This window comes from Pseudophryne corroboree, unplaced genomic scaffold (assembly GCF_028390025.1).
Source record: "Pseudophryne corroboree isolate aPseCor3 unplaced genomic scaffold, aPseCor3.hap2 scaffold_475, whole genome shotgun sequence".
NCBI lineage: Eukaryota > Metazoa > Chordata > Amphibia > Anura > Myobatrachidae > Pseudophryne > Pseudophryne corroboree.
In genome coordinates this window covers 116905-245933 of record NW_026970087.1, presented here as the reverse complement: position 1 = coordinate 245933, position 129029 = coordinate 116905, and the positions used below count along the sequence as shown (strand labels likewise).

Below are 129029 nucleotides of genomic sequence, written 5' to 3'. Positions count from 1 at the left end.
CTTTAAAATTTTCATTCTAGTGTCCTTCGTTTGGGAGAAAAATGCAAAGGTACAATACAGCTTTTCCTTGCCGATATCTCTCTTTTGCAAAGAGATAGGCATTGGAAAATTCAGGGCTATAACGTGTAGATGAAGCACTAACAGGAGGCTTTAAAATTTTCATTCTAGTGTCTTTCGTTTGGGAGAAAAATGCAAAGGTACAATACAGCTTTTCCTTGCCAATATCTCTCTTTTGCAAAGAGCTAGGCATTGGAAAATTCAGGGCTATAACGTGTAGATGAAGCACTAATAGGAGGCTTTAAAATTTTCATTCTAGTGTCCTTCGTTTGGGAGAAAAATGCAAAGGTACAATACAGCTTTTCCTTGCCGATATCTCTCTTTTGCAAAGAGATAGGCATTGGAAAATTCAGGGCTATAACGTGTAGATGAAGCACTAACAGGAGGCTTTAAAATTTTCATTCTAGTGTCTTTCGTTTGGGAGAAAAATGCAAAGGTACAATACAGCTTTTCCTTGCCGATATCTCTCTTTTGCAAAGAGCTAGGCATTGGAAAATTCAGGGCTATAACGTGTAGATGAAGCACTAACAGGAGGCTTTAAAATTTTCATTCTAGTGTCTTTCGTTTGGGAGAAAAATGCAAAGGTACAATACAGCTTTTCCTTGCCGATATCTCTCTTTTGCAAAGAGATAGGCATTGGAAAATTCAGGGCTATAACGTGTAGATGAAGCACTAACAGAAGGCTTTAACATTTTCATTCTAGTGTCTTTCGTTTGGGAGAAAAATGCAAAGGTACAATACAGCTTTTCCTTGCCGATATCTCTCTTTTGCAAAGAGATAGGCATTGGAAAATGCAGGGCTATAACGTGTAGATGAAGCACTAACAGGAGGCTTTACAATTTTCATTCTAGTGTCTTTCGTTTGGGAGAAAAATGCAAAAGTACAATGCAACTTTTCCTTGCCGATATCTCTCTTTTGCAAAGAGATAGGCATTGGAAAATGCAGGGCTATAACGTGTAGATGAAGCACTAACAGGAGGCTTTAAAATTTTCATTCTAGTGTCTTTCGTTTGGGAGAAAAATGCAAAGGTACAATACAGCATTTCCTTGCCGATATCTCTCTTTTGCAAAGAGATAGGCATTGGAAAATTCAGGGCTATTACGTGTAGATGAAGCACTAACAGGAGGCTTTAAAATTTTCATTCTAGTGTCCTTCGTTTGGGAGAAAAATGCAAAGGTACAATACAGCTTTTCCTTGCCGATATCTCTCTTTTGCAAAGAGATAGGCATTGGAAAATTCAGGGCTATAACGTGTAGATGAAGCACTAACAGGAGGCTTTAAAATTTTCATTCTAGTGTCTTTCGTTTGGGAGAAAAATGCAAAGGTACAATACAGCTTTTCCTTGTCGATATCTCTCTTTTGCAAAGAGCTAGGCATTGGAAAATTCAGGGCTATAACGTGTAGATGAAGCACTAACAGGAGGCTTTAAAATTTTCATTCTAGTGTCTTTCGTTTGGGAGAAAAATGCAAAGGTACAATACAGCTTTTCCTTGCCGATATCTCTCTTTTGCAAAGAGATAGGCATTGGAAAATTCAGGGCTATAACGTGTAGATGAAGCACTAACAGTAGGCTTTAACATTTTCATTCTAGTGTCTTTCGTTTGGGAGAAAAATGCAAAGGTACAATACAGCTTTTCCTTGCCGATATCTCTCTTTTGCAAAGAAATAGGCATTGGAAAATGCAGGGCTATAACGTGTAGATGAAGCACTAACAGGAGGCTTTACAATTTTCATTCTAGTGTCTTTCGTTTGGGAGAAAAATGCAAAAGTACAATGCAACTTTTCCTTGCCGATATCTCTCTTTTGCAAAGAGATAGGCATTGGAAAATGCAGGGCTATAACGTGTAGATGAAGCACTAACAGGAGGCTTTAAAATTTTCATTCTAGTGTCTTTCGTTTGGGAGAAAAATGCAAAGGTACAATACAGCATTTCCTTGCCGATATCTCTCTTTTGCAAAGAGATAGGCATTGGAAAATTCAGGGCTATTACGTGTAGATGAAGCACTAACAGGAGGCTTTAAAATTTTCATTCTAGTGTCCTTCGTTTGGGAGAAAAATGCAAAGGTACAATACAGCTTTTCCTTGCCGATATCTCTCTTTTGCAAAGAGATAGGCATTGGAAAATTCAGGGCTATAACGTGTAGATGAAGCACTAACAGGAGGCTTTAAAATTTTCATTCTAGTGTCTTTCGTTTGGGAGAAAAATGCAAAGGTACAATACAGCTTTTCCTTGTCGATATCTCTCTTTTGCAAAGAGCTAGGCATTGGAAAATTCAGGGCTATAACGTGTAGATGAAGCACTAACAGTAGGATTTAAAATTTTCATTCTAGTGTCTTTCGTTTGGGAGAAAAATGCAAAGGTACAATACAGCTTTTCCTTGCCGATATCTCTCTTTTGCAAAGAGATAGGCATTGGAAAATTCAGGGCTATAACGTGTAGATGAAGCACTAACAGGAGGCTTTAAAATTTTCATTCTAGTGTCTTTCGTTTGGGAGAAAAATGCAAAGGTACAATACAGTTTTTCCTTGCCGATATCTCTCTTTTGCAAAGAGATAGGCATTGGAAAATTCAGGGCTATAACGTGTAGATGAAGCACTAATAGGAGGCTTTAAAATTTTCATTCTAGTGTCCTTCGTTTGGGAGAAAAATGCAAAGGTACAATACAGCTTTTCCTTGCCGATATCTCTCTTTTGCAAAGAGATAGGCATTGGAAAATTCAGGGCTATAACGTGTAGATGAAGCACTAACAGGAGGCTTTAAAATTTTCATTCTAGTGTCTTTCGTTTGGGAGAAAAATGCAAAGGTACAATACAGCTTTTCCTTGCCGATATCTCTCTTTTGCAAAGAGCTAGGCATTGGAAAATTCAGGGCTATAACGTGTAGATGAAGCACTAACAGTAGGCTTTAACATTTTCATTCTAGTGTCTTTCGTTTGGGAGAAAAATGCAAAGGCACAATACAGCTTTTCCTTGCCGATATCTCTCTTTTGCAAAGAGATAGGCATTGGAAAATTCAGGGCTATAACGTGTAGATGAAGCACTAACAGGAGGCTTTAAAATTTTCATTCTAGTGTCTTTCGTTTGGGAGAAAAATGCAAAAGTACAATGCAGCTTTTCCTTGCCGATATCTCTCTTTTGCAAAGAGATAGGCATTGGAAAATGCAGGGCTATAACGTGTAGATGAAGCACTAACAGGAGGCTTTAAAATTTTCATTCTAGTGTCTTTCGTTTGGGAGAAAAATGCAAAAGTACAATACACTTTTCCTTGCCGATATCTCTCTTTTGCAAAGAGATAGGCATTGGAAAATTCAGGGCTATAACGTGTAGATGAAGCACTAACAGGAGGCTTTAAAATTTTCATTCTAGTGTCTTTCGTTTGGGAGAAAAATGCAAAGGTACAATACAGCTTTTCCTTGCCAATATCTCTCTTTTGCAAAGAGCTAGGCATTGGAAAATTCAGGGCAATAACGTGTAGATGAAGCACTAACAGGAGGCTTTAAAATTTTCATTCTAGTGTCTTTCGTTTGGGAGAAAAATGCAAAAGTACAATGCAGCTTTTCCTTGCCGATATCTCTCTTTTGCAAAGAGATAGGCATTGGAAAATGCAGGGCTATAACGTGTAGATGAAGCACTAACAGGAGGCTTTAAAATTTTCATTCTAGTGTCTTTCGTTTGGGAGAAAAATGCAAAGGTACAATACAGCATTTCCTTGCCGATATCTCTCTTTTGCAAAGAGATAGGCATTGGAAAATTCAGGGCTATAACGTGTAGATGAAGCACTAACAGGAGGCTTTAAAATTTTCATTCTAGTGTCTTTCGTTTGGGAGAAAAATGCAAAGGTACAATACAGCTTTTCCTTGCCGATATCTCTCTTTTGCAAAGAGCTAGGCATTGGAAAATTCAGGGCTATACCGCGTACATGAAGCACTAACAGGAGGCTTTTAAATTTTCATTCTAGTGTCTTTCGTTTGGGAGAAAAATGCAAAGGTACAATACAGCTTTTCCTTGCCAATATCTCTCTTTTGCAAAGAGCTAGGCATTGGAAAATTCAGGGCTATAACGTGTAGATGAAGCACTAACAGGAGGCTTTAAAATTTTCATTCTAGTGTCTTTCGTTTGAGAGAAAAATGCAAAAGTACTATGCAGCTTTTCCTTGCCGATATCTCTCTTTTGCAAAGAGATAGGCATTGGAAAATTCAGGGCTATAACGTGTAGATGAAGCACTAATAGGAGGCTTTAAAATTTTCATTCTAGTGTCTTTCGTTTGGGAGAAAAAAACAAAGGTACAATACAGCTTTTCCTTGCCGATATCTCTCTTTTGCAAAGAGATAGGCATTGGAAAATTCAGGGCTATAACGTGTAGATGAAGCACTAACAGGAGGCTTTAAAATTTTCATTCTAGTGTCTTTCGTTCGGGAGAAAAATGCAAAGGTACAATACAGCTTTTCCTTGCCGATATCTCTCTTTTGCAAAGAGCTAGGCATTGGAAAATTCAGGGCTATAACGTGTAGATGAAGCACTAACAGTAGGCTTTAAAATTTTCATTCTAGTGTCTTTCGTTTGGGAGAAAAATGCAAAGGTACAATACAGCTTTTCCTTGCCGATATCTCTCTTTTGCAAAGAAATAGGCATTGGAAAATTCAGGGCTATAACGTGTAGATGAAGCACTAACAGGAGGCTTTAAAATTTTCATTCTAGTGTCCTTCGTTTGGGAGAAAAATGCAAAGGTACAATACAGCTTTTCCTTGCCGATATCTCTCTTTTGCAAAGAGATAGGCATTGGAAAATTCAGGGCTATATCGTGTAGATGAAGCACTAACAGGAGGCTTTAAAATTTTCATTCTAGTGTCTTTCGTTTGGGAGAAAAATGCAAAGGTACAATACAGCTTTTCCTTGCCAATATCTCTCTTTTGCAAAGAGCTAGGCATTGGAAAATTCAGGGCTATAACGTGTAGATGAAGCACTAACAGGAGGCTTTAAAATTTTCATTCTAGTGTCTTTCGTTTGAGAGAAAAATGCAAAAGTACAATGCAGCTTTTCCTTGCCGATATCTCTCTTTTGCAAAGAGATAGGCATTGGAAAATTCAGGGCTATAACGTGTAGATGAAGCACTAATAGGAGGCTTTAAAATTTTCATTCTAGTGTCTTTCGTTTGGGAGAAAAAAACAAAGGTACAATACAGCTTTTCCTTGCCGATATCTCTCTTTTGCAAAGAGATAGGCATTGGAAAATTCAGGGCTATAACGTGTAGATGAAGCACTAACAGGAGGCTTTAAAATTTTCATTCTAGTGTCTTTCGTTTGGGAGAAAAATGCAAAGGTACAATACAGCTTTTCCTTGCCGATATCTCTCTTTTGCAAAGAGCTAGGCATTGGAAAATTCAGGGCTATAACGTGTAGATGAAGCACTAACAGTAGGCTTTAAAATTTTCATTCTAGTGTCTTTCGTTTGGGAGAAAAATGCAAAGGTACAATACAGCTTTTCCTTGCCGATATCTCTCTTTTGCAAAGAAATAGGCATTGGAAAATTCAGGGCTATAACGTGTAGATGAAGCACTAACAGGAGGCTTTAAAATTTTCATTCTAGTGTCCTTCGTTTGGGAGAAAAATGCAAAGGTACAATACAGCTTTTCCTTGCCGATATCTCTCTTTTGCAAAGAGATAGGCATTGGAAAATTCAGGGCTATATCGTGTAGATGAAGCACTAACAGGAGGCTTTAAAATTTTCATTCTAGTGTCTTTCGTTTGGGAGAAAAATGCAAAGGTACAATACAGCTTTTCCTTGCCAATATCTCTCTTTTGCAAAGAGCTAGGCATTGGAAAATTCAGGGCTATAACGTGTAGATGAAGCACTAACAGGAGGCTTTAAAATTTTCATTCTAGTGTCTTTCGTTTGGGAGAAAAATGCAAAAGTACAATGCAGCTTTTCCTTGCCGATATCTCTCTTTTGCAAAGAGATAGGCATTGGAAAATGCAGGGCTATAACGTGTAGATGAAGCACTAACAGGAGGCTTTAAAATTTTCATTCTAGTGTCTTTCGTTTGGGAGAAAAATGCAAAGGTACAATACAGCATTTCCTTGCCGATATCTCTCTTTTGCAAAGAGATAGGCATTGGAAAATTCAGGGCTATAACGTGTAGATGAAGCACTAACAGGAGGCTTTAAAATTTTCCTTCTAGTGTACTTCGTTTGGGAGAAAAATGCAAAGGTACAATACAGCTTTTCCTTGCCGATATCTCTCTTTTGCAAAGAGATAGGCATTGGAAAATTCAGGGCTATAACGTGTAGATGAAGCACTAATAGGAGGCTTTAAAATTTTCATTCTAGTGTCCTTCGTTTGGGAGAAAAATGCAAAGGTACAATACAGCTTTTCCTTGCCGATATCTCTCTTTTGCAAAGAGATAGGCATTGGAAAATTCAGGGCTATAACGTGTAGATGAAGCACTAACAGGAGGCTTTAAAATTTTCATTCTAGTGTCTTTCGTTTGGGAGAAAAATGCAAAGGTACAATACAGCTTTTCCTTGCCGATATCTCTCTTTTGCAAAGAGCTAGGCATTGGAAAATTCAGGGCTATAACGTGTAGATGAAGCACTAACAGGAGGCTTTAAAATTTTCATTCTAGTGTCTTTCGTTTGGGAGAAAAATGCAAAAGTACAATGCAGCTTTTCCTTGCCGATATCTCTCTTTTGCAAAGAGATAGGCATTGGAAAATTCAGGGCTATAACGTGTAGATGAAGCACTAATAGGAGGCTTTAAAATTTTCATTCTAGTGTCTTTCATTTGGGAGAAAAAAGCAAAGGTACAATACAGCTTTTCCTTGCCGATATCTCTCTTTTGCAAAGAGATAGGCATTGGAAAATGCAGGGCTATAACGTGTAGATGAAGCACTAACAGGAGGCTTTAAAATTTTCATTCTAGTGTCTTTCGTTTGGGAGAAAAATGCAAAGGTACAATACAGCATTTCCTTGCCGATATCTCTCTTTTGCAAAGAGATAGGCATTGGAAAATTCAGGGCTATAACGTGTAGATGAAGCACTAACAGGAGGCTTTAAAATTTTCATTCTAGTGTCTTTCGTTTGGGAGAAAAATGCAAAGGTACAATACAGCTTTTCCTTGCCGATATCTCTCTTTTGCAAAGAGATAGGCATTGGAAAATTCAGGGCTATAACGTGTAGATGAAGCACTAACAGGAGGCTTTAACATTTTCATTCTAGTGTACTTCGTTTGGGAGAAAAATGCAAAGGTACAATACAGCTTTTCCTTGCCGATATCTCTCTTTTGCAAAGAGATAGGCATTGGAAAATTCAGGGCTATAACGTGTAGATGAAGCACTAACAGGAGGCTTTAAAATTTTCATTCTAGTGTCTTTCGTTTGGGAGAAAAATGCAAAGGTACAATACAGTTTTTCCTTGCCGATATCTCTCTTTTGCAAAGAGATAGGCATTGGAAAATTCAGGGCTATAACGTGTAGATGAAGCACTAACAGGAGGCTTTAAAATTTTCATTCTAGTGCCTTTCGTTTGGGAGAAAAATGCAAAGGTACAATACAGCTTTTCCTTGCCAATATCTCTCTTTTGCAAAGAGCTAGGCATTGGAAAATTCAGGGCAATAACGTGTAGATGAAGCACTAACAGGAGGCTTTAAAATTTTCATTCTAGTGTCTTTCGTTTGGGAGAAAAATGCAAAAGTACAATGCAGCTTTTCCTTGCCGATATCTCTCTTTTGCAAAGAGATAGGCATTGGAAAATGCAGGGCTATAACGTGTAGATGAAGCACTAACAGGAGGCTTTAAAATTTTCATTCTAGTGTCTTTCGTTTGGGAGAAAAATGCAAAGGTACAATACAGCATTTCCTTGCCGATATCTCTCTTTTGCAAAGAGATAGGCATTGGAAAATTCAGGGCTATAACGTGTAGATGAAGCACTAACAGGAGGCTTTAACATTTTCATTCTAGTGTCTTTCGTTTGGGAGAAAAATGCAAAGGTACAATACAGCTTTTCCTTGCCGATATCTCTCTTTTGCAAAGAGCTAGGCATTGGAAAATTCAGGGCTATACCGCGTACATGAAGCACTAACAGGAGGCTTTTAAATTTTCATTCTAGTGTCTTTCGTTTGGGAGAAAAATGCAAAGGTACAATACAGCTTTTCCTTGCCAATATCTCTCTTTTGCAAAGAGCTAGGCATTGGAAAATTCAGGGCTATAACGTGTAGATGAAGCACTAACAGGAGGCTTTAAAATTTTCATTCTAGTGTCTTTCGTTTGGGAGAAAAATGCAAAAGTACAATGCAGCTTTTCCTTGCCGATATCTCTCTTTTGCAAAGAGATAGGCATTGGAAAATTCAGGGCTATAACGTGTAGATGAAGCACTAATAGGAGGCTTTAAAATTTTCATTCTAGTGTCTTTCGTTTGGGAGAAAAAAACAAAGGTACAATACAGCTTTTCCTTGCCGATATCTCTCTTTTGCAAAGAGATAGGCATTGGAAAATTCAGGGCTATAACGTGTAGATGAAGCACTAACAGGAGGCTTTAAAATTTTCATTCTAGTGTCTTTCGTTTGGGAGAAAAATGCAAAGGTACAATACAGCTTTTCCTTGCCGATATCTCTCTTTTGCAAAGAGCTAGGCATTGGAAAATTCAGGGCTATAACGTGTAGATGAAGCACTAACAGTAGGCTTTAAAATTTTCATTCTAGTGTCTTTCGTTTGGGAGAAAAATGCAAAGGTACAATACAGCTTTTCCTTGCCGATATCTCTCTTTTGCAAAGAAATAGGCATTGGAAAATTCAGGGCTATAACGTGTAGATGAAGCACTAACAGGAGGCTTTAAAATTTTCATTCTAGTGTCCTTCGTTTGGGAGAAAAATGCAAAGGTACAATACAGCTTTTCCTTGCCGATATCTCTCTTTTGCAAAGAGATAGGCATTGGAAAATTCAGGGCTATATCGTGTAGATGAAGCACTAACAGGAGGCTTTAAAATTTTCATTCTAGTGTCTTTCGTTTGGGAGAAAAATGCAAAGGTACAATACAGCTTTTCCTTGCCAATATCTCTCTTTTGCAAAGAGCTAGGCATTGGAAAATTCAGGGCTATAACGTGTAGATGAAGCACTAACAGGAGGCTTTAAAATTTTCATTCTAGTGTACTTCGTTTGGGAGAAAAATGCAAAGGTACAATACAGCTTTTCCTTGCCGATATCTCTCTTTTGCAAAGAGATAGGCATTGGAAAATTCAGGGCTATAACGTGTAGATGAAGCACTAATAGGAGGCTTTAAAATTTTCATTCTAGTGTCCTTCGTTTGGGAGAAAAATGCAAAGGTACAATACAGCTTTTCCTTGCCGATATCTCTCTTTTGCAAAGAGATAGGCATTGGAAAATTCAGGGCTATAACGTGTAGATGAAGCACTAACAGGAGGCTTTAAAATTTTCATTCTAGTGTCTTTCGTTTGGGAGAAAAATGCAAAGGTACAATACAGCTTTTCCTTGCCGATATCTCTCTTTTGCAAAGAGCTAGGCATTGGAAAATTCAGGGCTATAACGTGTAGATGAAGCACTAACAGGAGGCTTTAAAATTTTCATTCTAGTGTCTTTCGTTTGGGAGAAAAATGCAAAGGTACAATACAGCTTTTCCTTGCCGATATCTCTCTTTTGCAAAGAGATAGGCATTGGAAAATTCAGGGCTATAACGTGTAGATGAAGCACTAACAGTAGGCTTTAACATTTTCATTCTAGTGTCTTTCGTTTGGGAGAAAAATGCAAAGGTACAATACAGCTTTTCCTTGCCGATATCTCTCTTTTGCAAAGAGATAGGCATTGGAAAATGCAGGGCTATAACGTGTAGATGAAGCACTAACAGGAGGCTTTACAATTTTCATTCTAGTGTCTTTCGTTTATGAGAAAAATGCAAAAGTACAATGCAACTTTTCCTTGCCGATATCTCTCTTTTGCAAAGAGATAGGCATTGGAAAATGCAGGGCTATAACGTGTAGATGAAGCACTAACAGGAGGCTTTAAAATTTTCATTCTAGTGTCTTTCGTTTGGGAGAAAAATGCAAAGGTACAATACAGCATTTCCTTGCCGATATCTCTCTTTTGCAAAGAGATAGGCATTGGAAAATTCAGGGCTATTACGTGTAGATGAAGCACTAACAGGAGGCTTTAAAATTTTCATTCTAGTGTCCTTCGTTTGGGAGAAAAATGCAAAGGTACAATACAGCTTTTCCTTGCCGATATCTCTCTTTTGCAAAGAGATAGGCATTGGAAAATTCAGGGCTATAACGTGTAGATGAAGCACTAACAGGAGGCTTTAAAATTTTCATTCTAGTGTCTTTCGTTTGGGAGAAAAATGCAAAGGTACAATACAGCTTTTCCTTGTCGATATCTCTCTTTTGCAAAGAGCTAGGCATTGGAAAATTCAGGGCTATAACGTGTAGATGAAGCACTAACAGGAGGCTTTAAAATTTTCATTCTAGTGTCTTTCGTTTGGGAGAAAAATGCAAAGGTACAATACAGCTTTTCCTTGCCGATATCTCTCTTTTGCAAAGAGATAGGCATTGGAAAATTCAGGGCTATAACGTGTAGATGAAGCACTAACAGTAGGCTTTAACATTTTCATTCTAGTGTCTTTCGTTTGGGAGAAAAATGCAAAGGTACAATACAGCTTTTCCTTGCCGATATCTCTCTTTTGCAAAGAGATAGGCATTGGAAAATGCAGGGCTATAACGTGTAGATGAAGCACTAACAGGAGGCTTTACAATTTTCATTCTAGTGTCTTTCGTTTGGGAGAAAAATGCAAAAGTACAATGCAACTTTTCCTTGCCGATATCTCTCTTTTGCAAAGAGATAGGCATTGGAAAATGCAGGGCTATAACGTGTAGATGAAGCACTAACAGGAGGCTTTAAAATTTTCATTCTAGTGTCTTTCGTTTGGGAGAAAAATGCAAAGGTACAATACAGCATTTCCTTGCCGATATCTCTCTTTTGCAAAGAGATAGGCATTGGAAAATTCAGGGCTATTACGTGTAGATGAAGCACTAACAGGAGGCTTTAAAATTTTCATTCTAGTGTCCTTCGTTTGGGAGAAAAATGCAAAGGTACAATACAGCTTTTCCTTGCCGATATCTCTCTTTTGCAAAGAGATAGGCATTGGAAAATTCAGGGCTATAACGTGTAGATGAAGCACTAACAGGAGGCTTTAAAATTTTCATTCTAGTGTCTTTCGTTTGGGAGAAAAATGCAAAGGTACAATACAGCTTTTCCTTGTCGATATCTCTCTTTTGCAAAGAGCTAGGCATTGGAAAATTCAGGGCTATAACGTGTAGATGAAGCACTAACAGTAGGATTTAAAATTTTCATTCTAGTGTCTTTCGTTTGGGAGAAAAATGCAAAGGTACAATACAGCTTTTCCTTGCCGATATCTCTCTTTTGCAAAGAGATAGGCATTGGAAAATTCAGGGCTATAACGTGTAGATGAAGCATTAACAGGAGGCTTTAAAATTTTCATTCTAGTGTCTTTCGTTTGGGAGAAAAATGCAAAGGTACAATACAGTTTTTCCTTGCCGATATCTCTCTTTTGCAAAGAGATAGGCATTGGAAAATTCAGGGCTATAACGTGTAGATGAAGCACTAATAGGAGGCTTTAAAATTTTCATTCTAGTGTCCTTCGTTTGGGAGAAAAATGCAAAGGTACAATACAGCTTTTCCTTGCCGATATCTCTCTTTTGCAAAGAGATAGGCATTGGAAAATTCAGGGCTATAACGTGTAGATGAAGCACTAACAGGAGGCTTTAAAATTTTCATTCTAGTGTCTTTCGTTTGGGAGAAAAATGCAAAAGTACAATGCAGCTTTTCCTTGCCGATATCTCTCTTTTGCAAAGAGATAGGCATTGGAAAATGCAGGGCTATAACGTGTAGATGAAGCACTAACAGGAGGCTTTAAAATTTTCATTCTAGTGTCTTTCGTTTGGGAGAAAAATGCAAAAGTACAATACACTTTTCCTTGCCGATATCTCTCTTTTGCAAAGAGATAGGCATTGGAAAATTCAGGGCTATAACGTGTAGATGAAGCACTAATAGGAGGCTTTAACATTTTCATTCTAGTATCCTTCGTTTGGGAGAAAAATGCAAAGGTACAATACATCTTTTCCTTGCCGATATCTCTCTTTTGAAAAGAGATAGGCATTGGAAAATTCAGGGCTATAACCTGTAGATGAAGCACTAACAGGAGGCTTTAAAATTTTCATTCTAGTGTCTTTCGTTTGGGAGAAAAATGCAAAGGTACAATACAGCTTTTCCTTGCCGATATCTCTCTTTTGCAAAGAGCTAGGCATTGGAAAATTCAGGGCTATAACGTGTAGATGAAGCACTAACAGTAGGCTTTAAAATTTTCATTCTAGTGTCTTTCGTTTGGGAGAAAAATGCAAAGGTACAATACAGCTTTTCCTTGCCGATATCTCTCTTTTGCAAAGAGCTAGGCATTGGAAAATTCAGGGCTATAACGTGCAGATGAAGCACTAACAGTAGGATTTAAAATTTTCATTCTAGTATCTTTCGTTTGGGAGAAAAATGCAAAGGTACAATACAGCTTTTCCTTGCCGATATCTCTCTTTTGCAAAGAGATAGGCATTGGAAAATTCAGGGCTATAACGTGTAGATGAAGCACTAACAGGAGGCTTTAAAATTTTCATTTTAGTGTCTTTCGTTTGGGAGAAAAATGCAAAGTTACAATACAGTTTTTCCTTGCCGATATCTCTCTTTTGCAAAGAGATAGGCATTGGAAAATTCAGGGCTATAACGTGTAGATGAAGCACTAATAGGAGGCTTTAAAATTTTCATTCTAGTGTCCTTCGTTTGGGAGAAAAATGCAAAGGTACAATACAGCTTTTCCTTGCTGATATCTCTCTTTTGCAAAGAGATAGGCATTGGAAAATTCAGGGCTATAACGTGTAGATGAAGCACTAACAGGAGGCTTTAAAATTTTCATTCTAGTGTCTTTCGTTTGGGAGAAAAATGCAAAGGTACAATGCAGCTTTTCCTTGCCGATATCTCTCTTTTGCAAAGAGCTAGGCATTGGAAAATTCAGGGCTATAACGTGTAGATGAAGCACTAACAGTAGGCTTTAACATTTTCATTCTAGTGTCTTTCGTTTGGGAGAAAAATGCAAAGGTACAATACAGCATTTCCTTGCCGATATCTCTCTTTTGCAAAGAGCTAGGCATTGGAAAATTCAGGGCTATAACGTGTAGATGAAGCACTAACAGTAGGCTTTAAAATTTTCATTCTAGTGTCTTTCGTTTGGGAGAAAAATGCAAAGGTACAATACAGCTTTTCCTTGCCGATATCTCTCTTTTGCAAAGAGCTAGGCATTGGAAAATTCAGGGCTATAACGTGCAGATGAAGCACTAACAGTAGGATTTAAAATTTTCATTCTAGTATCTTTCGTTTGGGAGAAAAATGCAAAGGTACAATACAGCTTTTCCTTGCCGATATCTCTCTTTTGCAAAGAGATAGGCATTGGAAAATTCAGGGCTATAACGTGTAGATGAAGCACTAACAGGAGGCTTTAAAATTTTCATTTTAGTGTCTTTCGTTTGGGAGAAAAATGCAAAGTTACAATACAGTTTTTCCTTGCCGATATCTCTCTTTTGCAAAGAGATAGGCATTGGAAAATTCAGGGCTATAACGTGTAGATGAAGCACTAATAGGAGGCTTTAAAATTTTCATTCTAGTGTCCTTCGTTTGGGAGAAAAATGCAAAGGTACAATACAGCTTTTCCTTGCTGATATCTCTCTTTTGCAAAGAGATAGGCATTGGAAAATTCAGGGCTATAACGTGTAGATGAAGCACTAACAGGAGGCTTTAAAATTTTCATTCTAGTGTCTTTCGTTTGGGAGAAAAATGCAAAGGTACAATGCAGCTTTTCCTTGCCGATATCTCTCTTTTGCAAAGAGCTAGGCATTGGAAAATTCAGGGCTATAACGTGTAGATGAAGCACTAACAGTAGGCTTTAACATTTTCATTCTAGTGTCTTTCGTTTGGGAGAAAAATGCAAAGGTACAATACAGCATTTCCTTGCCGATATCTCTCTTTTGCAAAGAGCTAGGCATTGGAAAATTCAGGGCTATAACGTGTAGATGAAGCACTAACAGTAGGCTTTAAAATTTTCATTCTAGTGTCTTTCGTTTGGGAGAAAAATGCAAAGGTACAATACAGCTTTTCCTTGCCGATATCTCTCTTTTGCAAAGAGATAGGCATTGGAAAATTCAGGGCTATAACGTGTAGATGAAGCACTAACAGGAGGCTTTAAATTTTTCATTCTAGTGTCCTTCGTTTGGGAGAAAAATGCAAAGGTACAATACAGCTTTTCCTTGCCGATATCTCTCTTTTGCAAAGAGATAGGCATTGGAAAATTCAGGGCTATAACGTGTAGATGAAGCACTAACAGGAGGCTTTAAAATTTTCATTCTAGTGTCTTTCGTTTGGGAGAAAAATGCAAAAGTGCAATGCAGCTTTTCCTTGCCGATATCTCTCTTTTGCAAAGAGATAGGCATTGGAAAATGCAGGGCTATAACGTGTAGATGAAGCACTAACAGGAGGCTTTAACATTTTCATTCTAGTGTACTTCGTTTGGGAGAAAAATGCAAAGGTACAATACAGCTTTTCCTTGCCGATATCTCTCTTTTGCAAAGAGATAGGCATTGGAAAATTCATGGCTATAACGTGTAGATGAAGCACTAATAGGAGGTTATAAAATTTTCATTCTAGTGTCCTTCGTTTGGGAGAAAAATGCAAAGGTACAATACAGCTTTTCCTTGCCGATATCTCTCTTTTGCAAAGAGATAGGCATTGGAAAATTCAGGGCTATAACGTGTATATGAAGCACTAACAGGAGGCTTTAAAATTTTCATTCTAGTGTCTTTCGTTTGGGAGAAAAATGCAAAGGTACAATACAGCTTTTCCTTGCCGATATCTCTCTTTTGCAAAGAGCTAGGCATTGGAAAATTCAGGGCTATAACGTGTAGATGAAGCACTAACAGGAGGCTTTAAAATTTTCATTCTAGTGTCTTTCGTTTGGGAGAAAAATGCAAAGGTACAATACAGCTTTTCCTTGCCGATATCTCTCTTTTGCAAAGAGATAGGCATTGGAAAATTCAGGGCTATAACGTGTATATGAAGCACTAACAGGAGGCTTTAAAATTTTCATTCTAGTGTCTTTCGTTTGGGAGAAAAATGCAAAGGTACAATACAGCTTTTCCTTGCCGATATCTCTCTTTTGCAAAGAGATAGGCATTGGAAAATTCAGGGCTATAACGTGTAGATGAAGCACTAACAGTAGACTTTAAAATTTTCATTCTAGTGTCTTTCGTTTGGGAGAAAAATGCAAAGGTACAATACAGCTTTTCCTTGCCAATATCTCTCTTTTGCAAAGAGCTAGGCATTGGAAAATTCAGGGCTATAACGTGTAGATGAAGCACTAACAGGAGGCTTTAAAATTTTCATTCTAGTGTCTTTCGTTCGGGAGAAAAATGCAAAGGTACAATACAGTTTTTCCTTGCCGATATCTCTCTTTTGCAAAGAGATAGGCATTGGAAAATTCAGGGCTATAACGTGTAGATGAAGCACTAACAGGAGGCTTTAAAATTTTCATTCTAGTGTCCTTCGTTTGGGAGAAAAATGCAAAGGTACAATACAGCTTTTCCTTGCCAATATCTCTCTTTTGCAAAGAGCTAGGCATTGGAAAATTCAGGGCTATAACGTGTAGATGAAGCACTAACAGGAGGCTTTAAAATTTTCATTCTAGTGTCTTTCGTTTGGGAGAAAAATGCAAAGGTACAATACAGCATTTCCTTGCCGATATCTCTCTTTTGCAAAGAGATAGGCATTGGAAAATTCAGGGCTATTACGTGTAGATGAAGCACTAAAAGGAGGCTTTAAAATTTTCATTCTAGTGTCTTTCGTTTGGGAGAAAAATGTAAAAGTACAATGCAGCTTTTCCTTGCCGATATCTCTCTTTTGCAAAGAGATAGGCATTGGAAAATTCAGGGCTATAACGTGTAGATGAAGCACTAACAGGAGGCTTTAAAATTTTCATTCTAGTGTCTTTCGTTTGGGAGAAAAATGTAAAAGTACAATGCAGCTTTTCCTTGCCGATATCTCTCTTTTGCAAAGAGATAGGCATTGGAAAATTCAGGGCTATAACGTGTATATGAAGCACTAACAGGAGGCTTTAAAATTTTCATTCTAGTGTCTTTCGTTTGGGAGAAAAATGCAAAGGTACAATACAGCTTTTCTTTGCCGATATCTCTCTTTTGCTAAGAGATAGGCATTGGAAAATTCAGGGCTATAACGTGTAGATGAAGCACTAAAAGGAGGCTTTAAAATTTTCATTCTAGTGTCCTTCGTTTGGGAGAAAAATGCAAAGGTACAATACAGCTTTTCCTTGCCGATATCTCTCTTTTGCAAAGAGATAGGCATTGGAAAATTCAGGGCTATAACGTGTAGATGAAGCACTAATAGGAGGCTTTAAAATTGTCATTCTAGTGTCCTTCGTTTGGGAGAAAAATGCAAAGGTACAATACAGCTTTTCCTTGCCGATATCTCTCTTTTGCAAAGAGATAGGCATTGGAAAATTCAGGGCTATAATGTGTAGATGAAGCACTAACAGGAGGCTTTAAAATTTTCATTCTAGTGTCTTTCGTTTGGGAGAAAAATGCAAAGGTACAATACAGCTTTTCCTTGCCGATATCTCTCTTTTGCAAAGAGATAGGCATTTGAAAATTCAGGGCTATAACGTGTAGATGAAGCACTAACAGGAGGCTTTAAAATTTTCATTCTAGTGTCCTTCGTTTGGGAGAAAAATGCAAAGGTACAATACAGCTTTTCCTTGCCGATATCTCTCTTTTGCAAAGAGATAGGCATTGGAAAATTCAGGGCTATAACGTGTAGATGAAGCACTAATAGGAGGCTTTAAAATTTTCATTCTAGTGTCCTTCGTTTGGGAGAAACATGCAAAGGTACAATACAGCTTTTCCTTGCCGATATCTCTCTTTTGCAAAGAGATAGGCATTGGAAAATTCAGGGCTATAACGTGTAGATGAAGCACTAACAGGAGGCTTTAAAATTTTCATTCTAGTGTCTTTCGTTTGGGAGAAAAATGCAAAGGTACAATACAGCTTTTCCTTGCCGATATCTCTCTTTTGCAAAGAGCTAGGCATTGGAAAATTCAGGGCTATAACGTGTAGATGAAGCACTAATAGGAGGCTTTAAAATTTTCATTCTAGTGTCTTTCGTTTGGGAGAAAAATGCAAAAGTACAATGCTGCTTTTCCTTGCCGATATCTCTCTTTTGCAAAGAGATAGGCATTGGCAAATTCAGGGCTATAACGTGTAGATGAAGCACTAACAGGAGGCTTTAAAATTTTCATTCTAGTGTCCTTCGTTTGGGAGAAAAATGCAAAGGTACATTACAGCTTTTCCTTGCCAATATCTCTCTTTTGCAAAGAGCTAGGCATTGGAAAATTCAGGGCTATAACGTGTAGATGAAGCACTAACAGGAGGCTTTAAAATTTTCATTCTAGTGTCTTTCGTTTGGGAGAAAAATGCAAAGGTACAATACAGCTTTTCCTTGCCGATATCTCTCTTTTGCAAAGAGATAGGCATTGGAAAATTCAGGGCTATAACGTGTAGATGAAGCACTAACAGGAGGCTTTAAAATTTTCATTCTAGTGTCCTTCGTTTGGGAGAAAAATGCAAAGGTACAATACAGCTTTTCCTTGCCGATATCTCTCTTTTGCAAAGAGATAGGCATTGGACAATTCAGGGCTATAACGTGTAGATGAAGCACTAACAGGAGGCTTTAAAATTTTCATTCTAGTGTCTTTCGTTTGGGAGAAAAATGCAAAGGTACAATACAGCTTTTCCTTGCCGATATCTCTCTTTTGCAAAGAGCTAGGCATTGGAAAATTCAGGGCTATAACGTGTAGATGAAGCACTAACAGGAGGCTTTAAAATTTTCATTCTAGTGTCTTTCGTTTGGGAGAAAAATGCAAAGGTACAATACAGCTTTTCCTTGCCAATATCTCTCTTTTGCAAAGAGCTAGGCATTGGAAAATTCAGGGCTATAACGTGTAGATGAAGCACTAACAGGAGGCTTTAAAATTTTCATTCTAGTGTCTTTCGTTTGGGAGAAAAATGCAAAGGTACAATACAGCTTTTCCTTGCCAATATCTCTCTTTTGCAAAGAGCTAGGCATTGGAAAATTCAGGGCTATAACGTGTAGATGAAGCACTAACAGGAGGCTTTAAAATTTTCATTCTAGTGTCTTTCGTTTGGGAGAAAAATGCAAAGGTACAATACAGTTTTTCCTTGCCGATATCTCTCTTTTGCAAAGAGCTAGGCATTGGAAAATTCAGGGCTATAACGTGTAGATGAAGCACTAACAGGAGGCTTTAAAATTTTCATTCTAGTGTCTTTCGTTTGGGAGAAAAATGCAAAGGTACAATACAGTTTTTCCTTGCCGATATCTCTCTTTTGCAAAGAGATAGGCATTGGAAAATTCAGGGCTATAACGTGTAGATGAAGCACTAACAGGAGGCTTTAAAATTTTCATTCTAGTGTCCTTCGTTTGGGAGAAAAATGCAAAGGTACAATACAGCTTTTCCTTGCCAATATCTCTCTTTTGCAAAGAGCTAGGCATTGGACAATTCAGGGCTATAACGTGTAGATGAAGCACTAACAGGAGGCTTTAAAATTTTCATTCTAGTGTCTTTCGTTTGGGAGAAAAATGCAAAGGTACAATACAGCTTTTCCTTGCCGATATCTCTCTTTTGCAAAGAGCTAGGCATTGGAAAATTCAGGGCTATAACGTGTAGATGAAGCACTAACAGGAGGCTTTAAAATTTTCATTCTAGTGTCTTTCGTTTGGGAGAAAAATGCAAAGGTACAATACAGCTTTTCCTTGCCAATATCTCTCTTTTGCAAAGAGCTAGGCATTGGAAAATTCAGGGCTATAACGTGTAGATGAAGCACTAACAGGAGGCTTTAAAATTTTCATTCTAGTGTCTTTCGTTTGGGAGAAAAATGCAAAGGTACAATACAGCTTTTCCTTGCCAATATCTCTCTTTTGCAAAGAGCTAGGCATTGGAAAATTCAGGGCTATAACGTGTAGATGAAGCACTAACAGGAGGCTTTAAAATTTTCATTCTAGTGTCTTTCGTTTGGGAGAAAAATGCAAAGGTACAATACAGTTTTTCCTTGCCGATATCTCTCTTTTGCAAAGAGATAGGCATTGGAAAATTCAGGGCTATAACGTGTAGATGAAGCACTAACAGGAGGCTTTAAAATTTTCATTCTAGTGTCCTTCGTTTAGGAGAAAAATGCAAAGGTACAATACAGCTTTTCCTTGCCAATATCTCTCTTTTGCAAAGAGCTAGGCATTGGAAAATTCAGGGCTATACCGTGTAGATGAAGCACTAACAGGAGGCTTTTACATTTTCATTCTAGTGTCCTTCGTTTGGGAGAAAAATGCAAAGGTACAATACAGCTTTTCCTTGCCGATATCTCTCTTTTGCAAAGAGATAGGCATTGGAAAATTCAGGGCTATAACGTGTAGATGAAGCACTAACAGGAGGCTTTAAAATTTTCATTCTAGTGTCTTTCGTTTGGGAGAAAAATGCAAAGGTACAATACAGCTTTTCCTTGCCGATATCTCTCTTTTGCAAAGAGATAGGCATTTGAAAATTCAGGGCTATAACGTATAGATGAAGCACTAACAGGAGGCTTTAAAATTTTCATTCTAGTGTCCTTCGTTTGGGAGAAAAATGCAAAGGTACAATACAGCTTTTCCTTGCCGATATCTCTCTTTTGCAAAGAGATAGGCATTGGAAAATTCAGGGCTATAACGTGTAGATGAAGCACTAATAGGAGGCTTTAAAATTTTCATTCTAGTGTCCTTCGTTTGGGAGAAAAATGCAAAGGTACAATACAGCTTTTCCTTGCCGATATCTCTCTTTTGCAAAGAGATAGGCATTGGAAAATTCAGGGCTATAACGTGTAGATGAAGCACTAACAGGAGGCTTTAACATTTTCATTCTAGTGTCTTTCGTTTGGGAGAAAAATGCAAAGGTACAATACAGCTTTTCCTTGCCGATATCTCTCTTTTGCAAAGAGCTAGGCATTGGAAAATTCAGGGCTATAACGTGTAGATGAAGCACTAACAGGAGGCTTTAAATTTTTCATTCTAGTGTCCTTCGTTTGGGAGAAAAATGCAAAGGTACAATACAGCTTTTCCTTGCCGATATCTCTCTTTTGCAAAGAGATAGGCATTGGAAAATTCAGGGCTATAACGTGTAGATGAAGCACTAACAGGAGGCTTTAAAATTTTCATTCTAGTGTCTTTCGTTTGGGAGAAAAATGCAAAGGTACAATACAGCTTTTCCTTGCCGATATCTCTCTTTTGCAAAGAGATAGGCATTGGAAAATTCAGGGCTATAACGTGTAGATGAAGCACTAACAGGAGGCTTTAAATTTTTCATTCTAGTGTCCTTCGTTTGGGAGAAAAATGCAAAGGTACAATACAGCTTTTCCTTGCCGATATCTCTCTTTTGCAAAGAGATAGGCATTGGAAAATTCAGGGCTATAACGTGTAGATGAAGCACTAACAGGAGGCTTTAAAATTTTCATTCTAGTGTCTTTCGTTTGGGAGAAAAATGCAAAAGTACAATGCAGCTTTTCCTTGCCGATATCTCTCTTTTGCAAAGAGATAGGCATTGGAAAATGCAGGGCTATAACGTGTAGATGAAGCACTAACAGGAGGCTTTAACATTTTCATTCTAGTGTACTTCGTTTGGGAGAAAAATGCAAAGGTACAATACAGCTTTTCCTTGCCGATATCTCTCTTTTGCAAAGAGATAGGCATTGGAAAATTCAGGGCTATAACGTGTAGATGAAGCACTAATAGGAGGTTATAAAATTTTCATTCTAGTGTCCTTCGTTTGGGAGAAAAATGCAAAGGTACAATACAGCTTTTCCTTGCCGATATCTCTCTTTTGCAAAGAGATAGGCATTGGAAAATTCAGGGCTATAACGTGTAGATGAAGCACTAACAGGAGGCTTTAAAATTTTCATTCTAGTGTCTTTCGTTTGGGAGAAAAATGCAAAGGTACAATACAGCTTTTCCTTGCCGATATCTCTCTTTTGCAAAGAGCTAGGCATTGGAAAATTCAGGGCTATAACGTGTAGATGAAGCACTAACAGGAGGCTTTAAAATTTTCATTCTAGTGTCTTTCGTTTGGGAGAAAAATGCAAAGGTACAATACAGCTTTTCCTTGCCGATATCTCTCTTTTGCAAAGAGATAGGCATTGGAAAATTCAGGGCTATAACGTGTATATGAAGCACTAACAGGAGGCTTTAAAATTTTCATTCTAGTGTCTTTCGTTTGGGAGAAAAATGCAAAAGTACAATGCAGCTTTTCCTTGCCGATATCTCTCTTTTGCAAAGAGATAGGCATTGGAAAATGCAGGGCTATAACGTGTAGATGAAGCACTAACAGGAGGCTTTAACATTTTCATTCTAGTGTACTTCGTTTGGGAGAAAAATGCAAAGGTACAATACAGCTTTTCCTTGCCGATATCTCTCTTTTGCAAAGAGATAGGCATTGGAAAATTCAGGGCTATAACGTGTAGATGAAGCACTAATAGGAGGTTATAAAATTTTCATTCTAGTGTCCTTCGTTTGGGAGAAAAATGCAAAGGTACAATACAGCTTTTCCTTGCCGATATCTCTCTTTTGCAAAGAGATAGGCATTGGAAAATTAAGGGCTATTACGTGTAGATGAAGCACTAACAGGAGGCTTTAAAATTTTCATTCTAGTGTCTTTCGTTTGGGAGAAAAATGCAAAGGTACAATACAGCTTTTCCTTGCCGATATCTCTCTTTTGCAAAGAGCTAGGCATTGGAAAATTCAGGGCTATAACGTGTAGATGAAGCACTAACAGGAGGCTTTAAAATTTTCATTCTAGTGTCTTTCGTTTGGGAGAAAAATGCAAAGGTACAATACAGCTTTTCCTTGCCGATATCTCTCTTTTGCAAAGAGATAGGCATTGGAAAATTCAGGGCTATAACGTGTATATGAAGCACTAACAGGAGGCTTTAAAATTTTCATTCTAGTGTCTTTCGTTTGGGAGAAAAATGCAAAGGTACAATACAGCTTTTCCTTGCCGATATCTCTCTTTTGCAAAGAGATAGGCATTGGAAAATTCAGGGCTATAACGTGTAGATGAAGCACTAACAGTAGACTTTAAAATTTTCATTCTAGTGTCTTTCGTTTGGGAGAAAAATGCAAAGGTACAATACAGCTTTTCCTTGCCAATATCTCTCTTTTGCAAAGAGCTAGGCATTGGAAAATTCAGGGCTATAACGTGTAGATGAAGCACTAACAGGAGGCTTTAAAATTTTCATTCTAGTGTCTTTCGTTCGGGAGAAAAATGCAAAGGTACAATACAGTTTTTCCTTGCCGATATCTCTCTTTTGCAAAGAGATAGGCATTGGAAAATTCAGGGCTATAACGTGTAGATGAAGCACTAACAGGAGGCTTTAAAATTTTCATTCTAGTGTCCTTCGTTTGGGAGAAAAATGCAAAGGTACAATACAGCTTTTCCTTGCCAATATCTCTCTTTTGCAAAGAGCTAGGCATTGGAAAATTCAGGGCTATAACGTGTAGATGAAGCACTAACAGGAGGCTTTAAAATTTTCATTCTAGTGTCTTTCGTTTGGGAGAAAAATGCAAAGGTACAATACAGCATTTCCTTGCCGATATCTCTCTTTTGCAAAGAGATAGGCATTGGAAAATTCAGGGCTATTACGTGTAGATGAAGCACTAAAAGGAGGCTTTAAAATTTTCATTCTAGTGTCTTTCGTTTGGGAGAAAAATGTAAAAGTACAATGCAGCTTTTCCTTGCCGATATCTCTCTTTTGCAAAGAGATAGGCATTGGAAAATTCAGGGCTATAACGTGTAGATGAAGCACTAACAGGAGGCTTTAAAATTTTCATTCTAGTGTCTTTCGTTTGGGAGAAAAATGTAAAAGTACAATGCAGCTTTTCCTTGCCGATATCTCTCTTTTGCAAAGAGATAGGCATTGGAAAATTCAGGGCTATAACGTGTATATGAAGCACTAACAGGAGGCTTTAAAATTTTCATTCTAGTGTCTTTCGTTTGGGAGAAAAATGCAAAGGTACAATACAGCTTTTCCTTGCCGATATCTCTCTTTTGCTAAGAGATAGGCATTGGAAAATTCAGGGCTATAACGTGTAGATGAAGCACTAAAAGGAGGCTTTAAAATTTTCATTCTAGTGTCCTTCGTTTGGGAGAAAAATGCAAAGGTACAATACAGCTTTTCCTTGCCGATATCTCTCTTTTGCAAAGAGATAGGCATTGGAAAATTCAGGGCTATAACGTGTAGATGAAGCACTAATAGGAGGCTTTAAAATTTTCATTCTAGTGTCCTTCGTTTGGGAGAAAAATGCAAAGGTACAATACAGCTTTTCCTTGCCGATATCTCTCTTTTGCAAAGAGATAGGCATTGGAAAATTCAGGGCTATAACGTGTAGATGAAGCACTAACAGGAGGCTTTAAAATTTTCATTCTAGTGTCTTTCGTTTGGGAGAAAAATGCAAAGGTACAATACAGCTTTTCCTTGCCGATATCTCTCTTTTGCAAAGAGATAGGCATTGGAAAATTCAGGGCTATAACGTGTAGATGAAGCACTAACAGGAGGCTTTAAATTTTTCATTCTAGTGTCCTTCGTTTGGGAGAAAAATGCAAAGGTACAATACAGCTTTTCCTTGCCGATATCTCTCTTTTGCAAAGAGATAGGCATTGGAAAATTCAGGGCTATAACGTGTAGATGAAGCACTAACAGGAGGCTTTAAAATTTTCATTCTAGTGTCTTTCGTTTGGGAGAAAAATGCAAAAGTACAATGCAGCTTTTCCTTGCCGATATCTCTCTTTTGCAAAGAGATAGGCATTGGAAAATGCAGGGCTATAACGTGTAGATGAAGCACTAACAGGAGGCTTTAACATTTTCATTCTAGTGTACTTCGTTTGGGAGAAAAATGCAAAGGTACAATACAGCTTTTCCTTGCCGATATCTCTCTTTTGCAAAGAGATAGGCATTGGAAAATTCAGGGCTATAACGTGTAGATGAAGCACTAATAGGAGGTTATAAAATTTTCATTCTAGTGTCCTTCGTTTGGGAGAAAAATGCAAAGGTACAATACAGCTTTTCCTTGCCGATATCTCTCTTTTGCAAAGAGATAGGCATTGGAAAATTCAGGGCTATTACGTGTAGATGAAGCACTAACAGGAGGCTTTAAAATTTTCATTCTAGTGTCTTTCGTTTGGGAGAAAAATGCAAAGGTACAATACAGCTTTTCCTTGCCGATATCTCTCTTTTGCAAAGAGCTAGGCATTGGAAAATTCAGGGCTATAACGTGTAGATGAAGCACTAACAGGAGGCTTTAAAATTTTCATTCTAGTGTCTTTCGTTTGGGAGAAAAATGCAAAGGTACAATACAGCTTTTCCTTGCCGATATCTCTCTTTTGCAAAGAGATAGGCATTGGAAAATTCAGGGCTATAACGTGTATATGAAGCACTAACAGGAGGCTTTAAAATTTTCATTCTAGTGTCTTTCGTTTGGGAGAAAAATGCAAAGGTACAATACAGCTTTTCCTTGCCGATATCTCTCTTTTGCAAAGAGATAGGCATTGGAAAATTCAGGGCTATAACGTGTAGATGAAGCACTAACAGTAGACTTTAAAATTTTCATTCTAGTGTCTTTCGTTTGGGAGAAAAATGCAAAGGTACAATACAGCTTTTCCTTGCCAATATCTCTCTTTTGCAAAGAGCTAGGCATTGGAAAATTCAGGGCTATAATGTGTAGATGAAGCACTAACAGGAGGCTTTAAAATTTTCATTCTAGTGTCTTTCGTTCGGGAGAAAAATGCAAAGGTACAATACAGTTTTTCCTTGCCGATATCTCTCTTTTGCAAAGAGATAGGCATTGGAAAATTCAGGGCTATAACGTGTAGATGAAGCACTAACAGGAGGCTTTAAAATTTTCATTCTAGTGTCCTTCGTTTGGGAGAAAAATGCAAAGGTACAATACAGCTTTTCCTTGCCAATATCTCTCTTTTGCAAAGAGCTAGGCATTGGAAAATTCAGGGCTATAACGTGTAGATGAAGCACTAACAGGAGGCTTTAAAATTTTCATTCTAGTGTCTTTCGTTTGGGAGAAAAATGCAAAGGTACAATACAGCATTTCCTTGCCGATATCTCTCTTTTGCAAAGAGATAGGCATTGGAAAATTCAGGGCTATTACGTGTAGATGAAGCACTAAAAGGAGGCTTTAAAATTTTCATTCTAGTGTCTTTCGTTTGGGAGAAAAATGTAAAAGTACAATGCAGCTTTTCCTTGCCGATATCTCTCTTTTGCAAAGAGATAGGCATTGGAAAATTCAGGGCTATAACGTGTAGATGAAGCACTAACAGGAGGCTTTAAAATTTTCATTCTAGTGTCTTTCGTTTGGGAGAAAAATGTAAAAGTACAATGCAGCTTTTCCTTGCCGATATCTCTCTTTTGCAAAGAGATAGGCATTGGAAAATTCAGGGCTATAACGTGTATATGAAGCACTAACAGGAGGCTTTAAAATTTTCATTCTAGTGTCTTTCGTTTGGGAGAAAAATGCAAAGGTACAATACAGCTTTTCCTTGCCGATATCTCTCTTTTGCTAAGAGATAGGCATTGGAAAATTCAGGGCTATAACGTGTAGATGAAGCACTAAAAGGAGGCTTTAAAATTTTCATTCTAGTGTCCTTCGTTTGGGAGAAAAATGCAAAGGTACAATACAGCTTTTCCTTGCCGATATCTCTCTTTTGCAAAGAGATAGGCATTGGAAAATTCAGGGCTATAACGTGTAGATGAAGCACTAATAGGAGGCTTTAAAATTTTCATTCTAGTGTCCTTCGTTTGGGAGAAAAATGCAAAGGTACAATACAGCTTTTCCTTGCCGATATCTCTCTTTTGCAAAGAGATAGGCATTGGAAAATTCAGGGCTATAACGTGTAGATGAAGCACTAACAGGAGGCTTTAAAATTTTCATTCTAGTGTCTTTCGTTTGGGAGAAAAATGCAAAGGTACAATACAGCTTTTCCTTGCCGATATCTCTCTTTTGCAAAGAGATAGGCATTGGAAAATTCAGGGCTATAACGTGTAGATGAAGCACTAATAGGAGGTTATAAAATTTTCATTCTAGTGTCCTTCGTTTGGGAGAAAAATGCAAAGGTACAATACAGCTTTTCCTTGCCGATATCTCTCTTTTGCAAAGAGATAGGCATTGGAAAATTCAGGGCTATAACGTGTAGATGAAGCACTAACAGGAGGCTTTAAAATTTTCATTCTAGTGTCTTTCGTTTGGGAGAAAAATGCAAAGGTACAATACAGCTTTTCCTTGCCGATATCTCTCTTTTGCAAAGAGCTAGGCATTGGAAAATTCAGGGCTATAACGTGTAGATGAAGCACTAACAGGAGGCTTTAAAATTTTCATTCTAGTGTCTTTCGTTTGGGAGAAAAATGCAAAGGTACAATACAGCTTTTCCTTGCCGATATCTCTCTTTTGCAAAGAGATAGGCATTGGAAAATTCAGGGCTATAACGTGTATATGAAGCACTAACAGGAGGCTTTAAAATTTTCATTCTAGTGTCTTTCGTTTGGGAGAAAAATGCAAAGGTACAATACAGCTTTTCCTTGCCGATATCTCTCTTTTGCAAAGAGATAGGCATTGGAAAATTCAGGGCTATAACGTGTAGATGAAGCACTAACAGTAGACTTTAAAATTTTCATTCTAGTGTCTTTCGTTTGGGAGAAAAATGCAAAGGTACAATACAGCTTTTCCTTGCCAATATCTCTCTTTTGCAAAGAGCTAGGCATTGGAAAATTCAGGGCTATAACGTGTCGATGAAGCACTAACAGGAGGCTTTAAAATTTTCATTCTAGTGTCTTTCGTTCGGGAGAAAAATGCAAAGGTACAATACAGTTTTTCCTTGCCGATATCTCTCTTTTGCAAAGAGATAGGCATTGGAAAATTCAGGGCTATAACGTGTAGATGAAGCACTAACAGGAGGCTTTAAAATTTTCATTCTAGTGTCCTTCGTTTGGGAGAAAAATGCAAAGGTACAATACAGCTTTTCCTTGCCAATATCTCTCTTTTGCAAAGAGCTAGGCATTGGAAAATTCAGGGCTATAACGTGTAGATGAAGCACTAACAGGAGGCTTTAAAATTTTCATTCTAGTGTCTTTCGTTTGGGAGAAAAATGCAAAGGTACAATACAGCATTTCCTTGCCGATATCTCTCTTTTGCAAAGAGATAGGCATTGGAAAATTCAGGGCTATTACGTGTAGATGAAGCACTAAAAGGAGGCTTTAAAATTTTCATTCTAGTGTCTTTCGTTTGGGAGAAAAATGTAAAAGTACAATGCAGCTTTTCCTTGCCGATATCTCTCTTTTGCAAAGAGATAGGCATTGGAAAATTCAGGGCTATAACGTGTAGATGAAGCACTAACAGGAGGCTTTAAAATTTTCATTCTAGTGTCTTTCGTTTGGGAGAAAAATGTAAAAGTACAATGCAGCTTTTCCTTGCCGATATCTCTCTTTTGCAAAGAGATAGGCATTGGAAAATTCAGGGCTATAACGTGTATATGAAGCACTAACAGGAGGCTTTAAAATTTTCATTCTAGTGTCTTTCGTTTGGGAGAAAAATGCAAAGGTACAATACAGCTTTTCCTTGCCGATATCTCTCTTTTGCTAAGAGATAGGCATTGGAAAATTCAGGGCTATAACGTGTAGATGAAGCACTAAAAGGAGGCTTTAAAATTTTCATTCTAGTGTCCTTCGTTTGGGAGAAAAATGCAAAGGTACAATACAGCTTTTCCTTGCCGATATCTCTCTTTTGCAAAGAGATAGGCATTGGAAAATTCAGGGCTATAACGTGTAGATGAAGCACTAATAGGAGGCTTTAAAATTTTCATTCTAGTGTCCTTCGTTTGGGAGAAAAATGCAAAGGTACAATACAGCTTTTCCTTGCCGATATCTCTCTTTTGCAAAGAGATAGGCATTGGAAAATTCAGGGCTATAACGTGTAGATGAAGCACTAACAGGAGGCTTTAAAATTTTCATTCTAGTGTCTTTCGTTTGGGAGAAAAATGCAAAGGTACAATACAGCTTTTCCTTGCCGATATCTCTCTTTTGCAAAGAGCTAGGCATTGGAAAATTCAGGGCTATAACGTGTAGATGAAGCACTAACAGGAGGCTTTAAAATTTTCATTCTAGTGTCTCTCGTTTGGGAGAAAAATGCAAAGGTACAATACAGCATTTCCTTGCCGATATCTCTCTTTTGCAAAGAGATAGGCATTGGAAAATTCAGGGCTATTACGTGTAGATGAAGCACTAAAAGGAGGCTTTAAAATTTTCATTCTAGTGTCTTTCGTTTGGGAGAAAAATGTAAAAGTACAATGCAGCTTTTCCTTGCCGATATCTCTCTTTTGCAAAGAGATAGGCATTGGAAAATTCAGGGCTATAACGTGTAGATGAAGCACTAATAGGAGGCTTTAAAATTTTCATTCTAGTGTCCTTCGTTTGGGAGAAAAATGCAAAGGTACAATACAGTTTTTCCTTGCCGATATCTCTCTTTTGCAAAGAGATAGGCATTGGAAAATTCAGGGCTATAACGTGTAGATGAAGCACTAACAGGAGGCTTTAAAATTTTCATTCTAGTGTCTTTCGTTTGGGAGAAAAATGCAAAGGTACAATACAGCTTTTCCTTGCCGATATCTCTCTTTTGCAAAGAGATAGGCATTTGAAAATTCAGGGCTATAACGTGTAGATGAAGCACTAACAGGAGGCTTTAAAATTTTCATTCTAGTGTCCTTCGTTTGGGAGAAAAATGCAAAGGTACAATACAGCTTTTCCTTGCCGATATCTCTCTTTTGCAAAGAGATAGGCATTGGAAAATTCAGGGCTATAACGTGTAGATGAAGCACTAATAGGAGGCTTTAAAATTTTCATTCTAGTGTCCTTCGTTTGGGAGAAACATGCAAAGGTACAATACAGCTTTTCCTTGCCGATATCTCTCTTTTGCAAAGAGATAGGCATTGGAAAATTCAGGGCTATAACGTGTAGATGAAGCACTAACAGGAGGCTTTAAAATTTTCATTCTAGTGTCTTTCGTTTGGGAGAAAAATGCAAAGGTACAATACAGCTTTTCCTTGCCGATATCTCTCTTTTGCAAAGAGCTAGGCATTGGAAAATTCAGGGCTATAACGTGTAGATGAAGCACTAATAGGAGGCTTTAAAATTTTCATTCTAGTGTCTTTCGTTTGGGAGAAAAATGCAAAAGAACAATGCTGCTTTTCCTTGCCGATATCTCTCTTTTGCAAAGAGATAGGCATTGGAAAATTCAGGGCCATAACGTGTAGATAAAGCACTAACAGGAGGCTTTAAAATTTTCATTCTAGTGTCCTTCGTTTGGGAGAAAAATGCAAAGGTACATTACAGCTTTTCCTTGCCAATATCTCTCTTTTGCAAAGAGCTAGGCATTGGAAAATTCAGGGCTATAACGTGTAGATGAAGCACCAACAGGAGGCTTTAAAATTTTCATTCTAGTGTCTTTCGTTTGGGAGAAAAATGCAAAGGTACAATACAGCATTTCCTTGCCGATATCTCTCTTTTGCAAAGAGATAGGCATTGGAAAATTCAGGGCTATTACGTGTAGATGAAGCACTAAAAGGAGGCTTTAAAATTTTCATTCTAGTGTCTTTCGTTTGGGAGAAAAATGTAAAAGTACAATGCAGCTTTTCCTTGCCGATATCTCTCTTTTGCAAAGAGATAGGCATGAGAAAATTCAGGGCTATAAAGTGTATATGAAGCACTAACAGGAGGCTTTAAAATTTTCATTCTAGTGTCTTTCGTTTGGGAGAAAAATGCAAAGGTACAATACAGCTTTTCCTTGCCGATATCTCTCTTTTGCTAAGAGATAGGCATTGGAAAATTCAGGGCTATAACGTGTAGATGAAGCACTAACAGGAGGCTTTAAAATTTTCATTCTAGTGTCCTTCGTTTGGGAGAAAAATGCAAAGGTACAATACAGCTTTTCCTTGCCGATATCTCTCTTTTGCAAAGAGATAGGCATTGGAAAATTCAGGGCTATAACGTGTAGATGAAGCACTAATAGGAGGCTTTAAAATTTTCATTCTAGTGTCCTTCGTTTGGGAGAAAAATGCAAAGGTACAATACAGCTTTTCCTTGCCGATATCTCTCTTTTGCAAAGAGATAGGCATTGGAAAATTCAGGGCTATAACGTGTAGATGAAGCACTAACAGGAGGCTTTAAAATTTTCATTCTAGTGTCTTTCGTTTGGGAGAAAAATGCAAAGGTACAATACAGCTTTTCCTTGCCGATATCTCTCTTTTGCAAAGAGCTAGGCATTGGAAAATTCAGGGCTATAACGTGTAGATGAAGCACTAACAGGAGGCTTTAAAATTTTCATTCTAGTGTCTTTCGTTTGGGAGAAAAATGCAAAGGTACAATACAGTTTTTCCTTGCCGATATCTCTCTTTTGCAAAGAGATAGGCATTGGAAAATTCAGGGCTATAACGTGTAGATGAAGCACTAACAGGAGGCTTTAAAATTTTCATTCTAGTGTCCTTCGTTTGGGAGAAAAATGCAAAGGTACAATACAGCTTTTCCTTGCCAATATCTCTCTTTTGCAAAGAGCTAGGCATTGGAAAATTCAGGGCTATAACGTGTAGATGAAGCACTAACAGGAGGCTTTAAAATTTTCATTCTAGTGTCTTTCGTTTGGGAGAAAAATGCAAAGGTACAATACAGCATTTCCTTGCCGATATCTCTCTTTTGCAAAGAGATAGGCATTGGAAAATTCAGGGCTATTACGTGTAGATGAAGCACTAAAAGGAGGCTTTAAAATTTTCATTCTAGTGTCTTTCGTTTGGGAGAAAAATGTAAAAGTACAATGCAGCTTTTCCTTGCCGATATCTCTCTTTTGCAAAGAGATAGGCATTGGAAAATTCAGGGCTATAACGTGTAGATGAAGCACTAACAGGAGGCTTTAAAATTTTCATTCTAGTGTCTTTCGTTTGGGAGAAAAATGTAAAAGTACAATGCAGCTTTTCCTTGCCGATATCTCTCTTTTGCAAAGAGATAGGCATTGGAAAATTCAGGGCTATAACGTGTATATGAAGCACTAACAGGAGGCTTTAAAATTTTCATTCTAGTGTCTTTCGTTTGGGAGAAAAATGCAAAGGTACAATACAGCTTTTCCTTGCCGATATCTCTCTTTTGCTAAGAGATAGGCATTGGAAAATTCAGGGCTATAACGTGTAGATGAAGCACTAAAAGGAGGCTTTAAAATTTTCATTCTAGTGTCCTTCGTTTGGGAGAAAAATGCAAAGGTACAATACAGCTTTTCCTTGCCGATATCTCTCTTTTGCAAAGAGATAGGCATTGGAAAATTCAGGGCTATAACGTGTAGATGAAGCACTAACAGGAGGCTTTAAAATTTTCATTCTAGTGTCTTTCGTTTGGGAGAAAAATGCAAAGGTACAATACAGCATTTCCTTGCCGATATCTCTCTTTTGCAAAGAGATAGGCATTGGAAAATTCAGGGGTATTACGTGTAGATGAAGCACTAAAAGGAGGCTTTAAAATTTTCATTCTAGTGTCTTTCGTTTGGGAGAAAAATGTAAAAGTACAATGCAGCTTTTCCTTGCCGATATCTCTCTTTTGCAAAGAGATAGGCATTGGAAAATTCAGGGCTATAACGTGTAGATGAAGCACTAACAGGAGGCTTTAAAATTTTCATTCTAGTGTCTTTCGTTTGGGAGAAAAATGTAAAAGTACAATGCAGCTTTTCCTTGCCGATATCTCTCTTTTGCAAAGAGATAGGCATTGGAAAATTCAGGGCTATAACGTGTATATGAAGCACTAACAGGAGGCTTTAAAATTTTCATTCTAGTGTCTTTCGTTTGGGAGAAAAATGCAAAGGTACAATACAGCTTTTCCTTGCCGATATCTCTCTTTTGCAAAGAGATAGGCATTGGAAAATTCAGGGCTATAACGTGTAGATGAAGCACTAACAGGAGGCTTTAAAATTTTCATTCTAGTGTCTTTCGTTTGGGAGAAAAATGCAAAGGTACAATACAGCTTTTCCTTGCCGATATCTCTCTTTTGCAAAGAGCTAGGCATTTGAAAATTCAGGGCTATAACGTGTAGATGAAGCACTAACAGTAGACTTTAAAATTTTCATTCTAGTGTCTTTCGTTTGGGAGAAAAATGCAAAGGTACAATACAGCTTTTCCTTGCCGATATCTCTCTTTTGCTAAGAGATAGGCATTGGAAAATTCAGGGCTATAACGTGTAGATGAAGCACTAAAAGGAGGCTTTAAAATTTTCATTCTAGTGTCCTTCGTTTGGGAGAAAAATGCAAAGGTACAATACAGCTTTTCCTTGCCGATATCTCTCTTTTGCAAAGAGATAGGCATTGGAAAATTCAGGGCTATTACGTGTAGATGAAGCACTAAAAGGAGGCTTTAAAATTTTCATTCTAGTGTCTTTCGTTTGGGAGAAAAATGTAAAAGTACAATGCAGCTTTTCCTTGCCGATATCTCTCTTTTGCAAAGAGATAGGCATTGGAAAATTCAGGGCTATAACGTGTAGATGAAGCACTAACAGGAGGCTTTAAAATTTTCATTCTAGTGTCTTTCGTTTGGGAGAAAAATGTAAAAGTACAATGCAGCTTTTCCTTGCCGATATCTCTCTTTTGCAAAGAGATAGGCATTGGAAAATTCAGGGCTATAACGTGTATATGAAGCACTAACAGGAGGCTTTAAAATTTTCATTCTAGTGTCTTTCGTTTGGGAGAAAAATGCAAAGGTACAATACAGCTTTTCCTTGCCGATATCTCTCTTTTGCTAAGAGATAGGCATTGGAAAATTCAGGGCTATAACGTGTAGATGAAGCACTAAAAGGAGGCTTTAAAATTTTCATTCTAGTGTCCTTCGTTTGGGAGAAAAATGCAAAGGTACAATACAGCTTTTCCTTGCCGATATCTCTCTTTTGCAAAGAGATAGGCATTGGAAAATTCAGGGCTATAACGTGTAGATGAAGCACTAATAGGAGGCTTTAAAATTTTCATTCTAGTGTCCTTCGTTTGGGAGAAAAATGCAAAGGTACAATACAGCTTTTCCTTGCCAATATCTCTCTTTTGCAAAGAGCTAGGCATTGGAAAATTCAGGGCTATAACGTGTAGATGAAGCACTAACAGGAGGCTTTAAAATTTTCATTCTAGTGTCTTTCGTTTGGGAGAAAAATGCAAAGGTACAATACAGTTTTCCTTGCCGATATCTCTCTTTTGCAAAGAGATAGGCATTGGAAAATTCAGGGCTATAACGTGTAGATGAAGCACTAACAGGAGGCTTTAAAATTTTCATTCGTGTCTTTCGTTTGGGAGAAAAATGCAAAGGTACAATACAGCTTTTCCTTGCCGATATCTCTCTTTTGCAAAGAGATAGGCATTTGAAAATTCAGGGCTATAACGTGTAGATGAAGCACTAACAGAAGGCTTTAAAATTTTCATTCTAGTGTCCTTCGTTTGGGAGAAAAATGCAAAGGTACAATACAGCTTTTCCTTGCCGATATCTCTCTTTTGCAAAGAGATAGGCATTGGAAAATTCAGGGCTATAACGTGTAGATGAAGCACTAATAGGAGGCTTTAAAATTTTCATTCTAGTGTCCTTCGTTTGGGAGAAACATGCAAAGGTACAATACAGCTTTTCCTTGCCGATATCTCTCTTTTGCAAAGAGATAGGCATTGGAAAATTCAGGGCTATAACGTGTAGATGAAGCACTAACAGGAGGCTTTAACATTTTCATTCTAGTGTCTTTCGTTTGGGAGAAAAATGCAAAGGTACAATACAGCTTTTCCTTGCCGATATCTCTCTTTTGCAAAGAGCTAGGCATTGGAAAATACAGGGCTATAACGTGTAGATGAAGCACTAATAGGAGGCTTTAAAATTTTCATTCTAGTGTCTTTCGTTTGGGAGAAAAATGCAAAAGTACAATGCTGCTTTTCCTTGCCGATATCTCTCTTTTGCAAAGAGATAGGCATTGGAAAATTCAGGGCTATTACGTGTAGATGAAGCACTAACAGGAGGCTTTAAAATTTTCATTCTAGTGTCCTTCGTTTGGGAGAAAAATGCAAAGGTACAATACAGCTTTTCCTTGCCAATATCTCTCTTTTGCAAAGAGCTAGGCATTGGAAAATTCAGGGCTATAACGTGTAGATGAAGCACTAACAGGAGGCTTTAAAATTTTCATTCTAGTGTCTTTCGTTTGGGAGAAAAATGCAAAGGTACAATACAGCATTTCCTTGCCGATATCTCTCTTTTGCAAAGAGATAGGCATTGGAAAATTCAGGGCTATTACGTGTAGATGAAGCACTAAAAGGAGGCTTTAAAATTTTCATTCTAGTGTCTTTCGTTTGGGAGAAAAATGTAAAAGTACAATGCAGCTTTTCCTTGCCGATATCTCTCTTTTGCAAAGAGATAGGCATTGGAAAATTCAGGGCTATAACGTGTAGATGAAGCACTAACAGGAGGCTTTAAAATTTTCATTCTAGTGTCTTTCGTTTGGGAGAAAAATGTAAAAGTACAATGCAGCTTTTCCTTGCCGATATCTCTCTTTTGCAAAGAGATAGGCATGAGAAAATTCAGGGCTATAACGTGTATATGAAGCACTAACAGGAGGCTTTAAAATTTTCATTCTAGTGTCTTTCGTTTGGGAGAAAAATGCAAAGGTACAATACAGCTTTTCCTTGCCGATATCTCTCTTTTGCTAAGAGATAGGCATTGGAAAATTCAGGGCTATAACGTGTAGATGAAGCACTAACAGGAGGCTTTAAAATTTTCATTCTAGTGTCCTTCGTTTGGGAGAAAAATGCAAAGGTACAATACAGCTTTTCCTTGCCGATATCTCTCTTTTGCAAAGAGATAGGCATTGGAAAATTCAGGGCTATAACGTGTAGATGAAGCACTAATAGGAGGCTTTAAAATTTTCATTCTAGTGTCCTTCGTTTGGGAGAAAAATGCAAAGGTACAATACAGCTTTTCCTTGCCGATATCTCTCTTTTGCAAAGAGATAGGCATTGGAAAATTCAGGGCTATAACGTGTAGATGAAGCACTAACAGGAGGCTTTAAAATTTTCATTCTAGTGTCTTTCGTTTGGGAGAAAAATGCAAAGGTACAATACAGCTTTTCCTTGCCGATATCTCTCTTTTGCAAAGAGCTAGGCATTGGAAAATTCAGGGCTATAACGTGTAGATGAAGCACTAACAGTAGACTTTAAAATTTTCATTCTAGTGTCTTTCGTTTGGGAGAAAAATGCAAAGGTACAATACAGCTTTTCCTTGCCAATATCTCTCTTTTGCAAAGAGCTAGGCATTGGAAAATTCAGGGCTATAACGTGTAGATGAAGCACTAACAGGAGGCTTTAAAATTTTCATTCTAGTGTCTTTCGTTTGGGAGAAAAATGCAAAGGTACAATACAGTTTTTCCTTGCCGATATCTCTCTTTTGCAAAGAGATAGGCATTGGAAAATTCAGGGCTATAACGTTTAGATGAAGCACTAACAGGAGGCTTTAAAATTTTCATTCTAGTGTCTTTCGTTTGGGAGAAAAATGCAAAGGTACAATACAGCTTTTCCTTGCCGATATCTCTCTTTTGCAAAGAGATAGGCATTTGAAAATTCAGGGCTATAACGTGTAGATGAAGCACTAACAGGAGGCTTTAAAATTTTCATTCTAGTGTCCTTCGTTTGGGAGAAAAATGCAAAGGTACATTACAGCTTTTCCTTGCCGATATCTCTCTTTTGCAAAGAGATAGGCATTGGAAAATTCAGGGCTATAACGTGTAGATGAAGCACTAACAGGAGGCTTTAAAATTTTCATTCTAGTGTCTTTCGTTTGGGAGAAAAATGCAAAGGTACAATACAGCTTTTCCTTGCCAATATCTCTCTTTTGCAAAGAGCTAGGCATTGGAAAATTCAGGGCTATAACGTGTAGATGAAGCACTAACAGGAGGCGAACATCCCCAAAGGGGAGTTCCTAAGATTAAAGAGGAACTGTTCGGATGAGGCAACCTACCGACACAAAAGTGAGGAGGTAGCGGCCCGTCTCAAGGAACGAGGCTACAGCAATAGATCCATTAAAAAGGCACGGAACTCCCTTTTGAAAACAACTAGGAATTCCCTCATCTTCCAAGAAAAGAAAGTGAAGGATCAAGATGACCTGAGATTTGTGGGAGACTTCTGTCAGGAGTGGAGACAACTTAAAGAAGGTATACAAAAACACTGGCATGTTCTGTTGTCTGACTCAGACCTAGCAACTAGCCTGGGAGACAAGGTCTCGATGAGCTGGAGAAGGTCACCCAACCTAAAGGACTATTGGGTACAAAGTCATTACCAACGACTCCCTTCCGTCTCTCCTTCAGTAAGAGGCACATACCCTTGTGGGACCTGCAGGGCCTGTGACTATATGAAGCCAACACAAGAAATCACAGACAAATTTGGTAACCAACACAGGATCTCCGATTACTTCAACTGCAAAACAACCAATGTGGTGTATTGCCTACAGTGCCTGTGTGGCAAAAGATATGTGGGAATAACCACACGGATGTTTAAACAACGGATTTTGGAACATGCAGGAACAATCCGAAACGTGGATAGGGATATGCAGAACTTCCGACAAATAACCACGGTGGCCAGACATTTTCATCTCCACCATAATGACAACACCCATCGAATGCAAGCTTTTGGCCTGGAAAAGGTCAAACTTGGAATCAGAGGGGGCGATGTAATGCAGGAACTACTCAAAAAGGAGAGCCAGTGGACCTACCTATTGGGAAGTTTAGCTCCATCAGGTCTCAACGAACACATAAACTATACGGTGTTCCTATGATGATTATTTACATGTGATATTGAGACACGCCATTTAGATCTCGATGGCGCCAATGTATGCGCTCTCTCTCTTTCTCTCTTTCCCCTTTCTTAACTCAACCTTTCCTTAGGCTCCAACAAATTCGTGCTACCCCGGCCTGCAAGACCTATTTTCATTACATGCTGTGTATCAGGCCACTTTTCATTAGATGTATCAACATAATAATTGCAATAGCAAATTAAATCACCAGTATATTTCAACAATATACAACTATTACCCCAATTTTTAACCTACTCCCCCCTTGGTGTCCTCCTTGACTCACCGTCCTTTCCCTTTCCTCCCCACTTTTCACCAGTTCTATTATTATCATTATTTTTATTTCTATAATTCTTACACATTCTGTACTCACTAGTATTCTTATTATTTGAATATACACACTCTTTAGACCGTTTTGAACAACAACTAGGTACACTTTTTGACATTACCTATCAAGGTAACATCTTTATCACCCACAAACATTTGTTTTGTGTTTTCTCACATGTGCACTTTTAATTTTGTGTTTAATGTCACTTTTTTCAATTTTGTCACTTTTATTCACATATTTTTCATCTCTGATACCACAACCATCAGGTCACAATTACATCTGCTCGATGATTTTTCGAGCAGACCTACACATAGAACCTAAATTAATCACCTGCAGTCAATTTCTACACAATCAGGTTTCATAACATTCACAATACAGAGCACCAACACTAATGATACACAACAACCAAACAAGCCTCCCCTGCACTGTAGTCACCCATTTCCCATTATTTAACCCTTTTTTTCCCCATTCTGTCATCCCTTCCCCCTCCCCTTCCAATTTTCCCTTCCCTCAATTACACCCCCCTTTTCTCCTCCCCCTTTTGTTTTCACTTCCCTCCCCCCCCCCCTCCCCCTTTCCCCCCTCTTTTTCCCCCCTCCCCCCCCCCCTCCCTTTTCCTCCCCCCCCCCTCCCCCGCTTTTTTCCCCCTGGTCCCTCCATACCCATTTCCCCCCCCCCCCCCCTCCCAAACCCCCGCCCCCCCCACCCCCCTTTTATAAAAAAAAAAAAAATTTATATTTATATTTATCTTTATAATCTCTAATCCTTAATTTTCATGTTTCATTTTTAATTTCTAATTTTATATTTATATTTATTCTTATTTTTACATTCTTTATATTTATTTTTATTTTACAGTTATATTTATTGTCTTATCTATACCTATCTCATACCCATTTACATTTATCATTATTATTACTATTATTTTCAAATTTATACTCATTTTTATTCTTATTTATTATTTTTTATTATTATCATTATTACTTTTATTTATTTTGCATTTTTCTCTCCTCCGTATTTCCCCAAATTTCAACTTCGTATTCATCAGTGCATAATTTTACTCTATACGGACTTTGGCGGGAAAGCCTAAACTTTAAGGTTATATTATCAAAGATGAATATTCGGCGAGGATAATGCACAATATTTCCATCTCCAGAACAAGATTTGTTCCTCTAAATAGAGTTTTATTTATTTATTATTTATCATAACCGTCTATTAATTAGTAAATTACAGTCACTTTTATCTTACTTATGACGATTGGGTCACCAACCTCTGTCACTGGCATATTTTGATTAACAGGTCGGTCATGTTTATATCTATTTTCATTATTTTTTATTATTATTTCCTATTATCCCTATTATGATTATTACTTTTATTTTGATATCACTATTATTATTAGTATTATCACAGGAGATATTTCCTCTTACTAATCAATTAATTTCTGCATTAAGAATGTCATAGCTTAAATCTCCTGAAACATATTGTCGATTCTAATTATGTTAAATGTATGTTTAGAAAACGCACATTGTCTTTAATCTTATTTTTCTGTTGGATTTTCAGCTTATATAACTGTGATTTGATTAACCATTATCCTCCATAAAAAAATTCTGTTTATTAATTAAACCGTTATTCGATATTTTTGATCTAACACACCATACGCTTTGAACATTACTTTAATTGATTCCATTGTGATCCACATATATTAACTTTCATTTATGGAGGTTTAATAGAATAAGCACTGCCTGGTGGATAGAATTGTTTAACAAAAATTATGCCATAATTAGTGGTCTACGTATATTAACTATTACTTATGGAGCTTCAATAGAATAAGCACAGCCAGGTGGATGGAAGCGCTGAACAAACCTATGCCATAATTAGGCAATTAAGAACTCAGGAAAGGGATTGGTTGATGATCCCCTTTTTAAATGCACCATCTGAACACCACCATAGGCTGCCAGGTGAGCAAGCCCAGGTGGTGAAACGTACGTCCAACTAACGGCCTCACGCACGGACTCCTCACTGCAGGAGGAGCCGTGACCAACAGCAGTCATTCAGAACGGCTGAGCGGCAATGATCCATCGAGTTCGGGGAGATCGCGAGTGGTAATGTACAATAACCTACGGGTCAGACTCACTCACCCGACACTCCCCACACACTCTCTCTCTTCCTGTCAACTTTCACTTTCACGGACAGACACCCGGTCTCCGGTGGCGCATCCGGACCCTGCAAGGCAAGTGGCAACAGGGTCCGCCTAACACCACATACGGCTTCTCAGGCTGCCGTCCGCTGCCTTTCTTTCCACGGCACAACCCACGATCCCACTCTCATCTGTCCTCCGCTCCAATGATGAGGTCAGACAGCAGATGGGATCAGTGAACTGGAGTGCCGACTATCCTTTGCCCTCAGAGTTACAGTCTCACACTTGACCAGTTACCTGCAGGTAATTTTGATAAAATAACAAGTACCAACGCATACAAAAACATGGCAATAAACAAGGCGCAATTATTGGGGATATAAACACCTGTGATTTTGTTTTAACTTGTGCCTATTAAGATAATATCAATTGTTACCTAGCAACAGCAATGTTTTTTATTAGGAGCAGGTCTGTTTTGTGCAATCTCATTGCACAATAAATGTTGTTAAATGATGCAGTGTTATTAACACAATTGTGATTTAGTCTATTACTGTGGGCCTTTTTATTTCATTTTCGGACTCTGGCTCAGACCCAAGTGGCGCATTTAGGACCCTGCAAGGCTCATAAGCATCAGGGCCCATCTAACACCACGTTGGGGTCTCTAGCCAGTGTGCCAGTTCTATCTTTTTTCTGTGACACAGTCGACGGTCCTACTCTCATCTTTCCTCCGCTCATGAATGAGGTTAGACAGCAGATGGGACTAGCAGACTAGAGTGTCACTATCTAATTTTCTACTATCCATGCCAGCATAATCTTGTTTTTTCTTTATTTGCATTTGTTACATACCTGACAAACAACACTAATGTGTCAGTTTTTCATTCAAGATACAAATGAATCATTTTGGAGACAGAATGTTGCAGTAAAACCCAATTGTAACTATGTATTCTCTAACAGACATGGATATTATTTTCTCTTTAACATGGAAGAGATGTTAAAACACAGATTTACTCTGTGAAATATGGGGAGAAGCTGATCTCATATACACAGCAGTATTTTTCTGCAAGGTGTAATTAATTATATCACCAATATCATCTCTGCTGCTCACAGGATATTTTTGATAGATTACTATCATTTTTTGTCATTAATTTCTGTGATTACTGCTGTTCATTGGATAAGTTTGATAGATTACTATCATTTTTCTTATCATCCATTGTTGAGCAAAATATACAAATAATTTTAAGATGATGATATTTGCTCTTTTTTGAATTATTCATATTTTTACCACTGTTTAAAAGGGGAATAAGTAATTGATACGTCTAATATACCCCTGTTATTTTATTTTAGTTGAGTATTGGATAAATAAAAGCTAAGTTTTAATTATAGACAGTTTTCATCTTTTTCACATCATTAATCATCAAAAGAGTGCTCCAAATATAGGAATTTCTTCTATTTGGTAAGATGTGGGCTCTTCCACACCCACCAAATCATTCTGTATCTGGTACACTATTCCTGGGAGCACCTCCAACGTCAGAATAGTTGCCCACTTGGGCTTGATATATTTTTTCTGTTTAGTTGGTTGTTTGAGATTTAGTCATTCAATTATAACCAGTCTGGTGCAGGGTAAACCAAGTTTTGCCACAAAAGTCAATACTGACAAAGGCTAATAATCATTCATCTAGAACGTTTCCTAGAAAAACTTTAAAAAGTCAATAATCTGGAGAATTTTTGTAAGAAACACATTGGTACTTTCCCATGATGAGTGAGTGCTTCAGGATTTCTTGCACTTACATGGGCTATTAACCAAAAGGTTGGTGGTTCAATCCCACCCAGGGATGTAATTGACCTTGTCATCAGATTTTGGTGATCTTTAAGTAGACAAGTCAAAATTTCAAACCCCCTCTTATGGTGTAGGGTACCTGGCCTTCTCTGACGTAATCAGAGTTAGATTTAATTAAGTGATTTTATAAAAAACAGCTAGGAAGCACAATTTAGCAGTGGGTTGCAGAGAAAAAAATAACATTTTAAACCTACCGGTAATTTTTTTTTCTCGTAGTCCGTAGAGGATGATGGGGACTCCGTAAGGACCATGGGGGATAGACGGGCTCCGCAGCAGACATGGGCACTTTAAGAAAGACTTTAGATCTGGGTGTGCACTGGCTCCTCCCTCTATGCCCCTCCTCCATACCTCAGTTAGAGAAACTGTGCCCAGAGGAGACGGACAGTACGAGGAAAGGATTTTTGTTAATCCAAGGTCAAGATTCATACCAGCCACACCAATCACACCGTATAACTTGTGATATACTACCCAGTTAACAGTATGAATCAAATCTAACTCTGATTACATCAGAGAAGGCCAGGTACCCTACACCATAGCAGGGGTTTTCGAAATTTTGACTTGTCTACTTAAAGATCAACAAAATCTGATAATAAGTTCAATTACATCCCTGGGTGGGATTGAACCACCAACCTTTTGGTTAATAGCCGTATACACTAACTGATTGCGCCACAGCGAAACTTTGCAAAAGTACATACTGACAAAGGCTAATAAGCATTCATCTAGAACGTTTCCTATAAAAACTTTAAATAGTCAATAATCTGGAGAGTTTTTGTAAGATGTTTCTTCCATCAACCAATGAAGAAACACATTGGTACTTTCCCATGATGAGTGAGTGCTTCAGGATCTCTTGCACTTACATGTGCAGCAGAGTACTGTAATGGAAGCATGCTGGGTCCATAACCCAGAGGTAGGCAGATTGAAACTATCCTCTGCTATATGACTTGTCTACTTAAATATTACCAAAATTTGATCACAAGGTCAATTACGTCCCTGGATGGGATTGAACCACCAACCTTTTGATTAATAGCTGAACACACTAACCGATTGCGCCACAGAGACACTTTGCAAAAAGTACATACTGACAAAGACTAATAAGCATTCATCTAGAACGTTTCCTAGAAAAACTTTAAAAAGTCAATAACCTGGAGAGTTTTTGTAAGATGTTTCTTCCAGCAACCAATGAAGAAACACATTGGTACTTTCCCATGATGAGTGAGTGCTTCAGGATCTCTTGCACTTACATGTGCAGCAGAGTACTGCAATGGAAGCATGCTGGGCCCATAACCCAGAGGTAGGCAGATTGATACTATCCTTTGCTATATGCATTTTTTTTGTTCATTAAAGTAATCCAAAACTGGGATTGATATTTTAGCTTTTATTTTTACTTAAAGTACAATAACTTTTACCATTTTAATTTGTTTTAATAGTATATTGACAGTGTTGTTTTCTTTCAAAAATCCAATTAATTTTCTTTACCCGATTATTAAAATGGTAAGTGACAAAAACAAACTACATTGTCACCAGAAGAGCAATACAAAATGTACAAGTGATATATTAAAATCATCTTTCCAGCTTGAATTTCAATGATGCATTGGGGCAACGATTTTGTGAGAAACATCTTCACCCTTAAATAAAGATTTTCTTAATTCCTTACCTGTGTGCTAATTAGATATCACCTTGTTTTCACATTAAACAGACTTCCACATGAGAAAGCAGCAAGGATGCAGTGGCGTTAATGTTTCCTGGTGTCAACCTGTATTATTTCAGTAGATATTGAAATGAGGATGCATCTTGCTGCCTTTCCAATGAAGCAAGTTTAATTTAGTAATAGGTGAAAAACCATCCCTACAAATATGTTAATCAGATACTTGGCTTTGTGGACACTTTTCAGAGAACAAATTAGTTAGCATAAAAATAAAGCCAGAAAATGAAGAGCTGTTTAATCACTCAATTGGATTTTTCTGCCAGCATATTTCTTTTTCTCTGCAACCCACTGCTAAATTGTGCTTCCTAGCTGTTTTTTTTATAAAATCACTGATTCAAATCTAACTCTGATTACATCAGAGTAGGCCAGGTACCCTACACCATAAGAAGGGGGTTTGAAATTTTGACTTGTCTACTTAAAGATCACCAAAATCTGATAACAAGGTCAATTACATCGCTGGGTGGGATTGAACCACCAACCCTTTGATTAATAACCAAACACACTAACCGATTGCGCCACAGAGACACTTTACAAACATACATACTGACAAAGGCTAATAAGCATTCATCTAGAACGTTTCCTAGAAAAACTTTAAAAAGTCAATAATCTGGAGAGTTTTTGTAAGATGTTTCTTCCATCAACCAACGAAGAAACACATTGGTACTTTCCCATGATGAGTGAGTGCTTCAGGATCTCTTGCACTTACATGTGCAGCAGAGTACTGCAATGGAAACATGCTGGGCCCATAACCCAGAGGTAGGCAGATTGAAACTATCCTCTGCTATATGCATTTTTTTTTGTTAATTAAAGTAATCCAAAACTGGGATTGATATTTTTGCTCTTTTATTTTTACTTAAAGTACAATAACTTTTACCATTTTAATTTGTTTTAATAGTATATTGACAGTATTGTTTTCTTTCAAAAATCCACTTCATTTTCTTTACCCTATTATTAAAATGGTAATTGACAAAAACAAACTACATTGTCACCAGAAGAGCAATACAAAATGTACAAGTGATATATTAAAATCATCTTTCCAGCTTGAATTTCAATGATGCATTGGGGCAACGATTTTGTGAGAAACACCTTCACCCTTAAATAAAGATTTTCTTAATTCCTTACCTGTGTGCTAATTAGATATCACCTTGTTTTCACATTAAACAGACTTCCACATGCGAAAGCAGCAAGGATGCAGTGGCGTTAATGTTTCCTGGTGTCAACCTGTATTATTTCAGTAGACATTGAAATGAGGATGCATCTTGCTGCCTTTCCAATGAAGCAAGTTTAATTCAGTAATAGGTGAAAAACCATTCCTACAAAGGTGTTAATCAGAGACTTGGCTTTGTGGACACTTTTCAGAGAGCAAATTTGTTAGCATAAACATAAAATCAGAAAATGAAGAGCTGTTTAAACAGCTACTGCCTGAGGGTCTCTTGACCTGGTGCAATACCTCTGTAGCTTTTTGTTGAGGCGGGACGCCATCATGTCTATCTGGAACAGTCCCCACCGACTTGCAATCTGTGCGAAGACTTCCTGATGGAGTCCCCACTCTCCTGGATGTAGGTCGTGTCTGCTGAGGAAGTCTGCTTCCCAGTTGTCCACTCCCGGAATGAACACTGCTGACAGTGCGCTTACATGATTCTCCACCCAGCGAAGAATTCTGGTGGCTTCCGCCATCGCCACTCTGCTCCTTGTGCCGCCTTGGCGGTTTACATGAACTACTGCGGTGACGTTGTCTGACTGGATCAGAACTGGTTGGTCGCGAAGTAAGGTCTCCGCTTGACATAGGGCGTTGTATATGGCCCTTAGCTCCAGGATGTTGATGTGAAGACAAGTCTCCTGACTTGACCAAAGACCTTGGAAATTTCTTCCCTGTGTGGCTGCTCCCCAACCTCGGAGGCTCGCGTTCGTGGTCACCAGGATCCAGTCCTGAATGCCGAACCTGCGGCCCTCTAGAAGGTGAGCACTCTGCAGCCACCACAGGAGAGATACCCTGGCCCTGGGGGACAGGGTGATCAACTGATGAATCTGTAGATGTGACCCGGACCACTTGTCCAGTAGGTCCCATTGCAAGATCCTCGCATGGAACCTGCCGAAGGGAATGGCCTCGTATGATGCCACCATCATTCCCAGGACTCGAGTGCAGTGATGCACTGACACCTGTTTTGGTTTCAATAGGTTCCTGACCAGAGTCATGAGTTCCTGGGCCTTTTCTATCGGAAGATAAACCCTTTTCTGGTCCGTATCCAGAATAATGCCCAAGCAAAGTCAGACGAGTCGTAGGAACCAACTGCGACTTCGGGATATTGAGAATCCAGCCGTTTTGCTGTAACACCTTCAATGAAAGTTATACGCTGTTCAGCAACTGCTCTCTTGATCTCGCTTTTATGAGGAGATCGTTCAAGTACGGGATAATTGTGACACCTTGCTTTCGCAGGAGCACCATAATTTCTGTCATTACCTTGGTGAAAATTCTCGGAGAAAATTCTGGAGAGACCAAACGGCAACGTCTGAAATTGGTAATGACAATACTGTACCGCAAATCTTAGGTACGCCTGATGAGGTGGATAAATGAGTACATGAAGGTATGCATCCTTTATGCCCAGAGATATCATAAAATCCCCCCCTTCTAGGCTGGCGATGACCGCTCTTAGCGATTCCATCTTGAACTTGAACCTTTTCAAGTATAGGTTCAGGGATTTTAAATTTAATATGGGTCTGACCAAACCGTCCGGTTTTGGGACTACAAACAGGGTCGAATAATTTCCCTTTCCTTGTTGAAGCAGGGGAACCTTGACCACCACCTGTTGAAGATACAATTTGTGAATTGCATTTAACACTATCTCCCTTTCCTGGGGAGAAGATGGTAGGGCCGATTTGAAAAACCGGCGAGGAGGCACCTCTTCGAATTTCAGCTTGCAACCCTGAGAAACAATTTCTATTGCCTAGGGATCCACCTGCGAATGAACCCAGATGTGGCTGAAAACTCGAAGACGTGCCCCCAACTGGGCGGACTCCTTTAGCGGAGCCCCAGCGTCATGCGGTGGATTTTGTAGAGGCCGGGGAGGACTTCTGTTCCTGGGAACTAGCTGTGTTGTGCAGCTTCTTCCCTCTGCCCTTACCTCTGGCAAGAAAGGACGCACCTCGTACTTTCTTGTTTCTCTGTGATCGAAAGGACTGCATTTGATAATGTGGTGCTTTCTTAGGCTGTGAGGGAATATAAGGCAAAAAATTTGATTTACCAGCTGTAGCTGTGGAGACAAGGTCCGAGAGACCTTCCCCAAACAATTCCTCACCCCTGTAAGGTAAAACCTCCATATGCCTTTTTGAGTCGGCATCACCTGTCCATTGCCGGGTCCATAGGACTCGTCTAGCAGAAATCGACATAGCGTTTATTCTAGAACCCAGTAGACTAATGTCACTTTGAGCATCTCTCATATATAGGACAGCATCTTTTATATGCCCTATGGTCAATAACATAGCATCCTTATCTAGGGTCTCAATCTCTGCTGATAAGGTATCTGTCCATGCTGCCACCGCGCTACAACCTCGGCCGACGCAATTGCCGGTCTGAGTAAGGTACCAGAATGTGTGTAAATGGACTTTAGGGTAACCTCCTGCTTGCGGTCAGCAGGGTCCCTGATGGTAGCCGTATCCTGGGATGGCAGCGCTACCTTTTTGGATAAGCGTGTCAATGCTTTATCCACCCTAGGGGAGGATTCCCACCGTATCCTGTCCATTGGCGGGAAAGGATACGCCATAAGAATCCTTTTGGGAATCTGCAGCTTTTTGTCTGGAGATTCCCAAGCTTTTTCACATAATTCGTTCAACTCATGTGAGGGGGGAAAGGTTATCTCAGGTTTCTTTCCCTTATACATGTGTACCCTCGTGTCAGGGACAGGGGACTCTGTGATGTGCAAAACATCTTTTATTGCAATAATCATATATCGAATACATTTAGCCAATTTTGGTTGTAACTTTGCATCATCGTAGTCGACACTGGAGTCAGAATCCGTGTCGGTATCTGTGTCAACTATTTGGGATAGTGGGCGCTTTTGAGACCCCGAAGGTCCCTGCGACATAGGGACAGGCATGGGTTGACTCCCTGACTGTTCCCTAGCTTCAGCTTTGTCTAATCTCTTGTGTAATAAGTTTACATTAGCACTTAAAACATTCCACATATCCATCCAGTCAGGTGTCGGCGTTGTCGATGGAGACACCACATTAATTTGCTCCTGCTCCTCTCTAGGAGAGCCTTCTACCTCAGACATGTCGACACACGTGTACCGACACACCATACACTCAGGGAATCCTCTTATCTGAGGACAGTTCCCCAACAAGGCCCTTTGGAGAGACAGAGAGAGAAAGTATGCCAGCACACACCCCAGCGCTATATGACCCAGGAAAAAAACACAATCATTTTATGTTTACCCAGTAGCGCTGTATTTCCATATATATATGCGCCTAATTATGTGCCCTCTCTTCTTTAAGACCCTCTTTCTACCGTGGTATAAGCAGGGGAGAGTCCATGGAGCTTCCCCTCAGCGGTGCTGTGGAGAAAATGGCGCTGGTGAGTGCTGAGGGAGAAGCCCCACCCCCTCAGCGACGGGCTTCTGTCCCGCTCAAATATAGTAAAAAAATGGCGGGGGCTCTTATATATATATACAGTGCCTAGCTGCATATATATTTATTTTGCCAAAGAGAGGTCTATATTGCTGCCCAGGGCGTCCCCCCTGCGCCCTTCACCCTTACACTGACTGCCGTGTGTGAGGTGTATGGGAGCAATGGAGCACAGCTTTACTGCTGTGCGTTACCTCAGTGAAGATCATGAAGTCTTCCGCCGCCTCTGAAGTCTTCTTTTCTTCTCATACTCACCCGGCTTCTATCTTCCGGCTCTGCGAGGGGGACGGCGGCACGGCTCTGGGACGGACGGCGAGGGTGAGACCTGCGTACCGATCCCTCTGGAGCTAATGCTGTACAGTAGCCTAAGAAGCAGAGCCTATCAACTCACAGAAGTAGGTGTGCATCTCTCCCCTCCGCCCCTCGATGCAGGGAGTCTGTTGCCAGCAGGCTCCCTGAAAATAAAAAAATCTAACAAATATACTTTCTGTCAGGAAACTCAGGAGAGCTTCCTGAAAAGCACCCAGTCTCCTCTGGGCACAGTAGTAAACTGAGGTCTGGAGGAGGGGCATAGAGGGAGGAGCCAGTGCACACCCAGATCTAAAGTCTTTCTTAAAGTGCCCATGTCTCCTGCGGAGCCCGTCTATCCCCCATGGTCCTTACGGAGTCCCCAGCATCCTCTAGGACGTAAGAGAAAAATTATGCTGGCAGAAAAATCCAATTGAGTGATTAAACAGCTCCAGAGCTGCTCTGTAAGGCAAGTAAAAGGGTGTGGGCCCTGCAGCACTACCTGTAGTTTGCATTGTGCATTGGAAGCCTAGTTTGCTGTCTGTTTCCACTTCTTTTTTCTTGAGCCCCTCCCGTCTATACCCTTGTGCACTATCCTGACTTCTCCTCCCGTCTGCTTACTTTGTGCCTTCCAATGCACAATGCAAACTACAGGTAGTGCTGCAGGGCCCACACCCTTTTACTTGCCTTACAGAGCAGCTCTTGAGCTGTTACAGTGCCCAGCTGCTGCAAGAAATCAGCGTGAATGCTTCAGGGGCTGGGGCATGGCCAACATGAGCCCCACACCGAAGGAGGGTGGGGGTGTTTAATGCGAACTAGGGGTCTCGCACAATGCGAACTACAGGTAGTGCTGCAGGGCCCACACCCTTTTACTTGCATTACAGAGCAGCTCTGGAGCTGTTACAGTGCCCAGCTGCTGCAAGAAATCAGCTTGAATCCTTCAGGGGCTGGGGCATAGCCAACATGAGCCCCACACCGACGGAGGGTGGAGGTGTTTAATGCGAACTAGGGGTCATCCAAGTGCCGCAAAAGGCCGCCATGCCCTGCACGCCCCTTTTCTCTTTTCATATGCAGACGAGGGTTGAAGCCAACTTTGACCCACTGCTTGGATGACATCGCCATATGCAAATCCATCTGCTGCAGGCCTTCCCCCAGGAATGCTTGCACTAGTTGTTGCATTTGGTTTGTTGTTTGGGGGTGCTTCAGTATTAGGCAGCCTTCTGCCCTCCCATGTTCATCTGAAAATATGTGTTCTCCCTGCAGTTGTTGTCCCCAGATGAGAGTTCCCTTGTGCTGCCTCAGTTGAATCTCCTTTACTTGACAGAGATGTGCCTGAGCAGCGGCCCTCCCCAGCCCTATCCCAAATCATACTTATTTTGCATAGGAGATACCATGGTCATGAAGACTGTTCTCCCAGGGTGCGGTTCATTCATTGCATTCTGGGTATGCTGACCCCTGTGATTTCCCCAAATGTGGGAAACTCGACTGCATTATTTAATGCGAACTAGGGGTCATCCAAGCACCGCAAAAGGCCGCCATGCCCTGCATACCCCTTTTCTCTTTTCATAAGCAGACGAGGTTTGAAGCCAACCTTGACCCACTGCTTGGATGACATCACTTGCTGCCTTTCCAATGAAGCAAGTTTAATTTAATAATAGGTGAAAAACCATCCCTACAAAGGTGATAATCAGATACTTGGCTTTGTGGACACTTTTCAGAGCACAAATTTGTTAGCATAAAAATAAAGCCAGAAAATGAAGAGCTGTTTAATCACTCAATTGGATTTTTCTGCCAGCATATTTCTTTTTCTCTGCAACCCACTGCTAAATTGTGCTTTGTGGCTGTTTTTTTTATAAAATCACTTAATCAAATCTAACTCTGATTACATCAGAGAAGGCCAGGTACCCTACACCATAAGAGGTGGTTTGAAATTTTTACTTGTCTACTTAAAGATCACCAAAATCTGATAACAAGGTCAATTACGTCCCTAGGTGGGATTGAACCACCAACCTTTTGGTTAACAACTGAACACGCTAACTGTTTGTGCCTCAGAGACACTTTGCGAAAGTACATACTGACAAAGGCTAATAAGCATTCATCTAGAACGTTTCCTAGAAAAACTTTAAAAAGTCAATAATCTGGAGAGTTTTTGTAAGATGTTTCTTCCATCAACCAATGAAGAAACACATTGGTACTTTCCCATGATGAGTGAGTGCTTCAGGATCTCTTGCACTTACATGTGCAGCAGAGTACTGTAATGGAAGCATGCTGGGTCCATAACCCAGAGGTAGGCAGATTGAAACTATCCTCTGCTATATGCATTGTTTTTTGTTAATTAAAGTAATCCAAAACTGGGATTGATATTTTTGCTCTTTTATTTTTACTTAAAGTACAATAACTTTTACCATTTTAATTTGTTTTAATAGTATATTGACAGTATTGTTTTCTTTCAAAAATCCACTTAATTTTCTTTACCCTATTATTAAAATGGTAATTGACAAAAACAAACTACATTGTCACCAGAAGAGCAGTACAAAATATACAAGTGATATATTAAAATCATCTTTCCAGCTTTAATTTCAATGATGCCTTGGTGCAACAATTTTGTGAGAAACATCTTCACCCATAAAGAAAGATTTTCTTAATTCCTTACCTGTGTGCTGATTAGATATCACCTTGTTTTCACATTAAACAGACTTCCCCTTGAGGAAGCAGCAAGGATGCAGTGACGTTTATGTTTCCTGGTGTCAACCTGTATTATTTCAGTAGACATTGAAATGAGGATGCATCTTGCTGCCTTTCCAATGAAGCAAGTTTAATTCAGTAATAGGTGAAAAACCATTCCTACTAAAGGTGTTAATCAGAGACTTGGCTTTGTGGACACTTTTCAGAGAGCAAATTTGTTAGCATAAACATAAAATCAGAAAATGAAGAGCTGTTTAATCACTCAATTGGACTTTTCTGCCAGCATAATTTTTTTTCTCTGCAACCCACTGCTAAATTGTGCTTCCTAGCTGTTTTTTATAAAATCACTTAATCAAATCTAACTCTGATTACATCAGAGAAGGCCGGGTACCCTACACCATAAGAGGGGGTTTGAAATTTTGACTTGTCTACTTAAAGATCACCAAAATCTGATAACAAGGTCAATTACGTCCCTGGGTGGGATTGAATCACCAACCTTTAGGTTAATAGCCATACACACTAACTGATTGCGCCATAGCGACACTTTGCGAAAGTACATACTGACAAAGGCTAATAAGCATTCATCTAGAACGTTTCCTAGAAAAACTTTAAAAAGTCAATAATCTGGAGAATTTTTGTAAGAAACACATTGGTACTTTCCCATGATGAGTGAGTGCTTCAGGATCTCTTGCACTTACATGGGCTATTAACCAAAAGGTTCCCACCCAGTGATGTAATTGACCTTGTGATCAGATTTTGGTGATCTTTAAGTAGACAAGTCAAAATTTCAAACCCCCTCTTATGGTGTAGGGTACCTGGCCTTCTCTGACGTAATCAGAGTTAGATTTAATTAAGGTGCGCAAGGGCATAGAAGGGAGCGGTTTAAGAAAAGAGAAGTGGAAACAGACAGCAAACTAGGCTGGAGAGAGACCTGAGACAAAGAGATCTGAATTATACGAGAGCCGACCAGGGGAAACACAAATTATGCAGTCAAGTTTCCCACATTTGGGGAAATCGCAGGAGCAGCACACCCAGAGTGCAATGGGTGAGCCTTGCCCTGGGAGAAGCACCTTCATGATCATAGTATCTCACCTGGCAGGTAAGTAGGAGTTGGGCTAGTGCTGGGGAGGGTCGCTGCTCGGGTACGCCCCTGTCAAGTGAAGGAGATCCAACTGAGGCAGCACAAGGGAACTCTCGAAAGAAGAACAAGGCTAGAGGAAGATCTGAGACAAAGAAATCTGACTTTTACCAGAGCTGACCAGAGGAAAGCACAAACACAGTCCCCCACTACCACCAGGAAACATTAACGCCACTGCATCCTTGCTGCTTTCTCATGTGGTAGTCTATTTAATGTGAAAACAAGGTGATATCTAATTAGCACACAGAAAAGAAAATTAAGTGAATTTTTGAAAGAAAACAATACTGTCAATATACTATTAAAACAAATTAAAATGGTAAAAGTTATTGTACTTTAAGTAAAAATAAAAGAGCAAAAATGTCAATCCCAGTTTTGGATTACTTTAATTAACAAAAAAAATGCATATAGCAGAGGATAGTTTCAATCTGCCTACCTCTGGGTTATGGACCCAGCATGCTTCCATTACAGTACTCTGCTGCACATGTATGTGCAAGAGATCCTGAAGCACTCACTCATCATGGGAAAGTACCAATGTGTTTCTTCATTGGTTGATGGAAGAAACATCTTACAAAAACTCTCCACATTATTGACTTTTTAAAATGTTTCTAGGAAACGTTCTAGATGAATGCTTATTAGCCTTTTTCAGTATATGCTTTTGCAAAGTGTCGCTGTGGCGCAATCAGTTAGTGTTTATGGTTATTAACCAAAACGTTGGTGGTTCAATCCCACCCAGGGACGTAATTGACCTTGTTATCAGATTTTGGTGATCTTTAAGTAGACAAGTCAAAATTTCAAACCCCCTGTTATGGTGTAGGGTACCTGGCCTTCTCTGATGTAATCAGAGTTAGATTTGATTCAGTGATTTTATAAAAACAGCTAGGAAGCACAATTTAGCAGTGGGTTGCAGAGAAAAAGAAATATGCTGGCAAAAAAATCCAATTGAGTGATTAAACAGCTCTTCATTTTCTGGCTTTATTTTTATGCTAACAAATTTGTTCTCTGAAAAGTGTCCACAAAGCCAAGTCTCTGATTAACACCTTTGTAGGGATGGTTTTTCACCTATTACTAAATTAAACTTGCTTCATTGGAAAGGCAGCAAGATGCATCCTCATTTCAATGTCTACTGAAATAATACAGGTTGACACCAGGAAACATTAACGCCACTGCATCCTTGCTGCTTTCGCATGTGGAAGTCTGTTTAATGTGAAAACAAGGTGATATCTAATTAGCACACAGGTAAGGAATTAAGAAAATCTTTATTTAAGGGTGAAGGTGTTTCTCACAAAATCGTTGCCCCAATGCATCATTGAAATTCAAGCTGGAAAGATGATTTTAATATGTCACTTGTACATTTTGTATTGCTCTTCTGGTGACAATGTCGTTTGTTTTTGTCAATTACCATTTTAATAATAGGGTAAAGAAAATTAAGTGGATTTTTGAAAGAAAACAATACTGTCAATATACTATTAAAACAAATTAAAATGGTAAAAGTTATTGTACTTTAAGTAAAAATAAAAGAGCAAAAATATCAATCCCAGTTTTGGATTACTTTAATTAACAAAAAAAAATGCATATAGCAGAGGATAGTTTCAATCTGCCTACCTCTGGGTTATGGGCCCAGCATTTTTCCATTGCAGTACTCTGCTGCACATGTAAGTGCAAGAGATCCTGAAGCACTCACTCATCATGGGAAAGTACCAATGTGTTTCTTCGTTGGTTGATGGAAGAAACATCTTACAAAAACTCTCCAGATTATTGACTTTTTAAAGTTTTTCTAGGAAACGTTCTAGATGAATGCTTATTAGCCTTTGTCAGTATGTACGTTTGTAAAGTGTCTCTGTGGCGCAATCTGTTAGTGTGTTTGGTTATTAATCAAAGGGTTGGTGGTTCAATCCCACCCAGGGATGTAATTGACCTTGTTATCAGATTTTGGTGATCTTTAAGTAGACAAGTCAAAATTTCAAACCCCCTTCTTATGGTGTAGGGTACCTGGCCTACTCTGATGTAATCAGAGTTAGATTTGAATAAGTGATTTTATAAAAAAAACAGCTAGGAAGCACAATTTAGCAGTGGGTTGCAGAGAAAAAGAAATATGCTGGCAGAAAAATCCAATTGAGTGATTAAACAGCTCTTCGTTTTCTGGCTTTATTTTTATGCTAACGAATTTGTTCTCTGAAAAGTGTCCACAAAGCCAAGTATCTGATTAACATATTTGTAGGGATGGTTTTTCACCTATTACTAAATTAAACTTGCTTCATTGGAAAGGCAGCAAGATGCATCCTCATTTCAATATCTACTGAAATAATACAGGTTGACACCAGGAAACATTAACGCCACTGCATCATTGCTGCTTTCTCATGTGGAAGTCTGTTTAATGTGAAAACAAGGTGATATCTAATTAGCACACAGGTAAGGAATTAAGAAAATCTTTATTTAAGGGTGAAGATGTTTCTCACAAAATCGTTGCCCCAATGCATCATTGAAATTCAAGCTGGAAAGATGATTTTAATATATCACTTGTACATTTTGTATTGCTCTTCTGGTGACAATGTAGTTTGTTTTTGTCAATTACCATTTTAATAATCGGGTAAAGAAAATTAATTGGATTTTTGAAAGAAAACAATACTGTCAATATACTATTAAAACAAATTAAAATGGTAAAAGTTATTGTACTTTAAGTAAAAATAAAAGCTAAAATATCAATCCCAGTTTTGGATTACTTTAATGAACAAAAAAAAAATGCATATAGCAAAGGATAGTATCAATCTGCCTACCTCTGGGTTATGGGCCCAGCATGCTTCCATTGCAGTACTCTGCTGCACATGTAAGTGCAAGAGATCCTGAAGCACTCACTCATCATGCGAAAGTACCAATGTGTTTCTTCATTGGTTGCTGGAAGAAACATCTTACAAAAACTCTCCAGATTATTGACTTTTTAAAGTTTTTCTAGGAAACGTTCTAGATGAATGCTTATTAGTCTTTGTCAGTATGTACTTTTCGCAAAGTGTCTCTGTGGCGCAATCGGTTAGTGTGTTCAGCTATTAATCAAAAGGTTGGTGGTTCAATCCCATCCAGGGACGTAATTGACCTTGTGATCAGATTTTGGTAATATTTAAGTAGACAAGTCAAAATTGCAAACCCCCTCTTATGGTGTAGGGTACCTGGCCTTCTCTGATGTAATCAGAGTTAGATTTCATTAAGTGATTTTATAAAAAAACAGCTAGGAAGCACAATTTAGCAGTGGGTTGCAGAGAAAAAGAAAAATGCTGGCAGAAAAATCCAATTGAGTGATTAAACAGCTCTTCATTTTCTGGCTTTATTTTTATGATAACAAATTTGTTCTCTGAAAAGTGTCCACAAAGCCAAGTATCTGATTAACATCTTTGTAGGGATGGTTTTTCACCTATTACTAAATTAAACTTGCTTCATTGGAAAGGCAGCAAGATGCATCCTCATTTCAATATCTACGGAAATAATACAGGTTGACACCAGGAAACATTAACGCCACTGCATCTTTGCTGTTTTCTCATGTGGAAGTCTGTTTAATGTGAAAACAAGGTGATATCTAATTAGCACACAGGTAAGGAATTAAGAACATCTTTATTTAAGGGTGAAGATGTTTCTCACAAAATCGTTGCCCCAATGCATCATTGAAATTCAAGCTGGAAAGATGATTTTAATATATCACTTGTACATTTTGTATTGCTCTTCTGGTGACAATGTAGTTTGTTTTTGTCAATTACCATTTTAATAATCGGGTAAAGAAAATTAATAGGATTTTTGAAAGAAAACAATACTGTCAATATACTATTAAAACAAATTAAAATGGTAAAAGTTATTGTACTTTAAGTAAAAATAAAAGAGCAAAAATATCAATCCCAGTTTTGGATTACTTTAATTAACAAAAAAAATGCATATAGCAGAGGATAGTTTCAATCTGCCTACCTCTGGGTTATGGACCCAGCATGCTTCCATTACAGTACTCTGCTGCACATGTAAGTGCAAGAGATCCTGAAGCACTCACTCATCATGGGAAAGTACCAATGTGTTTCTTCATTGGTTGATGGAAGAAACATCTTACAAAAACTCTCCACATTATTGACTTTTTAAAATGTTTCTAGGAATCGTTCTAGATGAATGCTTATTAGCCTTTGTCAGTATGTTCTTTTGCAAAGTGTCGCTGTGGCGCAATCAGTTAGTGTGTAAGGCTATTAACCAAAAGGTTGGTGATTCAATCCCACCAAGGGACTTAATTGACCTTGTTATCAGATTTTGGTGATCTTTAAGTAGACAAGTCAAAATTTCAAACCCCCTATTATGGTGTAGGGTACCTGGCCTTCTCTAATGTAATCAGAGTTAGATTTGATTCAGTGATTTTATAAAAACAGCTAGGAAGAACAATTTAGCAGTGGGTTGCAGAGAAAAAGAAATATGCTGGCAGAAAAATCCAATTGAGTGATTAAACAGCTCTTCATTTTCTGGCTTTATTTTTATACTAACAAATTTGTTCTCTGAAAAGTGTCCACAAAGCCAAGTCTCTGATTAACACCTTTGTAGGGATGGTTTTTCACCTATTACTAAATTAAACTTGCTTCATTGGAAAGGCAGCAAGATGCATCTTCATTTCAATGTCTACTGAAATAATACAGGTTGACACCAGGAAACATTAACGCCACTGCATCCTTGCTGCTTTCGCATGTGGAAGTCTGTTTAATATGAAAACAAGGTGATATCTAATTAGCACACAGGTAAGGAATTAAGAAAATCTTTATTTAAGGGTGAAGATGTTTCTCACAAAATCGTTGCCCCAATGCATCATTGAAATTCAAGCTGGAAAGATGATTTTAATATATCACTTGTACATTTTGTATTGCTCTTCTGGTGACAATGTAGTTTGTTTTTGTCAATTACCATTTTAATAATCGGGTAAAGAAAATTAAGTGGATTTTTGAAAGAAAACAATACTGTCAATATACTATTAAAACAAATTAAAATGGTAAAAGTTATTGTACTTTAAGTAAAAATAAAAGAGCAAAAATATCAATCCCAGTTTTGGATTACTTTAATTAACAAAAAAAAATGCATATAGCAGAGGATAGTTTCAATCTGCCTACCTCTGGGTTATGGACCCAGCATGCTTCCATTACAGTACTCTGCTGCACATGTAAGTGCAAGAGGTCCTGAAGCACTCACTTATCATGGGAAAGTACCAATGTGTTTCTTCATTGGTTGATGGAAGAAACATCTTACAAAAACTCTCCACATTATTGACTTTTTAAAATGTTTCTAGGAATCGTTCTAGATGAATGCTTATTAGCCTTTGTCAGTATGTACTTTTGCAAAGTGTAGCTGTGGCGCAATCAGTTAGTGTGTAAGGCTATTAACCAAAAGGTTGGTTATTCAATCCCACCCAGGGACTTAATTGACCTTGTTATCAGATTTTGGTGATCTTTACGTAGACAAGTCAAAATTTCAAACCCCCTGTTATGGTGTAGGGTACCTGGCCTTCTCTGATGTAATCAGAGTTAGATTTGATTCAGTGATTTTATAAAAACAGCTAGGAAGCACAATTTGGCAGTGGGTTGCAGAGAAAAAGAAATATGCTGGCAGAAAAATCCAATTGAGTGATTAAACAGCTCTTCATTTTCTGGCTTTATTTTTATGCTAACTAATTTGTTCTCTGAAAAGTGTCCACAAAGCCAAGTATCTGATTAACATATTTGTAGGGATGGTTTTTCACCTATTACTAAATTAAACTTGCTTCATTGGAAAGGCAGCAAGATGCATCCTCATTTCAATATCTACTGAAATAATACAGGTTGACACCAGGAAACATTAACGCCACTGCATCCTTGCTGCTTTCGCATGTGGAAGTCTGTTTAATGTGAAAACAAGGTGATATCTAATTAGCACACAGGTAAGGAATTAAGAAAATCTTTATTTAAGGGTGAAGATGTTTCTCACAAAATCGTTGCCCCAATGCATCATTGAAATTCAAGCTGGAAAGATGATTTTAATATATCACTTGTACATTTTGTATTGCTCTTATGGTGACAATGTAGTTTGTTTTTGTCAATTACCATTTTAATAATAGGTAAAGAAAATTAAGTGGATTTTTGAAAGAAAACAATACTGTCAATATACTATTAAAACAAATTAAAATGGTAAAAGTTATTGTACTTTAAGTAAAAATAAAAGCTAAAATATCAATCCCAGTTTTGGATTACTTTAATGAACAAAAAAAAAATTCATATAGCAAAGGATAGTTTCAATCTGCCTACCTCTGGGTTATGGGCCCAGCATGCTTCCATTGCAGTACTCTGCTGCACATGTAAGTGCAAGAGATCCTGAAGCACTCACTCATCATGCGAAAGTACCAATGTGTTTCTTCATTGGTTGCTGGAAGAAACATCTTACAAAAACTCTCCAGATTATTGACTTTTTAAAGTTTTTCTAGGAAACGTTCTAGATGAATGCTTATTAGTCTTTGTCAGTATGTGCTTTTTGCAAAGTGTCTCTGTGGCGCAATCGGTTAGTGTGTTCAGCTATTTATCAAAAGGTTGGTGGTTCAATCCCACCCAGGGACGTAATTGACCTTGTGATCAGATTTTGGTGATATTAAAGTAGACAAGTCAAAATTGCAAACCCCCTCTTATGGTATAGGGTACCTGGCCTTCTCTGATGTAATCAGAGTTAGATTTGATTAAGTGATTTTATAAAAAAACAGCTAGGAAGCACAATTTAGCAGTGGGTTGCAGAGAAAAAGAAAAATGCTGGCAGAAAAATCCAATTGAGTGATTAAACAGCTCTTCATTTTCTGGCTTTATTTTTATGATTACAAATTTGTTCTCTGAAAAGTGTCCACAAAGCCAAGTATCTGATTAACATCTTTGTAGGGATGGTTTTTCACCTATTACTAAATTAAACTTGCTTCATTGGAAAGGCAGCAAGATGCATCCTCTTTTCAATATCTACGGAAATAATACAGGTTGACACCAGGAAACATTAACGCCACTGCATATTTGCTGTTTTCGCATGTGAAAGTCTGTTTAATGTGAAAACAAGGTGATATCTAATTAGCACACAGGTAAGGAATTAAGAAAATCTTTATTTAAGGGTGAAGGTGTTTCTCACAAAATCGTTGCCCCAATGCATCATTGAAATTCAAGCTGGAAAGATGATTTTAATATATCACTTGTACATTTTGTATTGCTCTTCTGGTGACAATGTAGTTTGTTTTTGTCAATTACCATTTTAATAATAGGGTAAAGAAAATTAAGTGGATTTTTGAAAGAAAACAATACTGTCAATATACTATTAAAACAAATTAAAATGGTAAAAGTTATTGTACTTTAAGTAAAAATAAAAGAGCAAAAATATCAATCCCAGTTTTGGATTACTTTAATTAACAAAAAAAAATGCATATAGCAGAGGATAGTTTCAATCTGCCTACCTCTGGGTTATGGGCCCAGCATTTTTCCATTGCAGTACTCTGCTGCACATGTAAGTGCAAGAGCTCCTGAAGCACTCACTCATCATGGGAAAGTACCAATGTGTTTCTTCGTTGGTTGATGGAAGAAACATCTTACAAAAACTCTCCAGATTATTGACTTTTTAAAGTTTTTCTAGGAAACGTTCTAGATGAATGCTTATTAGCCTTTGTCAGTATGTACGTTTGTAAAGTGTCTCTGTGGCGCAATCTGTTAGTGTGTTTGGTTATTAATCAAAGGGTTGGTGGTTCAATCCCACACAGGGATGTAATTGACCTTGTTATCAGATTTTGGTGATCTTTAAGTAGACAAGTCAAAATTTCAAACCCCCTTCTTATGGTGTAGGGTACCTGGCCTACTCTGATGTAATCAGAGTTAGATTTGAATAAGTGATTTTATAAAAAAAACAGCTAGGAAGCACAATTTAGCAGTGGGTTGCAGAGAAAAAGAAATATGCTGGCAGAAAAATCCAATTGAGTGATTAAACAGCTCTTCATTTTCTGGCTTTATTTTTATGCTAACGAATTTGTTCTCTGAAAAGTGTCCACAAAGCCAAGTATCTGATTAACATATTTGTAGGGATGGTTTTTCACCTATTACTAAATTAAACTTGCTTCATTGGAAAGGCAGCAAGATGCATCCTCATTTCAATATCTACTGAAATAATACAGGTTGACACCAGGAAACATTAACGCCACTGCATCCTTGCTGCTTTCTCATGTGGAAGTCTGTTTAATGTGAAAACAAGGTGATATCTAATTAGCACACAGGTAAGGAATTAAGAAAATCTTTATTTAAGGGTGAAGATGTTTCTCACAAAATCGTTGCCCCAATGCATCATTGAAATTCAAGCTGGAAAGATGATTTTAATATATCCCTTGTACATTTTGTATTGCTCTTCTGGTGACAATGTAGTTTGTTTTTGTCAATTACCATTTTAATAATCGGGTAAAGAAAATTAATTGGATTTTTGAAAGAAAACAATACTGTCAATATACTATTAAAACAAATTAAAATGGTAAAAGTTATTGTACTTTAAGTAAAAATAAAAGCTAAAATATCAATCCCAGTTTTGGATTACTTTAATGAACAAAAAAAAAATGCATATAGCAAAGGATAGTTTCAATCTGCCTACCTCTGGGTTATGTGCCCAGCATGCTTCCATTGCAGTACTCTGCTGCACATGTAAGTGCAAGAGATCCTGAAGCACTCACTCATCATGCGAAAGTACCAATGTGTTTCTTCATTGGTTGCTGGAAGAAACATCTTACAAAAACTCTCCAGATTATTGACTTTTTAAAGTTTTTCTAGGAAACGTTCTAGATGAATGCTTATTAGTCTTTGTCAGTATGGACTTTTCGCAAAGTGTCTCTGTGGCGCAATCGGTTAGTGTGTTCAGCTATTAATCAAAAGGTTGGTGGTTCAATCCCACCCAGGGACGTAATTGACCTTGTTATCAGATTTTGGTGATCTTTAAGTAGACAAGTCAAAATTTCAAACCCCCTGTTATGGTGTAGGGTACCTGGCCTTCTCTGATGTAATCAGAGTTAGATTTGATTCAGTGATTTTATAAAAACAGCTAGGAAGCACAATTTAGCAGTGGGTTGCAGAGAAAAAGAAATATGCTGGCAGAAAAATCCAATTGAGTGATTAAACAGCTCTTCATTTTCTGGCTTTATTTTTATGCTAACAAATTTGTGCTCTGAAAAGTGTCCACAAAGCCAAGTATCTGATTAACACCTTTGTAGGGATGGTTTTTCACCTATTATTAAATTAAACTTGCTTCATTGGAAAGGCAGCAAGTGATGTCATCCAAGCAGTGGGTCAAAGTTGGCTTCAAACCTCGTCTGCTTATGAAAAGAGAAAAGGGGTATGCAGGGCATGGCGGCCTTTTGCGGTGCTTGGATGACCCCTAGTTCGCATTAAATAATGCAGTCGAGTTTCCCACATTTGGGGAAATCACAGGGGTGAGCATACCCAGAATGCAATGAATGAACCGCACCCTGGGAGAACAGTCTTCATGACCATGGTATCTCCTATGCAAAATAAGTATGATTTGGGATAGGGCTGGGGAGGGCCGCTGCTCAGGCACATCTCTGTCAAGTAAAGGAGATTCAACTGAGGCAGCACAAGGGAACTCTCATCTGGGGACAACAACTGCAGGGAGAACACATATTTTCAGATGAACATGGGAGGGCAGAAGGCTGCCTAATACTGAAGCACCCCCAAACAACAAACCAAATGCAACAACTAGTGCAAGCATTCCTGGGGGAAGGCCTGCAGCAGATGGATTTGCATATGGCGATGTCATCCAAGCAGTGGGTCAAAGTTGGCTTCAACCCTCGTCTGCATATGAAAAGAGAAAAGGGGCGTGCAGGGCATGGCGGCCTTTTGCGGCACTTGGATGACCCCTAGTTCGCATTAAACACCTCCACCCTCCGTCGGTGTGGGGCTCATGTTGGCTATGCCCCAGCCCCTGAAGGATTCAAGCTGATTTCTTGCAGCAGCTGGGCACTGTAACAGCTCCAGAGCTGCTCTGTAAGGCAAGTAAAAGGGTGTGGGCCCTGCAGCACTACCTGTAGTTCGCATTGTGCGAGACCCCTAGTTCGCATTAAACACCCCCACCCTCCTTCGGTGTGGGGCTCATGTTGGCCATGCCCCAGCCCCTGAAGCATTCACGCTGATTTCTTGCAGCAGCTGGGCACTGTAACAGCTCAAGAGCTGCTCTATAAGGCAAGTAAAAGGGTGTGGGCCCTGCAGCACTACCTGTAGTTTGCATTGTGCATTGGAAGGCACAAAGTAAGCAGACGGGAGGAGAAGTCAGGATAGTGCACAAGGGTATAGACGGGAGGGGCTCAAGAAAAAAGAAGTGGAAACAGACAGCAAACTAGGCTTCCAATGCACAATGCAAACTACAGGTAGTGCTGCAGGGCCCACACCCTTTTACTTGCCTTACAGAGCAGCTCTGGAGCTGTTTAATCACTCAATTGGATTTTTCTGCCAGCATAATTTTTCTCTTACGTCCTAGAGGATGCTGGGGACTCCGTAAGGATAGACGGGCTCCGCAGGAGACATGGGCACTTTAAGAAAGACTTTAGATCTGGGTGTGCACTGGCTCCTCCCTCTATGCCCCTCCTCCAGACCTCAGTTTACTACTGTGCCCAGAGGAGACTGGGTGCTTTTCAGGGAGCTCTCCTGAGTTTCCTGACAGAAAGTATATTTGTTAGATTTTTTTATTTTCAGGGAGCCTGCTGGCAACAGACTCCCTGCATCGAGGGGCGGAGGGGAGAGATGCACACCTACTTCTGTGAGTTGATAGGCTCTGCTTCTTAGGCTACTGTACAGCATTAGCTCCAGAGGGATCGGTACGCAGGTCTCACCCTCGCCGTCCGTCCCAGAGCCGCGCCGCCGTCCCCCTCGCAGAGCCGGAAGATAGAAGCCGGGTGAGTATGAGAAGAAAAGAAGACTTCAGAGGCGGCGGAAGACTTCATGATCTTCACTGAGGTAACGCACAGCAGTAAAGCTGTGCTCCATTGCTCCAATACACCTCACACACGGCAGTCAGTGTAAGGGTGAAGGGCGCAGGGGGGACGCCCTGGGCAGCAATATAGACCTCTCTTTGGCAAAATAAATATATATGCAGCTAGGCACTGTATATATATATAAGAGCCCCCGCCATTTTTTTACTATATTTGAGCGGGACAGAAGCCCGTCGCTGAGGGGGTGGGGCTTCTCCCTCAGCACTCACCAGCGCCATTTTCTCCACAGCACCGCTGAGGGGAAGCTCCACGGACTCTCCCCTGCTTATACCACGGTAGAAAGAGGGTCTTAAAGAAGAGGGGGGCACATAATTAGGCGCATATATATATGGAAATACAGCGCTACTGGGTAAACATAAAATTATTGTGTTTTTTTCCTGGGTCATATAGCGCTGGGGTGTGTGCTGGCATACTCTCTCTCTCTGTCTCTCCAAAGGGCCTTGTTGGGGAACTGTCCTCAGATAAGAGGATTCCCTGAGTGTATGGTGTGTCGGTACACGTGTGTCGACATGTCTGAGGTAGAAGGCTCTCCTAGAGAGGAGCAGGAGCAAATTAATGTGGTGTCTCCATCGACAACGCCGACACCTGACTGGATGGATATGTGGAATGTTTTAAGTGCTAATGTAAACTTATTACACAAGAGATTAGACAAAGCTGAAGCTAGGGAACAGTCAGGGAGTCAACCCATGCCTGTCCCTATGTCGCAGGGACCTTTGGGGTCTCAAAAGCGCCCACTATCCCAAATAGTTGACACAGATACCGACACAGATTCTGACTCCAGTGTCGACTACGATGATGCAAAGTTACAGCCAAAATTGGCTAAATGTATTCGATATATGATTATTGCAATAAAAGATGTTTTGCACATCACAGAGTCCCCTGTCCCTGACACGAGGGTACACATGTATAAGGGAAAGAAACCTGAGATAACCTTTCCCCCCTCACATGAGTTGAACGAATTATGTGAAAAAGCTTGGGAATCTCCAGACAAAAAGCTGCAGATTCCCAAAAGGATTCTTATGGCGTATCCTTTCCCGCCAATGGACAGGATACGGTGGGAATCCTCCCCTAGGGTGGATAAAGCATTGACACGCTTATCCAAAAAGGTAGCGCTGCCATCCCAGGATACGGCTACCATCAGGGACCCTGCTGACCGCAAGCAGGAGGTTACCCTAAAGTCCATTTACACACATTCTGGTACCTTACTCAGACCGGCAATTGCGTCGGCCGGGGTTGTAGCGCGGTGGCAGCATGGACAGATACCTTATCAGCAGAGATTGAGACCCTAGATAAGGATGCTATGTTATTGACCATAGGGCATATAAAAGATGCTGTCCTATATATGAGAGATGCTCAAAGTGACATTAGTCTACTGGGTTCTAGAATAAACGCTATGTCGATTTCTGCTAGACGAGTCCTATGGACCCGGCAATGGACAGGTGATGCCGACTCAAAAAGGCATATGGAGGTTTTACCTTACAGGGGTGAGGAATTGTTTGGGAAAGGTCTCTCGGACCTAGTCTCCACAGCTACAGCTGGTAAATCAAATTTTTTGCCTTATATTCCCTCACAGCCTAAGAAAGCACCACATTATCAAATGCAGTCCTTTCGATCACAGAGAAACAAGAAAGTACGAGGTGCGTCCTTTCTTGCCAGAGGTAAGGGCAGAGGGAAGAAGCTGCACAACACAGCTAGTTCCCAGGAACAGAAGTCCTCCCCGGCCTCTACAAAATCCACCGCATGACGCTGGGGCTCCGCTAAAGGAGTCCGCCCAGTTGAGGGCACGTCTTCGAGTTTTCAGCCACATCTGGGTTCATTCGCAGGTGGATCCCTAGGCAATAGAAATTGTTTCTCAGGGTTACAAGCTGAAATTCGAAGAGGTGCCTCCTCGCCGGTTTTTCAAATCGGCCCTACCATCTTCTCCCCAGGAAAGGGAGATAGTATTAAATGCAATTCACAAATTGTATCTTCAACATATGCAGATGAGGGTTCCAGCCAACTTTGGCCCACTGCTTGGATGACATCACCGTATGTAAATCCGTCTTCTGCAGACCTTCTCCCAGGAATGCTTGTACTAGTTGTTGCATTTGGTTTGTTGTTTGGGCGTGCTTCAGTATTAGGCAGCCTTCTGCCCTCCCATGTTCATCTGAAAATATGTGTTCTCCCGGCAGTTGTTGTCCCCAGATGAGAGTTCCCTTGTGCTGCCTCAGTTGAATCTCCTTTACTTGACAGAGATGTGCCTGAGCAGCGGCCCTCCCCAGCCCTATCTCAAATCATACTTATTTTGCATAGGAGATACCATGGTCATAAAGATTGTTCTCCCAGGGTGAGGTTCATTCATTGCATTCTGGGTATGCTGACCCCTGTGATTTCCCCAAATGTGGGAAACTCAACTGCATTATTTGTGGTAGTGGGGCACTGTGTTTGTGTTTTCCTCTTGTCAGCTCTGGTAAAAGTCAGATTTCTTTGTCTCAGATCTTCCTCTAGCCTTGTTCTTCTTTCGAGAGTTCCATTGTGCTGCCTCAGTTTGATCTCCTTCACTTGACAGGGGGGTACCCGAGCAGCGACCCTCCCCAGCTCTAGCCCAACTCCTACATACCTGCCAGGTGAGATACTATGATCATGAAGGTGCTTCTCCCAGGGCAAGGCTCACCCATTGCACTCTGGGTGTGCTGCTCCTGCGATTTCCCCAAATGTGGGAAACTTGACTGCATAATTTGTGTTTCCCCTGGTCGGCTCTCGTATAATTCAGATCTCTTTGTCTCAGGTCTCTCTCCAGCCTAGTTTGCTGTCTGTTTCCACTTCTGTTTTCTTGAGCCGCTCCCTTCTATGCCCTTGCGCACTATCCTGACTTCTCCCGTCTGCTTACTTTGTGCCTTCCAACGCACAATGCGAACTACAGGTAGTGCTGCAGGGCCCACACCCTTTTACTTGCCGTACAGAGCAGCTCTGGAGCTGTTACAGTGCCCAGCTGCTGCAAGAAATCAGCTTGAATGCTTCAGGGGCTGGGGCATAGCCAACATGAGCCCCACACCGAAGGAGGGTGGAGGTATTTAATGCGAACTAGGGGTCATCCAAGCACCGCAAAAGGCCGCCATGCCCTGCATAACCCTTTTCTCTTTTCATATGCAGATGAGGGTTCCAGCCAACTTTGGCCCACTGCTTGGATGACATCACCGTATGCAAATCCGTCTTCTGCAGACCTTCTCCCAGGAATGCTTTTACTAGTTGTTACATTTGGTTTGTTGTTTGGGGGTGCTTCAGTATTAGGCAGCCTTCTGCCCTCCCATGTTCATCTGAAAATATGTGTTCTCCCTGCAGTTGTTGTCCCCAGATGAGAGTTCCCTTGTGCTGCCTCAGTTGAATCTCCTTTACTTGACAGAGATGTGCCTGAGCAGCGGCCCTCCCCAGCCCTATCCCAAATCATACTTATTTTGCATAGGAGTTTCCATGGTCATGAAGATTGTTCTCCCAGGGTGAGGTTCATTCATTGTATTCTGGGTATGCTGACCCCTGTGATTTCCCCAAATGTGGGAAACTCGACTGCATTAATTGTGGTAGTGGGGGACTGTGTTTGTGCTTTCCTCTGGTCAGCTCTGGTAAAAGACAGATTTCTTTGTCTCAGATCTTCCTCTAGCCTTGTTCTTTTTTCGAGAGTTTCCTTGTGCTGCCTCAGTTGGATCTCCTTCACTTGACAGGGGGGTGCCCGAGCAGCGACCCTCCCCATCTCTAGCCCAACTCCTACTTACCTGCCAGGTGAGATACTATGATCATGAAGGTGCTTCTCCCAGGGCAAGGCTCACCCATTGCACTCTGGGTGTGCTGCTCCTACGATTTCCCCAAATGTGGGACACTTGACTGCATAATTTGTGTTTCCTCTAGTCGGCTACTCGTATAATTCAGATCTCTTTGTCTCAGGTCTCTCTCCAGCCTAGTTTGCTGTCTGTTTCCACTTCTCTTTTCTTGAGCCGCTGCCTTCTATGCCCTTGTGCACTCTCCTGACTTCTCCTGTCTGCTTACTTTGTGCCTTCCAACGCACAATGCAAACTACAGGTAGTGCTGCAGGGCCCACACCCTTTTACTTGCCTTTCAGAGCAGCTCTGGAGCTGTTACAGTGCCCAGCTGCTGCAAGAAATCAGCTTGAATGCTTCAGGGGCTGGGGCATAGCCAACATGAGCCCCACACCGACGGAGGGTGGAGGTGTTTAATGCGAACTAAGGGTCATCCAAGCGCCGCAAAAGGCCGCCATGCCCTGCATACCCCTTTTCTCTTTTCATATGCAGATGAGGGTTCCAGCCAACTTTGGCCCACTGCTTGGATGACATCACCGTATGCAAATCCGTCTTCTGCAGACCTTCCCCCAGGAATGCTTGTACTAGTTGTTGCATTTGGTTTGTTGTTTGGGGTGCATTAGGCAGCCTTCTGCTCTCCCATGTTCATCTGAAAATATGTGTTCTCCCTGCAGTTGTTGTCCCCAGATGAGAGTTCCCTTGTGCTGCCTCAGTTGAATCTCCTTTACTTGACAGAGATGTGCCTGAGCAGCGGCCCTCCCCAGCCCTATCCCAAATCATACTTATTTTGCATAGGAGATACCATGGTCATGAAGATTGTTCTCCCAGGGTGAGGTTCATTCATTGCATTCTGGGTATGCTGACCCCTGTGATTTCCCCAAATGTGGGAAACTCGACTGCATTATTTGTGGTAGTGGGGGACTGTGTTTGTGCTTTCCTCTGGTCAGCTCTGGTAAAAGTCAGATTTCTTTGTCTCAGATCTTCCTCTAGCCTTGTTTTTTTTCGAGAGTTTCCTTGTGCTGCCTCAGTTGGATCTCCTTCACTTGACAGGGGGGTATCCGAGCAGCGACCCTCCCCAGCTCAAGCCCAACTCCTACTTACCTGCCAAGTGAGATACTATGATCAGGAAGGTGCTTCTACCAGGGCAAGGCTCACCCATTGCACTCTGGGTGTGCTGCTCCTACGATTTCCCCAAATGTGGGACACTTGACTGCATAATTTGTGTTTCCTCTGATCGGCTACTCGTATAATTCAGATCTCTTTGTCTCAGGTCTCTCTCCAGCCTAGTTTGCTGTCTGTTTCCACTTCTCTTTTCTTGAGCCCCTGACTTCTATGCCCTTGTGCACTCTCCTGACTTCTCCTGTCTGCTTACTTTGTGCCTTCCAACGCACAATGCAAACTACAGGTAGTGCTGCAGGGCCAACACCCTTTTACTTGCCTTTCAGAGCAGCTCTGGAGCTGTTACAGTGCCCAGCTGCTGCAAGAAATCAGCTTGAATGCTTCAGGGGCTGGGGCATAGCCAACATGAGCAGCAAGATGCAGCACTGGACTATTAGTAATGTACTGTTGTATGCTGAGCACCACAATGCAGCACAAGACAATGAGCAGTGATACTGAGCACTGATGAGGATACTACAGAGAACTGACACTGAGCAGGAGAGACACACTACTAGTATTACTGAGCAGCAATAAGTAACCACTGATACTGGGCACTGATATTGAGATTTCCACTGAGAGAACATAGCCACGTCCTCTCCGCTCTCTCTTCAATGCACGAGTAAAAATGGCGGCAACGCGCAGCTCTTTATATGGAATCCGAATCTCGCGAGAATCCGACAGCGGGATGAAGACATTTTCCCTTGTTCAGGTTTTCCGAGTCAGGCGGGAACAACCGAGCCTGCCTCGGACCAGTGTAAACCACGTGGAGTTCGTCGGGAATTCGGTTCTCGGAGAACCGAACCCGCTCCTCTATATATACTATATTACTATGTTACTGTAGTATACAGAACACCACAATGCAATGAGCAGTGATAGTGAGCACTGATGAGGATACTAGAACTGACACTGAGCAGCAAGATGCAGCACTGGACTATTAGTAATGTACTGTAGTATGCTGAGCACCACAATGCAGCACAAGACAATGAGCAGTGATACTGAGCACTGATGAGGATACTACTGAGAACTGACACTGAGCAGGAGAGACACACTACTAGTATTACTGAGCAGCAATAAGTAACCACTGATACTGAGCACTGATATTGAGATTTCCACTGAGAGAACATAGCCACGTCCTCTCCGCTCTCTCTTCAATGCACGAGTAAAAATGGCAGCAACGCGCAGCTCTTTATATGTTACAGTGCCCAGCTGCTGCAAGAAATCAGCTTGAATGCTTCAGGGGATGGGGCATGGCCAACATGAGCCCCACACCAAAGGAGGGTGGGGGTGTTTAATGCAAACTAGGGGTCATCCAAGCACTGCAAAAGGCCGCCATGCCCTGCATGCCCCTTTTCTCTATGGAATCCGAATCAGCATGAATGCTTCAGGGGATGGGGCATGGCCAACATGAGCCCCACACCAAAGGAGGGTGGGGGTGTTTAATGCGAACTAGGGGTCATCCAAGCACTGCAAAAGGCCGCCATGCCCTGCATGCCCCTTTTCTCTTTTTATATGCAGATGAGGGTTCCAGCCAACTTTGGCCCACTGCTTGGATGACATCACCGTATGCAAATCCTTCTGCTGCAGACCTTCCCCCAGGAATGCTTGTACTAGTTGTTGGATATGGTTTGATATTTGATGGTGCTTCAGTATTAGGCAGCCTTCCGCCCTCCCATGTTCATCTGAAAAGATGTGGTCTCCCTGCAGTTGTTGTCCCCAGACGAGAGTTCCCTTGTGCTTCCTCAGTTGAATCTCCTTAACTTGACGGGGGAGGGGCTGCCCGAGCTGCCACCCTCCCCAGCCCTATCCCAACTCATACTTATTTTACATATTAGATCTCTTGATCATGAAGATTGTTCTCACAGGGTGAGGTTCATCCATTATATTTTAAAATAGGAAGGTACAAATTACATATTTGAATTGCATCTATGTGCTGGATTCAAATGTCCCCCCCCCTTCCTTTCTCAATTGTGCCCGTCAGCAGCTATTCTAAGGTTGCTGCCAATGGGTGTGACACATTCATTTCTTCTGTGGGGTACACTGGACTCCACAAGGATTCACATTGGGGTGTAGAGTAGGATCTTGATCTGAGGCACCAACCGGCTCAAAGCTTTTGACTGTTCCCAAGAAGCTCAGTGCATTCTCCTCTATAACCCCGCTTCCATGAACAGGGAGCTCAGTTTGTAGTTGGTGCCTTCAGTAGCAGGCCAATTAACAGGGGCCTGCCTCAGGCAGCCTATTCTTAGCTATTAATTTTGACAAGAAAAGAAGAACTTGTTTTATGAGAATCTACAAGGGCTGCAGCAGGCTAGGTCTAATAGACATCTTTACTGCAGCTTCATCACTCCCAGCGGCGCTGTATACTCCCGTGCCCTGGTTGCTGGGTCACTGCAGCGGAGGCTCCGGTTTCATCCTAAGGTCAGTCACACACACACCACCCTTCCGGATCACGAGGCCGCTGATGAAGGGGAGCGAGGCCGTAGGGGGTGGGCCGTGTGCGCACTGCGGTGGACACTGATTACTGGGCAGCCGCTCCACTAGCCACCAGGTACAGTTAAGGAGCACAGGTCTGGGGGTTTTTCTCCTATATTAACCCAATTTTGTACTGCCCGCAGCGCATTGTGATAGGTAATAGGGCCTGATTCAGGTTGGATTGCAATCACAATAAGCGATCCAACTGCAAAAATTGCTAAGAGCATACGCATGTGCCTGCATTTTCTGCGGCACCCCGCAGAGAATGTGATCGCCTCTGCCTGTCAATCGGGGCGGGGAAGGGGGGGAGAGGTGGGTCAGTAACACTCCATTTCCAAGTCAGGGATGGAGCGGTGCGGGGGCAAGGCTTCAAAATGGGGTCTGCAACGGAGGAGACACAGGGGGCGTGGTCACAGCGGCTGTATGACATCACATTCAGCCGCTGTGATCACAAAAATGGTGGCGGCTTCCTGCGCGCACATACAGTCTGCACCAGCAGGAGCCTACACCATTTTTTATGATCACGCTGAACTGCAGTGCGACTGCAATTACAGCATGGTCAAGAAGGGAGGCGTCATGCTGGGTGGCCATGCCCTGTCACTATGCAGGAGCCAGCACCGCTCACACACTAGTCCCCGGGTGCAGCCCCCAACCCCCGGGACACCCGGAGCAACAAAATGTAGATTCAGGCCACCAGGCCACGCCCCTACCTATGAAACCATGCCTCCTTTTTACCATTGCGCTGCTTATCTGCGCGCACTGCATTACAATCTCCCTCGCCACCTCTCTGGGTGTCACCAGTGATAGTGACACCTCTGCCATGCTTGTAGCAGCTGGTCCTAAGATCTACGCCTCACACCCTGAGTGTTTGCCCTTGTGACTTGTTGATCATCATAGCGAAGCAGATGCTTACAGAAAACTGCAGGGGCTTAGATTGAAAATAAAAAAAATTGATGGGTATAAGGTAGAGAGGAGCGGGTTCGGTTCTCCGAGAACCGAATTCCCCACGAACTCCACGTGGTTTACACTGGTCCGAGGCAGGCTCAGTTGTTCCCGCCTGACTCGGAAAACCTGAACAAGGGAAAATGTCATCATCCCGCTGTCGGATTCTTGCGAGATTCGGATTCCATAGAGAAAAGGGGCATGCAGGGCATGGCGGCCTTTTGCAGTGCTTGGATGACCCCTTGTTCGCATTAAACACCCCCACCCTCCTTTGGTGTGGGGCTCATGTTGGCCATGCCCCATCCCCTGAAGCATTCAAGCTGATTTCTTGCAGCAGCTGGGCACTGTAACAGCTCCAGAGCTGCTCTGTAAGGCAAGTAAAAGGGTGTGGGCCCTGCAGCACCACCTGTAGTTCGCATTGTGCGTTGGAAGGCACAAAGTAAGCAGACGGGAGGAGAAGTCAGGATAGTACACAAGGGCATCCTTTTCTCTTAGTCCGTAGAGGATGCTGGGGTCACATTAAGAACCATGGGGTATAGACGGGATCCGCAAGAGACATGGGCACTTTAAGACTTTCAAAGGGTGTGAACTGGCTCCTCCCTCTATGCCCCTCCTCCAGACTCCAGTTATAGGAACTGTGCCCAGGGAGACGGACATTTCGAGGAAAGGATTTATAGTTTATAGTTTATAGCTTGTAGTCTAGCTGAAACAGCGTAGCTGATTCAGTGTGGGGTGAAAGCTTTCAAAGGGAGAAACTTTCTAAGGGTGTCATCTGTGACTTTTACTGGAAAATTAGTGATCAATTTGCAAGGACTATGAAGTAACCGCATATCTCATTGTTCTCTTAACAGGTATGTCTAGTGGGACTACAAGCGCCAGCAAGCTACACTGCATCTGTTAATTATCATATATGACTTTCATGAATGCTTAGCAATAGGTATGTCTAGTGGGACTACAAGCGCCAGCAAGCTACACTGCATCTGTTAATTATCATATATGACTTTCATGAATGCTTAGCAATAGGTATGTCTAGTGGGACTACAAGCGCCAGCAAGCTACACTGCATCTGTTAATTATCATATATGACTTTCATGAATGCTTAGCAATAGGTATGTCTAGTGGGACTACAAGCGCCAGCAAGCTACACTGCATCTGTTAATTATCATATATGACTTTCATGAATGCTTAGCAATAGGTATGTCTAGTGGGACTACAAGCGCCAGCAAGCTACACTGCATCTGTTAATTATCATATATGACTTTCATGAATGCTTAGCAATAGGTATGTCTAGTGGGACTACAAGCGCCAGCAAGCTACACTGCATCTGTTAATTATCATATATGACTTTCATGAATGCTTAGCAATAGGTATGTCTAGTGGGACTACAAGCGCCAGCAAGCTACACTGCATCTGTTAATTATCATATATGACTTTCATGAATGCTTAGCAATAGGTATGTCTAGTGGGACTACAAGCGCCAGCAAGCTACACTGCATCTGTTAATTATCATATATGACTTTCATGAATGCTTAGCAATAGGTATGTTTAGCTTATTAATCATTTAGCAGATTTTAGCAAACTTTATTTTTTGCATTTGGGGAATGTGTGATGGTTTCATACCCCCACACCATTTGTCTGTGTAAGTTTTATTGCTTTAAATGGGTGATGGGCTAGGGGTGGGTCCAATCAATCAATGTGCTTACATACACATGTTTGTTGCTCTTTATATTAGCTTGTAGTCTAGCTGAAACAGCGTAGCTGATTCAGTGTGGGGTGAAAGCTTTCAAAGGGAGAAACTTTCTAAGGGTGTCATCTGTGACTTTTACTGGACTTCTACTGGACGGAAACTGAAAGGAAGCACCATCAATTGCACACAAAAAAACAACACAAACCCCCAAAACTTGGACTGCAGCTACAAATGTTTGTTTACTCCTAATATTCTCCAAACCTCACTTATTTGGAAAACTATACATTCACTTTCTGCACAAACACCTGCATTGCAACTTCTCCTCTGACCCTGCAAACACCTGGACAACAAATGGGTCACTGAGAAGCATATTTAATGAAGTAACACTGACTTGCAGTTTGCCAACACTGTGTAATTTTCCAACTAACATCAGCAAATATTTGATTTACTGTTACCTGTAGATAATAACGACAGTTTAACATTGAATTTATTTCTGCAAACTTCACTGCTCTCTTATTCAGCCACCACTCCTCCTCCTACTCTCATTTTGCTACCACTATTTACCCCATCCACACTATGGCCAGGCTGGCAACATCCCTCATTAATCCTCGTCTTCCTATTCCTTTTTTCTGTCCCCTGTTACCACCTCTATCCCTCTCTCCCAGTCTCCTACATCTCATGCTGTCTCCTCTCCTCTGTCTGCCTCCCTTCCCCTCCTCTTCTGTTTCCCCACTGCAATTCACTTCTGCCCCTTCACACCATTTATACCCCAGCACTCAACCCTGCTCTCTCCCTCCTCTGCCTGTCTCCTCACCTCTCCTCCACCAGTATCATACTGCACTCCCTCCCTGCCTCACTCCTGCAGTCTCCCTTTCTAGCCAAGGCCCCAGCACCATCAATTCACCCTCTTTATCCCTTCCTTCCCCATCAAGCTTACCTCAACGCCATAGCAATCCAGATAATCTCATTCACATCTCTCCAACAAACTCATACCCCCTATCCTGTGCACTCTGGAATGCCAGATCTGTTTGCAACAAATTGACCCCCACTCACGACCTCTTCATATCCAACTCCCTGCACCTCCTGGCCATTACTGAAACCTGGATTACACCCTATGACACCGCTTCTCCTGCTTCTCTCTCGGCTGGGGGCCTTACACTCTCACACACACCCCGACCTGGGGGTCGTCATGGGGGTGGTGTTGGGATCCTCTTACCCTCAAGCTACACATACCAACTTATACCTCCAGAACCATCTCTTACATTCTCTACATTTGAGGTCCATGCAATTCGCCTCTACCAACCCACTAATCTTCGAGTTGCTGTCATTTACCGTCCACCTGGCATTTCCTCTAAATTCCTCGACAACTTTGCTTCCTGGCTACCTCACTTCCTCTCTTCTGACATTCCCACCATTATCCTAGGTGATTTCAACATCCCTATCGATAACCCCACAAAACCACCTGCCTCTAAACTCCTTAACCTCACATCTTCACTTGGTCTCTCCCAGTGGACCAACTCACCCTCCCATGTGAACGGGAGCTCACTGGATCTGGTTTTCACTCACCGCTGTGTTGTTTCTGATTTCTCCAATTCCCCTTTTCCCCTCTCTGACCACCACTTGCTCTCATTCAACTTATCTATCTCTGCTCCCCCATCTCTCCCTCCTAAGGCTACCATCACTAAGCGTAATATTGAGGCTATTGACACCTCATCCCTATCCTCCCTGTTTGACTCGCTTCTCTCTCCTCTTCTCTCTCTCACATGCCCTGAACAAGCCACATCTCTATACAATGCATCTCTTACTTCAGCCCTTGACTCTGTTGCTCCACCAACCACTATTCACCCTCGCAGATCAACACCTCAACCCTGGCACACCAAATGCACCAGATATCTACAAAAATGCTCACGTACTGCCGAGCGACACTGGAGGAAATCACGCTCTCAAGCAGACTTCCTCCATTTCAAATTCATGCTCTCATCCTACAGTGCTGCCCTTTCCCTTGCTAAACAATCATACTTCAAAATCCTCATCTCTACCCACTCTTCCAACCCCCGGCGCCTCTTTGCCACTGTTAACTCCCTCCTCTGCCCACCACCACCTCCTCTCCCTTCCTCATTGTCTGCTCTTGACTTTGCCACTTACTTCACATCCAAGATTGACTCCATACGTCAGGACATCACATCCCACCAGTCCAGCAACCAGCCACCACCCATCCTTTGCCACCCCTCCCCTACCCTCTTACCAACTCTGACATCTTTCTCCCTAGTATCTGGTGAGGAAGTCATGGCCCTCATACACTCCTCCCCCCCCACAACCTCCCCACTCGACCCTATCCCCTCCCACCTCCTTCGCTACCTCTCCCCTTCTGCCTGTTCCCATCTTGCCCACCTTCTCAATCTCTCCCTCTCATCAGGCACTGTCCCCTCTGCCTTCAAGCATGCTCTTGTCTCCCCTATTCTTAAAAAACCTACCCTTGATCCTAACACTCTCTCCAACTATCGACCGATCTCTCTCCTCCCCTTTGCCTCCAAACTTCTTGAGCGTATTGTCTATAATCGCCTTACTGCCTTTCTTTCCTCTCACTCACTGCTTGACCCATACCAGTCTGGTTTCCGCTCTCTCCACTCCACTGAAACTGCCCTCACAAAAGTCTGCAATGACCTCCATGCCGCCAAATCTAAGGGCCACTACTCTCTGCTTATTCTTCTTGACCTCTCTGCTGCTTTTGACACTGTGGACCACCCTCTTCTTCTGCAAATCCTTCACTCTCTTGGTCTACGTGATACTGCCCTCTCCTGGCTGTCCTCCTACCTCTCCGATCGTTCCTTCTCTGTCTCCTCTCATGATGCTACCTCGCCCCCACTTCCACTAACTGTTGGTGTCCCCCAAGGTTCTGTTCTTGGGCCTCTCCTTTTCTCTCTCTATACGTCCTCTTTAGGTGAACTCATTAGTTCTTTTAATTTCCAGTATCACCTCTATGCTGATGACACTCAAATCTACCTCTCCTCCCCTGATCTCTCCACGGCTCTCCTCACTCGTGCCTCTAACTGTCTTTCTGCTATCTCTTCCTGGATGTCCCAACGCTTTCTTAAACTCAACATGTCTAAGACTGAGCTGATCATCTTCCCACCCTCCCGCACAACCTCACCTCCCACAATCTCATTATCCATTGATGGCACGACTATCTCCTCTAGCCCCCAAGTACGCTGTCTTGGTGTAATCCTTGACTCCTCCCTCTCCTTCAAACCACACATTCAGCACCTCTCACAAACCTGTCATTTTCATCTCAAAAACATTTCCAGGATCAGACCTTTTCTCACCCAGGATGCCACTAAGATCATTATTCACTCACTGATTATTTCCAGACTGGACTACTGTAATCTCCTCCTAACTGGCCTCCCTGACAATTACCTCTCTCCACTCCAGTCTATCCTCAATGCTGCTGCTCGGCTCATCTTCCTCACCAAACGCACTACATCCACCTCCCCTCTCCTACTAGCCCTTCACTGGCTTCCCTTCCCCTTCAGAATCCAATTCAAACTTCTCACTCTCACTTACAAAGCTCTCACCCAATCCTCTCCCATTTACATCTCTGACCTTATCTCCCTTTACTCTCCCACCCGTCCTCTTCGCTCTGCTAATGCACGCCGCCTCTCCTGTCTCCTGATTACTTCCTCCCACTCCTATCTCCAAGATTTTTCACGTGCTGCTCCCTTCCTTTGGAATTCTTTACCTCTCCCCCTCAGACTCTCCACCTCTCTACAAAACTTCAAACGGTCTCTCAAGACCCATTTCTTTACCAAACCCAGCCAAATCTCATCCTAACCCCCTGTTCCATGCTCTCTATGTACCCCATCTGTGTCACCCCTGTCTGTCTACCCCTACCCCTAGAATGTAAGCTCTCACGAGTAGGGCCCTCTTCCCTCACGTGCTCACCCTTTTCTTCTTTAATAATTCTCAACTGCCCAAATCACAGTTTTTGGGCCACCTGGAACTTATCTCTGTCATTTACTGGTGTTATGCATAGTTACCCTGTACTTGTCCAAAATTGATTTCAACTGTAAGTCACTGTTTTGATTATGTGCATATGTACTCTGTAATTGGGCGCTGCGGAACCCTTGTGGCGCCATATAAATAAATGATAATAATAATAATAATAATAGTTAAACTAAGGTGAGCATCTTACCAGCTCACACCTTAAGCATGCCGCAGAACGTGGCATTCAACAGAACACAAGCCAACGGCATGAACAATTGCAGCAAAAAGCTGACCAGAACCGTAACACAACATGTGTATAACCACAAGTAATAACTGCAGACACAGTATGGACTGGGACGGGTGCCCAGCATCCTCTACGTACTAAGAGAAAAGGATTTACCGGTAGGTATTAAAATCCTATTTTCTCATACGACCTAGAGGATGCTGGGGTCACATTAAGAACCATGGGGTTATACCAAAGCTCTTGAACGGGTGGGAGAGTGCGTACGACTCTGCAGCACCGAATGACCCAACTTGAGGTTATCATCAGCCAAGGTATCAAACTTGTAAAACTTAGCAAAAGTGTTTACTAAATAGCTGCTCGGCAAAGTTGCAATGCCGAGACTCCCCGACCAGCTGCCCAGGATGAACCCACCTTTCTAGTAGAATGGGTCTTCACCTAATTCAGTAACGGCAATCCTGCCGTGGAATGAGCATGCTGAATCTTACCACAGATCCAGCGCATAATGGTCTGCATGGAAGCAGGACACCCAATCATGTTGGGAGCATACAGGACAAACAGAGCCTCTGTTTTCCTAATCTGAACCGTTCTGGTGACATAAATTTTCAAAGTTCTGACCACAGCCAGAGACTTTGACTCAACGAAGGTGTCAGTGGCCAAAGGCACCATGTGGAAAGATGAACCACCTTCGGCAGAAATTGTTGACGTGTCCTCAATTCTGCTCTATCTTCATGAAAGATCAAATAAAGGCTCTTGTGATACTGCATGGTTTGTACTGTTTTCCATGTGCTCCCAGATCTTTCAAGCAAGTAGCATGGTCAAGAAAGTTCTGTTTGAAAAGAAACAAACATTTACTGTCATTGTTATGCAAATAAACTTACATTAAAGCTAACAAGAAAGCACACTCGTTCTGTCTTTAAACTGATAAAAGAAACCCCAATAATATGGGGCATGCAAAAATTGAGATAAAACTCAGTTTTGCTCCTCTCCACGGAAATCTTTAATAAAAGGCGAAATATTTGTTAGTTCTGAAGAGAAACCAGAGCATGACCAAGATTCCACCTGTCGCCTGAGTGCCATGCCAGCAGTTCTCATTCAGCTCAAAGTGAGCACCCAATTTGAATGAAAGAAAGCAGATTTCTCACCAGGCTTCCCCTTGCTATAAACATGGTTTGTACTCTTTTCCATGTGCTCCCAGATCTTTCAAACAATTAGTGTGGTCAAGAAAGTTCTGTTTGAAAAGAAACAAACATTTACTGTAATTTCTATGCAAATGAGCTTACATTAAAGCACACTCGTTCTATCTTTAAACCAATAAAATAAAACCCCAATAAGATGGGGCATGCAAAAATTGAGATAAAACTCAGTTTTGCTCCTCTCCACGGAAATCTTTAGTAAAAGGCGAAAGATTTGTTCGTTCTGAAGAGAAACCACAGCATGACCAAGATTCTACCTGTCGCCTGAGTGCCATGCCAGCAGTCCTCATTCAGCTCAAAGTGAGCACCCAATTTGAAAGAAAGAAAGCAGATTTCTCACCAGGCTTCCCCTTGCTATAAACATGGTTTGTACTCTTTTCCATGTGCTCCCAGATCTTTCAAGCAATTAGTATAGTCAAGAAAGTTCTGTTTGAAAAGAAACAAACATTTACTGTCATTTCTACGCAAATGAGCTTACATTAAAGCACACTCGTTCTATCTTTAAACTGATAAAAGAAACCCCAATAAGACGGGGCATGCAAAAATTGAGATAAAACTCAGTTTTGCTCCTCTCCACGGAAATCTTTAGTAAAAGGCGAAAGATTTGTTCGTTCTGAAGAGAAACCAGAGCATGACCAAGATTCCACCTGTCGCCTGAGTGCCATGCCAGCAGTCCTCATTCAGCTCAAAGTGAGCACCCAATTTGAAAGAAAGAAAGCAGATTTCTCACCAGGCTTCCCCTTGCTATAAGCATGGTTTGTACTCTTTTCCATGTGCTCCCAGATCTTTCAAGCAATTAGTATGGTCAAGAAAGTTCTGCTTGAAAAGAAACAGACATTTATTGTCATTGTTATGCAAATATACTTACATTAAAGCTAACAAGAAAGCACACTCGTTCTGTCTTTAATCCGATAAAAGAAACCCCAATAATATGGGACATGCAAAAATTGAGATAAAACTCAGTTTTGCTCCTCTCCACGGAAATCTTTAGTAAAAGGCGAAAGATTTGTTCGTTCTGAAGAGAAACCAGAGCATGACCAAGATTCCACCTGTCGCCTGAGTGCCGTGCCAGCAGTCCTCATTCAGATCAAAGTGAGCGCCCAATTTGAAAGAAAGCAGATTTCTCACCTGTCTTCTCCTTGCTATAAGCATGGTTTGTACTGTATTCCATGTGCTCCCAGATCTTTCAAGCAAGTAGCATGGTCAAGAAAGTTCTGTTTGAAAAGAAACAAACATTTACTGTCATTTCTATGCAAATGAGCTTACATTAAAGCACACTCATTCTATCTTTAAACCGATAAAAGAAACCCCAAAAAGATGGGGCATGCAAAAATTGAGATAAAACTCGGTTTTGCTCCTCTCCACGGAAATCTTTAGTAAAAGGCGAAAGATTTGTTCGTTCTGAAGAGAAACCAGAGCATGACCAAGATTTTTATCTGAAAATATGTGTTCTCCCTGCAGTTGTTGTCCCCAGATGAGAGTTCCCTTGTGCTGCCTCAGTTGAATCTCCTTTACTTGACAGGGGGATGCTCGAGCAGCGACCCTCCCCAGCTCTAGCCCAACTCTTACTTACCTGCCAGGTGAGATACTATGATCATGAAGGTGCTTCTCCCAGGGCAAGGCTCACCCATTGCACTCTGGGTGTGCTGCTTCTGCGATTTCCCCAAATGTGGGAAACTTGACTGCATAATTTGTGTTTCCCCTGGTCGGCTCTCGTATAATTCAGATCTCTTTGTCTCAGGTCTCTCTCCAGCCTAGTTTGCTGTCTGTTTCTACTTCTCTTTTCTTGAGCCGCTCCCTTCTATGCCCTTGCGCACTATCCTGACTTCTCCCGTCTGCTTACTTTGTGCCTTCCAACGCACAATGCAAACTACAGGTAGTGCTGCAGGACCCACACCCTTTTACTTGCCTTACAGAGCGTCTCTGGAGCAGTTACAGTGCCCAGCTGCTGCAAGAAATCAGCTTGAATGCTTCAGGGGCTGGGGAATAGCCAACATGAGCCCCACACCGAAGGAGGGTGGAGGTGTGTAATGCGAACTAGGGGTCATCCAAGCGCCGCAAAAGGCCGCCATGCCCTGCACGCCCCTTGTCTCTTTTCATATGCAGACGAGGGTTGAAGCCAACTTTGACCCACTGTTTGGATGACATCACCATATGCAAATCCATCTGCTGCAGGCCTTCCCCCAGGAATGCTTGCACTAGTTGTTGCATTTGGTTTGTTGTTTGGGGGTGCTTCAGTATTAGGCAGCCTTCTGCCCTCCCATGTTCATCTGAAAATATATGTTCTCCCTGCAGTTGTTGTCCCCAGATGAGAGTTCCCTTGTGCTGCCTCAGTTGAATCTCCTTTACTTGACAGAGATGTGCCTGAGCAGCGGCCCTCCCCAGCCCTATCCCAAATCATACTTATTTTGCATAGGCGATACCATGGTCATGAAGATTGTTCTCCCAGGGTGAGGTTCATTCATTGCATTCTGGGTATGCTGACCCCTGTGATTTCCCCAAATGTGGGAAACTCGACTGCATTATTTGTGGTAGTGGGGGACTGTGTTTGTGCTTTCCTCTGGTCAGCTCTGGTAAAAATCAGATTTCTTTATCTCAGATCTTCCTCTAGCCTTGTTCTTCTTTCGAGAGTTCCCTTGTGCTGCCTCAGTTGGATCTCTTTCACTTGACAGGGGGGTGCCCGAGCAGCGACCCTCCCCAGCTCTAGCCCAACTCCTACTTACCTGCCAGGTGAGATACTATGATCATGAAGGTGCTTCTCCCAGGGCAAGGCTCACCCATTGCACTCTGGTTGTGCTGCCCCTGTGATTTCCCCAAATGTGGGAAACTTGACTGCATAATTTGTGTTTCCCTTGGTCGGCTCTCGTATAATTCAGATCTCTTTGTCTCAGGTCTATCTCCAGCCTAGTTTGCTGTCTGTTTCCACTTCTCTTTTCTTGAGCCGCTCCCTTCTATGCCCTTGCGCACTATCCTGACTTCTCCCGTCTGCTTACTTCGTGCCTTCCAACGCACAATGCAAACTACAGGTAGTGCTGCAGGGCCCACACCCTTTTACTTGCCTTACAGAGCAGCTCTGGAGCAGTTACAGTGCCCAGCTGCTGCAAGAAATCAGCTTGAATGCTTCAGGGGCTGGGGCATAGCCAACATGAGCCCCACACCGAAGGAGGGTGGAGGTGTGTAATGCTAACTAGGGGTCATCCAAGCGCCGCAAAAGGCCGCCATGCCCTGCACGCCCCTTTTCTCTTTTCATATGCAGACGAGGGTTGAAGCCAACTTTGACCCACTGCTTGGATGGCATCACCATATGCAAATCCATCTGCTGCAGGCCTTCCCCCAGGAATGCTTGCACTAGTTGTAGCATTTGGTTTGTTGTTTGGGGGTGCTTCAGTATTAGGCAGCCTTCTGCCCTCCCATGTTCATCTGAAAATATGTGTTCTCCCTGCAGTTGTTGTCCCCAGATGAGAGTTCCCTTGTGCTGCCTCAGTTGAATCTCCTTTACTTGACAGAGATGTGCCTGAGCAGCGGCCCTCCCCAGCCCTATCCCAAATCATACTTATTTTGCATAGGAGAGACCATGGTCTTGAAGATTGTTCTCCCAGGGTGAGGTTCATTCATTGCATTCTGGGTATGCTGACCCCTGTGATTTCCCCAAATGTGGGAAACTCAACTGCATTATTTGTGGTAGTGGGGGACTGTGTTTGTGCTTTCCTCTGGTCAGCTCTGGTAAAAGTCAGATTTCTTTGTTTCAGTTCTTCCTCTAGCCTTGTTCTTCTTTCGAGAGTTCCCTTGTGCTGCCTCAGTTGGATCTCCTTCACTTGACAGGGGGGTGCCCGAGCAGCGACCCTCCCCAGCTCTAGCCCAACTTCTACTTACCTGCCAGGTGAGATACTATAATCATGAAGGTGCTTCTCCCAGGGCAAGGCTCACCCATTGCACTCTGGATTTGCTGCCCCTGCGATTTCCCCAAATGTGGGAAACTTGACTGCATAATTTGTGTTTCCCCTGGTCGGCTCTCGTATAATTCAGATCTCTTTGTCTCAGGTCTCTCTCCAGCCTAGTTTGCTGTCTGTTTCCACTTCTCTTTTCTTAAGCCGCTCCATTCTATGGCCTTGCGCACTATCCTTACTTCTCCCGTCTGCTTACTTTGTGCCTTCCAATGCACAATGCAAACTACAGGTAGTGCTGCAGGGCCCACACCCTTTTACTTGCTTTACAGAGCAGCTCTGGAGCTGTTACAGTGCCCAGCTGCTGCAAGAAATCAGCTTGAATGCTTCAGGGGCTGGGGCATAGCCAACATGAGCCCCACACCGAAGGAGGGTGGAGGTGTTTAATGCGAACTAGGGGTCATCCAAGCGCCGCAAAAGGCAGCCATGCCCTGCACACCCCTTTTTTATTTTCATATGCAGACGAGGGTTGAATCCAACTTTGACCCACTGCTTGGATGACATCACCATATGCAAATCCGTCTGCTGCAGGCCTTCCCCCAGGAATGCTTGCACTAGTAGTTGCATTTGGTTTGTTGTTTGGGGGTGCTTCAGTATTAGGCAGCCTTCTGCCCTCCCATGTTCATCTGAAAATATGTGTTCTCCCTGCAGTTGTTGTCCCCAGATGAGAGTTCCCTTGTGCTGCCTCAGTTGAATCTCCTTTACTTGACAGAGATGTGCCTGAGCAGCGGCCCTCCCCAGCCCTATCCCAAATCATACTTATTTTGCATAGGAGATACCATGGTCATGAAGATTGTTCTCCCAGGGTGAGGTTCATTCATTGCACTCTGGGTATGCTGACCCCTGTGATTTCCCCAAATGTGGGAAACTCGACTGCATTATTTGTGGTAGTGGGGGACTGTGTTTGTGCTTTCCTCTGGTCAGCTCTGGTAAAAGTCAGATTTCTTTGTCTCAGATCTTCCTCTAGCCTTGTTCTTCTTTCGAGAGTTCCCTTGTGCTGCCTCAGTTGGATCTCCTTCACTTGACAGGGGGTGCCCGAGCAGCAATCCTCCACAGCTCTAGCCCAACTCCTACTTACCTGCCAGGTGAGATACTATGATCTTCACTGTTAGGGCAATCAGGATGTGGAATTCCCTGCCAGGGAAGGTGGTAATGGCGGACTCTGTAATTGGATTTAAAAAAGGAATGGATACATTTCTGAATGAAAAAGCTATCCAAGGTTATAATACTTAAAATATCAACATGGTTAATCCGGGGGTAACATGAGTTATAGTAGCTAACTAGTCATAAAACATTATTCAGCAAGTATGTAGAATCATCACAACTTAAAACAGGTTGAACACGATGGGCAATTTGCCTCTATTCAACCTCAAAAACTATGTTACCATATGTTACTATATTACTATGTTACTGTAGTATACAGAACACCACAATGTAATGAGCAGTGATAGTGAGCACTGATGAGGATACTAGAACTGACACTGAGCAGCAAGATGCAGCACTGGACTATTAGTAATGTACTGTAGTATGCTGAGCACCACAATGCAGCACAAGACAATGAGCAGTGATACTGAGCACTGATGAGGATACTACTGAGAACTGACACTGAGCAGGAGAGACACACTACTAGTATTACTGAGCAGCAATAAGTAACCACTGATACTGAGCACTGATATTGAGATTTCCACTGAGAGAACATAGCCACGTCCTCTCCGCTCTCTCTTCAATGCACGAGTAAAAATGGCGGCAACGCGCAGCTCTTTATATGGAATCCGAATCTCGCGAGAATCCGACAGCGGGATGATGACATTTTCCCTTGTTCAGGTTTTCCGAGTCAGGCGGGAACAACCGAGCCTGCCTCGGACCAGTGTAAACCACGTGGAGTTCGTCGGGAATTCGGTTCTCGGAGAACCGAACCCGCTCCTCTATATATACTATATTACTATGTTACTGTAGTATACAGAACACCACAATGCAATGAGCAGTGATAGTGAGCACTGATGAGGATACTAGAACTGACACTGAGCAGCAAGATGCAGCACTGGACTATTAGTAATGTACTGTAGTATGCTGAGCACCACAATGCAGCACAAGACAATGAGCAGTGATACTGAGCACTGATGAGGATACTACTGAGAACTGACACTGAGCAGGAGAGACACACTACTAGTATTACTGAGCAGCAATAAGTAACCACTGATACTGAGCACTGATATTGAGATTTCCACTGAGAGAACATAGCCACGTCCTCTCCGCTCTCTCTTCAATGCACGAGTAAAAATGGCAGCAACGCGCAGCTCTTTATATGGAATCCGAATCTCACGAGAATCTGACAGCGGGATGATGACATTTTCCCTTGTTCAGGTTTTCCGAGTCAGGCAGGAACAACCGAGCCTGCCTCGGACCAATGTAAACCACGTGGAGTTCGTGGGGAATTCGGTTCTCGGAGAACCGAACCCGCTCCTCTCTACCTTATACCCATCAATTGTTTTTATTTTCAATCTAAGCCCCTGCAGTTTTCTGTAAGCATCTGCTTCGCTATGATGATCAACAAGTCACAAGGGCAAACACTCAGGGCTTGAGGCGTAGATCTTAGGACCAGCTGCTACAAGCATGGCAGAGGTGTCACTATCACTGGTGACACCCAGAGAGGTGGCGAGGGAGATTGTAATGCAGTGCGCGCAGATAAACAGCGCAATGGTAAAAAGGAGGCATGGTTTCATAGGTAGGGGCGTGGCCTGGTGGCCTGAATCTACATTTTGTTGCTCCGGGTGTCCCGGGGGTTGGGGGCTGCACCCGGGGACTAGTGTGTGAGCGGTGCTGGCTCCTGCACAGTGACAGGGCATGGCCACCCAGCATGACGCCTCCCTTCTTGACCATGCTGTAATTGCAGTCGCACTGCAGTTCAGCGTGATCATAAAAAATGGTGTAGGCTCCTGCTGGTGCAGACTGTAGAGAAAAGCTGCTGTGACCACGCCCCCTGTGTCTCCTCCGTTGCAGACCCCATTTTGAAGCCTTGCCCCCGGACTAAGAGAAAAGAATGCCCTTGCGCACTATCCTGACTTCTCCTCCCGTCTGCTTAATTTGTGCCTTCCAACGCACAATGCGAACAAGAGGTGGTGCTGCAGGGCCCACACCCTTTTACTTGCCTTACAGAACAGCTCTGGAGCTGTTACAGTGCCCAGCTGCTGCAAGAAATCAGCTTGAATGCATCAGGGGATGGGGCATGGCCAACATGAGCCCCACACCAAAGGAGGGTGGAGGTGTTTAATGCGAACTAGGGGTCATCCAAGCACTGCAAAAGGCCGCCATGCCCTGCATGCCCCTTTTCTCTTTTCATATGCAGATGAGGGTTCCAGTCAACTTTGGCCCACTGCTTGGATTTACATCACCGTATGCAAATCCGTCTGCTGCAGACCTTCCCCCAGGAGTGCTTGTACTAGTTGTTGCATATGGGCCCTCATTCCGAGTCGTTCGCTCTGTAAATTTCATCGCATCGCAGTGAAATTCTGCTTAGTACGCATGCGCAATATTCGCACTGCGACTGCGCCAAGTAATTTTACAATGAAGAAAGTATTTTTACTCACGGCTTTTTCTTCGCTCCGGCGATCGTAATGTGATTGACAGGAAATGGGTGTTACTGGGCGGAAACAGGCCGTTTTATGGGCGTGTGGGAAAAAACGCTACAGTTTCCGGAAAAAACGCAGGAGTGGCCGGAGAAACGGGGGAGTGTCTGGGCGAACTCTGGGAGTGTTTGTGACGTCAAACCAGGAACGACAAGCACTGAACTGATCGCAGATGCCGAGTAAGTCTGAAGCTACTCTGAAACTGCTAAGTAGTTTGTAATCGCAATATTGCGAATACATCGGTCGCAATTTTAAGAAGCTAAGATTCACTCCCAGTAGGCGGCGGCTTAGCGTGTGTAACTCTGCTAAAATCGCCTTGCGAGCGATCAACTCGGAATGAGGGCCATGGTTTGATATTTGATGGTGCTTCAGTATTAGGCTGCCTTCCGCCCTCCCATGTTCATCTGAAAAGATGTGGTCTCCCTGCAGTTGTTGTCCCAAGATGAGAGTTCCCTTGTGCTGCCTCAGTTGAATCTCCTTTACTTGACAGAGATGTGCCTGAGCAGCGGCCCTCACCAGCCCTATCCCAAATCATACTTATTTTGCATAGGAGATACCATGGTCATGAAGATTGTTCTCCCAGGGTGAGGTTCATTCATTGCATTCTGGGTATGCTGACCCCTGTGATTTTCCCAAATGTGGGAAACTCGACTGCATTATTTGTGGTAGTGGGGGACTGTGTTTGTGCTTTCCTCTGGTCAGCTCTGGTAAAAGTCAGATTTCTTTGTCTCAGATCTTCCTCTAGCCTTGTTCTTCTTTCGAGAGTTCCCTGGTGCTGCTTCAGTTGGATCTCCTTCACTTCACAGGGGGGAACCCGAGCAGCGACCCTCCCCAGCTCTAGCCCAACTCCTACTTACCTGCCAGGTGAGATACTATGATCATGAAGGTGCTTCTCCCAGGGCAAGGCTCAACCATTGCACTCTGGGTGTGCTGCTCTTGCGATTTCCCCAAATGTGGGAAACTTGACTGCATAATTTGTGTTTCCCCTCATCGGCTCTCGTATAATTCAGATCTCTTTGTCTCAGGTCTCTCTCCAGCCTAGTTTGCTGTCTGTTTCCACTTCTCTTTTCTTGAGCCGCTCCCTTCTATGCCCTTGCGCACTATCCTGACTTCTCCCGTCTGCTTACTTCGTGCCTTCCAACGCACAATGCGAACTACAGGTAGTGCTGCAGGGCCCACACCCTTTTACTTGCCTTACAGAGTAGCTCTGGAGCAGTTACAGTGCCCAGCTGCTGCAAGAAATCAGCTTGAATGCTTCAGGGGCTGGGGCATAGCCAACATGAGCCCCACACCGAAGGAGGGAGGAGGTGTGTAATGCAAACTAGGGGTCATCCAAGCGCTGCAAAAGGCCGCCATGCCCTGCACGCCCCTTTTCTCTTTTCATATGCAGACGAGGGTTGAAGCCAACTTTGACCCACTGCTTGGATGACATCACCATATGCAAATCCATCTGCTGCAGGCCTTCCCCCAGGAATGCTTGCACTAGTTGTTGCATTTGGTTTGTTGTTTGGGGGTGCTTCAGTATTAGGCAGCCTTCTGCCCTCACATGTTCATCTGAAAATATGTGTTCTCCCTGCAGTTGTTGTCCCCAGATGAGAGTTCCCTTGTGCTGCCTCAGTTGAATCTCCTTTACTTGACAGAGATGTGCCTGAGAAGCGGCCCTCCCCAGCCCTATCCCAAATCATACTTATTTTGCATAGGCGATACCATGGTCATGAAGATTGTTCTCCCAGGGTGAGGTTCATTCATTGCATTCTGGGTATGCTGACCCCTGTGATTTCCCCAAATGTGGGAAACTCGACTGCATTATTTGTGGTAGTGGGGGACTGTGTTTGTGCTTTCCTCTGGCCAGCTCTGGAAAAAGTCAGATTTCTTTGTCTCAGATCTTCCTCTAGCCTTGTTCTTCTTTCGAGAGTTCCCTTGTGCTGCCTCAGTTGGATCTCTTTCACTTGACAGGGGGGTGCCCGAACAGCGACCCTCCCCAGCTCTAGCCCAACTCCTACTTACCTGCCAGGTGAGATACTATGATCATGAAGGTGCTTCTCCCAGGGCAAGGCTCACCCATTGCACTCTGGGTGTGCTGCCCCTGCGATTTCCCCAAATGTGGGAAACTTGACTGCATAATTTGTGTTTCCCTTGGTCGGCTCTCGTATAATTCAGATCTCTTTGTCTCAGGTCTCTCTCCAGCCTAGTTTGCTGTCTGTTTCCACTTCTCTTTTCTTCAGCCGCTCCCTTCTATACCCTTGTGCACTATCCTGACTTCTCCTCCCGTCTGCTTACTTTGTGCCTTCCAATGCACAATGCAAACTACAGGTAGTGCTGCAGGGCCCACACCCTTTTACTTGCCTTACAGAGCAGCTCTGGAGCTGTTACAGTGCCCAGCTGCTGCAAGAAATCAGCTTGAATGCTTCAGGGGATGGGGCATGGCCAACATGAGCCCCACACCAAAGGAGGGTGGAGGTGTTTAATGCGAACTAGGGGTCATCCAAGCACCGCAAAAGGCCGCCATGCCCTGCACGCCCCTTTTCTCTTTTCATATGCAGATGAGGGTTGAAGCCAACTTTGACCCACTGCTTGGATGACATCACCGTATGCAAATCCGTCTTCTGCAGAACTTCCCCCAGGAATGCTTGCACTAGTTGTTGCATTTGGTTTGTTGTTTGGGGGTGCTTCAGTATTAGGCAGCCTTCTGCCCTCCCATGTTCATCTGAAAATATGTGTTCTCCCTGCAGTTGTTGTCCCCAGATGAGAGTTCCCTTGTGCTGCCTCAGTTAAATCTCCTTTACTTGACAGAGATGTGCATGAGCAGCGGCCCTCCCCAGCCCTATTCCAAATCATACTTATTTTGCATAGGAGATACCATGGTCATGAAGATTTTTCTCCCAGGGTGAGGTTCATTCATTGCATTTTGGGTATGCTGACCCCTGTGATTTCCCCAAATGTGGGAAACTCAGCTGCATTATTTGTGGTAGTGGGGGACTGTGTTTGTGCTTTCCTCTGGTCAGCTCTGGTAAAAGTCAGATTTCTTTGTCTCAGATTTTCCTCTAGCCTTGTTCTTCTTTCGAGAGTTCCCTTGTGCTGCCTTAGTTGGATCTCCTTCACTTTACAGGGGGGTACCCGAGCAGCGACCCTCCCCAGCTCTAGCCCAACTCCTACTTACCTGCCAGGTGAGATACTATGATCATGAAGGTGCTTCTCCCAGGGCAAGGCTAACCCATTGCACTCTGGGTGTGCTGCTCCTGCGATTTCCCCAAATGTGGGAAACTTGACTGTATAATTTGTGTTTCCCCTGGTCGGCTCTCGTATAATTCAGATCTCTTTGTCTCAGGTCTCTCTCCAGCCTAGTTTGCTGTCTGTTTCCACTTCTCTTTTCTTGAGCCGCTCCCTTCTATGCCCTTGCGCACTATCCTGACTTCTCCTCCTGTCTGCTTACTTTGTGCCTTCCAACGCACAATGCGAACTACAGGTAGTGCTGCAGGGCCCACACCCTTTTACTTGCCTTACAGAGCAGCTCTGGAGCTGTTACAGTGCCCAGCTGCTGCAAGAAATCAGCTTGAATGCTTCAGGGGCTGGGGCATAGCCAACATGAGCCCCACACCAAAGGAGGGTGGAGGTGTTTAATGCAAACTAGGGGTCAGCCAAGCGCCGCAAAAGGCCACCATGCCCTGCACGCCCCTTTTCTCTTTTCATATGCAGACGAGGGTTGAAGCCAACTTTGACCCACTGCTTGGATGACATCACCATATGCAAATCCATCTGCGGCAGGCCTTCCCCCAGGAATGCTTGCACTAGTTGTTGCATTTGGTTTGTTGTTTGGGGGTGCTTCAGTATTAGGCAGTCTTCTGCCCTCCCATGTTCATCTGAAAATATATGTTCTCCCTGCAGTTGTTGTCCCAAGATGAGAGTTCCCTTGTGCTGCCTCAGTTGAATCTCCTTTACTTGACAGAGATGTGCATGAGCAGCGGCCCTCCCCAGCCCTATTCCAAATCATACTTATTTTGCATAGGAGATACCATGGTCATGAAGATTTTTCTCCCAGGGTGAGGTTCATTCATTGCATTTTGGGTATGCTGACCCCTGTGATTTCCCCAAATGTGGGAAACTTGACTGCATTATTTGTGGTAGTGGGAGACTGTGTTTGTGCTTTCCTCTGGTCAGCTCTGGTAAAAGTCAGATTTCTTTGTCTCAGATCTTCCTCTAGCCTTGTTCTTCTTTCAAGAGTTCCCTGGTGCTGCCTCAGTTGGATCTCCTTCACTTCACAGGGGGGAACCCGAGCAGCGACCCTCCCCAGCTCTAGCCCAACTCCTACTTACCTGCCAGGTGAGATACTATGATCATGAAGGTGCTTCTCCCAGGGCAAGGCTCAACCATTGCACTCTGGGTGTGCTGCTCCTGCGATTTCCCCAAAATGTGGGAAACTTGACTGCATAATTTGTGTTTCCCCTCGTCGGCTCTCGTATAATTCAGATCTCTTTGTCTCAGGTCTCTCTCCAGCCTAGTTTGCTGTCTGTTTCCACTTCTCTTTTCTTGAGCCGCTTCCTTCTATGCCCTTGCGCACTATCCTGACTTCTCCCGTCTGCTTACTTCGTGCCTTCCAACGCACAATGCGAACTACAGGTAGTGCTGCAGGGTCCACACCCTTTTACTTGCCTTACAGAGTAGCTCTGGAGCAGTTACAGTGCCCAGCTGCTGCAAGAAATCAGCTTGAATGCTTCAGGGGCTGGGGCATAGCCAACATGAGCCCCACACCGAAGGAGGGTGGAGGTGTGTAATGCGAACTAGGGGTCATCCAAGCGCTGCAAAAGGCCGCCATGCCCTGCACGCCCCTTTTCTCTTTTCATATGCAGACGAGGGTTGAAGCCAACTTTGACCCACTGCTTGGATGACATCACCATATGCAAATCCATCTGCTGCAGGCCTTCCCCCAGGAATGCTTGCACTAGTTGTTGCATTTGGTTTGTTGTTTGGGGGTGCATCAGTATTAGGCAGCCTTCTGCCCTCACATGTTCATCAGAAAATATGTGTTCTCCCTGCAGTTGTTGTCCCCAGATGAGAGTTCCCTTGTGCTGCCTCAGTTGAATCTCCTTTACTTGACAGAGATGTGCCTGAGCAGCGGCCCTCCCCAGCCCTATCCCAAATCATACTTATTTTGCATAGGCGATACCATGGTCATGAAGATTGTTCTCCCAAGGTGAGGTTCATTCATTGCATTCTGGGTATGCTGACCCCTGTGATTTCCCCAAATGTGGGAAACTCGACAGCATTATTTGTGGTAGTGGGGGACTGTGTTTGTGCTTTCCTCTGGTCAGCTCTGGAAAAAGTCAGATTTCTTTGTCTCAGATCTTCCTCTAGCCTTGTTCTTCTTTCGAGAGTTCCCTTGTGCTACCTCAGTTGGATCTCTTTCACTTGACAGGGGGGTGCCCGAACAGCGACCCTCCCCAGCTCTAGCCCAACTCCTACTTACCTGCCAGGTGAGATACTATGATTATGAAGGTGCTTCTCCCAGGGCAAGGCTCACCCATTGCACTCTGGGTGTGCTGCCCCTGCGATTTCCCCAAATGTGGGAAACTTGACTGCATAATTTGTGTTTCCCCTGGTCGGCTCTCGTATAATTCAGATCTCTTTGTCTCAGGTCTCTCTCCAGCCTAGTTTGCTGTCTGTTTCCACTTCTCTTTTCTTGAGCCGCTCCCTTCTATGCCCTTGCGCACTATCCTGACTTCTCCTCCTGTCTGCTTACTTTGTGCCTTCCAACGCACAATGCGATCTACAGGTAGTGCTGCAGGGCCCAGACCCTTTTACTTGCCTTACAGAGCAGCTCTGGAGCTGTTACAGTGCCCAGCTGCTGCAAGAAATCAGCTTGAATGCTTCAGGGGCTGGGGCATAGCCAACATGAGCCCCACACCAAAGGAGGGTGGAGGTGTTTAATGCAAACTAGGGGTCAGCCAAGCGCCGCAAAAGGCCACCATGCCCTGCACGCCCCTTTTCTCTTTTCATATGCAGACGAGGGTTGAAGCCAACTTTGACCCACTGCTTGGATGACATCACCATATGCAAATCCCTCTGCGGCAGGCCTTCCCCCAGGAATGCTTGCACTAGTTGTTGCATTTGGTTTGTTGTTTGGGGGTGCTTCAGTATTAGGCAGCCTTCTGCCCTCCCATGTTCATCTGAAAATATATGTTCTCCCTGCAGTTGTTGTCCCAAGATGAGAGTTCCCTTGTGCTGCCTCAGTTGAATCTCCTTTACTTGACAGAGATGTGCATGAGCAGCGGCCCTCCCCAGCCCTATTCCAAATCATACTTATTTTGCATAGGAGATACCATGGTCATGAAGATTTTTCTCCCAGGGTGAGGTTCATTCATTGCATTTTGGGTATGCTGACCCCTGTGATTTCCCCAAATGTGGGAAACTTGACTGCATTATTTGTGGTAGTGGGAGACTGTGTTTGTGCTTTCCTCTGGTCAGCTCTGGTAAAAGTCAGATTTCTTTGTCTCAGATTTTCCTTTAGCCTTGTTCTTCTTTCGAGAGTTCCCTTGTGCTGCCTCAGTTGGATCTCCTTCACTTTACAGGGGGGTGCCCGAGCAGCGACCCTCCCCAGCTCTAGCCCAACTCCTACTTACCTGCCAGGTGAGATACTATGATCATGAAGGTGCTTCTCCCAGGGCAAGGCTCACCCATTGTACTCTGGGTGTGCTGCTCCTGCGATTTCCCCAAATGTGGGAAACTTGACTGCATAATTTGTGTTTCCCCTGGTCGGCTCTCGTATAATTCAGATCTCTTTGTCTCAGGTCTCTCTCCAGCCTAGTTTGCTGTCTGTTTCCACTTCTCTTTTCTTCAGCCGCTCCCTTCTATACCCTTGTGCACTATCCTGACTTCTCCTCCCGTCTGCTTACTTTGTGCCTTCCAATGCACAATGCAAACTACAGGTAGTGCTGCAGGGCCCACACCCTTTTACTTGCCTTACAGAGCAGCTCTGGAGCTGTTGCAGTGCCAAGCTGCTGCAAGAAATCAGCTTGAATGCTTCAGGGGCTGGGGCATAGCCAACATGAGCCCCACACCGAAGGAGGGTGGAGGTGTTTAATGCAAACTAGGGGTCAGACAAGCGCAGCAAAAGGCCACCATGCCCTGCGCGCCCCTTTTCTGTTTTCATATGCAGACGAGGGTTGAAGCCAACTTTGACCCACTGCTTGGATGACATCACCATATGCAAATCCATCTGCGGCAGGCCTTCCCCCAGGAATGCTTGCACTAGTTGTTGCATTTGGTTTGTTGTTTGGGGGTGCTTCAGTATTAGGCAGCCTTCTGCCCTCCCATGTTCATCTGAAAATATGTGTTCTCCCTGCAGTTGTTGTCCCTAGATGAGAGTTCCCTTGTGCTGCCTCAGTTGAATCTCCTTAACTTGACAGAGATGTGCCTGAGCAGCGGCCCTCCCCAGCTCTATCCCAAATCATACTTATTTTGCATAGGAGATACCATGGTCATGAAGATTATTCTCCCAGGGTGAGGTTCATTCATTGCATTCTGGGTATGCTGACCCCTGTGATTTCCCCAAATGTGGGAAACTCGACTGCTTTATTTGTGGTAGTGGGGGACTGTGTTTGTGTTTTCCTCTGGTCAGCTCTGGTAAAGGTCAGATTTCTTTGTTTCAGAGCCTTGTTCTTCTTTTGAGAGTTCCCTTGTGCTGCCTCAGTTGGATCTCCTTCACTTGACAGGGGGGTGCCCGAGCAGAGACCCTCCCCAGCTCTAGCCCAACTCCTACTTACCTGCCAGGTGAGATACTATGATCATGAAGGTGCTTCTCCCAGGGCAAGGCTCACCCATTGCACTCTGGGTGTGCTGCCCCTGCGATTTCCCCAAATGTGGGAAACTTGACTGCATAATTTGTGTTTCCCCTGGTCGGCTCTCGTATAATTCAGATCTCTTTGTCTCAGGTCTCTCTCCAGCCTAGTTTGCTGTCTGTTTCCACTTCTCTTTTCTTCAGCCGCTCCCTTCTATGCCCTTGTGCACTATCCTGACTTCCCCGTCTGCTTACTTTGTGCCTTCCAATGCACAATGCAAACTACAGGTAGTGCTGCAGGGCCCACACCCTTTTACTTGCTTTACAGAGCAGCTCTGGAGCTGTTACAGTGCCCAGCTGCTGCAAGAAATCAGCTTGAATGCTTCAGGGGCTGGGGCATAGCCAACATGAGCCCCACACCGAAGGAGGGTGGAGGTGTTTAATGCGAACTAGGGGTCATCCAAGCGCCGCAAAAGGCAGCCATGCCCTGCACACCCCTTTTTTATTTTCATATGCAGACGAGGGTTGAAGCCAACTTTGACCCACTGCTTGGATGACATCACCATATGCAAATCCGTCTGCTGCAGGCCTTCCCCCAGGAATGCTTGCACTAGTAGTTGCATTTGGTTTGTTGTTTGGGGGTGCTTCAGTATTAGGCAGCCTTCTGCCCTCCCATGTTCATCTGAAAATATGTGTTCTCCCTGCAGTTGTTGTCCCCAGATGAGAGTTCCCTTGTGCTGCCTCAGTTGAATCTCCTTTACTTGACAGAGATGTGCCTGAGCAGCGGCCCTCCCCAGCCCTATCCCAAATCATACTTATTTTGCATAGGAGATACCATGGTCATGAAGATTGTTCTCCCAGGGTGAGGTTCATTCATTGCACTCTGGGTATGCTGACCCCTGTGATTTCCCCAAATGTGGGAAACTCGACTGCATTATTTGTGGTAGTGGGGGACTGTGTTTGTGCTTTCCTCTGGTCAGCTCTGGTAAAAGTCAGATTTCTTTGTCTCAGATCTTCCTCTAGCCTTGTTCTTCTTTCGAGAGTTCCCTTGTGCTGCCTCAGTTGGATCTCCTTCACTTGACAGGGGGTGCCCGAGCAGCAATCCTCCACAGCTCTAGCCCAACTCCTACTTACCTGCCAGGTGAGATACTATGATCTTCACTGTTAGGGCAATCAGGATGTGGAATTCCCTGCCAGGGAAGGTGGTAATGGCGGACTCTGTAATTGGATTTAAAAAAGGAATGGATACATTTCTGAATGAAAAAGCTATCCAAGGTTATAATACTTAAAATATCAACATGGTTAATCCGGGGGTAACATGAGTTATAGTAGCTAACTAGTCATAAAACATTATTCAGCAAGTATGTAGAATCATCACAACTTAAAACAGGTTGAACACGATGGGCAATTTGCCTCTATTCAACCTCAAAAACTATGTTACCATATGTTACTATATTACTATGTTACTGTAGTATACAGAACACCACAATGTAATGAGCAGTGATAGTGAGCACTGATGAGGATACTAGAACTGACACTGAGCAGCAAGATGCAGCACTGGACTATTAGTAATGTACTGTAGTATGCTGAGCACCACAATGCAGCACAAGACAATGAGCAGTGATACTGAGCACTGATGAGGATACTACTGAGAACTGACACTGAGCAGGAGAGACACACTACTAGTATTACTGAGCAGCAATAAGTAACCACTGATACTGAGCACTGATATTGAGATTTCCACTGAGAGAACATAGCCACGTCCTCTCCGCTCTCTCTTCAATGCACGAGTAAAAATGGCAGCAACGCGCAGCTCTTTATATGGAATCCGAATCTCACGAGAATCTGACAGCGGGATGATGACATTTTCCCTTGTTCAGGTTTTCCGAGTCAGGCAGGAACAACCGAGCCTGCCTCGGACCAATGTAAACCACGTGGAGTTCGTGGGGAATTCGGTTCTCGGAGAACCGAACCCACTCCTCTCTACCTTATACCCATCAATTGTTTTTATTTTCAATCTAAGCCCCTGCAGTTTTCTGTAAGCATCTGCTTCGCTATGATGATCAACAAGTCACAAGGGCAAACACTCAGGGCTTGAGGCGTAGATCTTAGGACCAGCTGCTACAAGCATGGCAGAGGTGTCACTATCACTGGTGACACCCAGAGAGGTGGCGAGGGAGATTGTAATGCAGTGCGCGCAGATAAACAGCGCAATGGTAAAAAGGAGGCATGGTTTCATAGGTAGGGGCGTGGCCTGGTGGCCTGAATCTACATTTTGTTGCTCCGGGTGTCCCGGGGGTTGGGGCTGCACCCGGGGACTAGTGTGTGAGCGGTGCTGGCTCCTGCACAGTGACAGGGCATGGCCACCCAGCATGACGCCTCCCTTCTTGACCATGCTGTAATTGCAGTCGCACTGCAGTTCAGCGTGATCATAAAAAATGGTGTAGGCTCCTGCTGGTGCAGACTGTAGAGAAAAGCTGCTGTGACCACGCCCCCTGTGTCTCCTCCGTTGCAGACCCCATTTTGAAGCCTTGCCCCCGGACTAAGAGAAAAGAATGCCCTTGCGCACTATCCTGACTTCTCCTCCCGTCTGCTTAATTTGTGCCTTCCAACGCACAATGCGAACAACAGGTGGTGCTGCAGGGCCCACACACTTTTACTTGCCTTACAGAACAGCTCTGGAGCTGTTACAGTGCCCAGCTGCTGCAAGAAATCAGCTTGAATGCATCAGGGGATGGGGCATGGCCAACATGAGCCCCACACCAAAGGAGGGTGGGGGTGTTTAATGCGAACTAGGGGTCATCCAAGCACTGCAAAAGGCCGCCATGCCCTGCATGCCCCTTTTCTCTTTTCATATGCAGATGAGGGTTCCAGTCAACTTTGGCCCACTGCTTGGATTTACATCACCGTATGCAAATCCGTCTGCTGCAGACCTTCCCCCAGGAGTGCTTGTACTAGTTGTTGCATATGGGCCCTCATTCCGAGTCGTTCGCTCTGTAAATTTCATCGCATCGCAGTGAAATTCTGCTTAGTACGCATGCGCAATATTCGCACTGCGACTGCGCCAAGTAATTTTACAATGAAGAAAGTATTTTTACTCACGGATTTTTCTTCGCTCCGGCGATCGTAATGTGATTGACAGGAAATGGGTGTTACTGGGCGGAAACAGGCCGTTTTATGGGCGTGTGGGAAAAAACGCTACAGTTTCCGGAAAAAACGCAGGAGTGGCCGGAGAAACGGGGGAGTGTCTGGGCGAACTCTGGGAGTGTTTGTGACGTCAAACCAGGAACGACAAGCACTGAACTGATCGCAGATGCAGAGTAAGTCTGAAGCTACTCTGAAACTGCTAAGTAGTTTGTAATCGCAATATTGCGAATACATCGGTCGCAATTTTAAGAAGCTAAGATTCACTCCCAGTAGGCGGCGGCTTAGCGTGTGTAACTCTGCTAAAATCGCCTTGCGAGCGATCAACTCGGAATGAGGGCCATGGTTTGATATTTGATGGTGCTTCAGTATTAGGCAGCCTTCCGCCCTCCCATGTTCATCTGAAAAGATGTGGTCTCCCTGCAGTTGTTGTCCCCAGATGAGAGTTCCCTTGTGCTGCCTCAGTTGAATCTCCTTTACTTGACAGAGATGTGCCTGAGCAGCGGCCCTCACCAGCCCTATCCCAAATCATACTTATTTTGCATAGGAGATACCATGGTCATGAAGATTGTTCTCCCAGGGTTAGGTTCATTCATTGCATTCTGGGTATGCTGACCCCTGTGATTTTCCCAAATGTGGGAAACTCGACTGCATTATTTGTGGTAGTGGGGGACTGTGTTTGTGCTTTCCTCTGGTCAGCTCTGGTAAAAGTCAGATTTCTTTGTCTCAGATCTTCCTCTAGCCTTGTTCTTCTTTCGAGAGTTCCCTGGTGCTGCTTCAGTTGGATCTCCTTCACTTCACAGGGGGGAACCCGAGCAGCGACCCTCCCCAGCTCTAGCCCAACTCCTACTTACCTGCCAGGTGAGATACTATGATCATGAAGGTGCTTCTCCCAGGGCAAGGCTCAACCATTGCACTCTGGGTGTGCTGCTCCTGCGATTTCCCCAAATGTGGGAAACTTGACTGCATAATTTGTGTTTCCCCTCGTCGGCTCTCGTATAATTCAGATCTCTTTGTCTCAGGTCTCTCTCCAGCCTAGTTTGCTGTCTGTTTCCACTTCTCTTTTCTTGAGCCGCTCCCTTCTATGCCCTTGCGCACTATCCTGACTTCTCCCGTCTGCTTACTTCGTGCCTTCCAACGCACAATGCGAACTACAGGTAGTGCTGCAGGGCCCACACCCTTTTACTTGCCTTACAGAGTAGCTCTGGAGCAGTTACAGTGCCCAGCTGCTGCAAGAAATCAGCTTTAATGCTTCAGGGGCTGGGGCATAGCCAACATGAGCCCCACACCGAAGGAGGGAGGAGGTGTGTAATGCAAACTAGGGGTCATCCAAGCGCTGCAAAAGGCCGCCATGCCCTGCACGCCCCTTTTCTCTTTTCATATGCAGACGAGGGTTGAAGCCAACTTTGACCCACTGCTTGGATGACATCACCATATGCAAATCCATCTGCTGCAGGCCTTCCCCCAGGAATGCTTGCACTAGTTGTTGCATTTGGTTTGTTGTTTGGGGGTGCTTCAGTATTAGGCAGCCTTCTGCCCTCACATGTTCATCTGAAAATATGTGTTCTCCCTGCAGTTGTTGTCCCCAGATGAGAGTTCCCTTGTGCTGCCTCAGTTGAATCTCCTTTACTTGACAGAGATGTGCCTGAGCAGCGGCCCTCCCCAGCCCTATCCCAAATCATACTTATTTTGCATAGGCGATACCATGGTCATGAAGATTGTTCTCCCAGGGTGAGGTTCATTCATTGCATTCTGGGTATGCTGACCCCTGTGATTTCCCCAAATGTGGGAAACTCGACTGCATTATTTGTGGTAGTGGGGGACTGTGTTTGTGCTTTCCTCTGGCCAGCTCTGGAAAAAGTCAGATTTCTTTGTCTCAGATCTTCCTCTAGCCTTGTTCTTCTTTCGAGAGTTCCCTTGTGCTGCCTCAGTTGGATCTCTTTCACTTGACAGGGGGGTGCCCGAACAGCGACCCTCCCCAGCTCTAGCCCAACTCCTACTTACCTGCCAGGTGAGATACTATGATCATGAAGGTGCTTCTCCCAGGGCAAGGCTCACCCATTGCACTCTGGGTGTGCTGCCCCTGCGATTTCCCCAAATGTGGGAAACTTGACTGCATAATTTGTGTTTCCCTTGGTCGGCTCTCGTATAATTCAGATCTCTTTGTCTCAGGTCTCTCTCCAGCCTAGTTTGCTGTCTGTTTCCACTTCTCTTTTCTTCAGCCGCTCCCTTCTATACCCTTGTGCACTATCCTGACTTCTCCTCCCGTCTGCTTACTTTGTGCCTTCCAATGCACAATGCAAACTACAGGTAGTGCTGCAGGGCCCACACCCTTTTACTTGCCTTACAGAGCAGCTCTGGAGCTGTTACAGTGCCCAGCTGCTGCAAGAAATCAGCTTGAATGCTCCAGGGGATGGGGCATGGCCAACATGAGCCCCACACCAAAGGAGGGTGGAGGTGTTTAATGCGAACTAGGGGTCATCCAAGCACCGCAAAAGGCCGCCATGCCCTGCACGCCCCTTTTCTCTTTTCATATGCAGATGAGGGTTGAAGCCAACTTTGACCCACTGCTTGGATGACATCACCGTATGCAAATCCGTCTTCTGCAGAACTTCCCCCAGGAATGCTTGCACTAGTTGTTGCATTTGGTTTGTTGTTTGGGGGTGCTTCAGTATTAGGCAGCCTTCTGCCCTCCCATGTTCATCTGAAAATATGTGTTCTCCCTGCAGTTGTTGTCCCCAGATGAGAGTTCCCTTGTGCTGCCTCAGTTAAATCTCCTTTACTTGACAGAGATGTGCATGAGCAGCGGCCCTCCCCAGCCCTATTCCAAATCATACTTATTTTGCATAGGAGATACCATGGTCATGAAGATTTTTCTCCCAGGGTGAGGTTCATTCATTGCATTTTGGGTATGCTGACCCCTGTGATTTCCCCAAATGTGGGAAACTCAACTGCATTATTTGTGGTAGTGGGGGACTGTGTTTGTGCTTTCCTCTGGTCAGCTCTGGTAAAAGTCAGATTTCTTTGTCTCAGATTTTCCTCTAGCCTTGTTCTTCTTTCGAGAGTTCCCTTGTGCTGCCTTAATTGGATCTCCTTCACTTTACAGGGGGGTACCCTAGCAGCGACCCTCCCCAGCTCTAGCCCAACTCCTACTTACCTGCCAGGTGAGATACTATGATCATGAAGGTGCTTCTCCCAGGGCAAGGCTAACCCATTGCACTCTGGGTGTGCTGCTCCTGCGATTTCCCCAAATGTGGGAAACTTGACTGTATAATTTGTGTTTCCCCTGGTCGGCTCTCGTATAATTCAGATCTCTTTGTCTCAGGTCTCTCTCCAGCCTAGTTTGCTGTCTGTTTCCACTTCTCTTTTCTTGAGCCGCTTACTTCTATGCCCTTGCGCACTATCCTGACTTCTCCTCCTGTCTGCTTACTTTGTGCCTTCCAACGCACAATGCGAACTACAGGTAGTGCTGCAGGGACCACACCCTTTTACTTGCCTTACAGAGCAGCTCTGGAGCTGTTACAGTGCCCAGCTGCTGCAAGAAATCAGCTTGAATGCTTCAGGGGCTGGGGCATAGCCAACATGAGCCCCACACCAAAGGAGGGTGGAGGTGTTTAATGCAAACTAGGGGTCAGCCAAGCGCCGCAAAAGGCCACCATGCCCTGCACGCCCCTTTTCTCTTTTCATATGCAGACGAGGGTTGAAGCCAACTTTGACCCACTGCTTGGATGACATCACCATATGCAAATCCATCTGCGGCAGGCCTTCCCCCAGGAATGCTTGCACTAGTTGTTGCATTTGGTTTGTTGTTTGGGGGTGCTTCAGTATTAGGCAGTCCTCTGCCCTCCCATGTTCATCTGAAAATATATGTTCTCCCTGCAGTTGTTGTCCCAAGATGAGAGTTCCCTTGTGCTGCCTCAGTTGAATCTCCTTTACTTGACAGAGATGTGCATGAGCAGCGGCCCTCCCCAGCCCTATTCCAAATCATACTTATTTTGCATAGGAGATACCATGGTCATGAAGATTTTTCTCCCAGGGTGAGGTTCATTCATTGCATTTTGGGTATGCTGACCCCTGTGATTTCCCCAAATGTGGGAAACTTGACTGCATTATTTGTGGTAGTGGGAGACTGTGTTTGTGCTTTCCTCTGGTCAGCTCTGGTAAAAGTCAGATTTCTTTGTCTCAGATCTTCCTCTAGCCTTGTTCTTCTTTCGAGAGTTCCCTGGTGCTGCCTCAGTTGGATCTCCTTCACTTCACAGGGGGGAACCCGAGCAGCGACCCTCCCCAGCTCTAGCCCAACTCCTACTTACCTGCCAGGTGAGATACTATGATCATGAAGGTGCTTCTCCCAGGGCAAGGCTCAACCATTGCACTCTGGGTGTGCTGCTCCTGCGATTTCCCCAAATGTGGGAAACGTGACTGCATAATTTGTGTTTCCCCTCGTCGGCTCTCGTATAATTCAGATCTCTTTGTCTCAGGTCTCTCTCCAGCCTAGTTTGCTGTCTGTTTCCACTTCTCTTTTCTTGAGCCACTCCCTTCTATGCCCTTGCGCACTATCCTGACTTCTCCCGTCTGCTTACTTCGTGCCTTCCAACGCACAATGCGAACTACAGGTAGTGCTGCAGGGCCCACACCCTTTTACTTGCCTTACAGAGTAGCTCTGGAGCAGTTACAGTGCCCAGCTGCTGCAAGAAATCAGCTTGAATGCTTCAGGGGCTGGGGCATAGCCAACATGAGCCCCACACCGAAGGAGGGTGGAGGTGTGTAATGCGAACTAGGGGTCATCCAAGCGCTGCAAAAGGCCGCCATGCCCTGCACGCCCCTTTTCTCTTTTCATATGCAGACGAGGGTTGAAGCCAACTTTGACCCACTGCTTGGATGACATCACCATATGCAAATCCATCTGCTGCAGGCCTTCCCCCAGGAATGCTTGCACTAGTTGTTGCATTTGGTTTGTTGTTTGGGGGTGCTTCAGAGTAGCTCTGGAGCAGTTACAGTGCCCAGCTGCTGCAAGAAATCAGCTTGAATGCTTCAGGGGCTGGGGCATAGCCAACATGAGCCCCACACCGAAGGAGGGTGGAGGTGTGTAATGCGAACTAGGGGTCATCCAAGCGCTGCAAAAGGCCGCCATGCCCTGCACGCCCCTTTTCTCTTTTCATATGCAGACGAGGGTTGAAGCCAACTTTGACCCACTGCTTGGATGACATCACCATATGCAAATCCATCTGCTGCAGGCCTTCCCCCAGGAATGCTTGCACTAGTTGTTGCATTTGGTTTGTTGTTTGGGGGTGCTTCAGTATTAGGCAGCCTTCTGCCCTCACATGTTCATCTGAAAATATGTGTTCTCCCTGCAGTTGTTGTCCCCAGATGAGAGTTCCCTTGTGCTGCCTCAGTTGAATCTCCTTTACTTGACAGAGATGTGCCTGAGCAGCGGCCCTCCCCAGCCCTATCCCAAATCATACTTATTTTGCATAGGCGATACCATGGTCATGAAGATTGTTCTCCCAAGGTGAGGTTCATTCATTGCATTCTGGGTATGCTGACCCCTGTGATTTCCCCAAATGTGGGAAACTCGACTGCATTATTTGTGGTAGTGGGGGACTGTGTTTGTGCTTTCCTCTGGTCAGCTCTGGAAAAAGTCAGATTTCTTTGTCTCAGATCTTCCTCTAGCCTTGTTCTTCTTTCGAGAGTTCCCTTGTGCTGCCTCAGTTGGATCTCTTTCACTTGACAGGGGGGTGCCCGAACAGCGACCCTCCCCAGCTCTAGCCCAACTCCTACTTACCTGCCAGGTGAGATACTATGATCATGAAGGTGCTTCTCCCAGGGCAAGGCTCACCCATTGCACTCTGGGTGTGCTGCCCCTGCGATTTCCCCAAATGTGGGAAACTTGACTGCATAATTTGTGTTTCCCCTGGTCGGCTCTCGTATAATTCAGATCTCTTTGTCTCAGGTCTCTCTCCAGCCTAGTTTGCTGTCTGTTTCCACTTCTCTTTTCTTGAGCCGCTCCCTTCTATGCCCTTGCGCACTATCCTGACTTCTCCTCCTGTCTGCTTACTTTGTGCCTTCCAACGCACAATGCGATCTACAGGTAGTGCTGCAGGGCCCAGACCCTTTTACTTGCCTTACAGAGCAGCTCTGGAGCTGTTACAGTGCCCAGCTGCTGCAAGAAATCAGCTTGAATGCTTCAGGGGCTGGGGCATAGCCAACATGAGCCCCACACCAAAGGAGGGTGGAGGTGTTTAATGCAAACTAGGGGTCAGCCAAGCGCCGCAAAAGGCCACCATGCCCTGCACGCCCCTTTTCTCTTTTCATATGCAGACGAGGGTTGAAGCCAACTTTGACCCACTGCTTGGATGACATCACCATATGCAAATCCATCTGCGGCAGGCCTTCCCCCAGGAATGCTTGCACTAGTTGTTGCATTTGGTTTGTTGTTTGGGGGTGCTTCAGTATTAGGCAGCCTTCTGCCCTCCCATGTTCATCTGAAAATATATGTTCTCCCTGCAGTTGTTGTCCCAAGATGAGAGTTCCCTTGTGCTGCCTCAGTTGAATCTCCTTTACTTGACAGAGATGTGCATGAGCAGCGGCCCTCCCCAGCCCTATTCCAAATCATACTTATTTTGCATAGGAGATACCATGGTCATGAAGATTTTTCTCCCAGGGTGAGGTTCATTCATTGCATTTTGGGTATGCTGACCCCTGTGATTTCCCCAAATGTGGGAAACTTGACTGCATTATTTGTGGTAGTGGGAGACTGTGTTTGTGCTTTCCTCTGGTCAGCTCTGGTAAAAGTCAGATTTCTTTGTCTCAGATTTTCCTTTAGCCTTGTTCTTCTTTCGAGAGTTCCCTTGTGCTGCCTCAGTTGGATCTCCTTCACTTTACAGGGGGGTACCCGAGCAGCGACCCTCCCCAGCTCTAGCCCAACTCCTACTTACCTGCCAGGTGAGATACTATGATCATGAAGGTGCTTCTCCCAGGGCAAGGCTCACCCATTGTACTCTGGGTGTGCTGCTCCTGCGATTTCCCCAAATGTGGGAAACTTGACTGCATAATTTGTGTTTCCCCTGGTCGGCTCTCGTATAATTCAGATCTCTTTGTCTCAGGTCTCTCTCCAGCCTAGTTTGCTGTCTGTTTCCACTTCTCTTTTCTTCAGCCGCTCCCTTCTATACCCTTGTGCACTATCCTGACTTCTCCTCCCGTCTGCTTACTTTGTGCCTTCCAATGCACAATGCAAACTACAGGTAGTGCTGCAGGGCCCACACCCTTTTACTTGCCTTACAGAGCAGCTCTGGAGCTGTTGCAGTGCCAAGCTGCTGCAAGAAATCAGCTTGAATGCTTCAGGGGCTGGGGCATAGCCAACATGAGCCCCACACCGAAGAAGGGTGGAGGTGTTTAATGCAAACTAGGGGTCAGACAAGCGCAGCAAAAGGCCACCATGCCCTGCACGCCCCTTTTCTGTTTTCATATGCAGACGAGGGTTGAAGCCAACTTTGACCCACTGCTTGGATGACATCACCATATGCAAATCCATCTGCGGCAGGCCTTCCCCCAGGAATGCTTGCACTAGTTGTTGCATTTGGTTTGTTGTTTGGGGGTGCTTCAGTATTAGGCAGCCGTCTGCCCTCCCATGTTCATCTGAAAATATGTGTTCTCCCTGCAGTTGTTGTCCCTAGATGAGAGTTCCCTTGTGCTGCCTCAGTTGAATCTCCTTAACTTGACAGAGATGTGCCTGAGCAGCGGCCCTCCCCAGCTCTATCCCAAATCATACTTATTTTGCATAGGAGATACCATGGTCATGAAGATTATTCTCCCAGGGTGAGGTTCATTCATTGCATTCTGGGTATGCTGACCCCTGTGATTTCCCCAAATGTGGGAAACTCGACTGCTTTATTTGTGGTAGTGGGGGACTGTGTTTGTGTTTTCCTCTGGTCAGCTCTGGTAAAAGTCAGATTTCTTTGTTTCAGAGCCTTGTTCTTCTTTTGAGAGTTCCCTTGTGCTGCCTCAGTTGGATCTCCTTCACTTGACAGGGGGGTGCCCGAGCAGAGACCCTCCCCAGCTCTAGCCCAACTCCTACTTACCTGCCAGGTGAGATACTATGATCATGAAGGTGCTTCTCCCAGGGCAAGGCTCACCCATTGCACTCTGGGTGTGCTGCCCCTGCGATTTCCCCAAATGTGGGAAACTTGACTGCATAATTTGTGTTTCCCCTGGTCGGCTCTCGTATAATTCAGATCTCTTTGTCTCAGGTCTCTCTCCAGCCTAGTTTGCTGTCTGTTTCCACTTCTCTTTTCTTCAGCCGCTCCCTTCTATACCCTTGTGCACTATCCTGACTTCTCCTCCCGTCTGCTTACTTTGTGCCTTCCAATGCACAATGCAAACTACAGGTAGTGCTGCAGGGCCCACACCCTTTTACTTGCCTTACAGAGCAGCTCTGGAGCTGTTACAGTGCCCAGCTGCTGCAAGAAATCTGCTTGAATGCTTCAGGGGATGGGGCATGGCCAACATGAGCCCCACACCAAAGGAGGGTGGAGGTGTTTAATGCGAACTAGGGGTCATCCAAGCACCGCAAAAGGCCGCCATGCCCTGCACGCCCCTTTTCTCTTTTCATATGCAGATGAGGGTTGAAGCCAACTTTGACCCACTGCTTGTATGACATCACCGTATGCAAATCCGTCTTCTGCAGAACTTCCCCCAGGAATGCTTGCACTAGTTGTTGCATTTGGTTTGTTGTTTGGGGGTGCTTCAGTATTAGGCAGCCTTCTGCCCTCCCATGTTCATCTGAAAATATGTGTTCTCCCTGCAGTTGTTGTCCCTAGATGAGAGTTCCCTTGTGCTGCCTCAGTTGAATCTCCTTAACTTGACAGAGATGTGCCTGAGCAGCGGCCCTCCCCAGCTCTATCCCAAATCATACTTATTTTGCATAGGAGATACCATGGTCATGAAGATTATTCTCCCAGGGTGAGGTTCATTCATTGCATTCTAGGTATGCTGACCCCTGTGATTTCCCCAAATGTGGGAAACTCGACTGCTTTATTTGTGGTAGTGGGGGACTGTGTTTGTGTTTTCCTCTGGTCAGCTCTGGTAAAAGTCAGATTTCTTTGTTTCAGAGCCTTGTTCTTCTTTTGAGAGTTCCCTTGTGCTGCCTCAGTTGGATCTCCTTCACTTGACAGGGGGGTACCCGAGCAGCGACCCTCCCCAGCTCTAGCCCAACTCCTACTTACCTGCCAGGTGAGATACTATGATCATGAAGGTGCTTCTCCCAGGGCAAGGCTCACCCATTGCACTCTGGGTGTGCTGCTCCTGCGATTTCCCCAAATGTGGGAAACTTGACTGCATAATTTGTGTTTCCCCTGGTCGGCTCTCGTATAATTCAGATCTCTTTGTCTCAGGTCTCTCTCCAGCCTAGTTTGCTGTCTGTTTCCACTTCTCTTTTCTTCAGCCGCTCCCTTCTATACCCTTGTGCACTATCCTGACTTCTCCTCCCGTCTGCTTACTTTGTGCCTTCCAATGCACAATGCAAACTACAGGTAGTGCTGCAGGGCCCACACCCTTTTACTTGCCTTACAGAGCAGCTCTGGAGCTGTTAAAGTGCCCAGCTGCTGCAAGAAATCAGCTTGAATGCTTCAGGGGCTGGGGCATAGCCAACATGAGCCCCACACCGAAGGAGGGTGGAGGTGTTTAATGCAAACTAGGGGTCGGTCAAGCGCCGCAAAAGGCCACCATGCCCTGCACGCCCCTTTTCTGTTTTCATATGCAGACGAGGGTTGAAGCCAACTTTGACCCACTGCTTGGATGACATCACCATATGCAAATCCATCTGCGGCAGGCCTTCCCCCAGGAATGCTTGCACTAGTTGTTGCATTTGGTTTGTTGTTTGGGGGTGCTTCAGTATTAGTCAGCCTTCTGCTCCACCCTCCTTTGGTGTGGGGCTCATGTTGGCCATGTCCCATCCCCTGAAGCATTCAAGCAGATTTCTTGCAGCAGCTGGGCACTGTAACAGCTCCAGAGCTGCTCTGTAAGGCAAGTAAAAGGGTGTGGGCCCTGCAGCACTACCTGTAGTTTGCATTGTGCATTGGAAGGCACAAAGTAAGCAGACGGGAGGAGAAGTCAGGATAGTGCACAAGGGTATAGAAGGGAGCGGCTGAAGAAAAGAGAAGTGGAAACAGACAGCAAACTAGGCTGGAGAGAGATCTGAGACAAAGAGATCTGAATTATACGAGAGCCGACCAGGGGAAACACAAATTATGCAGTCAAGTTTCCCACATTTGGGGAAATCGCAGGGGCTGCACACCCAGAGTGCAATGGGTGAGCCTTGCCCTGGGAGAAGCACCTTTATGATCATAGTATCTCACCTGGCAGGTAAGTAGGAGTTGGGCTAGAGCTGGGGAGGGTCGCTGCTCGGGCACCCCCCTGTTAAGTGAAGGAGATCCAACTGAGGCAGCACAAGGGAACTCTCAAAAGAAGAACAAGGCTAGAGGAAGATCTGAAACAAAGAAATCTGACTTTTACCAGAGCTGACCAGAAGAAAACACAAACACAGTCCCCCACTACCACAAATAAAGCAGTCGAGTTTCCCACATTTGGGGAAATCACAGGGGTCAGCATACCCAAAATGCAATGAATGAACCTCACCTCGACTGCTTTATTTGTGGTAGTGGGGGACTGTGTTTGTGTTTTCTTCTGGTCAGCTCTGGTAAAAGTCAGATTTCTTTGTTTCAGATCTTCCTCTAGCCTTGTTCTTCTTTTGAGAGTTCCCTTGTGCTGCCTCAGTTGGATCTCCTTCACTTAACAGGGGGGTGCCCGAGCAGCGACCCTCCCCAGCTCTAGCCCAACTCATACTTACCTGCCAGGTGAGATACTATGATCATGAAGGTGCTTCTCCCAGGGCAAGGCTCACCCATTGCACTCTGGGTGTGCTGCCCCTGCGATTTCCCCAAATGTGGGAAACTTGACTGCATAATTTGTGTTTCCCCTGGTCGGCTATCGTATAATTCAGATCTCTTTGTCTCAGATCTCTCTCCAGCCTAGTTTGCTGTCTGTTTCCACTTCTCTTTTCTTCAGCCGCTCCCTTCTATACCCTTGTGCACTATCCAGACTTCTCCTCCCGTCTGCTTACTTTGTGCCTTCCAATGCACAATGCAAACTACAGGTAGTGCTGCAGGGCCCACACCCTTTTACTTGCCTTACAGAGCAGCTCTTGAGCTGTTACAGTGCCCAGCTGCTGCAAGAAATCTGCTTGAAAGCTTCAGGGGATGGGGCATGGCCAACATGAGCCCCACACCAAAGCAGGGTGCAGCAGAAGGCTGCCTAATACTGAAGCACCCCCAAACAACAAACCAAATGCAACAACTAGTGCAAGCATTCCTGGGGGAAGGCCTGCCGCAGATGGATTTGCATATGGTGATGTCATCCAAGCAGTGGGTCAAAGTTGGCTTCAACCCTCATCTGCATATGAAAACAGAAAAGGGGCGTGCAGGGCATGGTGGCCTTTTGCGGCGCTTGACTGACCCCTAGTTTGCATTAAACACCTCCACCCTCCTTCGGTGTGGGGCTGATGTTGGCTATGCCCCAGCCCCTGAAGCATTCAAGCTGATTTCTTGCAGCAGCTGGGCACTGTAACAGCTCCAGAGCTGCTCTGTAAGGCAAGTAAAAGGGTGTGGGCCCTGCAGCACTACCTGTAGTTTGCATTGTGCATTGGAAGGCACAAAGTAAGCAGACGGGAGGAGAAGTCAGGATAGTGCACAAGGGTATAGAAGGGAGCGGCTGAAGAAAAGAGAAGTGGAAACAGACAGCAAACTAGGCTGGAGAGAGACCTGAGACAAAGAGATCTGAATTATACGAGAGCCGACGAGGGGAAACACAAATTATGCAGTCAAGTTTCCCACATTTGGGGAAATCGCAGGAGCAGCACACCCAGAGTACAATGGGTGAGCCTTGCCCTGGGAGAAGCACCTTAATGATCATAGTATCTCACCTGGCAGGTAAGTAGGAGTTGGGCTAGAGCTGGGGAGGGTCGCTGCTCGGGTACCCCCCTGTAAAGTGAAGGAGATCCAACAAAGGCAGCACAAGGGAACTCTCGAAAGAAGAACAAGGCTAGAGGAAAATGTGAGACAAAGAAATCTGACTTTTACTAGAGCTGACCAGAGGAAAGCACAAACACAGTCCCCCACTACCACAAATAATGCAGTTGAGTTTCCCACATTTGGGGAAATCACAGGGGTCAGCATACCCAAAATGCAATGAATGAACCTCACCCTGGGAGAACAATCTTCATGACCATGGTATCTCCTATGCAAAATAAGTATGATTTGGGATAGGGCTGGTGAGGGCAGCTGCTCAGGCACATCTCTGTCAAGTAAAGGAGATTCAACTGAGGCAGCACAAGTGAACTCTCATCTGGGGACAACAACTGCAGGGAGAACATATATTTTCAGATGAACATGGGAGGGCGGAAGGCTGCCTAATACTGAAGCACCATCAAATATCAAACCATATGCAACAACTAGTACAAGCACTCCTGGGGGAAGGTCTGCAGCAGACGGATTTGCATACGGTGATGTTATCCAAGCAGTGGGCCAAAGTTGACTGGAACCCTCATCTGCATATGAAAAGAGAAAAGGGGCATGCAGGGCATGGCGGCCTTTTGCAGTGCTTGGATGACCCCTAGTTCGCATTAAACACCTCCCCCCTCCTTTGGTGTGGGGCTCATGTTGGCCATGCCCCATCCCCTGAAGCATTCAAGCTGATTTCTTGCAGCAGCTGGGCACTGTAACAGCTCCAGAGCTGCTCTGTAAGGCAAGTAAAAGGGTGTGGGCCCTGCAGCACTACCTGTAGTTTGCATTGTGCATTGGAAGGCACAAAGTAAGCAGACGGGAGGAGAAGTCAGGATAGTGCACAAGGGTATAGAAGGGAGCGGCTGAAGAAAAGAGAAGTGGAAACAGACAGCAAACTAGGCTGGAGAGAGACCTGAGACAAAGAGATCTGAATTATACGAGAGCCGACCAGGGGAAACACAAATTATGCAGTCAAGTTTCCCACATTTGGGGAAATCGCAGGGGCAGCACACCCAGAGTGCAATGGGTGAGCCTTGCCCTGGGAGAAGCACCTTCATGATCATAGTATCTCACCTGGCAGGTAAGTAGGAGTTGGGCTAGAGCTGGGGAGGGTCGCTGCTCGGGTACCCCCCTGTCAAGTGAAGGAGATCCAACTGAGGCAGCACAATGGAACTCTCGAAAGAAGAACAAGGCTAGAGGAAAATCTGAGACAAAGAAATCTGACTTTTACCAGAGCTGACCAGAGGAAAGCACAAACACAGTCCCCCACTACCACAAATAATGCAGTCAAGTTTCCCACATTTGGGGAAATCACAGGGGTCAGCATACCCAAAATGCAATGAATGAACCTCACCCTGGGAGAACAATCTTCATGACCATGGTATCTCCTATGCAAAATAAGTATGATTTGGAATAGGGCTGGGGAGGGCCGCTGCTCATGCACATCTCTGTCAAGTAAAGGAGATTCAACTGAGGCAGCACAAGGGAACTCTCATCTGGGGACAACAACTGCAGGGAGAACACATATTTTCAGATGAACATGGGAGGGCAGAAGGCTGCCTAATACTGAAGCACCCCCAAACAACAAACCAAATGCAACAACTAGTGCAAGCATTCCTGGGGGAAGTTCTGCAGAAGACGGATTTGCATACGGTGATGTCATCCAAGCAGTGGGTCAAAGTTGGCTTCAACCCTCATCTGCATATGAAAAGAGAAAAGGGGCGTGCAGGGCATGGCGGCCTTTTTCGGTGCTTGGATGACCCCTAGTTCGCATTAAACACCTCCACCCTCCTTTGGTGTGGGGCTCATGTTGGCCATGCCCCATCCCCTGAAGCATTCAAGCTGATTTCTTGCAGCAGCTGGGCACTGTAACAGCTCCAGAGCTGCTCTGTAAGGCAAGTAAAAGGGTGTGGGCCCTGCAGCACTACCTGTAGTTTGCATTGTGCATTGGAAGGCACAAAGTAAGCAGACGGGAGGAGAAGTCAGGATAGTGCACAAGGGTATAGAAGGGAGCGGTTGAAGAAAAGAGAAGTGGAAACAGACAGCAAACTAGGCTGGAGAGAGACCTGAGACAAAGAGATCTGAATTATACGAGAGCCGACCAGGGGAAACACAAATTATGCAGTCAAGTTTCCCACATTTGGGGAAATCGCAGGGGCAGCACACCCAGAGTGCAATGGGTGAGCCTTGCCCTGGGAGAAGCACCTTCATGATCATAGTATCTCACCTGGCAGGTAAGTAGGAGTTGGGCTAGAGCTGGGGAGGGTCGCTGTTCGGGCACCCCCCTGTCAAGTGAAAGAGATCTAACTGAGGCAGCACAAGGGAACTCTCGAAAGAAGAACAAGGCTAGAGGAAGATCTGAGACAAAGAAATCTGACTTTTACCAGAGCTGACCAGAGGAAAGCACAAACACAGTCCCCCACTACCACAAATAATGCAGTCGAGTTTCCCACATTTGGGAAAATCACAGGGGTCAGCATACCCAGAATGCAATGAATGAACCTCACCCTGGGAGAACAATCTTCATGACCATGGTATCTCCTATGCAAAATAAGTATGATTTGGGATAGGGCTGGTGAGGGCCGCTGCTCAGGCACATCTCTGTCAAGTAAAGGAGATTCAACTGAGGCAGCACAAGGGAACTCTCATCTGGGGACAACAACTGCAGGGAGACCACATCTTTTCAGATGAACATGGGAGGGCGGAAGGCTGCCTAATACTGAAGCACCATCAAATATCAAACCATATGCAACAACTAGTACAAGCACTCCTTGGGGAAGGTCTGCAGCAGACGGATTTGCATACGGTGATGTTATCCAAGCAGTGGGCCAAAGTTGACTGGAACCCTCATCTGCATATGAAAAGAGAAAAGGGGCATGCAGGGCATGGCGGCCTTTTGCAGTGCTTGGATGACCCCTAGTTCGCATTAAACACCTCCACCCTCCTTTGGTGTGGGGCTCATGTTGGCCATGCCCCATCCCCTGAAGCATTCAAGCTGATTTCTTGCAGCAGCTGGGCACTGTAACAGCTCCAGAGCTGTTCTGTAAGGCAAGTAAAAGGGTGTGGGCCCTGCAGCACCACCTGTTGTTCGCATTGTGCGTTGGAAGGCACAAATTAAGCAGACGGGAGGAGAAGTCAGGATAGTGCGCAAGGGCATACTTTTCTCTTAGTCCGGGGGCAAGGCTTCAAAATGGGGTCTGCAACGGAGGAGACACAGGGGGCGTGGTCACAGCAGCTTTTCTCTACAGCCTGCACCAGCAGGAGCCTACACCATTTTTTATGATCACGCTGAACTGCAGTGCGACTGCAATTACAGCATGGTCAAGAAGGGAGGCGTCATGCTGGGTGGCCATGCCCTGTCACTGTGCAGGAGCCAGCACAGCTCACACACTAGTCCCCGGGTGCAGCCCCCAACCCCCGGGACACCCGGAGCAACAAAATGTAGATTCAGGCCACCAGGCCACGCCCCTACCTATGAAACCATGCCTCCTTTTTACCATTGCGCTGTTTATCTGCGCGCACTGCATTACAATCTCCCTCGCCACCTTTCTGGGTGTCACCAGTGATAGTGACACCTCTGCCATGCTTGTAGCAGCTGGTCCTAAGATCTACGCCTCAAGCCCTGAGTGTTTGCCCTTGTGACTTGTTGATCATCATAGCGAAGCAGATGCTTACAGAAAACTGCAGGGGCTTAGATTGAAAATAAAAAAATTGATGGGTATAAGGTAGAGAGGAGCGGGTTCGGTTCTCCGAGAACCGAATTCCCCACGAACTCCACGTGGTTTACACTGGTCCGAGGCAGGCTCGGTTGTTCCCGCCTGACTCGGAAAACCTGAACAAGGGAAAATGTCATCATCCCGCTGTCGGATTCTTGCGAGATTCGGATTCCATATAAAGAGCTGCGCGTTGCTGCCATTTTTACTCGTGCATTGAAGAGAGAGCGGAGAGGACGTGGCTATGTTCTCTCAGTGGAAATCTCAATATCAGTGCTCAGTATCAGTGGTTACTTATTGCTGCTCAGTAATACTAGTAGTGTGTCTCTCCTGCTCAGTGTATGTTCTCAGTAGTATCCTCATCAGTGCTCAGTATCACTGCTCATTGTCTTGTGCTGCATTGTGGTGCTCAGCATACTACAGTACATTACTAATAGTCCAGTGCTGCATCTTGCTGCTCAGTGTCAGTTCTAGTATCCTCATCAGTGCTCACTATCACTGCTCATTGCATTGTGGTGTTCTGTATACTACAGTAACATAGTAATATAGTATATATAGAGGAGCGGGTTCGGTTCTCCGAGAACCGAATTCCCGACGAACTCCACGTGGTTTACACTGGTCCGTGGCAGGCTCGGTTGTTCCCGCCTGACTCGGAAAACCTGAACAAGGGAAAATGTCATCATCCCGCTGTCGGATTCTCGCGAGATTCGGATTCCATATAAAGAGCTGCGCGTTGCCGCCATTTTTACTCGTGCATTGAAGAGAGAGCGGAGAGGACGTGGCTATGTTCTCTCAGTGGAAATCTCAATATCAGTGCCCAGTATCAGTGGTTACTTATTGCTGCTCAGTAATACTAGTAGTGTGTCTCTCCTGCTCAGTGTCAGTTCTCAGTAGTATCCTCATCAGTGCTCAGTATCACTGCTCATTGTCTTGTGCTGCATTGTGGTGCTCAGCATACAACAGTACATTACTAATAGTCCAGTGCTGCATCTTGCTGCTCATGTTGGCTATGCCCCAGCCCCTGAAGCATTCAAGCTGATTTCTTGCAGCAGCTGGGCACTGTAACAGCTCCAGAGCTGCTCTGTAAGGCAAGTAAAAGGGTGTTGGCCCTGCAGCACTACCTGTAGTTTGCATTGTGCGTTGGAAGGCACAAAGTAAGCAGACAGGAGAAGTCAGGAGAGTGCACAAGGGCATAGAAGGCAGGGGCTCAAGAAAAGAGAAGTGGAAACAGACAGCAAACTAGGCTGGAGAGAGACCTGAGACAAAGAGATCTGAATTATACGAGTAGCCGACCAGAGGAAACACAAATTATGCAGTCAAGTGTCCCACATTTGGGGAAATCGTAGGAGCAGCACACCCAGAGTGCAATGGGTGAGCCTTGCCCTGGTAGAAGCACCTTCCTGATCATAGTATCTCACTTGGCAGGTAAGAAGGAGTTGGGCTTGAGCTGGGGAGGGTCGCTGCTCGGGCACCCCCCTGTCAAGTGAAGGAGATCCAACTGAGGCAGCACAAGGAAACTCTCAAAAAAAGAACAAGGCTAGAGGAAGATCTGAGACAAAGAAATCTGACTTTTACCAGAGCTGACCAGAGGAAAGCACAAACACAGTCCCCCACTACCACAAATAATGCAGTCGAGTTTCCCACATTTGGGGAAATCACAGGGGTCAGCATACCCAGAATGCAATGAATGAACCTCACCCTGGGAGAACAATCTTCATGACCATGGTATCTCCTATGCAAAATAAGTATGATTTGGGATAGGGCTGGGGAGGGCCGCTGCTCAGGCACATCTCTTTCAAGTAAAGGAGATTCAACTGAGGCAGCACAAGGGAACTCTCATCTGGGGACAACAACTGCAGGGAGAACACATATTTTCAGATGAACATGGGAGAGCTGAAGGCTGCCTAATACTGAAGCACCCCAAACAACAAACCAAATGCAACAACTAGTACAAGCATTCCTGGGGGAAGGTCTGCAGAAGACGGATTTGCATACGGTGATGTCATCCAAGCAGTGGGCCAAAGTTGGCTGGAACCCTCATCTGCATATGAAAAGAGAAAAGGGGTATGCAGGGCATGGCGGCCTTTTGCGGCGCTTGGATGACCCTTAGTTCGCATTAAACACCTCCACCCTCCGTCGGTGTGGGGCTCATGTTGGCTATGCCCCAGCCCCTGAAGCATTCAAGCTGATTTCTTGCAGCAGCTGGGCACTGTAACAGCTCCAGAGCTGCTCTGAAAGGCAAGTAAAAGGGTGTGGGCCCTGCAGCACTACCTGTAGTTTGCATTGTGCGTTGGAAGGCACAAAGTAAGCAGACAGGAGAAGTCAGGAGAGTGCACAAGGGCATAGAAGGCAGCGGCTCAAGAAAAGAGAAGTGGAAACAGACAGCAAACTAGGCTGGAGAGAGACCTGAGACAAAGAGATCTGAATTATACGAGTAGCCGACTAGAGGAAACACAAATTATGCAGTCAAGTGTCCCACATTTGGGGAAATCGTAGGAGCAGCACACCCAGAGTGCAATGGGTGAGCCTTGCCCTGGGAGAAGCACCTTCCTGATCATAGTATCTCACCTGGCAGGTAAGTAGGAGTTGGGCTAGAGATGGGGAGGGTCGCTGCTCGGGCACCCCCCTGTCAAGTGAAGTTCTGCAGAAGACGGATTTGCATACGGTGATGTCATCCAAGCAGTGGGTCAAAGTTGGCTTCAACCCTCATCTGCATATGAAAAGAGAAAAGGGGCGTGCAGGGCATGGCGGCCTTTTGCGGTGCTTGGATGACCCCTAGTTCGCATTAAACACCTCCACCCTCCTTTGGTGTGGGGCTCATGTTGGCCATGCCCCATCCCCTGAAGATGAACATGGGAGGGCAGAAGGCTGCCTAATACTGAAGCACCCCCAAACAACAAACCAAATGCAACAACTAGTGCAAGCATTCCTGGGGGAAGGCCTGCCGCAGATGGATTTGCATATGGTGATGTCATCCAAGCAGTGGGTCAAAGTTGGCTTCAACCCTCGTCTGCATATGAAAAGAGAAAAGGGGCGTGCAGGGCATGGTGGCCTTTTGCGGCGCTTGGCTGACCCCTAGTTTGCATTAAACACCTCCACCCTCCTTTGGTGTGGGGCTCATGTTGGCTATGCCCCAGCCCCTGAAGCATTCAAGCTGATTTCTTGCAGCAGCTGGGCACTGTAACAGCTCCAGAGCTGCTCTGTAAGGCAAGTAAAAGGGTGTGGGCCCTGCAGCACTACCTGTAGTTTGCATTGTGCATTGGAAGGCACAAAGTAAGCAGACGGGAGGAGAAGTCAGGATAGTGCACAAGGGTATAGAAGGGAGCGGCTGAAGAAAAGAGAAGTGGAAACAGACAGCAAACTAGGCTGGAGAGAGACCTGAGACAAAGAGATCTGAATTATACGAGAGCCGACGAGGGGAAACACAAATTATGCAGTCAAGTTTCCCACATTTGGGGAAATCGCAGGAGCAGCACACCCAGAGTGCAATGGTTGAGCCTTGCCCTGGGAGAAGCACCTTCATGATCATAGTATCTCACCTGGCAGGTAAGTAGGAGTTGGGCTAGAGCTGGGGAGGGTCGCTGCTCGGGTTCCCCCCTGTGAAGTGAAGGAGATCCAACTGAGGCAGCACCAGGGAACTCTCGAAAGAAGAACAAGGCTAGAGGAAGATCTGAGACAAAGAAATCTGACTTTTACCAGAGCTGACCAGAGGAAAGCACAAACACAGTCCCCCACTACCACAAATAATGCAGTCGAGTTTCCCACATTTGGGAAAATCACAGGGGTCAGCATACCCAGAATGCAATGAATGAACCTCACCCTGGGAGAACAATCTTCATGACCATGGTATCTCCTATGCAAAATAAGTATGATTTGGGATAGGGCTGGTGAGGGCAGCTGCTCAGGCACATCTCTGTCAAGTAAAGGAGATTCAACTGATGCAGCACAAGTGAACTCTCATCTGGGGACAACAACTGCAGGGAGACCACATCTTTTCAGATGAACATGGGAGGGCAGAAGGCTGCCTAATACTGAAGCACCCCCAAACAACAAACCAAATGCAACAACTAGTGCAAGCATTCCTGGGGGAAGTTCTGCAGAAGACGGATTTGCATACGGTGATGTCATCCAAGCAGTGGGTCAAAGTTGGCTTCAACCCTCATCTGCATATGAAAAGAGAAAAGGGGCGTGCAGGGCATGGCGGCCTTTTGCGGTGCTTGGATGACCCCTAGTTCGCATTAAACACCTCCACCCTCCTTTGGTGTGGGGCTCATGTTGGCCATGCCCCATCCCCTGAAGCATTCAAGCTGATTTCTTGCAGCAGCTGGGCACTGTAACAGCTCCAGAGCTGCTCTGTAAGGCAAGTAAAAGGGTGTGGGCCCTGCAGCACTACCTGTAGTTTGCATTGTGCATTGGAAGGCACAAAGTAAGCAGACGGGAGGAGAAGTCAGGATAGTGCACAAGGGTATAGAAGGGAGCGGTTGAAGAAAAGAGAAGTGGAAACAGACAGCAAACTAGGCTGGAGAGAGACCTGAGACAAAGAGATCTGAATTATACGAGAGCCGACCAGGGGAAACACAAATTATGCAGTCAAGTTTCCCACATTTGGGGAAATCGCAGGGGCAGCACACCCAGAGTGCAATGGGTGAGCCTTGCCCTGGGAGAAGCACCTTCATGATCATAGTATCTCACCTGGCAGGTAAGTAGGAGTTGGGCTAGAGCTGGGGAGGGTCGCTGTTCGGGCACCCCCCTGTCAAGTGAAAGAGATCCAACTGAGGCAGCACAAGGGAACTCTCGAAAGAAGAACAAGGCTAGAGGAAGATCTGAGACAAAGAAATCTGACTTTTACCAGAGCTGACCAGAGGAAAGCACAAACACAGTCCCCCACTACCACAAATAATGCAGTCGAGTTTCCCACATTTGGGAAAATCACAGGGGTCAGCATACCCAGAATGCAATGAATGAACCTCACCCTTGGAGAACAATCTTCATGACCATGGTATCTCCTATGCAAAATAAGTATGATTTGGGATAGGGCTGGTGAGGGCAGCTGCTCAGGCACATCTCTGTCAAGTAAAGGAGATTCAACTGAGGCAGCACAAGTGAACTCTCATCTGGGGACAACAACTGCAGGGAGACCACATCTTTTCAGATGAACATGGGAGGGCGGAAGGCTGCCTAATACTGAAGCACCATCAAATATCAAACCATATGCAACAACTAGTACAAGCACTCCTGGGGGAAGGTCTGCAGCAGACGGATTTGCATACGGTGATGTTATCCAAGCAGTGGGCCAAAGTTGACTGGAACCCTCATCTGCATATGAAAAGAGAAAAGGGGCATGCAGGGCATGGCGGCCTTTTGCAGTGCTTGGATGACCCCTAGTTCGCATTAAACACCTCCCCCCTCCTTTGGTGTGGGGCTCATGTTGGCCATGCCCCATCCCCTGAAGCATTCAAGCTGATTTCTTGCAGCAGCTGGGCACTGTAACAGCTCCAGAGCTGCTCTGTAAGGCAAGTAAAAGGGTGTGGGCCCTGCAGCACTACCTGTAGTTTGCATTCTAGTGTCTTTCGTTTGGGAGAAAAATGCAAAGGTACAATACAGCTTTTCCTTGCCGATATCTCTCTTTTGCAAAGAGCTAGGCATTGGAAAATTCAGGGCTATACCGTGTAGATGAAGCACTAACAGGAGGCTTTTAAATTTTCATTCTAGTGTCTTTCGTTTGGGAGAAAAATGCAAAGGTACAATACAGCTTTTCCTTGCCAATATCTCTCTTTTGCAAAGAGCTAGGCATTGGAAAATTCAGGGCTATAACGTGTAGATGAAGCACTAACAGGAGGCTTTAAAATTTTCATTCTAGTGTCTTTCGTTTGGGAGAAAAATGCAAAAGTACAATGCAGCTTTTCCTTGCCGATATCTCTCTTTTGCAAAGAGATAGGCATTGGAAAATTCAGGGCTATAACGTGTAGATGAAGCACTAATAGGAGGCTTTAAAATTTTCATTCTAGTGTCTTTCGTTTGGGAGAAAAAAGCAAAGGTACAATACAGCTTTTCCTTGCCGTTATCTCTCTTTTGCAAAGAGATAGGCATTGGAAAATTCAGGGCTATAACGTGTAGATGAAGCACTAACAGGAGGCTTTAAAATTTTCATTCTAGTGTCTTTCGTTTGGAAGAAAAATGCAAAGGTACAATACAGCTTTTCCTTGCCGATATCTCTCTTTTGCAAAGAGCTAGGCATTGGAAAATTCAGGGCTATAACGTGTAGATGAAGCACTAACAGTAGGCTTTAAAATTTTCATTCTAGTGTATTTCGTTTGGGAGAGAAATGCAAAGGTACAATACAGCTTTTCCTTGCCAATATCTCTCTTTTGCAAAGAGCTAGGCATTGGAAAATTCAGGGCTATAACGTGTAGATGAAGCACTAACAGGAGGCTTTAAAATTTTCATTCTAGTGTCTTTCGTTTGGGAGAAAAATGCAAAAGTACAATGCAGCTTTTCCTTGCCGATATCTCTCTTTTGCAAAGAGATAGGCATTGGAAAATGCAGGGCTATAACGTGTAGATGAAGCACTAACAGGAGGCTTTAAAATTTTCATTCTAGTGTCTTTCGTTTGGGAGAAAAATGCAAAGGTACAATACAGCATTTCCTTGCCGATATCTCTCTTTTGCAAAGAGATAGGCATTGGAAAATTCAGGGCTATAACGTGTAGATGAAGCACTAACAGGAGGCTTTAAAATTTTCATTCTAGTGTCTTTCGTTTGGGAGAAAAATGCAAAGGTACAATACAGCTTTTCCTTGCCGATATCTCTCTTTTGCAAAGAGATAGGCATTGGAAAATTCAGGGCTATAACGTGTAGATGAAGCACTAACAGGAGGCTTTAACATTTTCATTCTAGTGTACTTCGTTTGGGAGAAAAATGCAAAGGTACAATACAGCTTTTCCTTGCCGATATCTCTCTTTTGCAAAGAGATAGGCATTGGAAAATTCAGGGCTATAACGTGTAGATGAAGCACTAATAGGAGGCTTTAAAATTTTCATTCTAGTGTCCTTCGTTTGGGAGAAAAATGCAAAGGTACAATACAGCTTTTCCTTGCCGATATCTCTCTTTTGCAAAGAGATAGGCATTGGAAAATTCAGGGCTATAACGTGTAGATGAAGCACTAACAGGAGGCTTTAAAATTTTCATTCTAGTGTCTTTCGTTTGGGAGAAAAATGCAAAGGTACAATACAGTTTTTCCTTGCCGATATCTCTCTTTTGCAAAGAGATAGGCATTGGAAAATTCAGGGCTATAACGTGTAGATGAAGCACTAACAGGAGGCTTTAAAATTTTCATTCTAGTGTCTTTCGTTTGGGAGAAAAATGCAAAGGTACAATACAGCTTTTCCTTGCCAATATCTCTCTTTTGCAAAGAGCTAGGCATTGGAAAATTCAGGGCAATAACGTGTAGATGAAGCACTAACAGGAGGCTTTAAAATTTTCATTCTAGTGTCTTTCGTTTGGGAGAAAAATGCAAAAGTACAATGCAGCTTTTCCTTGCCGATATCTCTCTTTTGCAAAGAGATAGGCATTGGAAAATGCAGGGCTATAACGTGTAGATGAAGCACTAACAGGAGGCTTTAAAATTTTCATTCTAGTGTCTTTCGTTTGGGAGAAAAATGCAAAGGTACAATACAGCATTTCCTTGCCGATATCTCTCTTTTGCAAAGAGATAGGCATTGGAAAATTCAGGGCTATAACGTGTAGATGAAGCACTAACAGGAGGCTTTAAAATTTTCATTCTAGTGTCTTTCGTTTGGGAGAAAAATGCAAAGGTACAATACAGCTTTTCCTTGCCGATATCTCTCTTTTGCAAAGAGCTAGGCATTGGAAAATTCAGGGCTATACCGCGTACATGAAGCACTAACAGGAGGCTTTTAAATTTTCATTCTAGTGTCTTTCGTTTGGGAGAAAAATGCAAAGGTACAATACAGCTTTTCCTTGCCAATATCTCTCTTTTGCAAAGAGCTAGGCATTGGAAAATTCAGGGCTATAACGTGTAGATGAAGCACTAACAGGAGGCTTTAAAATTTTCATTCTAGTGTCTTTCGTTTGGGAGAAAAATGCAAAAGTACAATGCAGCTTTTCCTTGCCGATATCTCTCTTTTGCAAAGAGATAGGCATTGGAAAATTCAGGGCTATAACGTGTAGATGAAGCACTAATAGGAGGCTTTAAAATTTTCATTCTAGTGTCTTTCGTTTGGGAGAAAAAAGCAAAGGTACAATACAGCTTTTCCTTGCCGATATCTCTCTTTTGCAAAGAGATAGGCATTGGAAAATTCAGGGCTATAACGTGTAGATGAAGCACTAACAGGAGGCTTTAAAATTTTCATTCTAGTGTCTTTCGTTTGGGAGAAAAATGCAAAGGTACAATACAGCTTTTCCTTGCCGATATCTCTCTTTTGCAAAGAGCTAGGCATTGGAAAATTCAGGGCTATAACGTGTAGATGAAGCACTAACAGTAGGCTTTAAAATTTTCATTCTAGTGTCTTTCGTTTGGGAGAAAAATGCAAAGGTACAATACAGCTTTTCCTTGCCGATATCTCTCTTTTGCAAAGAAATAGGCATTGGAAAATTCAGGGCTATAACGTGTAGATGAAGCACTAACAGGAGGCTTTAAAATTTTCATTCTAGTGTCCTTCGTTTGGGAGAAAAATGCAAAGGTACAATACAGCTTTTCCTTGCCGATATCTCTCTTTTGCAAAGAGATAGGCATTGGAAAATTCAGGGCTATATCGTGTAGATGAAGCACTAACAGGAGGCTTTAAAATTTTCATTCTAGTGTCTTTCGTTTGGGAGAAAAATGCAAAGGTACAATACAGCTTTTCCTTGCCAATATCTCTCTTTTGCAAAGAGCTAGGCATTGGAAAATTCAGGGCTATAACGTGTAGATGAAGCACTAACAGGAGGCTTTAAAATTTTCATTCTAGTGTCTTTCGTTTGGGAGAAAAATGCAAAAGTACAATGCAGCTTTTCCTTGCCGATATCTCTCTTTTGCAAAGAGATAGGCATTGGAAAATGCAGGGCTATAACGTGTAGATGAAGCACTAACAGGAGGCTTTAAAATTTTCATTCTAGTGTCTTTCGTTTGGGAGAAAAATGCAAAGGTACAATACAGCATTTCCTTGCCGATATCTCTCTTTTGCAAAGAGATAGGCATTGGAAAATTCAGGGCTATAACGTGTAGATGAAGCACTAACAGGAGGCTTTAAAATTTTCATTCTAGTGTACTTCGTTTGGGAGAAAAATGCAAAGGTACAATACAGCTTTTCCTTGCCGATATCTCTCTTTTGCAAAGAGATAGGCATTGGAAAATTCAGGGCTATAACGTGTAGATGAAGCACTAATAGGAGGCTTTAAAATTTTCATTCTAGTGTCCTTCGTTTGGGAGAAAAATGCAAAGGTACAATACAGCTTTTCCGTGCCGATATCTCTCTTTTGCAAAGAGATAGGCATTGGAAAATTCAGGGCTATAACGTGTAGATGAAGCACTAACAGGAGGCTTTAAAATTTTCATTCTAGTGTCTTTCGTTTGGGAGAAAAATGCAAAGGTACAATACAGCTTTTCCTTGCCAATATCTCTCTTTTGCAAAGAGCTAGGCATTGGAAAATTCAGGGCAATAACGTGTAGATGAAGCACTAACAGGAGGCTTTAAAATTTTCATTCTAGTGTCTTTCGTTTGGGAGAAAAATGCAAAAGTACAATGCAGCTTTTCCTTGCCGATATCTCTCTTTTGCAAAGAGATAGGCATTGGAAAATGCAGGGCTATAACGTGTAGATGAAGCACTAACAGGAGGCTTTAAAATTTTCATTCTAGTGTCTTTCGTTTGGGAGAAAAATGCAAAGGTACAATACAGCATTTCCTTGCCGATATCTCTCTTTTGCAAAGAGATAGGCATTGGAAAATTCAGGGCTATAACGTGTAGATGAAGCACTAACAGGAGGCTTTAAAATTTTCATTCTAGTGTCTTTCGTTTGGGAGAAAAATGCAAAGGTACAATACAGCTTTTCCTTGCCGATATCTCTCTTTTGCAAAGAGCTAGGCATTGGAAAATTCAGGGCTATACCGCGTACATGAAGCACTAACAGGAGGCTTTTAAATTTTCATTCTAGTGTCTTTCGTTTGGGAGAAAAATGCAAAGGTACAATACAGCTTTTCCTTGCCAATATCTCTCTTTTGCAAAGAGCTAGGCATTGGAAAATTCAGGGCTATAACGTGTAGATGAAGCACTAACAGGAGGCTTTAAAATTTTCATTCTAGTGTCTTTCGTTTGGGAGAAAAATGCAAAAGTACAATGCAGCTTTTCCTTGCCGATATCTCTCTTTTGCAAAGAGATAGGCATTGGAAAATTCAGGGCTATAACGTGTAGATGAAGCACTAATAGGAGGCTTTAAAATTTTCATTCTAGTGTCTTTCGTTTGGGAGAAAAAAGCAAAGGTACAATACAGCTTTTCCTTGCCGATATCTCTCTTTTGCAAAGAGATAGGCATTGGAAAATTCAGGGCTATAACGTGTAGATGAAGCACTAACAGGAGGCTTTAAAATTTTCATTCTAGTGTCTTTCGTTTGGGAGAAAAATGCAAAGGTACAATACAGCTTTTCCTTGCCGATATCTCTCTTTTGCAAAGAGCTAGGCATTGGAAAATTCAGGGCTATAACGTGTAGATGAAGCACTAACAGTAGGCTTTAAAATTTTCATTCTAGTGTCTTTCGTTTGGGAGAAAAATGCAAAGGTACAATACAGCTTTTCCTTGCCGATATCTCTCTTTTGCAAAGAAATAGGCATTGGAAAATTCAGGGCTATAACGTGTAGATGAAGCACTAACAGGAGGCTTTAAAATTTTCATTCTAGTGTCCTTCGTTTGGGAGAAAAATGCAAAGGTACAATACAGCTTTTCCTTGCCGATATCTCTCTTTTGCAAAGAGATAGGCATTGGAAAATTCAGGGCTATATCGTGTAGATGAAGCACTAACAGGAGGCTTTAAAATTTTCATTCTAGTGTCTTTCGTTTGGGAGAAAAATGCAAAGGTACAATACAGCTTTTCCTTGCCAATATCTCTCTTTTGCAAAGAGCTAGGCATTGGAAAATTCAGGGCTATAACGTGTAGATGAAGCACTAACAGGAGGCTTTAAAATTTTCATTCTAGTGTCTTTCGTTTGGGAGAAAAATGCAAAAGTACAATGCAGCTTTTCCTTGCCGATATCTCTCTTTTGCAAAGAGATAGGCATTGGAAAATGCAGGGCTATAACGTGTAGATGAAGCACTAACAGGAGGCTTTAAAATTTTCATTCTAGTGTCTTTCGTTTGGGAGAAAAATGCAAAGGTACAATACAGCATTTCCTTGCCGATATCTCTCTTTTGCAAAGAGATAGGCATTGGAAAATTCAGGGCTATAACGTGTAGATGAAGCACTAACAGGAGGCTTTAAAATTTTCATTCTAGTGTACTTCGTTTGGGAGAAAAATGCAAAGGTACAATACAGCTTTTCCTTGCCGATATCTCTCTTTTGCAAAGAGATAGGCATTGGAAAATTCAGGGCTATAACGTGTAGATGAAGCACTAATAGGAGGCTTTAAAATTTTCATTCTAGTGTCCTTCGTTTGGGAGAAAAATGCAAAGGTACAATACAGCTTTTCCGTGCCGATATCTCTCTTTTGCAAAGAGATAGGCATTGGAAAATTCAGGGCTATAACGTGTAGATGAAGCACTAACAGGAGGCTTTAAAATTTTCATTCTAGTGTCTTTCGTTTGGGAGAAAAATGCAAAGGTACAATACAGCTTTTCCTTGCCGATATCTCTCTTTTGCAAAGAGCTAGGCATTGGAAAATTCAGGGCTATAACGTGTAGATGAAGCACTAACAGGAGGCTTTAAAATTTTCATTCTAGTGTCTTTCGTTTGGGAGAAAAATGCAAAGGTACAATACAGCTTTTCCTTGCCGATATCTCTCTTTTGCAAAGAGATAGGCATTGGAAAATTCAGGGCTATAACGTGTAGATGAAGCACTAACAGTAGGCTTTAACATTTTCATTCTAGTGTCTTTCGTTTGGGAGAAAAATGCAAAGGTACAATACAGCTTTTCCTTGCCGATATCTCTCTTTTGCAAAGAGATAGGCATTGGAAAATGCAGGGCTATAACGTGTAGATGAAGCACTAACAGGAGGCTTTACAATTTTCATTCTAGTGTCTTTCGTTTGGGAGAAAAATGCAAAAGTACAATGCAACTTTTCCTTGCCGATATCTCTCTTTTGCAAAGAGATAGGCATTGGAAAATGCAGGGCTATAACGTGTAGATGAAGCACTAACAGGAGGCTTTAAAATTTTCATTCTAGTGTCTTTCGTTTGGGAGAAAAATGCAAAGGTACAATACAGCATTTCCTTGCCGATATCTCTCTTTTGCAAAGAGATAGGCATTGGAAAATTCAGGGCTATTACGTGTAGATGAAGCACTAACAGGAGGCTTTAAAATTTTCATTCTAGTGTCCTTCGTTTGGGAGAAAAATGCAAAGGTACAATACAGCTTTTCCTTGCCGATATCTCTCTTTTGCAAAGAGATAGGCATTGGAAAATTCAGGGCTGTAACGTGTAGATGAAGCACTAACAGGAGGCTTTAAAATTTTCATTCTAGTGTCTTTCGTTTGGGAGAAAAATGCAAAGGTACAATACAGCTTTTCCTTGTCGATATCTCTCTTTTGCAAAGAGCTAGGCATTGGAAAATTCAGGGCTATAACGTGTAGATGAAGCACTAACAGTAGGATTTAAAATTTTCATTCTAGTGTCTTTCGTTTGGGAGAAAAATGCAAAGGTACAATACAGCTTTTCCTTGCCGATATCTCTCTTTTGCAAAGAGATAGGCATTGGAAAATTCAGGGCTATAACGTGTAGATGAAGCACTAACAGGAGGCTTTAAAATTTTCATTCTAGTGTCTTTCGTTTGGGAGAAAAATGCAAAGGTACAATACAGCTTTTCATTGCCGATATCTCTCTTTTGCAAAGAGCTAGGCATTGGAAAATTCAGGGCTATACCGCGTACATGAAGCACTAACAGGAGGCTTTTAAATTTTCATTCTAGTGTCTTTCGTTTGGGAGAAAAATGCAAAGGTACAATACAGCTTTTCCTTGCCAATATCTCTCTTTTGCAAAGAGCTAGGCATTGGAAAATTCAGGGCTATAACGTGTAGATGAAGCACTAACAGGAGGCTTTAAAATTTTCATTCTAGTGTCTTTCGTTTGGGAGAAAAATGCAAAAGTACAATGCAGCTTTTCCTTGCCGATATCTCTCTTTTGCAAAGAGATAGGCATTGGAAAATTCAGGGCTATAACGTGTAGATGAAGCACTAATAGGAGGCTTTAAAATTTTCATTCTAGTGTCTTTCGTTTGGGAGAAAAAAGCAAAGGTACAATACAGCTTTTCCTTGCCGATATCTCTCTTTTGCAAAGAGATAGGCATTGGAAAATTCAGGGCTATACCGCGTACATGAAGCACTAACAGGAGGCTTTTAAATTTTCATTCTAGTGTCTTTCGTTTGGGAGAAAAATGCAAAGGTACAATACAGCTTTTCCTTGCCAATATCTCTCTTTTGCAAAGAGCTAGGCATTGGAAAATTCAGGGCTATAACGTGTAGATGAAGCACTAACAGGAGGCTTTAAAATTTTCATTCTAGTGTCTTTCGTTTGGGAGAAAAATGCAAAAGTACAATGCAGCTTTTCCTTGCCGATATCTCTCTTTTGCAAAGAGATAGGCATTGGAAAATGCAGGGCTATAACGTGTAGATGAAGCACTAACAGGAGGCTTTAAAATTATCATTCTAGTGTCTTTCGTTTGGGAGAAAAATGCAAAAGTACAATACACTTTTCCTTGCCGATATCTCTCTTTTGCAAAGAGATAGGCATTGGAAAATTCAGGGCTATAACGTGTAGATGAAGCACTAATAGGAGGCTTTAACATTTTCATTCTAGTATCCTTCGTTTGGGAGAAAAATGCAAAGGTACAATACATCTTTTCCTTGCCGATATCTCTCTTTTGAAAAGAGATAGGCATTGGAAAATTCAGGGCTATAACGTGTAGATGAAGCACTAACAGGAGGCTTTAAAATTTTCATTCTAGTGTCTTTCGTTTGGGAGAAAAATGCAAAGGTACAATACAGCTTTTCCTTGCCGATATCTCTCTTTTGCAAAGAGCTAGGCATTGGAAAATTCAGGGCTATAACGTGTAGATGAAGCACTAACAGTAGGCTTTAAAATTTTCATTCTAGTGTCTTTCGTTTGGGAGAAAAATGCAAAGGTACAATACAGCTTTTCCTTGCCGATATCTCTCTTTTGCAAAGAGCTAGGCATTGGAAAATTCAGGGCTATAACGTGCAGATGAAGCACTAACAGTAGGATTTAAAATTTTCATTCTAGTATCTTTCGTTTGGGAGAAAAATGCAAAGGTACAATACAGCTTTTCCTTGCTGATATCTCTCTTTTGCAAAGAGATAGGCATTGGAAAATTCAGGGCTATAACGTGTAGATGAAGCACTAACAGGAGGCTTTAAAATTTTCATTTTAGTGTCTTTCGTTTGGGAGAAAAATGCAAAGGTACAATACAGTTTTTCCTTGCCGATATCTCTCTTTTGCAAAGAGATAGGCATTGGAAAATTCAGGGCTATAACGTGTAGATGAAGCACTAATAGGAGGCTTTAAAATTTTCATTCTAGTGTCCTTCGTTTGGGAGAAAAATGCAAAGGTACAATACAGCTTTTCCTTGCTGATATCTCTCTTTTGCAAAGAGATAGGCATTGGAAAATTAAGGGCTATAACGTGTAGATGAAGCACTAACAGGAGGCTTTAAAATTTTCATTCTAGTGTCTTTCGTTTGGGAGAAAAATGCAAAGGTACAATACAGCTTTTCCTTGCCGATATCTCTCTTTTGCAAAGAGCTAGGCATTGGAAAATTCAGGGCTATAACGTGTAGATGAAGCACTAACAGTAGGCTTTAACATTTTCATTCTAGTGTCTTTCGTTTGGGAGAAAAATGCAAAGGTACAATACAGCATTTCCTTGCCGATATCTCTCTTTTGCAAAGAGCTAGGCATTGGAAAATTCAGGGCTATAACGTGTAGATGAAGCACTAACAGTAGGCTTTAAAATTTTCATTCTAGTGTCTTTCGTTTGGGAGAAAAATGCAAAGGTACAATACAGCTTTTCCTTGCCGATATCTCTCTTTTGCAAAGAGATAGGCATTGGAAAATTCAGGGCTATAACGTGTAGATGAAGCACTAACAGGAGGCTTTAAATTTTTCATTCTAGTGTCCTTCGTTTGGGAGAAAAATGCAAAGGTACAATACAGCTTTTCCTTGCCGATATCTCTCTTTTGCAAAGAGATAGGCATTGGAAAATTCAGGGCTATAACGTATAGATGAAGCACTAACAGGAGGCTTTAAAATTTTCATTCTAGTGTCTTTCGTTTGGGAGAAAAATGCAAAAGTACAATGCAGCTTTTCCTTGCCGATATCTCTCTTTTGCAAAGAGATAGGCATTGGAAAATGCAGGGCTATAACGTGTAGATGAAGCACTAACAGGAGGCTTTAAAATTTTCATTCTAGTGTCTTTCGTTTGGGAGAAAAATGCAAAGGTACAATACAGCTTTTCCTTGCCGATATCTCTCTTTTGCAAAGAGATAGGCATTGGAAAATTCAGGGCTATAACGTGTAGATGAAGCACTAACAGGAGGCTTTAACATTTTCATTCTAGTGTACTTCGTTTGGGAGAAAAATGCAAAGGTACAATACAGCTTTTCCTTGCCGATATCTCTCTTTTGCAAAGAGATAGGCATTGGAAAATTCAGGGCTATAACGTGTAGATGAAGCACTAATAGGAGGTTTTAAAATTTTCATTCTAGTGTCCTTCGTTTGGGAGAAAAATGCAAAGGTACAATACAGCTTTTCCTTGCCGATATCTCTCTTTTGCAAAGAGATAGGCATTGGAAAATTCAGGGCTATAACGTGTAGATGAAGCACTAACAGGAGGCTTTAAAATTTTCATTCTAGTGTCTTTCGTTTGGGAGAAAAATGCAAAGGTACAATACAGCTTTTCCTTGACGATATCTCTCTTTTGCAAAGAGCTAGGCATTGGAAAATTCAGGGCTATAACGTGTAGATGAAGCACTAACAGGAGGCTTTAAAATTTTCATTCTAGTGTCTTTCGTTTGGGAGAAAAATGCAAAGGTACAATACAGCTTTTCCTTGCCGATATCTCTCTTTTGCAAAGAGATAGGCATTGGAAAATTCAGGGCTATAACGTGTATATGAAGCACTAACAGGAGGCTTTAAAATTTTCATTCTAGTGTCTTTCGTTTGGGAGAAAAATGCAAAGGTACAATA

General features: G+C 43.1%; 58 non-coding genes and 8 pseudogenes across 58 annotated transcripts; 45 read left to right on the top strand and 21 right to left on the bottom strand.

Moving 5' to 3' along the window:
- Positions 1-49421: 49421 nt before the first annotated feature.
- On the top strand, positions 49422-49600 carry LOC135028386 (U1 spliceosomal RNA; annotated as a pseudogene).
- Positions 49601-51683: 2083 nt separating this feature from the next.
- On the bottom strand, positions 51684-51846 carry LOC135028281 (U1 spliceosomal RNA). Its single transcript, XR_010224630.1, has one exon. It is a non-coding gene; the product is annotated as a U1 spliceosomal RNA (small nuclear RNA).
- A 9395-nt stretch (positions 51847-61241) lies between these two features.
- Positions 61242-61420, bottom strand: LOC135028390 (U1 spliceosomal RNA; annotated as a pseudogene).
- A 3761-nt stretch (positions 61421-65181) lies between these two features.
- Positions 65182-65345, top strand: LOC135028177 (U1 spliceosomal RNA). The gene has a single exon (XR_010224528.1). It is a non-coding gene; the product is annotated as a U1 spliceosomal RNA (small nuclear RNA).
- A 152-nt stretch (positions 65346-65497) lies between these two features.
- LOC135028312 (U1 spliceosomal RNA) lies at positions 65498-65660 on the top strand. Its single transcript, XR_010224659.1, has one exon. It is a non-coding gene; the product is annotated as a U1 spliceosomal RNA (small nuclear RNA).
- A 671-nt stretch (positions 65661-66331) lies between these two features.
- On the top strand, positions 66332-66495 carry LOC135028205 (U1 spliceosomal RNA). Its single transcript, XR_010224555.1, has one exon. It is a non-coding gene; the product is annotated as a U1 spliceosomal RNA (small nuclear RNA).
- Positions 66496-66647: 152 nt separating this feature from the next.
- LOC135028322 (U1 spliceosomal RNA) lies at positions 66648-66811 on the top strand. The gene has a single exon (XR_010224665.1). It is a non-coding gene; the product is annotated as a U1 spliceosomal RNA (small nuclear RNA).
- A 664-nt stretch (positions 66812-67475) lies between these two features.
- LOC135028208 (U1 spliceosomal RNA) lies at positions 67476-67639 on the top strand. Its single transcript, XR_010224558.1, has one exon. It is a non-coding gene; the product is annotated as a U1 spliceosomal RNA (small nuclear RNA).
- Positions 67640-67790: 151 nt separating this feature from the next.
- On the top strand, positions 67791-67954 carry LOC135028368 (U1 spliceosomal RNA). Its single transcript, XR_010224692.1, has one exon. It is a non-coding gene; the product is annotated as a U1 spliceosomal RNA (small nuclear RNA).
- A 10153-nt stretch (positions 67955-78107) lies between these two features.
- Positions 78108-78223, bottom strand: LOC135028415 (U5 spliceosomal RNA). Its single transcript, XR_010224726.1, has one exon. It is a non-coding gene; the product is annotated as a U5 spliceosomal RNA (small nuclear RNA).
- Positions 78224-78498: 275 nt separating this feature from the next.
- LOC135028407 (U5 spliceosomal RNA) lies at positions 78499-78614 on the bottom strand. The gene has a single exon (XR_010224718.1). It is a non-coding gene; the product is annotated as a U5 spliceosomal RNA (small nuclear RNA).
- Positions 78615-78888: 274 nt separating this feature from the next.
- On the bottom strand, positions 78889-79004 carry LOC135028403 (U5 spliceosomal RNA). The gene has a single exon (XR_010224714.1). It is a non-coding gene; the product is annotated as a U5 spliceosomal RNA (small nuclear RNA).
- A 286-nt stretch (positions 79005-79290) lies between these two features.
- LOC135028404 (U5 spliceosomal RNA) lies at positions 79291-79406 on the bottom strand. The gene has a single exon (XR_010224715.1). It is a non-coding gene; the product is annotated as a U5 spliceosomal RNA (small nuclear RNA).
- Positions 79407-79676: 270 nt separating this feature from the next.
- LOC135028400 (U5 spliceosomal RNA) lies at positions 79677-79792 on the bottom strand. The gene has a single exon (XR_010224711.1). It is a non-coding gene; the product is annotated as a U5 spliceosomal RNA (small nuclear RNA).
- Positions 79793-79936: 144 nt separating this feature from the next.
- LOC135028295 (U1 spliceosomal RNA) lies at positions 79937-80099 on the top strand. The gene has a single exon (XR_010224643.1). It is a non-coding gene; the product is annotated as a U1 spliceosomal RNA (small nuclear RNA).
- Positions 80100-80770: 671 nt separating this feature from the next.
- On the top strand, positions 80771-80934 carry LOC135028170 (U1 spliceosomal RNA). The gene has a single exon (XR_010224521.1). It is a non-coding gene; the product is annotated as a U1 spliceosomal RNA (small nuclear RNA).
- Positions 80935-81086: 152 nt separating this feature from the next.
- LOC135028358 (U1 spliceosomal RNA) lies at positions 81087-81249 on the top strand. Its single transcript, XR_010224686.1, has one exon. It is a non-coding gene; the product is annotated as a U1 spliceosomal RNA (small nuclear RNA).
- Positions 81250-81920: 671 nt separating this feature from the next.
- On the top strand, positions 81921-82084 carry LOC135028437 (U1 spliceosomal RNA). The gene has a single exon (XR_010224747.1). It is a non-coding gene; the product is annotated as a U1 spliceosomal RNA (small nuclear RNA).
- Positions 82085-82236: 152 nt separating this feature from the next.
- On the top strand, positions 82237-82399 carry LOC135028366 (U1 spliceosomal RNA). The gene has a single exon (XR_010224690.1). It is a non-coding gene; the product is annotated as a U1 spliceosomal RNA (small nuclear RNA).
- Positions 82400-83070: 671 nt separating this feature from the next.
- Positions 83071-83234, top strand: LOC135028260 (U1 spliceosomal RNA). The gene has a single exon (XR_010224610.1). It is a non-coding gene; the product is annotated as a U1 spliceosomal RNA (small nuclear RNA).
- Positions 83235-86474: 3240 nt separating this feature from the next.
- Positions 86475-86638, top strand: LOC135028301 (U1 spliceosomal RNA). The gene has a single exon (XR_010224649.1). It is a non-coding gene; the product is annotated as a U1 spliceosomal RNA (small nuclear RNA).
- A 152-nt stretch (positions 86639-86790) lies between these two features.
- Positions 86791-86925, top strand: LOC135028362 (U1 spliceosomal RNA; annotated as a pseudogene).
- Positions 86926-87624: 699 nt separating this feature from the next.
- LOC135028169 (U1 spliceosomal RNA) lies at positions 87625-87788 on the top strand. The gene has a single exon (XR_010224520.1). It is a non-coding gene; the product is annotated as a U1 spliceosomal RNA (small nuclear RNA).
- Positions 87789-87940: 152 nt separating this feature from the next.
- LOC135028288 (U1 spliceosomal RNA) lies at positions 87941-88103 on the top strand. Its single transcript, XR_010224637.1, has one exon. It is a non-coding gene; the product is annotated as a U1 spliceosomal RNA (small nuclear RNA).
- A 674-nt stretch (positions 88104-88777) lies between these two features.
- On the top strand, positions 88778-88941 carry LOC135028439 (U1 spliceosomal RNA). Its single transcript, XR_010224749.1, has one exon. It is a non-coding gene; the product is annotated as a U1 spliceosomal RNA (small nuclear RNA).
- Positions 88942-89093: 152 nt separating this feature from the next.
- On the top strand, positions 89094-89256 carry LOC135028324 (U1 spliceosomal RNA). The gene has a single exon (XR_010224667.1). It is a non-coding gene; the product is annotated as a U1 spliceosomal RNA (small nuclear RNA).
- A 674-nt stretch (positions 89257-89930) lies between these two features.
- Positions 89931-90094, top strand: LOC135028210 (U1 spliceosomal RNA). Its single transcript, XR_010224560.1, has one exon. It is a non-coding gene; the product is annotated as a U1 spliceosomal RNA (small nuclear RNA).
- Positions 90095-90246: 152 nt separating this feature from the next.
- On the top strand, positions 90247-90383 carry LOC135028361 (U1 spliceosomal RNA; annotated as a pseudogene).
- Positions 90384-91081: 698 nt separating this feature from the next.
- Positions 91082-91245, top strand: LOC135028224 (U1 spliceosomal RNA). Its single transcript, XR_010224574.1, has one exon. It is a non-coding gene; the product is annotated as a U1 spliceosomal RNA (small nuclear RNA).
- A 152-nt stretch (positions 91246-91397) lies between these two features.
- Positions 91398-91560, top strand: LOC135028308 (U1 spliceosomal RNA). The gene has a single exon (XR_010224656.1). It is a non-coding gene; the product is annotated as a U1 spliceosomal RNA (small nuclear RNA).
- Positions 91561-92234: 674 nt separating this feature from the next.
- LOC135028209 (U1 spliceosomal RNA) lies at positions 92235-92398 on the top strand. The gene has a single exon (XR_010224559.1). It is a non-coding gene; the product is annotated as a U1 spliceosomal RNA (small nuclear RNA).
- A 152-nt stretch (positions 92399-92550) lies between these two features.
- Positions 92551-92713, top strand: LOC135028298 (U1 spliceosomal RNA). The gene has a single exon (XR_010224646.1). It is a non-coding gene; the product is annotated as a U1 spliceosomal RNA (small nuclear RNA).
- Positions 92714-93387: 674 nt separating this feature from the next.
- LOC135028188 (U1 spliceosomal RNA) lies at positions 93388-93551 on the top strand. Its single transcript, XR_010224538.1, has one exon. It is a non-coding gene; the product is annotated as a U1 spliceosomal RNA (small nuclear RNA).
- Positions 93552-93693: 142 nt separating this feature from the next.
- Positions 93694-93856, top strand: LOC135028248 (U1 spliceosomal RNA). Its single transcript, XR_010224596.1, has one exon. It is a non-coding gene; the product is annotated as a U1 spliceosomal RNA (small nuclear RNA).
- Positions 93857-94526: 670 nt separating this feature from the next.
- On the top strand, positions 94527-94690 carry LOC135028144 (U1 spliceosomal RNA). Its single transcript, XR_010224496.1, has one exon. It is a non-coding gene; the product is annotated as a U1 spliceosomal RNA (small nuclear RNA).
- Positions 94691-97389: 2699 nt separating this feature from the next.
- Positions 97390-97553, top strand: LOC135028163 (U1 spliceosomal RNA). Its single transcript, XR_010224514.1, has one exon. It is a non-coding gene; the product is annotated as a U1 spliceosomal RNA (small nuclear RNA).
- Positions 97554-97705: 152 nt separating this feature from the next.
- LOC135028340 (U1 spliceosomal RNA) lies at positions 97706-97841 on the top strand (annotated as a pseudogene).
- A 698-nt stretch (positions 97842-98539) lies between these two features.
- LOC135028168 (U1 spliceosomal RNA) lies at positions 98540-98703 on the top strand. The gene has a single exon (XR_010224519.1). It is a non-coding gene; the product is annotated as a U1 spliceosomal RNA (small nuclear RNA).
- A 152-nt stretch (positions 98704-98855) lies between these two features.
- On the top strand, positions 98856-99018 carry LOC135028287 (U1 spliceosomal RNA). Its single transcript, XR_010224636.1, has one exon. It is a non-coding gene; the product is annotated as a U1 spliceosomal RNA (small nuclear RNA).
- Positions 99019-99692: 674 nt separating this feature from the next.
- On the top strand, positions 99693-99856 carry LOC135028426 (U1 spliceosomal RNA). Its single transcript, XR_010224736.1, has one exon. It is a non-coding gene; the product is annotated as a U1 spliceosomal RNA (small nuclear RNA).
- Positions 99857-100008: 152 nt separating this feature from the next.
- LOC135028323 (U1 spliceosomal RNA) lies at positions 100009-100171 on the top strand. The gene has a single exon (XR_010224666.1). It is a non-coding gene; the product is annotated as a U1 spliceosomal RNA (small nuclear RNA).
- A 674-nt stretch (positions 100172-100845) lies between these two features.
- LOC135028207 (U1 spliceosomal RNA) lies at positions 100846-101009 on the top strand. Its single transcript, XR_010224557.1, has one exon. It is a non-coding gene; the product is annotated as a U1 spliceosomal RNA (small nuclear RNA).
- Positions 101010-101161: 152 nt separating this feature from the next.
- LOC135028369 (U1 spliceosomal RNA) lies at positions 101162-101297 on the top strand (annotated as a pseudogene).
- Positions 101298-102317: 1020 nt separating this feature from the next.
- On the top strand, positions 102318-102481 carry LOC135028196 (U1 spliceosomal RNA). Its single transcript, XR_010224545.1, has one exon. It is a non-coding gene; the product is annotated as a U1 spliceosomal RNA (small nuclear RNA).
- Positions 102482-102633: 152 nt separating this feature from the next.
- Positions 102634-102796, top strand: LOC135028247 (U1 spliceosomal RNA). Its single transcript, XR_010224595.1, has one exon. It is a non-coding gene; the product is annotated as a U1 spliceosomal RNA (small nuclear RNA).
- A 674-nt stretch (positions 102797-103470) lies between these two features.
- On the top strand, positions 103471-103634 carry LOC135028206 (U1 spliceosomal RNA). The gene has a single exon (XR_010224556.1). It is a non-coding gene; the product is annotated as a U1 spliceosomal RNA (small nuclear RNA).
- Positions 103635-103786: 152 nt separating this feature from the next.
- Positions 103787-103949, top strand: LOC135028297 (U1 spliceosomal RNA). The gene has a single exon (XR_010224645.1). It is a non-coding gene; the product is annotated as a U1 spliceosomal RNA (small nuclear RNA).
- Positions 103950-104623: 674 nt separating this feature from the next.
- LOC135028187 (U1 spliceosomal RNA) lies at positions 104624-104787 on the top strand. The gene has a single exon (XR_010224537.1). It is a non-coding gene; the product is annotated as a U1 spliceosomal RNA (small nuclear RNA).
- Positions 104788-104929: 142 nt separating this feature from the next.
- Positions 104930-105092, top strand: LOC135028245 (U1 spliceosomal RNA). The gene has a single exon (XR_010224594.1). It is a non-coding gene; the product is annotated as a U1 spliceosomal RNA (small nuclear RNA).
- Positions 105093-105766: 674 nt separating this feature from the next.
- On the top strand, positions 105767-105930 carry LOC135028229 (U1 spliceosomal RNA). The gene has a single exon (XR_010224579.1). It is a non-coding gene; the product is annotated as a U1 spliceosomal RNA (small nuclear RNA).
- Positions 105931-106072: 142 nt separating this feature from the next.
- Positions 106073-106235, top strand: LOC135028280 (U1 spliceosomal RNA). The gene has a single exon (XR_010224629.1). It is a non-coding gene; the product is annotated as a U1 spliceosomal RNA (small nuclear RNA).
- Positions 106236-107063: 828 nt separating this feature from the next.
- Positions 107064-107226, bottom strand: LOC135028315 (U1 spliceosomal RNA). Its single transcript, XR_010224662.1, has one exon. It is a non-coding gene; the product is annotated as a U1 spliceosomal RNA (small nuclear RNA).
- Positions 107227-107694: 468 nt separating this feature from the next.
- On the top strand, positions 107695-107857 carry LOC135028235 (U1 spliceosomal RNA). The gene has a single exon (XR_010224584.1). It is a non-coding gene; the product is annotated as a U1 spliceosomal RNA (small nuclear RNA).
- An 855-nt stretch (positions 107858-108712) lies between these two features.
- LOC135028350 (U1 spliceosomal RNA) lies at positions 108713-108848 on the bottom strand (annotated as a pseudogene).
- A 152-nt stretch (positions 108849-109000) lies between these two features.
- LOC135028429 (U1 spliceosomal RNA) lies at positions 109001-109164 on the bottom strand. The gene has a single exon (XR_010224739.1). It is a non-coding gene; the product is annotated as a U1 spliceosomal RNA (small nuclear RNA).
- A 674-nt stretch (positions 109165-109838) lies between these two features.
- On the bottom strand, positions 109839-110001 carry LOC135028244 (U1 spliceosomal RNA). The gene has a single exon (XR_010224593.1). It is a non-coding gene; the product is annotated as a U1 spliceosomal RNA (small nuclear RNA).
- A 152-nt stretch (positions 110002-110153) lies between these two features.
- On the bottom strand, positions 110154-110317 carry LOC135028145 (U1 spliceosomal RNA). Its single transcript, XR_010224497.1, has one exon. It is a non-coding gene; the product is annotated as a U1 spliceosomal RNA (small nuclear RNA).
- A 674-nt stretch (positions 110318-110991) lies between these two features.
- LOC135028243 (U1 spliceosomal RNA) lies at positions 110992-111154 on the bottom strand. The gene has a single exon (XR_010224592.1). It is a non-coding gene; the product is annotated as a U1 spliceosomal RNA (small nuclear RNA).
- A 152-nt stretch (positions 111155-111306) lies between these two features.
- On the bottom strand, positions 111307-111470 carry LOC135028290 (U1 spliceosomal RNA). The gene has a single exon (XR_010224639.1). It is a non-coding gene; the product is annotated as a U1 spliceosomal RNA (small nuclear RNA).
- Positions 111471-113894: 2424 nt separating this feature from the next.
- Positions 113895-114058, bottom strand: LOC135028392 (U1 spliceosomal RNA). Its single transcript, XR_010224706.1, has one exon. It is a non-coding gene; the product is annotated as a U1 spliceosomal RNA (small nuclear RNA).
- A 152-nt stretch (positions 114059-114210) lies between these two features.
- LOC135028197 (U1 spliceosomal RNA) lies at positions 114211-114374 on the bottom strand. The gene has a single exon (XR_010224546.1). It is a non-coding gene; the product is annotated as a U1 spliceosomal RNA (small nuclear RNA).
- Positions 114375-115044: 670 nt separating this feature from the next.
- On the bottom strand, positions 115045-115208 carry LOC135028331 (U1 spliceosomal RNA). Its single transcript, XR_010224674.1, has one exon. It is a non-coding gene; the product is annotated as a U1 spliceosomal RNA (small nuclear RNA).
- Positions 115209-116043: 835 nt separating this feature from the next.
- LOC135028339 (U1 spliceosomal RNA) lies at positions 116044-116179 on the bottom strand (annotated as a pseudogene).
- Positions 116180-116331: 152 nt separating this feature from the next.
- LOC135028279 (U1 spliceosomal RNA) lies at positions 116332-116495 on the bottom strand. Its single transcript, XR_010224628.1, has one exon. It is a non-coding gene; the product is annotated as a U1 spliceosomal RNA (small nuclear RNA).
- A 674-nt stretch (positions 116496-117169) lies between these two features.
- Positions 117170-117332, bottom strand: LOC135028241 (U1 spliceosomal RNA). Its single transcript, XR_010224590.1, has one exon. It is a non-coding gene; the product is annotated as a U1 spliceosomal RNA (small nuclear RNA).
- Positions 117333-117484: 152 nt separating this feature from the next.
- Positions 117485-117648, bottom strand: LOC135028442 (U1 spliceosomal RNA). Its single transcript, XR_010224752.1, has one exon. It is a non-coding gene; the product is annotated as a U1 spliceosomal RNA (small nuclear RNA).
- Positions 117649-129029: the final 11381 nt, after the last annotated feature.